The 124,562-nt window shown below is 35.8% G+C and overlaps 3 protein-coding genes across 7 annotated transcripts in view; 1 reads left to right on the forward strand and 2 right to left on the reverse strand.

Annotated features, from left to right (window-relative positions):
* LOC101204448 (type II inositol polyphosphate 5-phosphatase 15) overlaps window positions 1-8,879 on the reverse strand; it is a 13,350-nt gene extending 4,471 nt beyond the window's left edge. The window contains exons 1-9 of the mRNA XM_004139111.3: window positions 7,737-8,879; window positions 7,387-7,636; window positions 6,023-6,815; window positions 4,405-4,529; window positions 2,315-2,399; window positions 966-1,131; window positions 831-871; window positions 418-685; window positions 1-53 (exon numbers count right to left, since the gene is read on the reverse strand). The exon at window positions 1-53 is cut by the window's left edge and continues 71 nt beyond it. Coding sequence (XP_004139159.1) covers window positions 1-53; window positions 418-685; window positions 831-871; window positions 966-1,131; window positions 2,315-2,399; window positions 4,405-4,529; window positions 6,023-6,815; window positions 7,387-7,636; window positions 7,737-8,556 — 2,601 coding nt within the window. The 5' untranslated portion in view covers window positions 8,557-8,879. The remainder of the gene's footprint in view (window positions 54-417; window positions 686-830; window positions 872-965; window positions 1,132-2,314; window positions 2,400-4,404; window positions 4,530-6,022; window positions 6,816-7,386; window positions 7,637-7,736) is intronic.
* Window positions 8,880-11,811: 2,932 nt separating this feature from the next.
* LOC101204695 (NAC domain-containing protein 105) lies at window positions 11,812-13,149 on the forward strand. The gene is made up of 3 exons (XM_004139112.3): window positions 11,812-11,821; window positions 12,118-12,502; window positions 12,639-13,149. The coding sequence occupies exons 1-3, from the start codon at window positions 11,812-11,814 to the stop codon at window positions 13,147-13,149; spliced, it is 906 nt and encodes a 301-aa protein (XP_004139160.1).
* Window positions 13,150-20,920: 7,771 nt separating this feature from the next.
* Window positions 20,921-120,789, reverse strand: LOC101204937. 5 transcript variants are annotated; one of them, XM_011661907.2, is made up of 47 exons: window positions 120,333-120,787; window positions 119,104-119,181; window positions 113,604-113,716; window positions 112,999-113,092; window positions 109,793-109,836; window positions 102,693-102,761; window positions 99,662-99,717; window positions 91,622-91,814; window positions 83,994-84,062; window positions 83,825-83,904; window positions 77,590-77,739; window positions 69,521-69,584; window positions 65,800-65,901; window positions 62,373-62,567; window positions 62,182-62,309; window positions 61,292-61,442; window positions 58,924-59,016; window positions 58,718-58,819; window positions 57,745-57,803; window positions 57,522-57,621; window positions 55,985-56,170; window positions 55,781-55,897; window positions 53,307-53,587; window positions 51,405-52,969; window positions 50,133-51,304; window positions 49,521-49,649; window positions 45,444-45,599; window positions 44,323-44,934; window positions 44,181-44,252; window positions 43,622-44,071; window positions 42,985-43,156; window positions 42,174-42,903; window positions 41,373-41,489; window positions 36,076-36,346; window positions 34,116-34,229; window positions 33,946-34,029; window positions 33,458-33,508; window positions 32,982-33,143; window positions 32,577-32,893; window positions 32,158-32,499; window positions 32,013-32,076; window positions 30,876-31,022; window positions 24,168-24,272; window positions 23,959-24,069; window positions 23,773-23,877; window positions 22,183-22,252; window positions 20,921-21,922 (listed from the first exon to the last, which is right to left on the reverse strand). In XM_011661907.2, the coding sequence occupies exons 1-47, from the start codon at window positions 120,427-120,429 to the stop codon at window positions 21,210-21,212; spliced, it is 10,452 nt and encodes a 3,483-aa protein (XP_011660209.1). In that variant the 5' UTR covers window positions 120,430-120,787; the 3' UTR covers window positions 20,921-21,209. The 5 variants fall into 5 exon arrangements, with proteins under 5 accessions (XP_011660209.1, XP_031736163.1, XP_031736165.1 ...); XM_031880303.1 differs by lacking the exons at window positions 119,104-119,181; window positions 120,333-120,787 and adding an exon at window positions 114,129-119,058 and having other exon boundaries at window positions 112,999-113,082; XM_031880304.1 differs by lacking the exon at window positions 22,183-22,252 and having other exon boundaries at window positions 21,777-21,922; window positions 120,333-120,789.
* Window positions 120,790-124,562: the final 3,773 nt, after the last annotated feature.

Raw genomic sequence — 124,562 nt, forward strand, 5'->3', positions numbered from 1 at the left:
CAGTATCCTGTCACACCAAGCAGGGACACGCTTCTTCTCCCCAGAATCATACCCTGTTAGACAGGCAAAATAAAATTGATATCAAACCATCAGAAAACTCAAGTAACCTACATTGCAGGATAGAAACAAAAAAGCTTCCATGAGCATAATTGTCTTTATTTTTTCTTTCTTTCTTTTTATATGAAGGAATCCACTCTTTTCACCCGAGCCAGGTTTTGATAATAGAACCTGTGGGTCCTCTCATTTTCTATTGCTCGCTAATAAGGCAGTTTCAAGTATGCGTCCAAATAGGAGCACAAGAAAACAAACAGATGCTGCTACTGATACATACTTTTAACTGGCATACCAGCAACTGATACTAAAGCAGCTTTAACCAAACTTTAAACTCAACTCCACTGAACAGCATCGAAAAGATACCTGATAAACCTTGTTGTTGCCTCTCAAATTTATATGTTGGAGGAAATGTAATAACTGCTTCGCGCATTCCTTGGAAAACATTTCCAGATTCCATCTCTGTACGAAGTTGATCCTTTTCTTTGAGCCAATCAAAGCATCTTTGAGAAATAAAATCCCTAGCTTCATCATATGATACCCCATTGAGCCGATAATTAAAATCACCAAGAAAAATGATCAGATCCGACTCAGACAATTCAGGTGTCATTTCGACGGAGGACCCAACAAAAGCCTGGGAAAGAAAACTCCATCATTTGTACGCCAAATAAAAAGAAGGAACAAGAAATTTTCAGTATACGTTAATTACAAATTATAATGACAGTTAGAAGTAATTTGAACGACGGAGTGGACCATGCAACAATTAATTCTACACATACATTTGAACTGCGAACTGTCTGAGCAGTGGGTGAAGAACAAGCTGCACAAAAAAAGAGCAATGGCAAACCAGGCCTTTTGTAAAACATATGAATCAAGAAGTCAACTGCAAGTGTGAATAAGAAGAGCCACTATACCAGCTGTGGTACCAAAAGGATTGGATGGCCGGTGAAATGACATATTCCGATACACGTGATCAAAATCTGCATTGCGACGGTTGACTGCTTCCAAATGTGCAGCAAAATGACAGTTAACAAAGCACAACACTCGGTCGAACACTCTTATCCTTAAACCAACTGCCCCCTGGTCAGACAACCTTTAATCATGTCAAAATTTACAATTATGAGATATTAAAAACCATAAGATGTATGGTAAAAATGAACATTTTATACTTAAGTCAGAATCTCCATGAATGGTCATACATTCAACATAAATCCAAACAGTAATCTATGTCATCCTGCCAAAAACATTCAGCTACTATAGTCTGCAACATAATTCCTGAAAACATCCTTTTTCAACTACCATCCCACAGATCTTGAAAGGGAACAAAGGAGATATGAAAATGATAAAGAGGTTAGCTTATTTTTCACATTTGGAGAAGATAAATTCCCAACTAGCCCATGGAGAATTTATATGGGTTCTAAAATGTGGAACTATTTACACTAGCTCACCAGAGAGGTTTTGATGAAGACAATTTCTCCCTTACAAGTATCAAGACCAAAGGCTTTTGCTAATATCCGAAGGGTTTAAAAATGACATGGAAGAGCACAAACATGACATAGAACACATCATTATACTAAATGAGAGAATTTTATTACTGTTTAAAAGTTGTGAATACGAGAAGACAAGTACTCTATTTATAATTCAAAAGGAAACTAATGAATAAAAAAACTAACCCTAATCCTAATTAATAAAAGAAACTAATCCTAATAGATTAAGGATTTAACCATAATACCCTATTCCTACTACATCATGACACAATCACAACACAACATGGACATGGCGACACCAATTTCTGGAAATGTAAGACACAAATACTTCCGAGATACATAATTTAATATATATTTTTTTTAGATAACATTATGTGGTTCAATTTTTGATTTGGAAGAAACAGAAATTAAAAAAAAAAAAAACAAAAACAGAAAAAGCAAGTAAACTCTCTAACGCACGTTTTTCTTTTTACTTATATATATATATATATCATGCAATCCTGTTCTGTTTGGTTTTGGGCTTAGGGTTTTGGACCCCGAACCAAACCTTATAAACTATAAAAACCAAAATTTCAATTTGGTCGTGCATTCCTACAAAACAGCCAATCTAAAAAAAAAGAAAAAATCATTCAAATATGAAAAGAGGTTAATGCTCAAAATACAAAATGTACAAAAATAATTGTTTAGTTGGTAACAATATTTTTCAAAATACAACATACAGAAAAAAGCGATGCTGGAAGCAGTAGTATTGTTGTGAACAAAGAAACAAGATATACCTTATTACCAATTGCACGTCCAAAGCCACACGGAACTGCTGCAGCATCAACATCCCCCACATAAGCTCTGATGTTACTTCTAACCCTAAAAAATTGAACTCATATCATACACCATCTCCGAGAGACATAAGCAATTACAATGGAAGGTAAAAACTTCCCAATAATAGAACGGAAACATCCCAACCAGAAATAGAAAAAGACAATACACACTCAAAGCTCAACCACAATAAAAATCTCGGACTCCTAATACTTAGACCAAATTTTAACTAAGCTTTAGAGATTTGGGTTTGGATGTAATATGCCTTTGAAATTTTTTCTCTTTTTCATTAAATCAACTAAAGGTTAGGTTTCCTTTTTTTTTATAAAAAAAGTCCCAATTTGAAGTCAGCTAGACATTCAACTTTTAACCAAGCTTTGGAAATACTAATCCACAGACTTCTAAGACTTAAACAAAAATTTCTGAACGTGTGCCAACAATGAGTGTTGGTGTTGGTGCCATGGATACTTTTGATTACTTTACACCAAAAAGTTGCAGCTTCATACATGAATCTTCAACCCCATTTAGCTAATAGACCAGGTCTTTGTTTTTCAAATTCGCAATCTGAGACCTTCATCCATCAAGGAATTAGAGACCAAACTCCAAAAGGTTAGGTGACTTAATTTCCTTGATGGATGCACCTGCTGATTTAATTTCCTCTATCCATGAATGCACCTGTTGGTCCGTAGTTACTTTCATTTTGTATCCTTTGTACATTGAAAATTAGTCTCATTTCATTATCTTAAGGAAGAGGTTTGTCTTTTGTTCAAAAAAGTAAAACAAGAAGTGAGGCCACATCCCCTACTTCCTATTGGAAAGAGAACGACCACGAGCTCCCAGACCAAACAAGGAAATCAACAATAATGTAATTTTAGGGAGGACAAATGAAACAGTCTTGAAAATAAAGCATAAAGAGATCTCTTCCCCACCCAATGATCTTCCTATAAGTGTCCCTCCCCTCTACCACCACACACTGGAATGAGTCCTCTGTAAGTGTTAGTAGTAAGATGTGGAAATTTTGGCTGCAAACTTGCCCTGAGAACAGGAAGACATTTGTTTTGGAAAAGAGGTTGCAGATGTCTTTTAAACTCCATCCCTCAAAAAGTCAGCTCAGCTGCATTCATGTCAATTTTCCTTGATTACGTCTCATCTAATTCCTTCCAAGTTTTCCTCCATGATTGAAGCTTGATAGGGCCATTCATCACAATTCAATATAATTTGTAGTTGATGGAAATTCTGAATTTCATCTATTGCTCCAGGTGATATAAAGTACCTGTTTCTGTCTCTTCTTGTGGCTGGAGTTTACCCCATGTCCCAGATTTTGAATTGCCAGAAAGAAACAAATATGAAGAGGCGCCAAAATTATGAATGATATTGTCATATTAATGGTAAGGCAGTTCAAAAGTTTGTTGCAAGTATTTCTTTGTTGGACAATGGTTGCTATAAATTTGGCATTGGATGTAGTAATTCAGTAATCAATAGGAATCACATTCTCTCTCATGAATTTTTATTTTGAAATCAACAACTTTCATTGAGAAAAAAATGAAAAAATACAAGGGCATATAAAAGGAAAACCAATGAATAAAATGGTTAGATAGGTGACAACCCTATTTGGTTGGAAAGAAACCAACAAATAAAAATGTTAGATTGGTGAGAAAAATGGGATATTATAAAAAATCGTGCTGTTTATGATTGGGATTCTTTATCAAGCCGAAGTTTATATTCCTCGTAGTGTAATGAAATCTAGCAGGAGAGCTATCTGTAACGATTTGGTAATTTATCTATGTACTATTCCCTGTTGCTACTGTGAGAAGAGTCTTCATGCTTCCTCTGGGAGTTTTGATTTTTCTCTAATTGTTTATCTATCATAAATGTAAACTACTGTTTTCTATTTTAAAAAATACCAAATAAGATTGTCAGGGAGGGAAAGACCTAAGTAGCACTCCAACAAGATCAAAAGACAAAAAAACAAAAACAACTAAAATTGTAACAAGTAGAAAAGAAAATAGACACAGATGTTATTAAATAAGTTCAAGCTTGATCAACTACAAACCATATTGCTATTAGCAAGCCTGCCAACTGCCTAGAACCAACACGCTGAAAAGTTGATCCTTCACCCAGCGTTTTCCCTATCATATCCAACCACCATTGGCCTAGTGAACTACCCTCGAGTCCTACCTGCGTTCAAAAGAAACATAAAATAAGTTTAGGGAGGAAAGAAATGCAGCTAGATGCGATGAATTTTTTTTTTTTTTGATCAAATTGAAACGATGAGATATCTTCAACATTTCAATTTGAACAGAAATGATATAGTGGCCATATTCTACTCATTGGTCTCTTATATACTGCATTTTCCCTTCTTTATTAAAAAGGAAACAAAGATGAAAAGAGGCTAATGTCAAAGATACAATTACCCTTAAGAGGGGAAAAGACAATTTTTTTTTTTAAAAAAAGACAAGTCATACTAAAGATAATGAAAAGAGACTAATCTCAAAAGACATAATTACCCTTAAGAGGGAAGAACGACAAAATAAAGCAAAAACAACAAATCATACTATTCTTTTTTTGGAAATTTCACCTTCTACAGCGACTTGAAGACTAAATATCAAAAGGAAAAATAATCCACACGAAAAGTCATCGGAGAGGTTAGGCACCAATAATGAAAATCCCTACTCCTAAAAGAAAATTGAAACTACCCCAACAAAGAGAGGAGAACAATGATGATGGAAATCTTCATTCTTCCAGACGGTTTTCATTTCATCAATGAAAACTTCTGTTTCTTTCAAAAAAAAAAAAAACTTCAAATTAGTCAGGTTTAGTTTAATCTTTTTATTCTTGTCAGGTTCAGTTTGTTTCTATATTTGTTCGAAGGTCTTTACTTTGTTTTGTCTTTATTGTGATGTATTTTGAGGACTAGTCTCTTTTTGTTTATTTAATGAAAAGTCACATATTGTTTTTGAAAAAACATTAAGGTTAAGATAAAGATAGATGAAGAGGTGTTTGAGGTAGGTAAAGAGGATTTAAAAGTTATCAGATTTCCTGCCGTCTCTACCATGCATGAAACATTTAATGATGATAGTTCAGGAGGTGAACAAGGATTGAATACTGAGTTGCATTTTGATTCAAATTCTCTTGGTCTCAAGGTGGTAAGTAAGGATTGAAGACCTAGTTTGTTTCCAATTCCTATGATATGAATGAGTTCCCAAAAAGTCTAGTTTTCCTTTGAATGTTTAACCGTGGGTCTTTACGTCTTAGAAATCAACTCTTTTGGAGTATGTGGTAAGTAGAAACTCAAGAAACTTTGAAGACAGTTCCAAGGATTGAGATTTAATAAGGGGGCAAAATAAAATTTTCGAGCTTCTATACTGATGTGCTCTTTCTTTTCTAGCTCGTGCATCCTTTTAAAAGAAAATACGACAGTGGGATAAAACATTAAAATATACGTTTTGGTTGTAATTATGTTTTTATTAGTACTAGCGGCACCAGCCGTTCATAGGCTCCCTGTGGTGGAGTGTTCAGTTTCTCTTTTTGACTTATCAGTAAAAAAGTTTGTTTCTTCTCAAATAGAAATAACAAAACATGCAGATAACTTTCTTTAGACTCATCAGTTATTGGAAAGTTAAAATATAATGAGAAAAAAGATTTGTACGTTCTATAATGAAGGAACTCACAGTTTCTTTAGCTGCTGACATTGCTAGAAAACCAGCTCCCATTTCAACTTCCTGCAGCCCAACCACTACAATGCCTACATCTGAGACAACAGAACCCAGCCAGGAGATGAGAGAGTCAGGAGATGCTTTTTCCTGTCCAACATTCCATGTTCCAGTGAATATTTTTAAATTTTCCATTCTTGTATACATGAATTCCTTTGCGGCCAACTCTGAGCGTAGTATGCTGTCAAGAGGTCCTGGAGAAGTAACGTTCCATCCACGGATACCACCATGATTTGCCAGGGTAAATATGTAACCAGATCCAGCACACATTTCAATCACAGGGCAGCTATGAGCCACCCAACCACCAAGAAGTCTACCTTTGAGGTCCAATACCTGCACAGTACCACTGGCATATCCCACCCATACTCGTGATCCAAAAGTACAAAGGCATTGAACAGCATGAGAATGATGATGGAAATCCTGCAGACGGTTTCCGTGTTTATCCCACTGCACAAGTAAACCACTTGTACATCCAGTCCAGATCATTCCATCTATTGTTATCACTAATGCTTCAGTTCTCCGATTATCATCTCCAAAGGCCCCCTTCACAGCAGCTCGCCGAACAGCATCAGCCGCTCCCATTATAGCATTACGTGAACGCTGAAAGAAACCAAAGGCACTCTGTGTCTTTTCTTTCTTTGAGAAAGAAACAGGCTCCAATGTAAAATCTTGGACAGATGTCATATCTATTCGGTTCTCCAGCTGACCATCAGTATTGAACACTTTCAATAGCTCCCTTGTGCGAGCATCCCTTGAAAAGTGGAAACAATATATAACTAAAATCACTGTATTTTAGAAGATAATGACATTTCAAACCACTACCTAGCTACTTGGAAGCAAATTACAAACAGCACTGAGATAAAATAGGGTATTGTAAAAGGTCATTACCCAAAGACATGAAGGGACTTGCACATTAGGATGTGCTCTGAATGCATGTAACCCAAAAAAGTTTGTACTACATTAATGAATGATTGGAAGACACTTCTTTTGTAGCATTCGGGACAGAGTTTCCCTCTACCTCACCCCTAGGTTTTTCTTTTGTACCTTACCTCTAGAATATATTTCTCCTGATTTCATATCAACAAATTTAAAAACTACTATGTAATGTAAACTCGTTCTTGCAATTTGCATATATCCAAAGGATTCAAGTCTATAAGTTCCTAATCAATACACCATCAAAACTTTAAACAACAAGATTCATGCACAATAGAAAATGTAATTAACATCCCATAAGGTCAATATAAGATCTCTCCTAATCAATGCACCAATTGCAACTACAAAGAAAGTAAGCCATCAGATGTAAGAAACCCATAAGAACATACCAGAGTGCGAAAGAGAGGTCACTACCACTCCATACTTTGGCAGTAGAATCGTCAGATAGCAAGTACTTAACATCCCAAGTAAATGTGTTACTGAAGCTTACACTGACTTGAGTCCTAAGGTCAACATAGGATCTCTCCATCAACAAAGAAGCCATGTGATTTTCTCCCTCCGTCATAGAGAGAGCCCTCTCTATAGCCTCCCATGACCACACCTTCAAAGCCCCTCCCTCTGAACCTGACCAAAGATCTCCTAAAAGAGAGAAAGACAAGGAAAAAAAAAATCAGAACAGTCAACAAGAAAGAAGCAAACTCCATATTGCTTTGACAATCACATGAGACCATGTATATACCATAAGATGTCATTACAAGTGAAAAAACAGGACCGCGATGAGCCTGCCATGATAGAGCTTCCGTGAAATGATCATTTGAATTCAAACTTGGAATATCCATTCTCCAGCTTCTAATGCGACCATCCTTGTGGCCACTCCAAACTAACCGATTGCCCTCATCAGCAACCAAACAAAGAGTAGGCGACGTCCGAACTGACTCACGAAATGGCGCCGTCTCTTCATCACCCCCTCTCACAACCATATCTTCTGCCGCTGCATACAAATCCTCGAAATTCCAAAAGCGGACACCATATTCACTACCAGCCCACAATTGGGACTCGCTGCCAGCAACAGTCCTAAAAAAGCAACCGATCTGCGTCTCTCTCAAAGGATGCGGCCTCACTTCAAGGCTAGGCGGTCGATGAGGATGAACAGCAGCTCGCACTGGAAGCCTAAAAATCCCAGTTCCTCCACCCCGCCCAATGAATTCAGGAAGAGAAGAACTACTCCCATCATAATCCGAATCCTGAATATCGCCATCACGATTACTATACGAAACAGATTGAGATGAAAGCTTACGGTCCAGAAATTGCAGCATATAATCAAGCCGTTTGGTAGTGGACTCAACAGAATTGGAAGAAACACCATTGTTTTCATTATCGGACGAAGATGAACTGGAGTCGAAGAATTGGGGAGAGTAAGTACGGGTCGTATCCTCCTGATTCAAGTAATTAAATCCATGATTGAGGTGATTAAGGTTCTGGGTATATGAATTAGTGAAGGAAGATGAAGAATCATCACCGTCGCCGTCGCGAAGGTCGATAAGGGGTGGCGGTTCCATGGTGAACCGGTGAGAAAATTGAAACTAAAACACAAAAGAAAGAGACCCAAATGGATAAAAGAGGAAATCTAAGCACAAAAGAAGGGAAACAGCAAAATTTGGAAGATGAAAAGAGAGAAAAAGAGAGTGGACCCGTTTTGAGGATGCATTGGTTAGAGAGAAGCAAAAACAAAAGCTCGTTGGAGATTGACTTTTGACTTCCATGGCGGAGTAAAATTGGGGTAACTGTTACATTCTCGATTTGACTTCAAATACTAAAATTTTTATTTATTTATTTTCACTTCGATTGGAAAAAGCTTTTTGGTTTCTGTGGTGATGTTCCTCATAGTCAGTGCCAATGAAGAAGAAACCAAAAGGAAAAGCATTTCTTCAGGTGGTTCTTTTTAGAGTCCCTTTCATGGTGTACAAATTCTTTTTTCATGAAACTTCTCAATTTCTCTCTCCATGTTCGCTTCAGATTTGTAAAAGGTTTGAGTAATGTATGAATAAACCTCGGACGTTCATGTGCATTTCTAGAACTTGCAATCACATCTCGGTTTAAAGAAATTGGATGATACAATGAGCGAGTTGGAGTTCATACTACAAATGTTAAACTAATTCAGCTATGTAAGATTGAGTTGTTTGGATTGATCCGAAAAGTATGTTTTTTCAAAAATTTATTTTTATTTCAATCAAAAAGATTTAAAATATTTCTAAAGCTATTTCGAGTCAAATATTTAAATTATTTTTTAAAAAATTATACTATTTTAAACCACATGTTTAGAATAATAAAATTTCTTGACATTTATGGATAGGATGAAATATATGGTTATAAGAAGAATATATAAAAAGCAAAACCTTCCTTTTCAAAGGGACTGTTTTAAATTGTTTCTTTAATTAATTGATTCTTGCTAAAAGGTGTATTGTTAATGATTGAACTTTATACATGAATAATGCTCACTCATTGTAAGTAAGTAGTGTCAAGATAATGTTGAGGAATGATGTAGGTTAAGTTAGGCTGATTTTAAAAAGGAAAATTTACATATGTAAAAAGTACATTAACCTAGTCTAATCTTTTTTTTTTCTTCTATTACATCCTTTTAGATTTTGGCACCATCATAAATATATAATTAGTTATGGCTTGTTTTCGGATAAAATTTTGATTAGTTTAGAGTAATTTACTTTTCCTTCTTCCTTATGTAAGGGAGGCCGAGACCCAAACGAAAAATGGAGAGTTTATTAAAAGTTCGCACTCAATTCCTTTTCTAAGCTGACATCTAGAAAAAGCTAGCAACAATATTCAAACTTGAGACCTTGGTCGCTTAAAGTGTTGGAAGTTCCTAAGCCTCAATAAAAAAAATGAAGAAATAGCTGACTCAATCATAAAGTGAGATAGATATATTAATAATTTTGTTACTTTCAAACTATCGTAGCCCAAATGGACAGTAGTTCGAAGAGAGGTGTGCCAACGACAAGCAGAAACAAGGTTATTAGATCCTTAAGAAAGCCCAGCAAGAACCACATGTGTAAGTTTTATTGCATGTGACTCATCCATGATAGCTTATTCGAATTTGTGTGAACTAGCAGACTGTCATTCAGTGGAGATGCTCCCTCCAACATGAGCAAATTAACCTTTTCAAAGCTAATTAGGAATGAATGGCACAAGACCCGTTCAATCTAGCTATAAATTTAATTATATATTTATATATATTATAATGTTTAACAATTAGTAGGTTATACTTAGCTTATTCATATTTGTTATATAAAAGATAATATTTTTTTGATAAAAGTTGCATAAGTTGAGTAGTTTTCAAATCATAATGTTTCCTACGAACAAAATCCTCTTCATTATTCTTTACTTAATGCCAACAAGGAAAAACAAAAAGAAAAAGCATTTTCAAGTGTGATTTTTTAAAGTCTCTTTCCTAATATATATATTTCTTTCTCAAGAAGCAATAAAATCGTTAATATAATTTTTAGTATATCTCTCACAAATTAATATTATTTTATGACACGTCAACATAAACCTATTTCTTTTTTCTTCCCCATAAAAATATTGACATGCTCTATCTAATATGGATTTTTCTAAATATAGAAAAAATACATATATATATATATATATATATATATATATATATATATATATATATATATATCAATTTCTAACCTAAAACAAACTCGATGGAGAGATTGTTTGGACTAACTCAAATAAGATCTTCAACCCAATTCTCAAAATTTAAGTTAGGTTGAGTTGGATATTTGTTTTTATTTTAAGTATATTATTTATTAACTTAAAATGCTTAAATTTGTCTATACCACGTTTAACTCTAAAATTTCTAAAATTTCATAAAACTCAAATGTTAAATATCAAAATTCAACACATATATTACAAACTTTAAAGAAAAACATTGTAATAATATGTATGAAGTTATCCCATATATAGATTGTAATATATATTTTAATAATATTAGAAATTTGGAATGAATTGGATCAACCCAAATTAAAAATTATATAACATTCCAATCAAATTCGATCCAAAAAAACATTAAAAAAATTCAACCTACCTCAATTTATTAAAATAAGAACTAATCCAATCCAACTCTTACAATTTGGATTGAACAGTTTTCAGTTAGATTATTTTGCACTAATATTTAACATTTCATTGTATTAATTTATTTTAAAAATTTAATGATATATAATACATTTTAATATTTGTAAAAGGATAAATTCGGAGCATTATTTGTGCGGGAAAATAAATTATAATTTAGGCGCCACTTTAAGAAAAAAAAACCCTCTCAAAGTGCAAACCTACAAATGAATTAAACTTTGTTTGATTAATTTCATAAATGCAAACCTCAATCTCAATCTCAATCTCCATCTCCATCTCCCTCTCTCTCACCACCACCTTCGCCGCCGTATCCGATTAAAAGAGGTAATCTTCCGTAATCATAATTATATCATTAATAATGTTAGACGTACGTATTTAAATAATAATAATTAAGGTGAATTATGTACATAAACTAACCATTTATCTATTATTTTATTGAATGATCTATATAATCAACGTTAAATATTCCATGTATTAAATGGATAGAATCTATTCCTAGATTGATTAGGATTTAATGGAAACTAGTATATAAAGAAACTTAGGCTTTAGTCCTCAATATACTAAAATAGTAAATACTTAGTCTTTTCCTATCCGATTGAGCTGAGACACAATAGTCATTTTATAGTTGAGAAATTCTGAGCGAGACACAGTAGCCATTTTACTCGAAGATGGAATCAGGTATGTAATTTATTTTTGATAATTTGACATAATTGATATTGGATTAATTTATTACTGAATGTAAATATTTATAAATATGATTACAACAAATATAATTGAAATAACTAACAATTCAATGGAGAAGAAAAAGAATGTCATCGGATTCAACTAAAACCACGTTAGATTTCGTGGAGTTCTATTTGCTTTCAAAGAAAAAAAATTCTATTCAACTAAATAAATTTTCTATTGCATTATATCTTTTCCTAAATTTGTAATTAAATAACCGAAAGATATTTTCTTTGCCTGTTGTTGTGTAGCAACGAATTCTTCATGTGGTTATTTACCATTGCCATTGAATCATTACGTTGGCCTAAAATTTAGGCCTACTGATCAGCAACTTCTTCATTATCTTCATTGTAAGATTTATGGTCAGCCTTATTTTCAAGGAGCTGTTTTCGACTTTGATCTTTATGGTGGAGTCGAGCCATGGGAAATTTGGCAAAGTTTTGGAGGAATTGATGGCGAAGATCTTTACTTCTTCACTAAGCTCAAGAGGTCGACAACCAACTGTGGAAATTTGTCTACGCACGTTAACCGCAAGATTGGGCTCGTCAATGGTACTTGGAGTGGCGAGAATTCAGCTAGTCCAATTTATGTTAATGAAAACTGTGAAGAAATAATTGGTTATCGCAAGCGCTTTAGGTATGTGTTTGGTTTTTGTTAAACTATTCTCGATATATGTGTCATTGTTGAGTTTGTTTTAAGTTAATAGGAAATTGTCAAGGTATTTGTCTATTTGGTATTTTGTGATAAATGATATAACTTTTGTAAATTATAGGTATGAGAACGAGTCCTTGGAAGAACACCATGGTGAATGGATAATGCATGAATATAGCATGCATCAACGTTATTTGAGGTGTGAAGGGGTCGACTCCAATTATGTTTTATGTAGGATGAGGAAGAATGAAAGAGTTAAAAGAAAATTATTAGAAATTCAAGGTGAGGCGAAACAACCCAACAAGAAAAGAATAAAGGCACCTCATATTTCTGATAATGAAAGATGTGACGAGTTACAACCGATAGATCAAAGAGCAACAACATGTGAGACGATCTACAACTTGGATATCAGGCCTGATATGAATACTCATCAAGATATTAGTGTTGTGGACCGCGTGCCCAATATGACCACTAATCAAGATAACAGAAATGAAAACACTAGTTTGGGTATTGAAGATTATGTACCTTGCATGCCCGCTGACGACGAATTCAAAGATATTCGAACTTTAGATGAGTTTTGTACTTATATTCAAAACAACTTCGATGAGACATTATCTACTTTCAAAGTTTGATTGGAAATGTATTATTATTAATGAATTATCAATGCAAATAACACCTTTGTATCTAATAATTTGAATTCTATATATATATATAAAAGATTATATTGAAGTATTGAGGGAAGTTAACGGTGAATCCAACCAAAGTTCCAAAAAAAAAAAAATCAATCAAAATTAATGAAATTTAAATTATAGAGAGTAGCTCAATTCAAACATCTTCCATAAACATATTATAAAATTTAAATTTAGATTTAATTTATAAGTATTTCTAGTTTATTGATTTTCTTTTTTTTTATTGTAATTCAGTTTCGAATAGGTATTTGTTACCGCATTTTTAATTTAACTTTCAATATGTAGTTTTGGTTAAATAATTTCTAAAATTTTGAAACTTATATATCTATTTGATCTCTAAATTTTTAAAAGTGTCTAATAAATTTTAAATTTTTGATCACTCTATTAAAATTATGTCTATAAATTTATCTTTGTTCCGTCTAACCATCACGTTAAAATGTTAAAGGATGCAACAAGGTTTGACCATTTACAAGATACATATTCTAAAAAGCAAAGGAGAATTTTTTCTTTTATGGATCCTTTTGACAATATAATACCTAAGAAATTCAATAGGAAAAAGCAAGCTAAGCCTAAAGAGTTCAAATTTAAAGCACCTTAGTTACATTTTTTTTTTTTTTTTGTTGATCTAACCATATATTAAAATTTTCATACCTTATGAGGAGAAGTAATAATACGAAGAAGATGAGCAAACATTCGACACGAAATTCAAAACCAACAAAGATAATATAAAATTTATGAAACCAACTTTTATTTTTCGTTACACAAACCGCAAATATTTTTGGATTTTATTCTATATATGTAAATTAACCTATTTAGTATCAGTAGAGATTTATTATCCAAGGATGAAAGTTATCAAAATTCTCATTAGACAACAATGTTAACATAATTAATTAAAGATCTATTAATCTTTTTTCTAGTTTATTACTAACAATACTAATTACATCTACTCAGTTCTTTGCATTTTAGAAAACTCAAAAGTCATGTGGTATAAGCTTTGGGGTAAAGGCATTTTTAAAGTTAAAAAAATTAGTCACAGATCATGTTTAAAATTTTTCATTATTGAATTACCATATATCTATATGTTGTATAGTGATTTGTGAAAATTCTCTAACCAATCAAGATTACATTATTTAATTTACAAGATAAGTTATTTTAAAAAAATTAAAATATTTGAAAAGTCAAAAAATATTTTTAAGTGTATTTTAAAAAAAATGTAAAAGTTTAATATCAAAAACAAAATTGTAACGGTAAAATACAAGGCCTTATGCTTTATATTGCGACAAAATAAAACCTAGACATCTTATTACGTAAGAGTTGTAACCTTCAAACTTTAAGATGACAATCAATCATTAAGAAAACCGTGTAACATAGGAAGTCTTATAACTAAAATAAACATTAAAAACACACCATAAACTTAAAATTATGAGTTTTCAATCAACCACTTAATAATTTGTAACCATTTAAGAATAATGACTACCTTGAACTAGTTGAAGCCTTTGTTCCATAAGTGAAGTTTGGGTACGTTTTTATTCTTTCCCTGAATAAAGCATGTGACATAACACTTGGGTTATGCAACTTGATTTCTTTTCATATAATAGGAGTTTTAACATTGATTTGAGATTGGTTACATTTATTTTTCTATTAAAAGGTAATGAATTGTAGTAAGAGAATTGGACTTCACAATACACAAACAAGCCATAACCTAAAGAACTAACCATCAAGAACAACAAAAACTAAACCTACAACACAACCTAAATAAAAGAGTCCTTAAAAAAGAAAGCAACCATGGATCCTCTTTTAACAGCTGACCCACACAATTTTTCAAAGAACAAAAGAAAATATTAGGCCACATAACTTGACTAGCTACTTAACGAAGACGTGAGGTATACATGGAGATAAAATATTACACTCTCCAAATGAGATAAATTACAAGCACACTGCATACCAATCAACTTTATAGACCTTACGTATGCTTCAATAAATTGAGTGTATTTTATGCAACCCTATCTTGTTATAAATTCAAATGATTAAGTTGCTTTTTGGTTCAAATCACCTCACATATTCAAAACATTATCTATAATTATAAGCAAACTAAACTGTGAGTTAAGTCTTTGGATATGTAAAGAGCTTAATGGAAGAGTCTGGAATTAAACACAAACCCTAGTAAGTATACATAGAACAATAGTAAGTAGTACAAGTGTCTCGACAACCTATCATTTCAATCACCATAGGAAGGTGATACAAGGGAAAATGATAATCATTTCCAAGATAAGGTCATACCACTATGTTTAAATTCTTGTCTCCATTCTCTTGATAAAGGGCAAACCACTATCTCCCTATAATAATCTGTCAAATAATTGTATCTCTTGGTCAAGTTAGTGGTAGCCCACAAAGCCACGTCTTTGGTGTCCCTAAAATACTCCCAACCATCCTTTAATTTTGGAGGCAACAAATTAAGGTCATACACTACACACATGCATGCCTTTTCTCCAATAGCCTACACTTTATGTGGTCAAACCACACTCATGACTAGTGGTGCCTTGCAATAATCCAAGTGCTTTTGGAATAAGTGAGTTTAACAAAAAAGTACTTTCGTAAATGGTTTGATAAAATTGTATTTTTTTTTTGTCGTTTTATCACATATTAGGATTAAAGTCTTACGAAAGTGTCATAATTGATTTTTTTTTATAACAATACATTACAGTCAATGATTAATATATAATTACTGACCATTTATAAACTGTGAACGTCAAATATTAAAACAAAAAGCAATTAAACAACACATGGAAATAATTTACCTAGCTTGAAATGTCCTAATATGTGGATTTGATCCTTTAACAAGTTTGTGGTATCAAAGAATTTTATTGGAACAAATTCAATTATTTACTTAAGCCTAGAAACCTTTTCACTAGGTTTCCTGTTTGGAGCGCAATCCTTACTAACACTTAAAGATTCGACTATATTTTTATGCAAGTGATCTATTTAGACATAAAGTATTAAGACTCTTTCGTTATAAGTAGGTTTCTTTTCAAATGTGAAAACACTTTGGCCGATTTTGTAATTATGAATTACATTTTTATCTCAACAAATTATTTCTCATTAAAATCTCAAACCCTAAAATTCTATCTTCCAATTTCCATTTATCTCTCTTAGTTCCTTCACCTGATCAGATCCCACAACCTAGTTCTAAGTTTGGAGAATAGTGGGTCAACACTAGTGGTACTTTCGGTTCAAGTTCGTGAGAAGATTAATGAGAAATCGGAAAGCTATGAGGGTATATATTTTCTTTAATCCTAATTTGTTTTAATTAGGACTTTTTAAGCATGTTAATCATTAAATAGTTTAGTGGCAATTATAGTAGAATTGATCCTTATTTCCGTTGTGCATGTATCATACTTTCACAAATGTGATTTAAATTTTGAGAAAATGAATGTGGATTCATGTTTGGGAGGACAAAATTAGTCAAGACGAACAAAATGGTTAAAAGTGAAAAACTTGACTTTTGACTTAAAAAGTTAAAGTTTGACTTTGACTAAAATGGTGAAAAATACCATTTTGCTCTTGATTAAAGTTTGTGGGAAAATCTAAGTTTTTGTTGGATAGACCCACTAACTCTAGTGGCTATGTGGTTGCATGAGATGTTGATATCACACCCACTAAAGTCCACTAAGTGTTAGTAGAATGTGAGGTGTTAGATTTTGACGAACTAATTAATGTATTTATGCATGTAAATAGATTATTTAAGGAAAAGATTTTTCAAATATTAAATTTTTTTTTGCACTTTAATTTTTTTTCTTTCAAAAAACAGGAAAGAGAAATCTCACTAAAGAAATTATTCCTAAACTTTTGATTTTCCTCAAATTTAAAAACTTTTTGCACTCTAATTATTTTTCTTTCAAAAAATAAGAAAGAAAAATCTTACCAAAGATTTTGGTGAACTTTTGGTAAAACCATCTATATCTCTCTCTCACAAATCTTTCACCCATCGAGTCTCACAACTAAGAGCAGATCAAATGGCTGATAACTTGTAAAAATACGAGTTATTATCACTTGATAATGTATAGACCTTCCTTCACCTTCTTCTTGCATACAAGTTAGTTCTCATCTTCATCGCACAACCATTTAAATTTCCCTTTACAAAATTCTCTAGGTGTACATAAGTTTGTAGAGTCCATCCTTGCATTCTTTATACTATTTAATTAATTCTTTTATACTGCCTAATAGACAAGTAAACACTAGAACAAAAACTTTGATATCAATTCTCCGAGTTTGACTCTAGATCACCCATATAAATCTATTACGTTGCTTATACTTGGACAAGTAGAAAAACTTGTGCTCATCGAGAAGTAGTAGTTACACGATAAAGAGGTACATAGCGAGTACTTCACATACAGTGATCATGACCAATGACTTATCACATAGAATTAATTGTGCATTCAAACAACCTTGAGTCTAAGTCCGAATCAAATTGAAAAATACTAGCTCATACAAATAACCAACCAATGACAAACAAACAAGAGTTTGAGAATGACTACGCTTATTAAGGAGTACTATAAATAGAGGTAGATGCCAAACCATTAGTTATTGCTACTTTGCTCAATTCAAGAGAAAAGCTTAAGAGCTGAAGTGCTGTCGAAGTTACTATGCGAGAAGAAGAAAGTTGAAGCAATATGAGTTTAAGGCTAAGTTTTGTGAGTATTTTTTTCAAAGTATTTAAATGATTTTCGACTTCTTTATACATTCTTTCATGATTTGAAATGATGAATTTCAATATATATGTTTCTAAAGAGATTTACATCGAAAAAATTATATGTTTCAAAGTACGATTTAAGTATGAAATGATGTTTAAACCATTAGTTACTTCCTATCAATGAGCTAACTATTATGTGCACATAATGAGTCAAGGCAACCATGGGGTGAAAGGAGCTACATGGTGAAGAGAAGCTAGCTAATAGGTTGAAAGAAGCATATTAAGCTTAGTAGTTTGAGCAACAAGGATAAATCTATATAGTCTTGGATGCTGATATTATAGTAGTCTAAACGTGAAGTAATGAGACCTAGCGTAGAAAATGATTTGGGATCCTTGACAAAAGGAATGCTTGGTAACTAATGTGTGTTTATGCAAGATGAAACATTTATGCAAAATGATGTATTTGTGTGAACTGATATATTTTGTTTTAGATTGCCTTGGTTCAAAGGCAGAGTAATCGACTACCCTCCGATGGAGGTTATTCTAAACGTTTGAAATGTCGTTGTAAAATAAAAATATGTTGAAATTTATGTCCTAAAACTATATTAAATAAAATCGTTATCGATACTATAATCTTAAAGCCAATAAACAAAGGTCCCAAGGCTAGCTCATAAGGAATCAACTTAGAACATTATAATGAAATAATTTGAATTGTTTGAATTAAGTAAAGAAAGAGAAATCAACAAATATATTTGATATAGCCATCAATTATAACTTAAGATAGAGCTTTATTTTTAAATGTTATTTAAATATGAATACAAATTCATATTTGGAAGATTTGAATTGATGAAAAAGGTCAAAGATGTAAAAAGTCGAAATGTTGATTTTTGACTTTGAAACTTCAAACTTTGACTGACTTTATATTCAAATATGATTTGAATTTTGAAAAAATGAATGCGGATATACTCGGAAAGTTGAAATTTGTCAAGACGGATAAAATGGTAAAAAATCAAAATGTTGACTTTGACTTTGACTTTTTAAATGTCAAATTACCATATTACCCTTGAAAGAACATTGCATGTAATTAACAAATGACTTCATACATGTGAGACACCTACTTGGTCATATGCCAACTGTGAAGAATGGAAAGCTCACTGCATGCAATTTTTTTGTATGTGGTTTGCTTATAAAAAAGAATGAATTGGATGGAAAATTAGTGTTGTTTTTGGTTAAAATTGATTTTGTAATTTGGAATTGCAAAATCAAACCAAAATTAATTTTCTCTCTACAAGTTCTAAAAGCCACTTGCATCCTTCTAAATTCACCACTCTCTATTTTCTCTACCGTTCGAGTCTCACAACTCGGTTCTTTACATCTAGTAAGCCTCAACAGAACGATGTATTAGAAAGAAAAAACTCGACCTTGTTGGACATGGTACGCTTTATGATGAGCTTTGCTCAGTTGCTAGATTCCTTTTGAGAATATGCTTTAGAGACAACTGTCTATATTTTGAGGATATAACAACAATTATACTCAAAGGTCATAGTTGGTTCAAATGTTCATATATAGTAAGGGTAAGGGTAAGGGTAAGGACGAATCTCTCTAGTGAAAATGTGCAACCCAAAGAGGCGGATTCATAACTCAAAATTTATGTCTAAACTCTTGGGTAGTGAATATGCCTGCAAATACATATTAAGTTAGATCTAGTATGTAATTGTTAATTAACATGTACTAATTAATGAGTCTACAAGAATAAAGTTCTATTAATTATTTATTAGAAATGGTTAGACTTGAGAAAGTTAACCTCGAAATAAGACTCGTAAATCTATGGTTATCATAATTTAAATTCAAGGTAAAAGCAATTAACGAAGTCATTGATGAAATTATAATTGTAAGAACATGCTATTACTTGATTCTCACTTCTGTGTCACTTTTATTGCTTTATAGAATTGGATTTATCTTAAATTAAATTTTCATCAAATTTGGATTCCCCAAATAAAGTTATCAGAATCTTTGAATAGTTAAAAGATAATAAAAAATCAATTTCTTGCGGATTGACTCAGACATGGCTTTGTAGTAAAAGTAGTAGATTTTGATAATCATAAATTCTTTTTGAGCTATCATTTTTGAAATTAAAGACACCGGAAAAGATTGTTATGAGTCATCGACCTACAACAACGCTTCAACAGAGAGCTGCATCAACAAGTAGAAAAAATATGATTGATATGGAATTTGTAAGACGGGTATCAACACACTCAAGAGGTGCTTCAACAGACTATCAACATAAATTCAACCTTAGCGGCACCAACATATGAAATTAATAAACATTCACTAAACGGCACCAATGTTTCCTGTTCTTCAATTTCTTATCAAGTTCGTCAGCTCAAAGATGAAATTTAGTAGGGCGGCTTTCAAACTTTTGTTGCAAGAGAATCAAAAGCTCCAAAAAGAAATATTTAAAAGTTATTTTGTCATTTTCAAAATCAAAACCAATCAAATATAAATTGAATTTAAAAGTAAAATTAAATATCAAATTAATTATGAGCAATTAAATACATATTTTAAAATAACTTTTAATTTTGAACACAAAACGGTAATTTTGACAATTTAAAATCAGTAATTTTGACAATTTTAAAATTACTCGAAACCATGGATTTAGAAGCTCTCCCTGTTCACTATCTAAAAGAACTTTTTATTGGCTTCTTTGTTAGAGATGTATTTGAATTAGAACACTCATACTTTTTGTTGTAACTTTTTTTAAAGTGAAGATTGTTTCTTTTCCTCTTTTTAACCAAAAAAAAAAAAAAAAAAAAAAAAAAAAAAACTTACATCACTTGTTAAAAAAGATCCAACTTGTGTATGAGATGGCGGGAAATCTGAAGACCTCCACAAAAACAAGAGAATCAGATATTTAATAGAATGCAAGGCTCTGTTAAATTGAAGGAATCATGTAAATGTATATCTATATATCTATATCAATATATATATATATACAAACTCATCAAAACAGAGCACATCAAGGGAGATCCAATAAAAGCATATTTTGCATTAAAAAAGGTTGCAGAAGCAAAAAGTTCCCTTTTCTTAAAAAAAGATTTATTAAAAAAATTGGTACATATGTAATCACAGAACAATTAATTTACAATGTGGTTGCAAATTGCTCTCTTCACTTTAGAGAGAGTGAACGCCTATACATGATATATACATACTTTCTAACTGCAACCAAGAAAAGCTACAGATTAAGCAGAGTTTTCTACCTAAAAGAATGTGTGGAAGAGAATAATTTGGACATGACGATGAAGGAGCCGTTGGTCTATTTTACATCATATCGGTGGAGAACATGACGACCACGGTGCCAGCCCCAATCTTTGGCTAATTCGATTGCAGATAACAAGGTCTTCAACAGGTTTTCAGCATCTTCCTTGAGCTCCAGTTCAAGGATTGTCTCAAAAATAGGAAGAGGAGTTGGACCAGTCCATCTCACTGCCCTACTACTTCTCCCAATAACTCTTTTCTGGAGAGATTTATTTGGCCTTGATAATAAATCGGAACTGCTTCCGACGATGTGGACGGCAGTTCCATCGTTATTTGTGTCAGCATGAATGACAGTGTCCAAACCAATAGCTGACTCTATCACCCATTTGGAATCAGCAGCAATGCCTCGAAATTCAGGCTTGCCCAAGTCCACTAAGCTTGCACAGCTAACAATTAATATTAGACTCTGAGTGATGACAACGAATTTTCCAGCTAGTTTAAGTGCTTTGCAGGCAACTAAAACTTCATCACTGAGCTTCATGTCATCTCCTCCTGCTTCTAGAAGTACCGATGATCCAATTGCTTCCTCCCAGGAGTAAGGCCTCAGAGGAAGCATGGTGCTCAAAGGACGAGGAAGGCGTACTCTAAGTCGCTGTGGTCTCATTTGATATAGCCTACTTCTGTTTCGTATGCTCTGGGCAGTTTTTCCAGTAAGTTCTAGAACACTGGCAGCTGGTTTTGCCACAAGTCCTGTGATTCCTAATGCAATGCCTGCAGCCAAAGAATAGTTAGCAATCACAGTGGGTTCAGAGTATTAATATAATTAGATTATTCTTAGGAGATATTATTCTTAGGAGATATTATTCTTAGGAGATATTATTCTGGAGATATTATTTGATATTATTTCCTTAAGTGTATTTCTCTATGGTTATATATAGGCTTGTATCTCTATTAAGTAATTAATGAAATATAGATTAATTCCATAAAATCAACACAGAGAATGGTAAAACCATAATATTGAAGTGAGTTACCTGAGAACACCCCTGGGAGACCATGTCTCTCAGCTCCTCTAATTGGTGATTGAAGAAGACCAGTGAGCCCCTGAAAACAAGGCAAATAATTGCCACGAACACAATAAATTTAAAAGCTGTCTTCTCCTTTTGCAAAATATCAATACAGTTTCTATCGCCTTAACCCAAAATGTGAAATAATCCCACTTATGAAGTAATCAACTTGAATTCCATTTATGTCGGTTATTAACTAGAGGAAGAAATCATTTTTTCCTTTATATACTTAGCAATCGCAGTGAGTCGGTCTTCCCTAACTGTCGAAAATTGGGCTGCAATATAACAAATCCTATATCTAAAAGCTACACCTGAACGTGGGATCTTATATAAAGATCATGGTCATACAAGGGTTGAATGTTTTTCAAATAATAAGAAGAATATTGTGGTTTTCCTCCCGATACTCCAGTTTCCACGTAAATTTATGTATTCTTTATGTCTCCTTTCAATAGTTTGATTTCAAGATTTCAGATAATAGATAGTCCAGATAAGAGGATTTAGTCCTTAGTGGGATTTTTTTTGGTTAAATCACTTATTAAGCATCTTTCCTTGGCAAACCTATTGAGAAGGATTTGGGGATTGCGTTGTGCAAATCCATGTATCCAGGAAGAGTGAATATCCGGTTTGGTTATTGATGTAATCTGCCCATTATGCATGGGGGCAAGTGATCACTCATAACACCTGTTTTTTAATTATCTCTACGCGAGTAGATGCCAGTGGAATTATTTGTGATCAGTGCTTTGAGCTGGGCGTTGGATAGAGACTTCCAAACAATGTGCAGCAGACATGAAAAAACAAGCCAACTTATTATGGTTCAACGTGGTAAAAGCCCTCCTTTCTGAGCTGTGGTTTGAACAGGACTTTCCAAGAAAAGGCTTCCTCTTGGTCTCATTGATTCGAAGCAGCTAGGCTCAACACCTCTTATTGTGTGCCATTTTCAAAGCTCTCGCAGATTCTTCTGTGCAAGACAGTACTTAATTGGAGAGCTTTCTTCCAGCCTTAGCTCACATCTTGCAGTTTGTTTTGAGCTCGCATCTTACAGTTGTGCTCATTATGTTTTTTGTCATAAGGTTCAAATGATATTGTACATTTTCTTTATTTCTGGTAGTTTGTTCTTGGATATGATGTGGGCGCTTCGGGGTCTCAACTTAATTGAAATGTCCGGGTGCACTTCTTGATCCTTAGGTTCTCTCCTTTCAGCTCCTTGTATATTCCTCTCGTAATTTGAGCTATTTATATCAATAAAGAGTTATGTTTCCTTAAAAGAAAAAAGGTTTCAAGCATCTTCTGCTTTTAAAGTTCTTATCTCTCAAGTTTCAAGCTTCATTCTTTTACAGAAGATTGCTTGTTTACAAGTTTTTGTTCCTTGGTTGTTTATGTGTGCTTGTTTTATCCTCTTTTGCCTCTAAGGATTATTCTCTTCTTTGTTCTTATTGTTCCAAATTTTTTGTCGGTAATTTTTCTTAATATGCTTATTTATACTTTGAGCCTTTTACTCGTTTCATTAATGAAAAGTTTGGTTTCTGTTAAAAAAAAGTATACATACTAATGTTGTACCTCTAAAACTTCACTAATGACACCACCACTGTTTAAAGAAACACCTGTCTGCTGTTGCCCAATTCTTGAAAAAGCTTGATCATCAAACGTAAATGCGACAATACCCTGCAGAAATATAAGCATCCAATAAAGAAATGATACATCAAAGCCACTTGATTACAGACATTCCTCATTGCAGACCAATACCTTCCTCGCAGCTTTACTGAACTGAGTGGTAGCATCACTAAATGCATAAACTGTATTACTTAAGAGACTTGTAGTTCCTTGTACCATGCCAGTGATCAGCCCAGTTGGACTCTTAAAATAAAACAATCGGAATTCAGTATACCAACAAGAAAGGAAAATAAAGAAAAAGTAAAAGGAGAAAGGAAAAGGAAAAGGAAAAGAAAAAAAACCTGCAAAATGGTCTTAGCAGGCACCGACAAGAAATCTCTTATTCCAATCCCCAATCTCCTAGCAAATCCCATGGGATTACCAATGACACCAGCAGAACCAAGAACCTGTCGGTCAAAGTAAATCCGAAATTGGCAAAAGAATTAGCCAATCATTTGATTTTTTTTTCAGCCTCAGATAACGAAATGAGACAAAATCTCAATATACAATAGGAAAACAAAGAGCAATTGATCCTAAGAATCAAGAGGTGCATCCGACATCTCAACTAGGACACCTCCATAGCACCCTTATCATCTCCAAATATCAAAAGAAAACAATGTTTTTAGTGTACTCCCTATTTTGGAGTAAAATTATCCTATTCTAATTCAGAGTAAAGTTACATATATAGGGAACATAAAAGCTAGACTGAGATGTACAATTACAATAGGACATGTATAAATCTACACCTGTATTATAACTCCCCTTCAAGCTGGAGCAAATATGTCAACCATGTCCAGCTTGTTACACATATAGCTTATTCTAGCTCCATTAAACAACTTTGGTAAGAATACCTTTCAATTGTTCTCTGATCTTCACATATCCTGTGGATACTAGCTTTGTATTTTCTTGGGAATAAAGTGACGACCCACCTCAATATGTTTAGTCCATTCATGAAACATTGCGTTAGATGAAATATGGATTGCAGTTTGATTATCACACCATAGTTTAGCGGTGACACGGTAACATTGAAGCCCGTCTCAGAAAATAGTTGGTGTATCCACGCTATTTTGCTCGCATATAGTGTCAGTCCTATGTTCTGACTCAGCACTCAAACGAGAAACTACATTATGTTTCTTACTTTTCCATAATACCAACTTTCCTTCTACAAAAATATAATATTCAAAGATTGATCTCCTATCTTATGGAGATCCAACACAATCAACATCAGAGAAACATTTGAACTCTCTTATGTTCATGATCTTTATATAATATCACTCGCCCAAATGCAACTTTCAAATAACGTAAAATTTGTTCTACTATAGGAGAAGACATAAACTGACTTGCAACACTTACAAAATAAGTAAGCTGTTGAATAGTTCAACATTCCAAAATAAGTAAGTTGATTGGTTTGGCTCATAGTTTTCTTGTCTAGACAACAAATCAAGTACATATTTTTGTTGAGATAAAAAATATCTTTCTTGCCTATGATCTCTTCAATACCCAAAAAATATTTCAATGGTCCCAAATCATTCATATGAAATTGACCCCGAAAGAAAGTTCTGAGAGATGATATACCCGATGCATTATTTTTAGTAATAACTATTGGTGATATATAATTAAATTTTCTTTCAACCACTAGGTTAAGCTTTTGGGTGAATTGGTGATTTAATATGGTATCAGAGCAGGTGGTCCAGGGAGGTCATGTGTTCAAGCCTTTGCATTGTTGTTTCCTCCCCAATTAAAATTGATTTCCACTTGTTAGGCCTTCCAAATATTTCAAGCCCACAAGTGAGGTAAAATTGATTTCCACTTGGGCTTTTCAAATATTTCAAGCCCACAAGTGAGGAAGAGTGTTGGTGATAAATAACTAAATTTGCTTTCAACACTAGCTTAAACTTTTGGGTGAATTGGTGATTTAATAATAACAATGTCATCAACATACACAATAAGCAAAATATACCAATACCAGATTGTCAATAAACAGAAGACGTAATTTTCTTCATACCAAAATGTATAGGTACTTGACTAAACTTACCAAACCACTAAAGTGGACTCCTTTTCAAACCATACAAAGATTTTTGGACGCGACATACTTCATCACCTTCCCCTGGGCAACAAACCCAGGTTGGGCTGATCTTGTTTTTTGGTTTGAGTTCAGATTTTAGACCTGATCTTGTTTTTTAAGCCATTTTTTCTTTCAAAGGCTGGGCTGTTTTATTGGACCATTAGAGGTTCAACAGATGCTTCTATTATTTTGGCCCTCTAAAGTTTTGTTTTTAAAAATGGAGACAAGCTGAACCAGAACCAACGGCCAAAGAAGGCAAATACGAAACAAAAAGTAAAGAACAATGGGAGATAAAGAGTTCCCGAAGAAAAACCCAAAAACAATAACTCCAATAACACGCATTAAATTCCTTAAACAGCAAACTTGCATATCTTGAGCTTCTGAAAAATGAAGAGAAATTAGCACACATTAACTTGGTTGAAAGATGAAAGCCGCCTAGTTAAAACATAAATCTTGAATGGAATACTCTTTAAATTCCTTAATTAAAGAACACCAAGCTGTAGCATTTCCTTTTGCAGTGTCCACAGTACTAGTCTAGCCCCTTGCCTTGTCGTGAAATATACGTTGATTGCGTCCAAACTAGATCTTTACAAGCAATGCTTTTGACATGTTCTCCCAAATTAATCTCGGTTTTTTTGACAATACCGAGCCCCTCAGCAGTAGAAAGACATTCGAGCTTAATGATCCATCAAAAGCCCAAGCTACATCAAAGAGGGAAAGTATACTCCTCCAGCAATTTTTTGAGTAAGGGCAAGTAAAAAGGAGATGCAGCAGGTTCTCACTGTCCTTCATACATAGTGGGCACACTGAGTGCAAAAGACACTTATTAGGGATCTTTCTTTGCATACTCAAGGAACAATTAAGAAGACCGAAAGCCATAATCCAGATGAATATATTAACTCTCCTTCGACTGCAAAAGACACTGTTAAATCACCACTGGTTCATCCACCAATTCTGTGATTAGGTCTTTCCTCTTTTTTGCATTAAGGAATCTATGAAAAAAGCCAAAATTTTCATCTCCTACAGCAAGCCAATTTAGTTTACTTTTCTGCATAAAGTTTCTTTCTTCGGTTCTGTAAATACAAAGCAATTCTGTTTGTATGGCTGATTTGTGAGCCAATTCCACTTCATTCAGACCAACACTCTCTGCAAGCCCATCACTGATTTCTAACTCTCTCAAAAGCCTTTCCTCTTTCTGCTTTATATCAATCAAATGAGTAGCATGCCAATTTTCCACAGCAAGTTTCACTTTACGAAGCTGCTCATGAAGAATGAAACCCAATGCCTCGGGGGGGGGGGGGGGGGGGGGGGTTTCAAGACTTGACCTTGTTGCACTCTTTTATCAACAACCAACTATTGCAAAATCTGAATGGGGAAGGCCCCCATACTATTGCACCTGCCTCTAATAATAAGGAGGTCACTCTTGAGTTTTCAAATTCATCATCCCATTTACTGTTAATAAAAAATCTGTCCAACAAAGATCTTGCAGCAGTGCCAACCTCTCTTGACCAAGTAAATTTGCCAAAGGGGAATTTCCATTAGATTGGCAGAATCTATAGAGGCATTAAACTGTCTCATCCCTCTTGTGCTTTTGGAAACCTCTCATAGACCCATCTAGTGATGTTAAAATCTCCTCAAACACCAAGCCTCTTCTCCGCATTCTGTATATTTAATAATTCTAGCCAAACAAGTTTCCTCTCTCTATAACCACACGGACCATAAACATTGGTAACCCAACAACACATATTGCACAAAGTTACACATTTTATTGAGAGGGAATTAGTCTTCTTATGGTTTCCACCACTGTGATTTTACTTTTATCCCATAAAGTAAGAATGCCTCCAGATGCGCCATAAGATTCCAGTGATTCCCATCCTATATCCATAGAACTCCAAATTGTTTTAATGAAATTTACTTCCAGAATTTCCATTTTTGATTCTTGGATTAGTACCACGTCCGGGTGAGGATTTTTTAAAAACTTCTTAAGAGCGGAACGTTTATTTGGATCTTTTAGGCCTCTTGTGTTCAAGAGATGATGTTCATGGATGAAAATTTTGAGCATATGAATTACAGGCTTAATTAAACCAATATCACTTCATAGCTGATTTGATTGGGAAGGAGCAAGGGAAATTACTTTTTTTTTGATAAGAGACAAGTATATTCATATAACAAAACAGAACATCCTAAGGGCGAGGGACAAGAGGGCCCTCCCCGGAAGAAGCTAGGGAACTAAGACATAATGGCCTTCCAATTGTTGAAAATCATAGAAAGGCTATAATTACAAAAGTGTTTGGTGTAATTCGTACTCCACCAAGAGGCTGTGTGTTGAACCACAGTCCAAAAAGAATCAAAAGAATTAAATCTATCTTCAAAAATTCTGCTATTCCTTTCTTTCCAAATGCTCCACAAAAGGGAACGCGTCGCACATTTAGGGAAATTACTAAAAACACCTTCCACTCAAACTGAATGATTATAAACCGAATGGCAGCAAATACACTCAATGCTTTCGGATGTTCATATATCATAAGGGTAAGGATGAGTCTCTATAGTGAAAATGTGCAACCCAAAGAGGCTGATCCAGAACTCAAATTTATGTTTCAACTCTGTTTTACATGTTCCATGCTTGGACTGTAACTTACTCTCCATAAGTAAGTTGACAAGCGATCTTGCTTGTGTAGCTAAATTTTATCCAAAATCATGTATTTTCCAAGATTTGGAACTAGGGAGGACGATTGACAGTGCTGATTTATGTTCTGGTCTCTATGTTCTCAACTACAATTCCGATGGCCGATTAGCATTGCAGACAAGTCATTTTTTATTTCTAGTAGTCAGTTTTCTTCTCGTGTCAATAAATATAGTAATTTGTTGCTGCACTATCAGTTGGGTCATTCAAATTTTTTCTCTAAATTATATCAAAAGATTTTCCATGCTAAGAATCTTGCGTTATTCAATTGTGAGATTGTCAAGTTGCCAAGAATTAAGGCAGATGGGAATATTGAGAGATTGAAGGCCAAACTTGTTGCTAGAGGGTTTACTCATTCTTATGGGATTGACTACCAGGAAATGTTTGCACCTGTTGCTAGAGGATTTACCCAATTTTATCTCTTGCTGCTAATCTGGATTGGAGCCTTCAACAGTTAAATATTTTCAATGCTTTCTTGAATGGTGATTTGAAAGAAGTATACATGGATGTTCCACCTGGATGCATAGAGAAATTTTGTAAAACATGGTTTGCAAACTTAAGAAATCTCTTTATGGGTTTAAGCAATCTCCCCGTGCATGGTTCGGTAGATTTACAACTTTTGCTCTCAGTCTTGGGTATTCACAATGCCAATGAAATCATACTTTGTTGGTCAAAAGAAGATTTAAAGATCTACTTGCCCTCTTGATAGTATATGTTGATGACAATTCTCTCTAGCAATGATAGAATCAGAATTTTAAACCTTGAAAAGGCACTTGGTGCAAGAATTTAAAGTCAAGAATCTATGAAATCTAAAATATTTTCTAGGTATGGAGGTTGCTCGATCAAAACATGGTATAGTGGTATCACAAAGGAAGTATGTGTTAGATCTTCTCAAAGAAACTGTTATGCTAGGATGCAAACTGGCAGACTCCTCTATGGACCCAGAAAAGAAACTTGGGCACAATCTTAAGAGTGCAGCTGTGGATAGGGGTAGATACCAACGTCAGGGTGTCTTATCTATCTTTCTCATACTCATTTAGATATTAGATTTGCTAATATGGTTAGCTAGTTTAAGCATCACTCCAACTAAGAACGAATGGAAGCTGTATATCGGATCCTTGGATATCTAGAGATGACTCCTGGAAAAGGATTATTTTCGAGAAAAACTGATAAAAGAAACATTGAAGTATATTCTGATGCAGATTGGGCCGGGAATATCTCAGATAGACATGCTACCTCGGGTTATTGCACCTTTATATGGTGCTATCTTGTTACATGGAGTAGTAACAAGCAGTCTGGTTGCAAGAAGTAATGCAGAACCTGAATTTAGAGCACTTGCTCAAGGCTTGTGTGAAGGTACACAGATCAACAGAGATTATTCATTGCCAATACAAATGATGGGTGACAATCAAGCTGCAATAAGTATTGCAAAGAACCCAGTTCACCCTGATAGGACAAAACACGTTGAAATTGATCGAAACTTCATCTCAGAAAAAGTTGACCAAGTGGTTCATCTCAACTACGTGCCCACAAAGCAACAGATAGTAGATATCCTTACCAAGCCTTCACCAAGACCAAACTTTGAAGACTTGAATAGCAAGTTGGGTTTGTATAATATATACTACCCACCTTAGGCCGAGTGCTGTAAATTAAATTAGGGTATTTTTGTAATTGTCTAGGTAGGGTTTTATTGTATTCTTTCATTTTGTAACTATTTAAATATTTGATGTAGGGTAGATAATTTCCTTATATTTTATTAGTTCTTTCCTTGGATATATATTGGAATTAAGCAATTAAGGTGACTATGAATGAAATTATAGAAAAACCTCACTTAGAAAATTTGATCTAGTATTCAATTGTCCCGAGTTATCCAGACAACTCCTAAAATGACCCTCTTGTACAACTAACTACTAAGCTAATAATGTTGGTTGTAAGCATATTAGTTAAGTGCAACCATTTTATTCCATTCTTATTCTTGTTTTCTTTTGCGCTAGGAAGCACGTACAAGGACATGAAACACGTGAACGTGATATAACATGAAACGGCATGGTGACACACCAATTTTCTAAAAATATAGGACATAACACATTATATGTTCCATCTAAATTGAGAAATACATATTTAATATTTTATACAGTCCTCTTGCCTATTGATTTTATAGTTAGTTGGAACTTTTGTTTCTGTATTGCAACCACCAATTTGATCGTTCATGTGACCATTAGGCTTGCTCACAATAGGGATTATAGCCAATAAAAAGCTTACCTTATATATCTCATGAAAAAGTTGCCTTGAGTAATGCCTAATAAGAATCTCTTGAATTGATTCCCAACTGGCCATGTGATGTGCAATAGTCAGGCGCTTGAGATGAATCTGAGCTCCTTCAATGTCCCCGAGAGCCAAGAGACCTCTCTGTAATTAGATGTTGATCAAGTATGACAGATCACAACTGGAAGCTAAGCAAAATCTAATCTCTCTTCCATACTTATGAATGAAGTACAACACATTTATAGTTACAAAACTAAAAAGGGAAAAATTGAAATAGCGACAAGGTATAACAAAGCAATGCACAGACTACTTATCAAGAAAAAAAAAAGTACAGAGAGAAGATAAAATTCCTTAATTCCATTTCTTGAAGCCAAGAAAGAATTGAATGGAAGACTGAGACTAATGGCATATTTGAATTTATACTACTGATTATAAAATAAGGATCGAGTTTTCAATTGCCAAAATAGTAATTGAAGTTTTCTGGTAAGCCATGTTAAGCTGAATAATTTCAGGAACTCAGCCGATTAAGGGGGAAAAAGAAAAGAGAGAAAATAAATATAGATAATCTACAATATACCAAGAAAGTCTAAGATTAATATATTTGTTGAACTTAGGATTAACATAAACATGCACATCAAATCAGTTTTGTTACTTTATTTATTACTCAAAGGAAATGAATTAACGTTTCCTCCACAATAAACTTTTACTAGAGTTTCAATGAAAATTTTTTATCTTGTTTAAAAAAAAAGACATCGCAAGTTTCGATTTTGACATGCCAGCAAATTCACCAAAGGACAAGCAAATATTATTTGACTCATGCCATTAACCTAGTGTTCCTTGAAATAATAAATTACTAGTTTAAGATAGGCAAGTTTTGTAACTGTTGAACTGTTCAGATAGTTAGGTTTACTATAGCCTATTAACCTAAAAGCTTTAGGTTGATTGATGACTTAACAAGGTATCATAGCAACAGGTCCTATGTCCAAGTAATATTTATTTCCATTTATACCCACAAGTGAGGGGAGTGTTAAAGTGTTGATTATTGATATCATTAAATTTACCATAATCCATCAACTTAGGTAGGTGACGGGTGATTTAACAGTAACAACGTTAAAGGAGAACGCAAATACTTACATGCATCAGTAATTCACCAGATGTAAGGATAGGGTTCTTGAGCACCCATGGAATGGTGGAAAAGCTAAGGCCAAGATGAACTTTTGTTAGGATAGATAGCAGAAGAAAGCAAAATAAAAAATAATGTTTGGAATGATGTCTATACCTTACTGTCAACTTAATAGGTGCCAAATCAAACGATTCAACGTAAACTTTCTTTTGCTGTCTTGCTAAGAGGTAAACCTGCTGCCAAGGAGCTCCAATAGGAACAACTGAAGGTAATAATGTGCTGCCTCTATCAAGTCCATCAAAAAAAGGATATTCTGAAAAATGAAGAGGTTTTGTCCTGGGACTGAAGTAGTCATGAGCTGGATCATTTGCAGGAGGATGCAACATGGATTCTGAAAATTGAGACACTTCACCCTTTAAATTTGACGTCACATTTCTGAAGAACTCAAACAAGCTTAACATCACTTGCTGCTCAATCTCAAGTCGAAAATCTGATATTCTGCAAGAATTTTAGAGAAAAGAATCAGTACTATGCATTTTATACTAATTAAACACATTAGATGTCAGAATGGAGACCTTAAGAATATATTTTCAAATGAAACCAGTAAACTATCAGCCTTTTTCCACTTTGATGCATAAAGATAGAATACAGGTTCAAATGAGCCATCAACTTGCAGAACACTTTCACTTCTTGTTACCGCACTGATATCCTTGTTCAAGCTTCCAGTTGGGTTGCTTCTGTATTCTTGATCAAAAGACAAGATTACAGGATATGGACTATTCCGAAATTGATTATCTATCTGAAGAGATAGCAGTTTTACAGAGAACTTCTGTTGATCCAAACTTTGCAGCAAATCGATTGTTATGTTTTTTGCACAAGCATATACCACCTCCTAAATAGAGATAATAAGAAGAATTTCAGAGAACTTAAAAGTAAGAGGAAACAATTTGAAAGCTACGTTCAAATACATATATACAAACCTCAGGGCCAGAATTAATTAACGATATACCAATATAAGATATAAAAACTGAAAATTTCTCCGTGTAATCAATGAACTTTTCCTGTTTCTGAACAAGTTTTTTCTTTTCTCCAAAATGAGAGACACTGGGAATATGATGGGTTGAATCAACAATGCTCAACACCTGCAACCAAAACAAGACAATTGAAAAATAGTTCAAGATAAATCATGCGTACTACATAGACCATATCTGAGAGTTCTAGCATGGTAAAATCACTTTTGCGATAGCTAAAAAGCAGTTTCCACTCATAAATTCAAGGTAACAAAAGTACTTTTGCAAATATTCAAAAGCCCATGATAAATTCAAATTGAGTATTGAAAAGTTGTAGAACCAAAAATAAAAAATGATATGTTATAAAGAACTTTCCCATAAAGTATTTGCAATTAAGAAATTTTATAAAAAGGGCTCAAAAACACATGTTGACTATAAGAAAATACCTTTGTTGCTCCTTCAGCATTAACCGATAAATGCAACATCCTCTCATTTTTCTGAGACACAAGTTAGAGATAAGTTAAGAGCTAGATGATATTTTGCAGTTGCTAAGGTCAAGTAATAAGCATAGCCATGCATAGCTACAAACAATAGTAAAATGAACAGTTCATTACCATGGAAGCATGTTAGCTCTTAAAAATCCAATAGTTTGCACTCAGACTAAAACAACTCTTCATGATCAATTGTTCTTTTACTTGTCTTCCTCATTTTTAGTCAGACGGATGATAAGAACAAATTTCAGTATCAAACAATTATTTGTTCAACAATATTCAAACTACTGTTTCATACATAACCATTTCCCAATTTATGATAAAAAGGTTTATTAGTTGCCATAGAATTGTGATTTTTAGTTTAGATTGGCAATATTTCTCCAGCTTATCATTAGCCAAATCCTGAATATAGTGCTAAAACAACGAAAATTAAAAGAAAATACCCCAGTGGTTAGTGGCAAACACACAGGAACGAAATCCTGTACATCATCAAGAGCATAAGATCCTAGTATGCGCTCTCCAGGAACCTAATAGTTTGCGGAAGAAATTTGTTAGCAGATATAGCAATCAAGAAGTGGTAGTTTAATTCAAAACATAGAGCACAGGTTCCCACCTCAATAACTAGACGACGTGGGTAGCAAGGTTCATCCCAAGAATATGGGCAAGATGTATAAGGGTGAACGATGGTCTCAAAATTTTCACATCTTTGTTGGTAAATTCGTAATCTCTGTCAAAGAAGCAACCAAAACATAAATTAAGTGTTCTCTTAATAATTTATTTTAAAGTAAGAAAAATAAAAAGTAAAATGTATTGTCAATTATCTTAAGAAAAATAAAAAATAAAAAGTATTATCAATTATCTTACATAACTCACTAATTATGATGTAGGAATAGGTTATTGTGGTCAAATCCTTAATTCATTAGCATTAGGATTAATTTTCTATTTATAAATAAATAGATCACTTGTCTTCTTTTATTCACAACTTTTAAACATCAATAAAATTCTCTTATTTGGTTTACATGAGTTTAGGCCGAGAAGCTCTTCGTGATAGGAAACTTTGTGAGTTGTGCCTATTGCCGAACAACACACATTTAGGGGAACCCTTAAAATAAAATAAAAAAAGAACAATCAAGATTTTACAAGAATGGAACTTTATAGAAGTCTACAATTTTGGATAGAAATTATTATTTTTGTTATGGAGAACAACCAAGAAAGACAGAGAAATATGCAAGAAAATTCAAGAATCGGTCCTACAACTATGATGAAAGAGCTTATTCAAGAACACCATATTTGTAAATCACTAGTGAAGTTTTTGAAGAAATAAAGATGCCAAGAAAACCTAACATTTGTTGGGAGAGAGAACTCAAAAAGTGAAGAAATTTTCAGAACATTTGCAAGAACTTAAAAAGATGTAATTCAAGAAAGTCACTATGAGGAAGAAAACGATGAAAACAAATCAGGGAGTCCACACAAAATTTCTCAAAAAAGAAAAAAAAACCCATGGGCAAACTGATTTGAAGAAAGTTGAAAACCTAATTACAGTTGACTACGAAACCACGGGGGAGATCACATGTCTCAAATAAAAAAAAATTTGGTATTTCGTCGGAAAGGCAGAGGTTACCAAACCAAAATATCCGACCAAGAAGATGAAAGACACATCGTTTGTGGAAAAGAAAGAAGAAAATCGTCTGGGATGAAGAAGATCCTCAAAAGCGTGATGGCAACCCATTTGCAGTTGTGCTTTAAGGAGAAGGCGACACAGCTTTTCGGTAACCCATTTGGTCTAACAAAAATTTATCCGTTTTTCAAACCCAACCTGAAAGACCCATGACGCATGTATTCTGTTTCTGCCTAAAACACAAACCCAAATACAGTTCAAATTTGGACCTCATTCTCTTTTAATGAAGTGCAAAAACTTGTCCCCAATTGGTTTTTCTTCACTCTTACAAAAGGGGTTTTTCCTCAATTTCTGAAAATACTGCACATTCTTTTCATAATAGAGGGTTTTTTTTAACAAATTATTTCTTGGATTCATTGGCTTGATCATGATGATTAGATATTTTTATGTTGAATGTTCCAAGATGTTTACTTCGAGTGGCTTACTTTTTTATTTTTACCTTCATTTTCTTTTTAAAACTTGAGGACAAACGTTTTTTTTTGGGAGGGATTGAATATGTAGTAGGAATAGAGTATTAGGATCAAATCCTTAATCCATTAGGATTAGGATTAGTTTCTTCTATTAATTGGGATCAGTTTCTTTTATTAATTAAGATTAGAATTGGTTTCTTTTATTAATGAGGAGGATTACTTTACTTTTCAATTGTAAGTATAGAGTACTTGTCTTCTTGTGTTCACAACTTTTAAACATTAATAAAAATATCTTGTTTGGTATACATCAAATTAGCATTGACAATTCAATTATACCATTAGGGCTATAGATATCTCTCAAGCAAGAGAATAAAGAACACATTTTTTACATCGGAAATTTCCTAAAACAATGTTGAAAACACTTGAATATAAAAATTAAAACCTAAAATATTCTTTCTAACTGATTAAGGAACAATGTCCCCTACCTCTTTTGAAAAGTTATCTATTCTGTAAGGTACATATCCGGTGTCATCATCTGACAGGAGAATCAAATTTGTTCCCAAGTTTCCATGACCATTTCCAACAATCTTATTGTCAGTTGATACATCAACATTCTGAACTTCAATTCTAAGAACTTTTGAAGAACTAGTGATATAATTTCGCATTTTCACAAGAGTATCGCCAAGCTGATCAGGTATGAAGCTGCCGGACCATTGCCACCCAGGTTTGTTATAACGAACAGAAACCAGTAGTTCCCTGATCATAAGTTGAAAATCAGGCAAGCAAGGGAGTGAGTAAGAGAACAAAAGCACGAGTTAAGTTGTTAATAAACAGAAAAAACAAAATAACTGGCTATCACAATAAAAGGATATGGGAATATAACAAACAAACCAATCAAATGAATATTGCATGAAAACTACTTGATGGGTAGTGTGGTGGAATTACTCGCTAAGTACTTTTATTTCATATAAGGTTTCTGAAAAAGGGAAGTTCTCTCTCCTCTCTCTCATCTCCCTTCCCCTCTGTTCCGGCCACGACTTCGGCAAACTTCGGGCGTATTCAATGGACTAAAAAATGAAAGTGAAGAGTTGCAAAATTATAGATTCCTATTACTGCATTTGGTTTGAAAAGGGGGTTGTTTCACATCGAATATGTAGATTTCTGAAAAATTCTCAGATTATCCAAGCACCAACTATAATGGTTTGTTGATTCAATTTCAGGTCGAGTCAAAGAACTTGATTGGATGTTCTTGAAAAAGAAACGAATGTGATGGGAAGGAAGCTACAAGACTGACAAAATTCTGAACCCCATCAGGTTGGTTTATGAGGTGTTGCTCAAAGTGCCTCCAAAATCCAATCATTTATTCACATCTTTTCAAGAGACTCAAAGCAAGGATGGTTTTGCTTCCTGAATATGATAAAGATTTGTTTGACAATTTATCACACAATCCAAACTACACTCCGATTGTGATCAGTTAGGGTTGCGAACATCCCACCTTCAGAAACCAGTTCAAGTTATCAGAAGAACTCAAGTTCTCTGGAAAAGAAATATACTTTGTTTTTAGTACTCCAAAACAGAGCATAGGAACATTTCCTATTTCTACTGGCCAGGATCAAGAGCAACAGTACTGGGTTCGGAAGTCGGAAGACATTTTAGAGGAAGACTTCTCCAATCTTCGGATACTTACAAGATTATTTGCATTTGATGAGTGGAAGGATATTAAAGTTATTTAGAGGAATTGTTTCATCTAAAAATAAGCATCAATCCGTTATTTGCAGACAGCCGTTTTCAAAGTAACTCATGGAAAGATTGAAGGTCTGATTATCAATCAAGGAAGGTGATTCAATTATAGGAAATACCATCTTCTCTTTAAAAAATAGGATGAAGATAAGCACAGTAGACCAACTCAGGTTTTGGAGGGTGGATATCAATCAAGAACGTCCCTCTCAACCTTTCACGAAAATAGATTTTTGAAGTTATTGGTGCATATTTTGGAGGTCTGAATTGCATAGCATTGGACACTATTAATCTCAATAATTGCCCGGAGCAAGAATTCAAGTACGAAAGAACTTATGAGGCTTCTTACCAGCTACTATTGAACTAAAGAGTGAAAACAGGGGAAGTTTTTTTCTTAACTTTGGGGACTTTGAGCCAGCTGAAGTTCCTAGAGTCCATTAAAAAATATTTATCTTTCAGTGATTTCACTAATCCGATTGATTTGAGTAGATTAAGTCCAGTTGCCATCGATGAAGAAGTTCTAGTGGAAGTTCCGGTAATGGGAATTGGGAAATATTGAAAGTAGAGACAAAAGGACACAATTTTACATGGAAAACCAGGTAGAAAAACCACGGTACTGATGATCTTATTATTTTCTAATAATCATAAAGGTACAAAAGGTGAATTTATAGGCAACCCGAGCCTAATTAAAAGAACAAAAAATTAGGGCAAAGTAAATCTTAACTACCCATGGGCTTTCATCATGACCTAAGCCCATTATTTCCAACAGAAAAACATCTATTAATTAGGATGTTGATCAAATGCTTCTCAAGTTAAAGGATGACTTTTTGAATGGTGTTCGGGCCACGCAGAAGATTAACAGGGCAAATCAGCTTTTAGTGGTGTAAATATAAGTGATGATGACTTGTTTCAAACAGCAACCCGTCTTGGTTGCAAGGCAGGAAAATTACTCATTCTCTACTTAGGTCTCCCCCTAGGAGGCTACCCTCATTGAACGGAGTTTTGGCAGCCAGTCCTTGAGAGAATTCATAAGAAATTAGACAAATGGAAGTGCTTTAATATCTCTAGAGGAGGAAGACAAACCTAATGCAATGCCGTCTTGGCCAGCCTCCCTACTACTATCTGTCTTTGTTCCTTATTCCAGTTCATGTGTTCCTTATTCCAGTTCATGTGGCAACTTCATTGTCAAAAATCATGAGGAAATTCTTTTGGGAAGGATTTGCAGGCAGCAAGTTCAATCATCTAGTAAAATGGAGCATGCTTTCCCTTCCTCAAAAGATGAAGGTCTCGGTCTAGGGGGCATTAAAATCCAAAATTTCAGCTTTGCCTGCTAAGTGGGACTGGAGATATTCTAAGGAAGATTAAGCTTTATGGAGGAGAATTATTTGTAGTATCCATGGCAAAGATACATTTGATTTGTTCACTTTGGGGAAATCTGGAAATAGCCTAAGGAGCCCTTGGGTATTTCTAGAATGTGGAGGCTAGTGGAGCATTTAGCTCACCTTAAACTTGGCAGTGGCAGCAGAATTGGTTTTTGGATAAATTTCTGGGTCGGCCCCTCTACTCTAAAGGAACTTTTTCCTTCGCTTTTCAGAATTGCTTTATTACCACAAGGCTCTGTTGCTGATCATTGGGATCATACTCTGTCGCTTTTCAGAATTGCTGATCATTTGATTGGTCCCTTTCCTTTAGAAGAAGCTTGAAAGAAGAGGAAATAGTAGCCTTCGGTTCCTTATTAGCTCTTCTTGCGCCAAGAAAAGTGTTTGATATTGATGACTCCAAGGTTTGGTCAATTGGACAACAAGGTAGATTCTCTATCAAGTCTCTCTCAGCCCACCTGAATTCTACCTCCCCAGTGGATAAAAAACTCTTTAAAGCCCTATGGAATTCAAGCTGTCCTCGGCGAGTGAACATTATGATGTGGATCCTGCTTTTCAGGTCCGTAAATTGTGCAGAAATTCTTCAAAAGAAATCCCCAAGCAGGTGCCTCCAGCCTTCAATTTCCCCCCTGTATGAATGCAAATGACTCATTGCTTCATCTCTTCCTACTTCGCCCATATTCTTCTGTTTGTTGGAATAGTTTCTTCTCCATCTTTGATATTGCTAGGGTATTCGACGCCTCACTCAGCTCCTCGGTGCATCAACTATTGAAGGGTCTGTCTCTTCCTAAGAAGCATCAGCTGATTAGGTTAAATCTATTAAAAGCTCTTTTACTGGAATTGTGGTTTCAACGTAATCAGCAGATCTTTCAAGACAAGAAAAGATCAAGCTCAAAAATTTTCAATTCAGTGCAATGTAATGTAGCAGCTTGGTGCTCTCTATACAAGAATTTTGCACCTTTGTCTCAATTAGGCAGTTTTTCTATCTCTGTTAGTTTCCTAAGGCTACTTTCGATGCAGTGTTCTCTGTCTGGAATTCCTTGGAGCTTATTTCTATGCTTTCCTTTTATTTTCTCAATAGTATCTTTGTTGTACTAAAAAGGCTCATCTCATCTCTTTTTGGCCTTTTTTTTTCTTTTCTAGTTTTCGATGATTTTTAAGATTTCTGTATTGGCTGGATTTCGCTCTCATTGTAATAGGCTGGATCTTGTTCTCATTTTTGTAATAGGCTAGTTTTAGTTGGGATATGATGCCTTGGTGCTAAGGGGGTGTCAACCTAGTTGAGATGTCTGGGTGCACCTTCTGATCCTTGTTCTTTTTTCGCTTGTTTAGACTTCTTTATTTAGATCTTTGTATAATTCTCTTGTACATTGAGTTCTTATTATTAATAAAGAAGTTTGTCTCCATTTCAAAAAAAAAATTTAATAAGAGAAAAATGATTGAATAAAATATATTTAATGTGGACTGTTTTCTTTATATTTCCTAGTGTTAAAGGAAATTAGGGTTTATTCCTACTTAATATTTTGCATATTTGTATTTTCCCTTTATTAGTATTTTGGTCTCTATTCACTCAGCGATGTAATAGGTTATTATGTGCACTTTGATTTATTCAATATATTATAATAAATTATCATGGCATCAGAGCATTAAGTTTTATCTCATTGAACCCTAGATGCCACAAGATTATCTACTCTCTGCTTCAGTTGAAGGTTTTCAACCGAGGCAAACCTGTTGCCGAATACTCTGTAATTTCAGCCACACCTTTGTTAGCTAGATCTACCACTCATATTTTCGTGCTGCAACTTACAAAATCTACCTTCTGCTGCCTCCCGTCAAAGATCCACATTCGCCGCTGCTCACTTAGGTCCGTGAAGCATGTCTAGATTTGTGTTTGGATTCTCTTTTTCACCATGGGTCCGGTTCAAAAGCTCCAATTTGGTTCATTTCAGTCAGCCTAGTTTTGCTCAATTCGGTCCAACCAATTTGGTTCAGTGCTTAGTTAATTCTTTCCAATTTCATCCTTTGGGCATCTATTTCGTTTTCAAATCAAATTTCTTGGGTTTTTGTATAAATCTCTCTATGAGACTCTTTGCTATTGCCCAAAAGTTATTGTTTTGTGTTCTTCGTAGGTTTTGTTATAGATCTCTATACGAGGATCTATGTTTCTAACCTAGAAGTTTTTGGTATCGTTCTTCGTGGGTTTGTCTTTAGCCTAGAAGTTCTTTGTGTGTTTGGTTCTTTATGGGTTTCTAATTCTATCTTAGATCTACTGATTTGGTTCTTTATGGGTTTCTAATTCTATCTTAGATCTACTGATTTGATTTAGACGTTTTTTTAGCAAACTCAAGTTCTTTGTGATTCTACCACTTGATTTCTTGGGGTTATTCCTATCTAACATTTCCAGTATTTTTAGTATTCCTTTATTAGAAATTTGGTCTTTATTTATTCACCAATGTAATAGGTTATTATGGACAATTTGATTTATTCAATATATTATATAAAAGCGCTATTCTAAATGAAATAAGTAGACAATCTCGACCATTATCATTCTCTCTTCATCATGTCAAAATTTATCAAGCTTTGATTCTGATTGACATATATAAAACAATTCAAGTTGATTCCTAACCGTGATAATGGGAATACTACAATCACACAAGCCAGAATACCTAGTTGTGTCAGTCCACTGAAGATGGAAATGTTCTCCAACTGCCAAAGGGATGATATAATCAGTTCCCTTCTGTTTGTAGCAAATATCCTGGGAACATGCATTACTTATGACATATCTGCAACATTAAGAATATTAGAAGACATAATAAGAATAATAATAAGAGAAATGATTGTAAATGGAAAAACTGCTGAAAATATATACAAATATAGCAAACTTTAAGTGTCTATCAGTCATTTTGGTTCATTTTGCTATATTTGAAACACGACTAATAATAATAATAATGGTAATTGTTTTAAATGACAGAACTGCTAGAAATATTTTCAAATACAGCAAAATGTCACTGATAGACATTGATAGAAATCTATTAGTGTCTACTAGTGATGGATGATAGTAGTCAAGATATTGTTGTCTATTACTGAAGAACAATAAAATTTTGTTATATGTATAAATATTTTAGTTTATTTTGTTATATTTGAAAAAAAAAAACCTAATAATATTTAAAAAAATAATTTTAAGTAACAAAGCTTTTGAAAATATTTACAAATATAGCAAAATGTCAGAATCTATTTGTGATAGACCGGATACACTACTATCTGTGTCGACCATGATACAGATAGACACATATGATAATCTACCTTGGTCTATCGCTGTCCATCGTAGATAGATTGTGATATTTTGCAATATTCTATAAATATTTGGGTTCATTTTGCTATATTTGAAAATAACCCTAATAATAATCATAATAATAAGAGGAAAATGAAACAAATATAATTGGCAAGGTAGAAGCTAACAATATTACCTAGGCTGGAACATGATTATGCTGGTCATCTCAGGAAAAGATCCAGAAATTGTACTAGATGTAACAGAGACCACATTGGCAGCATTTGGTGACGATTTTGGAATGAGAACAGTAGCTGAACCATTTCTGGGAACAAGATAGAATGGGCTTGACCAAGAAACACTTCGAATATCTTCTAAAGCACATTCTGGTAGGAACCTGCTCACCCTAACCATAACTTCATCTGCAGATGAGGGTTTACTGGGAGAAAACATATGTGCTCTAACTTTCACTTGCTTAAAATCTAAAGAATTAGAATCGCTTCCACATGCATAGTCACGTGAACTTGGACTTACATGACCAGTATTTTGGCAGGATTTCAAGTTAAAATCATTTATGCTTGAAAGGACACAAGACTTTTGAAGATGATTGCGTGAAATGAAAGTTTTCCCGTTCAAACTGTCCAACTGTGGATTTGAGTTTTCTGGAGTTGAGAAAGGAGCTATAGCATGAGAACCACTAAACCCAGTAATTGAGCTAAGACCATCTCTTTTGCCAGCAGAACGTTCATGTTCAACAACATCGTAGTATGATGGCACAAAGATGCTCACACCTTTTTGTTCATACGCTGATTCTGATATCCAGAGGGGAATGGCAGTACAGTTATATAATAGAAACGGAACAAAAAAGTTGAGTTCTCTGCTACCAGAAAATGCATCCACCGACTTATCAAGTGTTATGTATACTGGACCTATAAGAAGATAAGGGCAGTAGTAAATACTTTTGCTTTTATATCAAGGAAAGTAAAAAAATAAAAATAATGTCAAGATACCAGGGCTCAGAATTATGGTCTCAGAAAGTGAGAACTTGATGCCATCAAATTTTGCAATTGAGCAAAATGTTTCTGCTCTGGGGAACTTCACATATGAAGGTCTATATCCATGAATTTGAATTTCAAGTTCTAGGTCATGTGAAGGATCAATATGATGGAAGAAAGTTTTGACCTAGAAATAATCAAAGGGAATATAGCTTCAGCTCAAGTAACAATAACTTCAACAAAATAAGAAGGCTAAATATATCAGATGATACTTAAATCCCTTACGTGATTCTCAAGTTGCCTTTAACCTTTTTAAGTTCCCAATTTTACCCTCTATGCATTCAAAATTATCAATTAGGACCTTTAAATATTTTATAAAAAGTTGATTTATCATTAAATTATTGTTTTACCAATATATTTGACCACACCAACCTAAATGTAACTCAAGTACTTACATATTAGAACATTGGCTAAAAGGTCAAAAGTTTAAATCACCACCATGGCACCATGTATCAGAACCTAAACATATTTGAGCATGTAGATATGCTACTTAATGAAAGAAAAGACTAGAAAAAAAAGAATTAAAGACTGCAGTCAACCTCGTAGTTCCACCTTCAAAGATAAGATAAAGTAAAGAATATATCTCACAAACCTCTGAAAGAATTGCAGAATGTATCATTCCACCAGTATCTACAATTAGTTTAGCTTCTTCAGGAAGAAAACTCCTCACTGCCAAAGGAGAGCTAAGGGTCAAGTGGTAAATACACCGTTCCTGTGATTCAGCTGGACTGTGGATTTTTGGATCAGAGTCAACTGCTGAATGCATTAAATCATTACCGAACTTCCTCGGCTTCTGATGTAAAGGGAGTTTAATATTTCTTGTTGACATGCAACAACGAAACGGATCACTACTAGGATGAGATGGATAAGAAACAAAGGCCCTAAATAATCCTACTTTACTCTCCTGAGCAAGAAGATTTGAGAGGTTACAAGTTTCACTCCACAAGTAAGAGTTTCCACTAGGACGCCACCTCACACAACCAGCTTCAGCCAAATGCAGTGGCAGTGGCATTGCTTTACCAGGATTCAAGGGATCTAATATCTACAAAAGCAAACAGAGAGCAAGGGAGAGAGCAAAGAGCAAATGATCATAAAGAATTTAATCCAAAGAAACTGCAATTAGTTTATCTAATCTATTAAATGACCCATACCTTAGGAGCCAAACCAAACGGAATGTCAAAGCGGAACTCCAGAGGCCTTGATGTTTGGTTGAAAAGTATAACCTGAATAAGGGAATGTTAAAAGAATGTCGCTCTGGGTCATAGAAGATAACGGAACTGAATGTTTGCATACCGTGGAGTATAGTTGAATAAGCTTGCCATAGCGCTGAACAGAAACATCAAAAACAACTGGAACTACGAAGCCTCCGCTCATATGTTTTTGATACTTTTCCACGATATCAGCATCTTCTGACATATTATCAGACATATTCAGTTCCTCGTTTGATGTCTTGGAAAAGTCAACCTCAAAGTACGTCTGTCCAACAAGATCCATGGAAATGGGAATAGATGGTACGGATGTACCATCAAGCTGGATGGAAATAAAATGATGACCCACTCCATATGTGTGCTGCTCATCTAGTTTTTCCAATGAATGAAAGGATCTGTGACGAAAGAATTGTTTTTCAGCAGATTCACTAATATAAATTGGAACAGAACATCCCGGTTGTACATATCTTCTTTCTTTGAAGTCTGCGATGTCAAACTCAACAGAATCAAAGGGTCCTTCATAGACATGATATTCAAGAGGCAAGGAAGTTAGATTCTGCAGTATGTAGGGAGCATGTTTTCCAGCAACAATATCTTCAGCATGAGGAGAGTTCGGTGATAATTGGCCTTGAGGAGAATCATCTTTTCCAAATAGATCCCAAGCATCCTTGATCATGTCTATTGTTCTAGAAAGACACTACAAAACCAGAATAAATTGAAAGAAAAAACGCTTATTCATCCATTGGAACGGGTGACAAAATAAAATCACAATAAAATCTATCAATAATAAAAGAAAATACTCAACTCTCAACGACAAAGATGAACAAGATAAACAAACCTGCTTGGAGGAGAGTATTCTGAACTATCTGAGAAAAATATGATTTATTTTCATGATAACTGGACATAAAATCTTGCATATTTACATCTTTGATTAATTTCTTTGTATTCCATATCTATTATTTTTCCTGTAAATTATTGTACTAGCTAGAATTTATTTTCTTTGTCTTTGAGCCTGGAGTCTTCATGCAACTTAACAAAAAAATAGAACAAAGATTTAAAGATTGAAATATTTTAATATTATTTAAAATGTCAAGAGAACGATCACAATGCATTATTTTTCCAGGCAGGGCCTGAGATAACCTGGAAAAATCGATTAAATAGACAGCCATTTAAGAAAGGTCACAGCGTATAGGTGTGAAACTTTACCTCAGTAAGGGATTCTGTGAGGTTTAAATTAAGCTGTGAGGAAGACACAAGATGCACATCAGTCAAAACAGAACTGTTCAACAGAGAAGTACTCTCTTGTTTCCGAGTCATGTTTAATGTAAAGTTCCAAGGCTCCACAAAAGGCTCCCAAAACACCTTCAAAAACAAATGGAAGTATTGAAACAGATAAAATTAAGCATATTCAAGTACTCTTGAATGTAAATATTCATGAATCATATACCAATGGGCCATAAGTATGCTATATTTAAACTTTATATATATACACGTGCATTTGAGATCAACTTTAGTAGTTGACATGAAAACTATAGTTTTCTTCACATAGAATGTTTGGAGCGAGCATCACAAATAGAAAAACCGAACTGACCAACCAAATCAACTTTGATTGGTCGGTTCAAAGGTTTAAGTTGGTTGGGGTTGGTTTTGCTGTGAAAAACCAACCTATTGGTTAACCAATGATAGTGCATGCCGCGTACATTAAGCTAATGATGTAGGAGCTACAACTAATTGTTGGCTATCAACGTGGTTATAAATTTTTTCATCCACCGTCCAGAAAATACTTTGTCACTGTGGATGTTAATTTCTGTGAGGACCAATCCTACTTTCCCGTTAGCCATCTTCAAGGGGAGAGTGAGTGAAGAGTCTAACTGTACCTTAGAGTTTTTTGAACCTACTCCTAGTAATGACATCGATCCTCATCCTATAGTCCTACCCACAAGCCATGTTCAACTTACTAGTCAACCGACTCCAGTCCAAGATACCGACTCTCTTCGAGATCAAGGACAATGGTGATAAGACAGAGATCAGAGCAGAAACCAGAAATAATGAAGTTGAACAGGGTCATATAGGAAAACTTGATGAGTACAATCCGTCACTGGACATTCCCATTGCACTTAGAAAAGGTACCAGCTCTAGTACAAAACATCTCATTTGTAACTATGTTTTCTATGATAATCTCTCTCCAAAGTTCAGAGTTGTTACAGCAAGCTTGGATTCTATCATAATACTGAAAAATATCCACACTGCTTTAGAGTGTCCTGAATGGAAGAATGTTGTCATGAAAGAGATGAAGGCTCTTAAAAAGAATAAAACTTGGGAGATTTGTGCCCTACCCAAGGAACACAAAACTGTAGAATGAAAATGGGTGTGCACTTTCAAATACAAAGTAGATGGAACACTTGAAAGACACAAGGCAAGGTTAGTTGTAAAGGGATTTACTAAAACCTATGGTGTTGATTATTCAGAAACTTTTTCGTCAGTTGCTAAGTTGAATATTGTTAGAGTCCTGCTATTTGTTGCTGTAAACAAAAATTGGCCTCTGAACCAGGAATGTTAAAAATGTTTTTCTAAATGGATACCTAATGGAAGAAGTTTACATGAGCCTCCTATCTGGATATGAAGCCCAATTTGGTCAGCAAGTATGTAAACTCCAGAAATTCCTATATGGTTTGAAACAGTCACCTAGAGCATGGCCTGACATGTTCACTACTTTTGCCAAGTCCCAAGGGTACAGTCAGGGGCATTTTGATCATACTTTATTTACAAAGGTTTCCAAGATATGGAAGGTTGTTTTTCAGATAGAGCATGTTAATGACATTGTTTTGTCTATAGATGATCAGGCATAAATCAATCAACTAAAGAAGAGAACAAGGGGTGAATTTGAAATCAATGATTTAGGGAATTTGAAATATTTCCTTGGAATGGAGGTGGCCAAATCTAAAAAAGGCATCTCCATATCTCAAAGAAAATACACCCTTGATTTCCTGGCCGAGACTAGTATGCTGAGATGTCGTCTTGTTGACACCCCTATTGAATTCAACTATAAACTAGGAAACTCTGGTGATCAACTTCTAGTTGATAAAGAACAATATTAGAGCCTTATGGGTAAATTGAGTTTACATAGCCCATACTTGTCCTGATATTTCCTTTGCTATGAGTGTTGTCAGACAGTTTATGGAGGCTCCCAATGAAGAACATATAGAAGCTGTCAACAGAATCTTGAGATACTTGAAAACAACACCTGGTAAAGGGTTGATGTTCACAAAGATGGACATACACACCATTGAAACCAATACTGACCTAGACTAGGCAGAATATGTTGTTAACCGAAAATGTACCTCCTGTTACTGTATCTTCGAATGGGACAATCTTGTAACTTGGAGAAGTAAGAAGAAAAGTGTTGTGGCCAGAAGTAGTGCTGAGGCCTAATATCATACTATGAGTTTGAGAATATGTGGCGAAATTTGGCTCTAGAAAATCCTGTCTGTTCTTCATCAGGAGTGTGAAATGTACTCAATAATTCAGAGAAAAGTATATTTCTTATTCATGTAGAGTCAGAATAAAATTACACACATATATAGAGAACAAATAAACACTTGACTGTATGTACTTTTACGATAAAGGACATATATTATAAATATATGTCATAACATGAAACACCAATGAAGCTATTATGTGATAATAAAGCCACCATTAGTATTGCTAACAACCTAGTTCACCATGATAGGACCAAACATGTTAAGATTGATCAACAGTTCATCAAAGAAGGAGCATATGCATTCCTTACATTTCTTCGAGCCAATAGGTTGTTGACGTCCTCACCAACGAGCTTCTCAGGCCAAATTTTGACTTTAGTGTTAGCAAGTTTGGCCTCATTGATATTTACGTCCCAACTTGAGGGGGAGAGTTAGAGTTAGTGGGCTTAGCTCATTGGGGGTTTTGCCCTAAATATTTTTTCCTTTTTTATCTCTTTATACTAGTCTATTTATTCCCCCTGTTGTACCTATTGTATTTTATCAAAAAATAATAACAAAAATGTCATGGTTTTTCTTCTAGTACTTAGGTTTCTACGTAAGTCGGTGTGTGTTTCATTGCTTTCAACATCAAGATTTATACTAGGCCTTCAAGATGAGGTTAAGAAGTCGTTAAATTACATGTTGCCTACCCATCCAATGCAATCTCCTTGGCAACTACAATTGAAGAAGCTGCTGCTCCACAAAATTTCAAAACCTATCAAAAGAGGCAGCCTTGGGATCGTCAACCAACACAACCACAACCCTTTCGAAGGAACCCCACGAACACCTCCTGGCAAGCCCATCAAACAACTCCTGACCTTCAACAATCAAAGACAGCAGATGGCACTAAAAACCAATCATTCCTAAAGCCAATGATACAGTCCCAGCCAAACAACCTACTGACGCATATCAAAGAACCATGCTTGGTAAATGCTACCAATGTGGACGGCAAGGACTTCTTTCCAATGAGTGTCTTCAACGAAAAACATTGCACTTCAAGAAACCAATATAGGGAACGAATAAGATGACAAGTTTATTTCATTCTTTTTTTTGCTTCATAAATTTTTTTTTGTAAAACTAGAGACGAGTTTTTTTTTTTTTTTTTGGAGGGATAGAATGATGTAAGAAGGATAAGGGTTAATTGGGTAATTAGGTAATAGTCTAGGTTAATTCCCTTTTTACCACCAATTGTAATAGAAATCTATAAATAGGAGTCTTCTCCTCTTGTATGAAGCATATTATTCATTCTAATAAAAAACACATAATCTTGGTTCGTGGAGGATTTTTCCTTGAGGTTACTTAGATTACATCACTTCCCCTTTGAATAAATAGGTCTCTTGACCTCCCTTTCGGAATTAATAAGAGAAATAAAGAAAATTTAGTATTCTTGAAATTGTTTTACGCTATCCTTACGCCTCAGTTTATTATTAGGTTTGTAACAATCATTCATGTGTTCTAGTGCTTAATGCTTTAGCTTTCTAGCCGAGGATTAATTGATTGCTTGAGATAAGTTTTTGCACAAACGAGCAAAAATCCATCCACTTTCTCTACAGCTGCATGCTGACCAATGATACCCCTAAGACATTACACAAGCTCGAAGATGACATCTTGCTCTGATGTCAAGTTAAATCACCACTAAAACCACTAAAAGCACACGTTAAAGTTGGTGAGTCAAAATAAATTTAATTATATCAATACTTTAACATCATATCATGTCATGCTCCAAGTTTTTATAACTTCTACATTTGCTTGAACAGTTAGATACCTTTTGAATGTTATTGTAATTCATGCTCAATTCACCACTGATGAAGTCCTCCATGGTGTTTTCAGTCATGCTAACATGCAATAGAATGTTCCTCATAAGAATTTCCAGCAGCGGTCTGCAACAACTCCACTGCATGATAACAATAAAACTACGATGATTCGTATCCACTTTAAAAAACAAAAAACTGAGATATTTAAAAGAAGAAAAAGTAGAACTCAAGATGCAGTCCATCCAAGAAAAGTTGACAATAACATTAGACTTGACCACATACACTACGAGAACCACATCCCTAAACAGTTAGGACCCATGCGTATACACTCGAGCTGTTTCTTTTCCCATTAACAATAACATTCCTCAACTATTAGAAGTCCACAAAACGAAAAAGTGCTAATGAAAGATCTGCGCAATCCCACACACACACACAACACATCAATGTTAAAACAAAACAAGGAAATCATCACAACAGCATATATTTTTCTTTTTAACAAGATACAAAACTTTCCACAATCAAATGATTAATGTCAGAACATAAATATCATAATTGACAGAAAGAAGGCTGCAGTAGTTTCCATAAAAACAAAAGTGCAGTACTTTAAGTAATCAAGAACATACCCGTCCATCACTAAGTAGAAATGAAACTTTCTTCAGTTGGACTTTGAATTCAATAGGACAAGTTGTAGATGATGAGTTAGCATCAGAGAGATCAAATTCAATATGCTTCCAGAAATAAAATACGTGATAAGAAAACCAAATATTGACACATTCACACTGAAAATTCAGTCGGATCAAAACAAGCTTCAATTGATTGCTGCTTACGTCAACCTCCAAATTGACTCCAAAAATCTCAAAAAGAGGACAAGATTGATCACCCTTTTCCTCACACTTCGATAACATGCCACACACTTTTTCTATGCCGGATGTTAATAATGTTTTTTTACGGTTAATAAGAACCTCAATGCTTTTACTGTGAAAAGAAACCATAATGAATCTGCAGTACCTGCCTTCCACAACATCTGAAGAAACATTCAGATGTGTTTTCTCATCAACTTCAGCTACATGAAGTTCACCAGCGGATTCAATAACATACACAGGAAAGTGAAACGTAATTACCATGTCCTTTACTTTAACAGTAAGTGCAGTATCATCATCCTCTGTGTTCTCTGATGCCGATTCAATTGGCATGGATGAAGAACACACACTATCTGGAAAAGTGATTGATGAACCTCTTAATGCCATGTTATTCAGGAATTGAGTCGTTTTTCCAACATAAGAATTCAATATATCAACGATCTCTATCCATTCTGAAAGATATAACCAAACATCGATAGATGGAAGGGAAATACAAAGTTCAACAGGACCTTGACTTGGCCTCGAAAGGGAGATGTCAGGTACAGATGAAACCTGCTCAGTGCTGGATTTAGCCATGACAACAGATTTGGGCTCCGAGTATAACACCATCAAAGAGAAACAAAAATCCATCCCTTCGACAATACCATTTCTCAATGTACCAGAGCATGTAAATTGCAATTCCACTCTGTAATTCATTTCCAATATTTCATCTCTCTGCCGTTTCAATTTCAAGCAAAGAGAATCAATGCAATATTTAAATTCAGTGAGTGTTGTGTTTGACGCAGGAAATAAAACTGCAGTGTCCTCTTTTAGACATCTCGTTAACTGAAGAAACTGTAGAACATCAGACTTGAAACATCTAGATTGGTCTTCAACAGAAGCAAATTGATTTATGTTCCCAATTAGTGCCATAAATCCACCAAGGGCATGATTATCTATTAAAAAAATAAAACAAATTTGAATGACTACTATGAACACAAGTACCACTACCGAAAAAGAAAATAACAAATAGCTAGCAAGAAATATCATACATACCATCAATCATTACTTCACAATTTCTTATCTTCATCATTATACATGTTGCTTGCAAGCTTTTGTTGAGAAATTCACTTTCACAAGGAATTCTGACCCAGATATCTGCATTTAGCAGTTCAATTAAACTAACCTTTTGACACTCAGTACTTTGAAAGGAAAAAAAACTATTTATATCCTTGACAAGCAGCAACGAGAGAAATAATTCTCGTCCAAAAAGATTTATACAGTGATTCGTCTCAGCAAGCTTATAAACTGGAATAGAACAATCAGGAGGAATGCCCTTCAATGCATCATCTATGTTTCCTCCAAAGAATGAAAAATACAACTCCTTAATTTGCAAACTAAGAAACTGAAGCTCACAATTTTCAACAGGCACAACCAAAGCTGAATCCAGAATTTCGAATTTATAAATAACGGAAGTTTCTTCTTCTAAACCAGTATGTTCATTGCTCCCTGTGAAACAGTTCTCATTTGACTGCAAACTCCAATCATGCAACGTAAAATAACCAATGATCATGGCCAAAAATTCAGGTGGTAAGAAACAAAAAACATGTTGAATCCCAACACTGATTTCAATCTTGGCACTTGATGACAAGCATTTTTCTTGCCTCACACGGAAATTTAAAATAGGAGACAAATGTGGAAATGAAGGGCCCCATACTAATTCAAGACAATTCTGTGTCCATGAGGATGTGACGGTCAATCCCTCTACTGAGCATAATACGTCAAAATAGTTTTCACAAATAAATAAAGAAGATCTACAAGTTGGAAGCGTGAGAGATCCAACAATGCAAGAAGAATCGTGGAAATGGACTTTGATTCCACATAAAACGAAATAAATATCATGACGACCAGCGTGGGAGGAACTCTCCAAAGTAACAGATGCATCCATATTAAGTTTAGGTTTGGTTGGTTGGGTGTGGAATATAGTAGGTCCTGTCTCCTGATCAAATTCAGGAATTTTGACTTTTCCATCCCTTATTTTGTAATGTTTTCTCCAATCAGAACTTAGGTTAAGATGAGAATTCTCAAGACTACCAAGTAAACAAGAATTCAGTAAAGTAACAAAAGGAAAGCAATCTAATGGAATGCTGTCATGTCCAATTGAATCAATTTCCATAAAGTTTGAGAAACCAAATCTCTGACATGGTGATAATGCTACGGGTTGCACATATTCATCATTCATCTCAGGTCCAATAGCGTTCCCACAGCTAAAAGTTGCATTACAAGCAGATAGTCTATCATAAAATCCAAAGAGCAATCCAATAACAGATGGATAGCAGTGGATCTCAGCATCACCCAAATATATGACAATTTCGGCTGCATCATTTTTACCAGACCTAAAATGTAAGGTGCAGCATTTTCCAGCATTACCAATCATACCACTCAAACCATCTTCCTTGTTATGTCGACTATCAGTGCCATGGAGATGAGAAAATGTACCATGAGATTTGTTGCCACAAGAATACAAAACCTGCTCATCTCCATCACCACTCATGGGATGAATTGTAATATTCAATGCCTTCAGGCAGACCCATAGCTCCTCGTAGACTAAAATATCATACCTGCAATATAACGCCATTGACATTTACAGAGTAATTTGATATATTTCAAATAGTTGTAAGAAAAATATAGAGAATAAACAAGAAAAAAGAAAAACTTGAGAAACCTTTTTTCCATTTATAGTTTTCATTTATAATTTTTCCAAGCAGGGACAAACATCTTCCTAGTTTAGTGAGGAAAGGAGGAGAGAACGGGTATATATTTTAGAGTAAAAGTACTTGAAGTTGTATTAGAATTTGAGGTCATTTGACAAATAGTAAGGAAACATTAGCAACACAAGGAACCATGTGAGGGCTTAGGAAAAGAAAATGCACACATTTTGATATATAGCAAGTATACCACATCTCTATATCTTCTAAGGCAAGCATGATGGCAGAAGCATTTTGATCATCGTTCCCTAGATCAATTTCAAATCTAACAGAATGGAGAGTTGCTGACAAGGAGAAACCAGAAAAATGATTGCCATGTCCATTTGAAACCATGTTAAGGGATCCACGATCTTTCAATTCTTCAAACCCATGATTTTCTGTTAAATTATTCAAATACAAAGCAAGCTCCAAAGCTGCACCATATATTGATGGAGAGAAATGTACATGAAGTGATGATAATTGAAAAAGAACCTGAAAAGAAATGCAAGAAGATGGATGGAAAAGATTTCAATAAGGCAAGATGATCCACGGGAAAAGATGCATATCCAAAAATATAAAACAAAGTTATGAGAAAATAAAATTAAAAAAAGAAAACTAATAGGCGTTTACCATGTGATGTAGCCTAGGTAACCTCAAGAAAAAATCCTCCGAGAATCAAAATTGTTAATCTTTTATAAGAATGATAATCCTATTTATAGAGTTTATTACATGTGCAAGAAAAGGAAACTAAACTAGAATATTTTACCCAATTAACCTCATTCCACCCCTCCAAAAAGAAACTCGTCCTTGAGTTTAGAAAAGACAAAAAATGAGACGATCAAGGAATAAAATAAACTCATTCCAAACTATGGCCAAACCAACCTCCTACATCTAGAAAAAAGAAATATTATGATGAAACCGGTAAATCCAAGACATAAAATTGCCATCAAGCTCATTCAAAGTCACAAGTAGAGGACAAATTACCAAAAATAATTGTCGAATAGAACCCCTCAATGATAACATTTTTTTTTTTTGGAACGTTGATGTAGCCACATAGAGGTACCCCAATAATCACATCTTTATCATTTGCTTCAAACTCTTATTCCTCGATGTTTAGAGTTTTGGTGTTCGGTACTTCTTTTCCATCTCCTTTGTTGGATTTTTCTTCTTTACTTGAGATTACTTTTGTCACATCTTCAAAATTTTCTTTTCTTCTACTTCTTTCGCATGATTTTGCCTCCAAATCACCTCCGCTACATGTGACTAACCAAGATTTTCCTCAAATTTATCAAGATCTTTATTTGAAATGTTTCCCACAATGATTCCTTTGTTTTCTCTCTAGTAAATGAATTGATATTTGATCTATACTTTGAGACATTTTTCTCAATCAATTTTGGAGTTCTTTTGCTATTTTGTTTATTTTATCCAATGTTACATCAATCAAAGTAGCGTTTTGTTAGATTCTTGAATACGCTTCAATCTCATAGTAGGTATAAGACTTATTCATTTATTTTCTTGAACAGGAAACAACCTTTCTTGGCATGTTTCATAACCAAAAAAATAGTTTTGAGCCTTGAACGTTCTTCATGGCCTGTAAAAATCCATTCTTTTTTTTTAACTTTAAAGGGTTTCCCTAAATATATGTGGTTGTTTTCTAATGAGCACAACACCCAATACTCTCTTTCGTGATTGGCTTGAGTTACGCAGATAAGATGAAGAACTCAGGGACAATCACTCACTCTGTTTTGAACACTAAAAAACAGAGCATGGAACAGGCACCTAAAAAATCAGTAAAGCTCAATCCCCTGCTTTCCAAGGAATATTTCAATAATTTATGGGTTTTAACAAGACTATTTGCATTTGACAAGTGGAAAGATATTTCCATATTCTTGGAGGAGTCGTTTCAAGTTAAAATCAGCAGTAATCCATTATTTGCAGATAAAGCTCTCATCAGAGTCAAACAAGGGAAGATAGAAGATCTGATCTATACTCCGGAGAAATGGTTTGATAATGGCATGAAAAGTAGACCATTCACCCCCCCCCCCCCTCCCCCCGCCCCAGCTCCCTCGGGGAAGTTTTGAGCAGCTTGTTCCTTTATTTCCTTTGTTTGTTATCTTGTTCTTTCTATCATCTATTGGTGAGACATTATATCATAGCAATAGAAACGATTTGTTCTGTGTATTGTATGGAAGAACTTGTGTTTGTTTGTGCAGGAAACTGTTAGGAATTGGATGCCAACAGAAAACTTGTAGGTAGTGAATATGAATTGAACATAAATTGAACTCAGTTTAAATGTTTATCACAACTGAAGACCATTCACATAAAACCTATGCATGCAGCATGCTTCATCTATCAATGTCATTACTTTTTTTATGAAATGAAGAACATGTTATGTGTTAGGGTAGTTGTTTTAAATGGAAAATTTGCGAGAAATATTATAAAATCTAGCAAAATATTTGTGACTATAAATAATAGATGAGAGTAGTCTATTAGGTTAAGCCCACAATTAAGGGGAGTGTTCAATTGTTGATAAAACAATGAATTTACATTTCCCCAATCAGCCTAAGCTATTGCACCAATGGGTCATATTATAAAAGAAACTACATGGGGCATAGAATAAGTAGCAGGCTAATTGATAAAAAAGGATAAGCGGCATCAAGAAAATCAAATGAGCAGGTAGAGTACCTCCAGCTGTTTCAATGATGATTCATTAGGGATCAAACAGGAACGTAAGGCAAGAACAACACTGAACTTTTCAAAAATAGGAATACTCCGAGAATGAGAAGGCATTTGGATCTCCATCTACAAAATATTGGTTCTCATCTCAAATTATTTTCTTATGACAACATTGGAACAAGTGCAAAGAACATAAAAAGGAAGGAAAGTAACCTCCACATCCCGTAGTTGGATATCGAAGTGATCATACAGATTTTGAGGCTGAACTGTAAAAGCAATATCAGAGGCCAAATTTGGATCACTCAAGCGTTTTAGCATAACAGATTGTTCTTTAAATCTTGAAGTTAGTGAACTCCAATCATATTTCGATGTTACACAAAGAGTGGCCACTTGTAGTACCTGCCAAGAGCAGCATAGAAAGATAAAATTAGCTGAGAAGTTTATATATGCATACTTTTCAGGAAAAAAGAATATTGTTACTGTACTTCTCACTTATCTGAAACAACCACAGGGTTTCTTATATAGGAGAAAGACCACTAACCAACAATGAAATATTACGAGTTTAAATAATAAATATACAAAATAATACACAAATAATATAAGGAACTCCAACCCCTCTCAAAATGGTTTGTAGATATCTTCCATAGCCAGCATATCGATAAGTTTATCAAATTGCCTTTTCGAAAGACTTTTAGTTAACATATCATCCATCTGTTTAGTTGCTGAAAAATAATATGCATATTACGTCTGCATCAATCTTCTCTTTTATGAAATGTTTGTCAACTTCGATACGTTTCATCTTATCATGCAAGATTGCATAATGAGCTAGGGTGATGGTAGCCTTCTTATCACAATAGATTTGTTTTTTTTTTAAACAGAAACAAGCCTCTTTATTAATAATAAATAAATGAGACTAATGCTCAAAGTACAAGAGAATTATACTAAGAGCAAAATAAGAAAAGGAAAAAATCATCCAAATTGGCGATCGGGGAAACTAGATTGAATCTCATCAGATGAAGGTGGTCCAATTGAATTCTGCATTTGAAGAACACCAAGTTGCTGCGTTTCTTTTAGAAATCTCTACGATGTCAACCCAATCCCTTTTTTTATCATAGAAGATGCGTTGGTTACGTTCAAACCAAATCTTAGCTAGAAGCGCTTTTATCAAATTAACCCAAATTAGAAAAGGCTTTTTTGATAAATAAGGCCCCCTCAGTAATTGGCGCACATTGGCGCTAAACGAACCATCAAAAACCCAAACTGATTTGAGCATGGAAAATATGCATGGCAAGCATTTTATTAAAGAAGACCCTAATATTGGAGCAATTGTAAGTTTTGTGTCGTGTCCTTTTGACAACTCAAGGGAAGCACTTTTAACTCTGAGTTGTTTCCATATAACTTAAGGACACAGCTGTACACTATAGAACAGATCATGACATTTAATTCCAAGAAAACTTTATCTTTTTCGATTTCCAAAAATAAAAATAAGGTCACCTCATGTGGAGGTGAGATTCATCGCAAAAAGAAATCTATCACAATAATATCATAATAACGAGCCTACGGCTAATTAGAAAATAATAGAATAAACATTTACTAGAATAAAAACTAAACCAAAGTCCTAAAAAATAAGGACAAAAATAATCATACCACCCAACATAGTAAACTTCAGGTGTGTTTCAATGGAAACGCCTAAAAGTGCATTCCCGAAAAAAAAAAAACATGTTCTTGCAGCATAAACAAGGACACTTACCAAGCTATTTTGTTGTGAAGGTGTACGCCAAGGGACGTGGACTGTAATGCCATTGACAGTAATGTCCCACATCACTTTCTTATATCCTGACATTATGCATCTGGAGGATCAGAAACAACAAACAATGACAGTGCGCACATGGAGTAAATAAGATGGAATAGATATAGACTACATTAATGCCTGAATTACCAAGTCATGCAACAATTATACAAGTTAAACTTACTGAGCCTTGGATAGCAATCGAGCTTTGGAATTTTCAATTCCATTTAGAGTTGAAAGAACCTACAAATAAAAATGCTTTTTAATCAATTTACAAGCCCATTGAGTGGATATATGAAAACTAACATCACAGCTACATGGATCGGTGCTTTTAACATCTCTCACAGAAATTGTTCATACATTCAATACATCTACGTCTTTCTCCTGATTATAACTATAGTCTACAGACCTTCATGAGTCTTGACACATTGGAGATGTTTTTGTAATAACTCAAAGTTAGAATTGTTTTGAAATCTATCAATGAAGTGGTCTCAGTTTCCACTCTAAAAATAGTAATATCATATTAATGATAATTAATTAATTAAAAGAAAACCCTCCAGTGAGAAGAAAAACTAGTCCAAAACAACAGTTCAAAGAAAAAGAAAGACTACTCCACATCCTATCAAAGCGACTAGAAAAAACCCTAATGCTGTATCTTGAGATTTATTCTCTTCTCATTGATTTGAAAGTTCTGTTTACATTTCAAAAAAATAAAAAATAAACTAGTCAGACAGAGAGGGCTTAAAAATATCTAAAAGAATAATTTAGAGCTACCATGTTGTTAAAAATTTGAAATCATCAATTAATAGTAGATTTCTTTTGAATATTGAATAACACAACCAACTGCTAACAGCTCTAAACAATCAATTAATAGTATTAGACATAAAATGGACATATGTAGGCCTAAGTCACATATTCCTACTAACAGCTCTAAACAAACTTGTCACAGAAATAAAAAATCATTTTAACTGATGCAATAGGATTAAGTTAAATTGGGGTACCTTGGTCAAATTCTTGATATAATAAAAATACTAATGCTCAAAAGATATAAACTCCATAAAAGGAGGGAGATAAAGGCTAAAAACCCCAAATTAAAAGGAATCAAACTAAAGTAAACAGCCTATAACAGAATAAACAATAGAAGAAAGCAGCCTTACCCTTCTGTGAAGAGATTCGAAGGACTTAAGTTCATCAAAAAACTCCGACAGACAAAGAAAAAACTTGGAATCATAAGTAACTACTAATGGATTCAGCATCACCTGCAAATAATATACAGGAAAAATTGCTGAATAGTAGCAGACTTCAAATAATGAAAAAAATGGTTCTCCGATCCAGCTTCAAATAGGCACATCAATTAGCATACCTTTACTGATAGGTTAACCTCATGTTTGGGTTTAATGTCAACTTGGATACTGCAGGAAGGAGCATCGGTCTCAACACCTTTCTCACAAAGAGGCTGCATAGAAGAGACACAAAACAATTTGCAGGTAAACTAAAAAATGTTTGATATACCATTATTTAATTTTATTAGGTTTCTGTGTAATAAGTTACAACTTGTACACCCAAATTCTATAATTCTTACTATGTAATACAATAAAGCAATTACAACGAGAATAGTACTTATGAGAACTCATTCCCTAATTTCTTTTATGGATGTTCATTGATCACTGGAACTCTTTTAGATATTATGTTCAGTGACTCATTCCGAGAGAGAGGGATGACTCTTTAAGTGACTCATTGTCTCGCTGCTTTGCTTCTAGCCTAGGCTTTCTTGTTTGCACGCACAATTGTCTGTATTAAGGGAAATTCAACCTGCTTGAGATTAAAAGGGCTGTTCAAGTGTTGGGGTAAAATAAGGCCCTCAGGCCGGATGGTTTTACACCAGAGTTCATTCTAAACTTCTGGGATCAATTAAGAGAGAATTTCTTAAAGTTGTTTGAAGAGTTTTACAGCAATAGTAAGCTAAATTCTTGTATTAAGAAAAACTTTATTTGTTTAATACAGAAAAAGGAGGATACAGTGTTGTTAAAGGACCTTAGGTGCATAAGTCTAACCACAATTGTTTATAAAGTAATAGCTAAAGCACTCACAGAGAGGTTGAGAAGAGTTATGCCAAGCATTATTGCTCCAACATGAAGTGCATTTATCGAAGGAAGGCAAATAATGGATCCAGTTTTAATTGCTAATGAAGTTGTCAAAGACTACAGATCCAAGAATAAAAAAGGGTGGATTCTCAAACTCGACTTAGAAAAAGGCTTTGATAGAGTTGAATGTGAGTTTCTAGAAAAGGTGCTTCATGGAAAAAAATCTGATAATGGGATGCATTTGCAATGCAAAGTTCTCTATTTTCATCCATGGAAGACCATGGGGGAGAATTCTTGTTAAGTATCCTATTCAAAGAAAAGGTGATAGATTCTAATGACAAACGCTCTTGGTCCCTGGATGCAAATGAATCCTTCACAGTCAAATCAGGTAAACCATCTTTCTTTGGCTTCTCTGCTTGACACAGCCTTAAAGAAGGCTTTATGGCAGACTAGAAGTCTCAGACGAGTTAACATTCTGACATGGATAATGATTTTTGGTCACTTGAATTGCTCCTTGATCTTACAAAAGAAGCTTCCTTCCCATTGTTTATCTCCCAAGCATATGCGCACTTTGTAAAGGAAGGGAAGACCTCCAGCATATCCTCTTTGGGTTCATTTATGCTTAAAAATGCTGGTCTGCTTTATTTAAGTGTTTTGGCATCAGCTGGGGTTTAGAAAAAACAGCCGCAAACAATGTTTTTCAGATTTTGGTGGGGCCAAAACTCAAAAAGAATCAACAAATTCTTTGTAGTAATGTGGTGAAAGCGTGCTGGGTGATTTATGGTTTGAAAGAAACCCAAGAATCTTCCATGATATGAAAATTCCTTGGTTTAATAGATTCGAAGCAGCTCGGTCGAACGTATCCCTTTGGTCCTCCCTCTCCAAGGCCTTCGCCAATTATTCAAGTCAGGATACTAGCTTAAACTATAATGCTATTATTTCTATGAATTAAAGTTTTTGGCAGCAAAAGTGGCACAGATAGGGCTCCTCAAGTTCTTTTCATAGTCTTCTTGTTAATTTTGATTAATGTTGGCTAATTCTGTATTGTTTAAGTCTTTTATTTGGAGATTGTTTTGTATTGGTCCTTGGAGAGGACTTTATCGTGTTACTTGTAACTTTCTTTTTTGAGATGATGATGGTGCTATGGGATATGAACCTACTTGAGATACCTGGGTGCACCTCCTGATCCGAAGGTTTATGCTTGTTTCCAATTGTACTTTGAGCATTATTATCATTTATTATCTTAATGAGGAGGCTTGCTTCTGGCTAAAAAAATAATAAAATAAAGCAATTACAACAGGTTGCAAAACTATCACACAAATAGATAAATATATATATTAAAATATGTTGCTTTTGTTTTATTCTTCATAATGTTATTTATGAGAAGTCATCCAAACTAAATAAAGCAAACAGTTGATTAAGATTTAACATCTACCTTCTAATTTGATTAATCGATCTTACTATAAAATTAAGACTAGATTCTTTTCTAATACAAATCAAAAATAAAATATTATATCAATACGTAATAGACTAATACAAAGGTAAACCCTAAACTCTCTGTTGCAAACGATTCTCCATTTCAATTTAGCCAGAAGATCTGAAGATGGAAAAAGAAAGCTAATCTCGTGAAAGAAGAAAAGAGAGAACCATTTTAAGAAAAATTAGAACTCTCTGGTTTAGTGGATTGAGCATCTCGATAGAATTGACTACTATATTGATGGTTGCAGATTCCACCCAAATTTTACATTCCACCATCGTCTTGATGAATATCATCTTTGCAATTTCTTGACCGTACTTCCTGAGAAAAGAATAATTACATTTTTTAATGGTATGGTAGACGGAAAAAAATCTGCAGATCCAATCGAAATAATAATAATCATTTTAATCAACCTTTCAACCAAACTTAAACAGGAACATGCCTTTCATCAAGAGATTGATCTAACTTATGCAGTCATGTACCTGAAATTTAATAATTTTGTGACTCTATTTGTCATAGCCTAGGCCTAGGATTCGGAATCCAGAGTTGGCAACTAATGGCCCCAGCATTCTCCTACATCCCCTACGACCTGGCAACACCATCCATGTTTGTCTTGAATGTTTCTAAGTGTGAAAATTGTCCCATGGACCAGCATGGGTCCTTTTCAACATGTTCTATTCTCACTCAGAAACATTCACGAAAAATCCCCAAAAGGTTATCCAACATAGAGTTACTCTATGCTAAGCATGCTTAACTTTGGAATTCTTATAATTAAGCCACAGAAAAGGAAGGTGCACCTTTAAGTTCTTTTAAGCCTTTCTTATCCATGTTCTCATGTCCTAAGAACCCTTTTATTTGGATGTGATATTGATTCATTCGTTAGTAAATAGTGTAACGTAACACAGAGTTAGCAAGTTGGATACGAATGTCGATTTTGTAACAATAAAAATAAGAATAAAAGAAAATCATAAAGTTGAAAGTTTGTTCAAGCACAAACACTAGTCTTGTGCATATAAACACAAACAACTCATTGATTGAGGTTCAAGATCAGAATTAATACTTGCTCATCAAAGTTGCTGAGATGTGATGAATGTCAAATTCGATTGCACAAAAGCAGATCCTTCCTTCATCGGCCGCACTGACATTAGAAAAAACCGAAGGGTGGAATTTGGTAGCCTTATATATATCCTACAAATAAAAATGAAAGTAAGTGTTTTGTTCATCATAGAAAAGGTGAAACAAGACAAATACCTTTACAACATCATCTGAAATGACACCAGAAAATTGACTTGAATCTTCAGTACCCCCAGCACCTAACATACCAAGGGATAGCCAGTTAAGCCATCCTCGAGGTTTTCCCACTGCACGATCATCAACTTGTGACTTCTCAACAGTTGTTTGTGCACCAGTCATTGCCATTTCTGGTTTCAAACTGCCGAATAGATGCTAGTTGATCCATTTACAACAAATTCAAAAAAGGGAAGTGAGATTTAGAAAGAATAACAACACTTAATATTTTACAACGATAGAAATCTTCCTCAAAATATTAGAGAACCCAATTCATACATAATAAGCAAAAAGAGATGGTCAGCCATTAAAAATCAAAGACTAAACTGGAAATAAACTTCAAAATAAAATAAAATAAATAGCTTATCAGGATAGTTATCGAAACAAATATAGCTTCAAAAAGTAGAGCTTATATAGCTAAAAGAAGGTAATGTAAACTCCACAGAAAAATTTAGTGAAAAGCCTAACATTGATTAAAAAAAAAACAAGAAAACAACAAAAGAAAGAGAACATGTAAAGAAAAGCTATACACTGTCTACGAACGTAAAAAACAACCTAAAGAAAGGGCCTCCAGTCAAACTAAATTCCTAACAAGACCAACAAAACAGTTTACTCCTGAAGCCCAAAGGGACACAAGAGCCTAAAGATGTCGGAGGCCATCTACAGACTTTGTTTACTTTCCCTGCAAAGACCCCACAGAACAGCACACACCACTGTCTATCTTTTTTTGAAAAGGATACGAGTCTCACTATTATTAATATTGAAAAGAGAGACAAAGCTCAATGTACATAAGGGTTATACAAGAGCAATAGGAGGGGATGATCAGCAGGCGCACCCCGGCATCTCAACTAGGTTGACACCTCCGTACCGCCCTCATCACATCCAAAAAGCAAAAAAAAAAAAAAACCTAAATACCATGTTTCTAAAAGCAATACAAGAGCCAAACAAAGGACATAAAACAAGGCCAAACAAGAGTTTAAAAGGCCACAATACAAGGCCAAACAAACTATCCAAAACATAAACATAAGCAAGGCAGCAAGCCGAATACAAAACAAAATAATAGTCCTTGATTGAGCAAAAACTGATTGGAGCAAAAGGCTCATTCGGAAGGCAAGATACTCCAGAACTTCAGGATGGGGAGGCTATAAAGACGGGCCAATTTAGAACAATCACCTGCGAAGAGTAATCCTGAAAATATTTAGTAAATGAGCACCACGAAGATGCATTCAAAACAGCATAGTCGTAGCGTTCCAACCAAGTCGATGATTTATCATGGAATACTCTTTGGTTTCTTTTAAACCAAATTTCAGCTAAAAGTGCTTTTACTGCGTTTGCCCACAATAGTTCAGCTGTCTTCTTCTTCAAGTCTGGTCCGGCAAGAATTTGAAGCAAATTGTTCTTAAAAACATGATTAAAAACCCAACAAAAATTGAATGCTTGGAGAAGATAGAACCAACATTTAGATGCAAAGACACAATCAAGTAAAAGGTGCTGGATATTTTCCATGTTATTAACACAAAGGGGGCAGGCATGAGGTGAGAGTGCATAGGAGGAAAGCTTTCTTTGAAGTTGAGGCACAGTTTAAATTTCCGCACAGCATAATCCATATGTTTATATTTATCCTTCTTGGACTGTTAGATTTCCAAAGCCTTTTGTACAAAGAACTTTCCAAAGGAGAAGATGTCGAAAGATGCTTAACCAGTGATTTAACCGAGAAGGAACCTGAGTTTTCAAGGGACCAAAACCTTTGATCCGAAAAGAAGGCTGGCTGTGAAGAAGAAATCTGACTCAACAAGGCCTGAAAATCTAATATTTCCTCATCATTAAGCAATCTTCTGAAATAGATGGACCAAGAGTTAGTTGACAAGTCCCAATGATCTAAAACAGACCCATTTGGGTTGAGTGCGATCCTACCCAATCTTGGAAATTTACACTCCAAGGTGATAATGTCCACACAAGGGTCCTTCCAAAACAATATGCACACACCACTGGTCCACTGTCTACCACAAACACCTTTCTCTTTTATTGAAAAAATGTGATGAAGAAAGAAATCCTCAATCAGCAGATTCAGCACACCCCAATCATCACAAAAACCTTCAGTTGCTAGGAAGGGTTTTGGACAAGGAGCAGCGTAATCTTATTTGAGGACAGTCCCTAAAAGAGTTGAGTTTTTCCTATAGACAGTAGTTTATGGAAAATAAAAACTCTGGATGGTGTGCAGAAAAAAGACCCCTCTATTCAATAGTCACCTCCAAGGTTTGTTTTATACAAAAGAAATGAAAAACCACCATTCCACCTCTTTACTTATTGAAACTTTATGTACAAAGTGAGATATTTGAAATACAGAAGTGGAAACAGAGGTACCAGAGTATTGGTTGGTTGAAGCTCTTCCTGCCCAGTGGCTTAGTGATAAAACTAAGGTGCAATGACAAAATGTCTCAAAGATGATTCTTCTTCTTTTCATTCTTTCTTTCTTTCTTTCTTTATTTATTTGGTGAGAACTTGGACAGTTCACGCCACTCAATTGAAGTCCCCCGCAGGCCCCGGCCGTTTTGTAATGATTTCTAATACAACATCGACTTAAATAGGAAAACTTCAGCTCCCCTTCGGAGAAGAGACGCCGTGTCCCTTTCCATTATGTACCCAATTTTTTAAGCATTCCATTCACTAAAATAATCAGAATGATTATTTCAGCAATGTGTGTCCAACTGAAGGGTTAGACAGATTTTCAGATAGATATATATACATATATAACGTTTTTCTTTTAAAAAAAAAGAAAGCAATCCACTTCATTAAGAAAATGAATAGACAATACAATGAGATAAATACAATGAAGAGACTAAGCCGAAGCCCTAAGGATCAACGAGTGCACCCAGACATCTCAACTAGGTCGATACCCTCTTAGCACTCATCATATTTAGACCTAGACCGGCAATAACACAAATTCAAAGCAAATACATAGGTAAGCAAAATACAACCAACATATTGAAAATACTACGATAAAACAAGGAAAGTAGGAAGTTGAAGCCCAAACACCAAATAAATAATTTACGACTTATTTCGAATAGAAGCAAGACATAAGGTGTACTATAAGTGAGGAAGGAAACAAAAATAAGGTTCATATGTCATTTCATGTCAATAGAAGAAAAGAATAAACACACTGGTAAACGTAGAACATAAGCCGTAAAACCCAAACACCATATCAATAATCTACATCCAATTATGATTAGAAGCGAGAGTCTCAATTGTGTGTGCAAATCAGGGAAAGTGGCCCACCTAGATAGAGTAGCCTAAATGTGCCTCTTATCTAACAAGATTGATATAGACAAGTAATAGAGACATGATTTGGGTATCAGAATTACTTCTTACTCGATCCATCATTTCATCTTACCTGTAATTCACATTCAGCAGTCGATCTATAACTTAAAATATCTTCTATATCTGACTCTTTCTCCAATACCTCCAATTCTTTGAGAATATGATCATCAATTGACTAGAAATAGAAAGCACGGAAATATCAGTATAAAAATCAAAACAGTAAACAAACAAAAGTTGTACAACACAACAAGATTCTCCTCAATAAAAAGCAAATAAAAGTTAACAGTCTGGTTGAACGTACTATCAATTTTTTTTGAAAAGGAAACAATATATCCAACCAAATTATCACCAATACAAGTTTGTTTCTCCCTCCTTGGCTTGGTTTTTGACAGACTACTTTCTAAATTTCTTTCTTCTTTCCTTTTTTGTGTTAAAAATGGAATTTTCATTGAAAAAAATGAGAGATACAGAAGGATATACAAAAGAGAAAAAGAAAAAAAGAAATCCCCAGCTACCAACAAACAAACTTGTTATGAAGAAACATAAATACTGACAAGTGTCGCGACATCGACGCCAACATGGCAACATGTTGATTTCCAAAAAAAGTAGGTCAATACATTTTTTTTCTAGTTTTTTACAAAAATAAATGTGTACATAAAATAACAAAATGTGAATATGTGCACATCTATTTACAAAAGTAGGAGAAGTCACATAATAAATGGAAGAAGAACAAAAAGAAAGATAAAAAAAATGAGGAAAAAGACATAAATGAGAAAAGAAAAGAAAAGTAAGAAAAGTCAGATAAGTCGTCGGCAGTTGTGGGTCTTGAAATTGAAGTCACCGATGTTGATGAAGTTAGAAAGAAGATTCAGGTAGCATAGTGGGTTTTAAACATTTTTTAAAAAGGTAGATGATGGGTCAAGTCCAGAATCTAGAGGGTGACACTTGCTAGCATGGAGAAAGTGTGTAGAAACTCTAGAATTTTGAAGAAGTTGGGTTGAACTGTTAATTTTAATTGGCTTAAAATGCCCCCTTAAATGGGGGTCTTATTCTTTTAAACGGAAACAAACCTCATTCATTAAGTAAGTGAAATGAGACTAATACTCAATGTACCATAAATAAAAATAAACAAAAGATTAGAAGGTTGTCTAGATGTTAGTCCACTTTATCAAAACTTATCCAACCAAATTATCTAGCTGCTGAACCAATCCAATAATAGCAAAAGAACTCAACAACCCAAGAAAACATTACAACTCAAAACCAACCCAAAAAAATGAGAAGTTCAAAATGAGCCTCTGAAGTATTGGAAAGGAAGAAGACAAAACATAAGATATAGGTAGAAAACCCTACTACAGGGAGAAAAAACCACAATAGAAGTCTTTCTTATTATTTTTTAATGATTCAAAAAATACAAGGGGGAAAAATATATAGGCTACAATATGCCCTAACAAATAAGGAAATAAACTAGGATACAAAAAATTACAAAAATACTATTGAGTTGACAATAAAAATCAACAAGCTCACTATTTCCAACACTCCCCCTCAAGTTGGAGCATAGATGTCAATTAGTCACAACTTGCTAACAGAAGTATTAAAGTTCTATCTATTTCTTTATAAAGAAACAAGTGTATTCATATAATAAAGTTCTATCTATTTCTTTATAAAGAAACAAGTGAAACTCTCCTCATTAAACAACACATTAAGGTTCATCCCTTCAATTTTTTAGTCTAATTTAAGGTCAATCTCGTTTGGGGTTTCGGCTGCATCTTCACTACTAACACTGACAAGTGAGGAAATTTGAAGCTGGTTCTTGAGAGAAACATCATCTTTGCAGGAGGAACCTCGTAGAAACGATGCCTTTGAGTTAGAGATGGAGGATTTAGAAAAATTGAGACACTTTGGTGAAGAAACAAGGTTTACTGGCCTAATGATGCATTCAGGTACCTGAACTTTGGAGCTGTACACTTCCAGAAGATCCGAGTTATTGGCAGAAACAGAGTGCTTGATGGAATGGTTCCGAAAAGAGTCCAAAGGGAGATTTTAAGGTCACAGACTCCATTTAATTCAGACTTTAGAAGGGCAGTCCACACATTGTTGAAGGAGGTTTGCTTGGGGATACACTGCTTGAGTATTTTTGGGACATGAGAATATTTACTACCTTTGACACGCTTGAAATGGTTGGAAGGAGAAAAATGACCCCTGCACTGATAGAATGTTAAGAATCTGGTTCTGAAACGTTCAAAAACGCTTTTTCCAAAAAAAATACTGAGTTGTCATCCGAATTAATTGGGCAAGAATCTTCATTACAAATAGAGTTATTAAAGGAAAAGATATTGCAATCCAGTCCTTCATGACAGGACGAAACAGAATGAAGTTGATAAGCACTATTTAAAGGAAAGATGGACGCAGGAGTAATATGCATATCCTATCTTCCGACAACAAAACAAATTGCAGATGTGTTAACTAAAGCCCTTCCAAAGTGGCAATTCAACAAATTGATTAACAAGCTAGCAACGACGGATATCTTCAAAACAGCTTCAGGGAGAGTGTTGAGTATTTCCTTTCTTGTATTATATTTTATTGTATTGGTTGTATTATATTTTCCAAATTTATTTTTTTCTTCTTTATAATGGGTTGCTCTTCTATTTAAGAAAACTCTTCTCTCTTTGTTAAATACACAGTAAATTATATTATTTTGGCAAAAGCTGCCAAGGCCCAATCCTCCATCCTTTTGATTCCAAGATATTGCCTCCCATTTAATTAAATGATTTATTTTGCCTCCATTGTGCCCACCCCTCCCAAAAGAAGTTTCTCATCATGCACACTATTGAGTTTCCATACCTTCAGGCACTTAAAACGGGCCATATCGTAAGTGGGTAGATTAGAAAGGACAGACATACAAACTGCTGCTCTTCCCCTTCTTGATAAGTTGTATCTTCTCTATTTGTAAGGCTTGATTTGTAGTTTTTCTATGATAGGTTGCCAAAAAGATACTCTTTTGGGTAACCGTAATCCAAAAAACAAGAATGGCAGTTTGCCAACTTTGCAACTAAACCTTGCGGCTAATGTACAGACTTCCTGATCTTCCACATTCACTCCAAAATTTCTGTACACCAAGTGCTACAGCTTATGAGGTGAATGAGTGAATCTTTAGGTGCCCGATTTTGTGATATTGTCTTCGATCAACAAATCACTGATGTCATTTCCGAAGCTATTCCAAAATTTCTGCTTTTTCTTGTGCATCCCCTGTTTCTGAACGATCAATTTCTTCACTAGTCACGCTCACGATTGATTCACAATCTGACTCTTGATGTCTGGTGTGGAATTTGTTGGCATTGCTACCGGGAATAGTTCGCACAAAATGCACATTGCATCCTGAGCTTTAGACTTAATAATGTAATTCAGTCTTTATGATAAATTTGATTCTAGCCTTGTAATGGCAAGTTTGAAGTTTTCATTTTGTTTCCTCTCATGTACTCCAAGCTTTAAACTCGTTCATTACATCAATAAATAGTCTTGTTTCCGTTTAAAATAAATAAATAAAGGCTTGTAACTTCCTTTCTTAGTTTTTAAACTTTCCCTAAGGCCTATTAGAGAATTTTATCCTTAAAAACATCAATGAAAAGAGTTTGTATCTAGTTAAAAAAAACACACAAGAACAACTAGAATAAGAAATGTTTCCTGTTTCAACAAAAGGTGGAACATTTTGTGTTAGTTGTCACACTAAACAACTAGTCCAACTTTTTTGCTCAATTTCAAAGTCTACCCTAAGGAAACGTGAAGGATCAAATTACCTGATCATTGTGCAGAAATTCCAACTTTTTCTTGTAAAACTCGACATACCTCCGACGATAGAGTCTGTTAGATGAGAAAAAAACGTCAATAACAGTCTAACAAAGAAGACTTAGGAATGTAAACAAAATGAAAAAGATGGTGGGCCATAACTTCACAAATAAGCATTGACAAAGACATGGGACAAAGATACTACATGATAAGGATACGAGATCCTGCCAATTTCTCAACAAGGACACAAAACAATGGTATACATTTTGTTTCTCTATGTTTTTTTTCCTTTTTTAGAAAGAAAACGACACTTTTCATTGAAATCAAATGCTTGTGCACTTCCATGATAAGGTTACATTTTACATTCAACAGTGAAATAATAGAGGAACAGATGGCTTGAGGTGGCAAAGTCGTGAAGAGTTAAACTCAGATTTTTAGAATCAAAACTGGAACTCGTCCACAAATACAACTTTCTTCCAAGACATCAGAATTAAAGTCATTAATTTTAGAGGTTGGAGCTGAAAGTCACTTACGAGAGTAACATTTAGCATGAACTGGAAAAAGCTGTGAGACAACTGCTTCGAGAGGTGAAAAAACAAGGGAGCCTAATTCTTCCCCTTCCTTCAACGGATATTTTGAGAATTTAGAACAATTTGTCTTAATAAAAGGTTTTAGAAGCGGCTCAAGTCTTCTTCATGGTATTTTCATTCCAAGAAGTTTGAAGAGTTCTCAAGTTTCCTGTTAGTACAATTGTCCTGTTTAAGCTTGGTATAATATGTGTATAATATAATTACGTATAGTCGTCCTTTATTGTAATTCCTTATCTCATAGATTAGGGTTTCTGTGTGGCCTATATATATATATACCTTTAGCTTTGTTTAATAACATAAGATCATTATCTTTTCTCAAAAAGTACAGAGAACATATTTCTTTGTCATAATTATCCAAGTCCGGGGAGTCACGGATCCATCTTTTTCGGAAATGGAAGTCAAAAGTTGCAAAATCGTGGACTCTTTCTACTGTATCTGGTTTGAAAAGGGGAGGTTCAATGTTGAAGATGCAGACTTCCAGAAAATCCTCAGATTATCCAAGTCCCAATTAGAATAGCTCATTGATTCATTAGATGTTCTTGTAAAAGAACCAGACTGGAAGTTTTTTAACAAATCTGGGAGTGATGAAACCGGAACAACAAGACTATCCAAATTCCGAACCCCGTCCGGTTGGTTTCTAAGGTGTGTTGCTCAAAACTCCTCTGGATTTCAATCCTTCATCCACATCTACTCAAGAGAAACCAGGCAAGGCTGGGTATCCTTCCTCAATATGATCAAGGCTTTTTATTGATTCATAATTATACGTCCTGGCACTCCACTCTTCATTCAGAAGCCAACCATTCACACCAACAAGCCCTCAATCGCCCAAAGACACGACCAAGTTATGCAGACAAAGTGAAGTTCTCAAAGAAAAATGTACACTCTGTTTTCAATCCAGAAACACAGAGTATGGAATTTTCACCCAAAAATCCATCCCTTTCTCGTAAGAAAAACCTTACCGTGAAGCAGTCAGAGGAACATTTTTGGGTGAGGAAAAATGAAGATATTTTACAGGAAGACTTCAATAACCTATGGGTTTTAAACAGACTTTTCATTTTTGATGACTGGAAGGACATTGTGTTATATCTAGAAGAGCTATTTCAAGTCAAAATCAGTCTTAACCCTTTATTTGCAGACAAAGCCATCATCAAAGTTACCCAAGGAAATTTTGAAGATATGATTTATGTACAGGATAAATGGTTCAATTATGGAAAATTTCATCTATTATTTGAAAAATGGAATGAAGCCAAACACAGCAGACAAACTCTTATTGAAGGGTTCGGAGGATGGTTGTCAATTAAAAATCTTCCCCTAAACTTATGGCGAAGAAATATTTTTGAAGCAACTGGGGCTTACTTTGGCGGATTGGAAAGTATAGCATTAGAGACACTTAATTTGATCAAGCGCTCTGAAGCAGAAATTAAAGTCCAAAATAATCTTTGTGGATTCTTACCAGCAACTATAGAGCTAAAGAGTGAGATCCGAGGGAATTCTTTTCTTAATTTTGGGGATTTTGAACCCTTAGAAGTCCCTGCAACAGTTCATCATAATCAATCTCATAGTGATTTTTCCAATCCTATTGATTTATATAGACTGAATTCAGTGATTATTGATGAAGAACTCCAAGGTGATGACCTCTCAGAGACCTGGAATTTTCTCAAACAGAATACTCATTCCATCTCTAGGAATCCTTTCGAGGCTCTAAGGAAGCTGGGGGTGTGAAGATGAAAATCCATTTTGGCCGGAAAAAAATTCAGTCAAGGAACGCTCACCGGATAATACCTGTTTCAGGAGACAAAATTCAAATCTGAATAAAGCTGGCTCTTCCACATGCTTAGAGGAGGAGAAGACTACACCAGAAGAGAGAGAAATTAAGATCTCAAAAAAAGAAAACGAAAAGACTGTCAGGCGGCCCGTTAATACCTCAAAAAACGGCTCTTTTTTAGTCCTTCACATTCAGATTTTCTCCAATATAATATATCAGTAAGCCTATTAAAAGATGACACATGTTTGGTAGGCCCCACGAAATTTATTACTCAGAAAACCAATGGCTGCTGGTATTCTGACGGATTTGAGGAAGAAACAGAGTCCTTTTCTCCACCAAGGAATTTCCTTTTCAGACCATCTCCTGTATCTTGTAATCAACCAAAATGACCAGCTTCTTCCAAGAATAAAACCTTCTCTGTAAAGAAAGCCATCCCAAGCCAATCAAGAAAATTATCTAAGAACCTCAAGACCTTTATCAAAGGGAGAACTTCTTTTTGCAACATTTGGACGGGCTTGGCTAACTCTGACTTATTAGAAGAAAGTTTTGTGAAGTTACAAATTCCAAATTCTGGAGGAAACAGGTCAGTACTGCCTTCTTCATTAAATATTAATAATTTTTCTCAATCCTCCTCCAAGCTTTCTGGTTCATTTCTCAATTATGTGCAAGGTACCTCTTGTTTCAAAAAAGCAGAGAACCCAGAAGATGAAATTATGGAAGTTGAATCAGTTATCAGTGTGAGTAGTGCAGAAATTGAACCAGTCGAGGAAGAAGAAATCCAAACAGAGACAGAGAAACTAAAAGATAATGACTCTCTAGACCCATGTATTACTAAGCTTGTTTCCTCCCCAGAGAAAGAAAGTTTGTGCAAGACAAAAGACTCCTTCCCCCTCAAGAGTTAATCCCATTCTTGGCAGCCTTTTAAATTAAATTGATCTAAGGCAGGGGTACTCAGGATGAAGATTATATCGTGGAACACTAGAGCAATCATGGGTCAATCAAAACAATTGGCTATTAAAACACTTTTGAAGAAAGTTAATCCAGATATAGTAATGATTGAAGAGACCAAAAGAGAAGAAATTGACAGTTGTATTATAAAGGCACTATGGAGTTCGAAAGGAATCGGCTGGGACCTAGTTGAAGCTAATGGCAGATCAGGAGGATTGCTGATTGTGTGGGATGAATCTAAGCAGTCAGTTTTGGAAGTACTGAAACGAGGATATTCTATTTCAATAAAATGCAGCACAATCAATAGAAAAATCTGTGCTGGATCTCAAACATCTATGGACCCACATATTATCGAGATAGAAACCAAATTGGTCGGAGTTGTCTCTTCTGTCAGACCCCAGTACAGGAGCTTGGTGTTTGGGTGGGGATTTCAACATTACTCGGAAGGTACAAGAGAGATTTCCAGTACGAAGATTAACAAGGGGAATGAGAAAATTTAATAAATTCATTAGAGAGTCAAAATTGCTAGAAATTCCGCTGTCCAATGGTAAATTCTCATGGTCAAGAGAAGGAAGGACAGTTTCACGTTCTCTGCTGGATAGGTTCCTAGTAACTGATGATTGGGATGAATCCTTTGTTGATACCAGAGCCTCTCAAAAGGAAAGACTTGCTTCAGATCATTTCCCCATCTTATTAGAATTCGGTGCTTTTGAATGGGGCCCCTCTCCATTTCGCTTTTGCAACAGCTGGCTGCTCGATAAGCAGTGCTGCCATATTATAGAAAATTCTTTGACCTCAGGAAATCATCAAGGGTGGGCTGGTTTTGTCATTTGTTCAAAACTACGAAATTTAAAAAGCTCCTTGAAATCTTGGCTTGTGGACAGTGAAAGAGCCAGAAAAAACCAAGAAGAGTCTTTGCTCCAAGGTCTTGAAAATGAAGAAATTAAGGAAGAATCTCAGACCCTGTCATCCTTAGACAACATTATGAATTGTCTATCAAATCAGACCTCTTAGCAATCTATAGAAGAGAGGAAAGAGACTTAATTCAAAAATGTAAGTTGAACTGGTTAAAATTGGGAGATGAAAATACTAGTTTCGTCCATCGTTTCCTTGCTGCAAAAAAAAGGCATAGCTTGATTTCAGAATTGATTGATGACCAAGGTACTCCTACAGTTTCATTTAATGGAATTGAAAGTCTCATCATTGAATTCTACAAGTCTCTCTATACAAAAGCCCCTCAAGCTTGGCTCTCTTCCTAATCCCCTTGAATGGTCAGTGGTTTCGGCAGAACAAAATACAAGGCTCACCTCAATATTTAGTCTGCCCGAAATAAAATCTGCACTTCAACTCCTGGGAAAAAATAAGGCCCCTGGACCAGACAGGTATACAGCTGAATTTCTAATCAGCTTTTGGGATCATTTCAAAGATAATTACCGTGCTCTCTTTAATGAGTTTTATAAGAATGGGAGGTTAAATGCATGTGTAAAAGAGAACTTCATTTGTTTAATCAAGAAGAAAGAAGATGCAGTAAGGGTAAAAGACTTTAGACCAATAAGTCTTACAACATCAATTTATAAGCTGGTCGCAAAGGTTCTCGCTGAAAGATTAAAGAAAGTAATGCCAAGTATTATTGCTCCATCACAAAGTGGCTTTCTGGAAGGGCGCCAAATCTTGGACCCTATTTTAATTGCAAACAAAGCTGTGGAGGATTATAGAATCAGAAAAAAGAAAGGATGGATCATTAAATTAGACCTTGAAAAGGCTTTCGACAGAGTAGATTGGGCATTTTTAGAAAAAGTAATGCATAAGAAGAACTTCGCTGAAAAATGGATCTAATGGATAATGAGTTGTATCAAGAATCCTAAATATTCGGTCTTTATCAATGGAAGGCCAAGAGCGGGTTAAAGTTGATGTTGATGTTGATGTTGATGTTGAACAAGTTTTCAAGATGGGCTTTTATGTCCTTCAATTCATCAAAGGCAAATAAATGTGATAATATCAAGAGTCTCTTCCTTAATGCAAACATCGGATTTTTGGACCCAATGCCTTTCGTCCAAAATTTGATTTTTTTCATCTATCCTTGATTGAGAATTGCCCAAAGAAATGAAGACCACCCCTTCTTAGAATCACCTGAAAAGATATGAATAAAGGAGAAGTCATTGTATCCCTTTCATGCTACACACATCATGAACCACCCTGAACGAGTTCAAAATTTAGTTAGCATTGCTGATTCACGTCTTTCATTCTGTTTTCCAAAAAGAACTTCCATTCTGGTTCTTTCACTAGGTTCGCAATAGCTTCCAAGAACCATTCAAGTTGGATCTTAGACACTTTGACAATTTTTCTGAAATCCACATCCTCAATATCGAAATATCCTCTTTCAAACAATATGCAGTAAAACGAATCTTGAATTTTGTAGCTTTTCACCACCATGTCTGAAACTACTTGTCTTGCCGGAATTAGAGAATACCGAAGCCAAGTAGAAACCGTGGAGTGGGGGAGGAGGCGAGAGGAGAGAGGACTTACCTTCTTTGGTTTTAAAAAAGAGCAGGTTGTTTCAAGATGTTCTAGGTTCAAGTATGTACAATGTAGTTTCCTCCCCAATTAAAATTGATTTCCACTTGTTGGGTCTTTAAAGTATTTCAAGCTCATGAGTCCGGGAGAGTGTTAGTGATATATATAATTAAATTTACCAACCCACTGGCTTAAGTTTTTTGGACTATCGGTGATTTAAGACTTCTTTTTCTTTATCCTAGTTTGTTTATGTAACCTTCTCGAAAAGTTACATATCCTTATCTAAAAATGAAATAGGTTCTTCTCTGAAGAAAATGAAATGGGTTGGTTATTTAGGCCCCGTTTGGTAACCATAATGTTTTTTGTTTTTGTTTTTGAAACTTAAGCTTATTTCCTCTCCATGTGTTACAATGATTTGCATCTTTCAATAATACTAACGGTTTAAGTCAAATTCAAAAAATAAAAATCAACTTTTTGAAAGCAATTTTTTTTTAATTTTCAAAACATGGCTTGGTTTCTTAAAACATTGGTACAATGTAGATAACAAAAGAAGAAAGTTGGAAGTTAGTGTTTATAGGCATAATTTTTAAGAACAAAATGGTTACAAGATGAGGCGTAACTAAACTGTTTATAATTTTCCCATCACTCTTTTTAAATCGACATGTCAGCACGTCACTCTTATCCTTTACTTAGAACTAAAGAACACAACTGTACAACCTGTAGAACAGATCATGTTCAAGTTTGTCAAATGTCACTCTTATCATTTAAAAATAATCAAGTACAAAACATTATATGTTACAGCCTTACAGCTGATTTGCATTTGAGTAGCTGAAAACACGAAAAGAAAACAACAAACAATACACATAGAAATTGCCAAAATAATACATTTTCTTGTATGTTTCACAAAGAGATAAGAGTTTTCTCAAGTAGAAGAACAACCCATTACAAAGAAGAAAAAAATAAATCTGGCAAATATAATACAAGAAAATAAATAACTTGGGAAATTCATAGAAAACATAAGGGCACGAGTGTGAGACCCAAGTTTGGAAAAGAATGGTCATTTTGAAGTAAGAGTTTTGATTATAAGGATCTTTGGAAGAAAGCGTTTCAAAGTAGGTGTTATGATGGTTCGCATTGAAGCTAGGCGACGCAATGAAGAAGGCGTTTTGACATCCAACGTGAGACAGAGCCAGCAAAGAGAGTTAAGAAATTTCGAAAATTTCCTAATTGTGCTTAATTAGTGGGCTACGTGTCAAGGTTAAGCTTAAGCATGACTAAGAGAAATATTAAACTTGCACGTGTAACACTTCAAGTAGGAGCTGGCGAACTAAGGGAGCTTAAGGAATTACTAATCCTAGGATTAGTATAAATAGGATTGAAAGGTCTGAAGAAAAGGATGTTACTCTGAGATTTTGCTAAGAAAAAATATATATGTCTTGCTAAGAAGTCACTAGGTGAGAAGAAGAGTTTTGGAGTTAGGAGATCAAGGAAGAAACAAAACTTAGTGTTTGTGAGTGATTTTCTTTAAATGAATGAACAGAGCTTTCTAAGCATTCTTTCTAAAAGTTTCATCTCGTTTAGTAATGCTGTAATGCACATTAACGTTTATGAGAAAGCGCTGATTTCTAAAGAAAGTTTTTAAGTTATGCTTTCAAGCTAAAGTTTCATGTTTGATGATTGTATGCGAGTAAACCATTAGCTTTATTCCTATCAATGAGCTACCTATTATGTGCACATAATGAGTCAAGGAAACCATGGAGTGAAAGGACCACATGGCACTAAGAAGTTGGCCAATGCGTTGAAAGGAGCGTATTGAGTTCGCAGCCTGAGCAACGAGAAATGAACTGGAAAATTCTTCAAGGGATGCTGGTGAAATGAATCCCAATAATTTGTGCGTGTGAATAGCTCATGTTCTTGGCGAAAGGAATAAGTAAAGGCTACTGTGTGATTTATGATTTTCAATGAGCCGTTGAAGCCTGTATATGAAAATGTATTTCACAAGGAGAGAAGGTTTTAATAAATAGAAGAACAACCCATTATGAAGAAGGAAAAAATAAGTTTGGCAAATATAATACAACCAAAAAAATAAAATATAATACAAGAAAGGAAATAATCAACATAGATATATGCATATTAAAAGTATTAGAAGCAAATAAAGACATAAAACTTATGGTCTAAATCAAAAGTTTGTATCTTGAACATTTTCTCCTAATCAATTAAAAATTTCCTGCTAAAAGAATGACAAATAAATAAAAAAACTTACAGTCTCTGTCCAAGATATCTCCATGAACATTTCTTCAATCTTTTTCGTACATCTAACAAGACAGATTGTTGTGCATAATGCCACCATAACATTTGCCAACCCTTCACCTTCCTTGAAAGGGGGAAGCACCAGGGGCGAAATCTTCCATACCTACAGTATAAGAAGTTAGGTGAACTGTGATATACAGGCATTGTGTAATACTGCAATTAGAAATAAATAACTTCGTAGGGTCTCAAATGTGATTGTGACAATTAAATGATTTTAAGATTTGGTTTTTCAAAAAAAAAGATACAAGTTTTAAATTTTTTTTTTTTTTTTTTTTTGAAAAGATAACAGTATCTTCATTAATATATTAACAATGAGGAGGTGCACCTGGACATCTCAACTAGGTTGACACCCCCATAGCACCCTCATCATATCCAACCAAGCTAAAAACCAAAAACAAAGGTGTAATGTCCAAAAGCAAAACAAAACCCAAATGAAGTACAAAGAAATACAAATAAGAAAACTAAACAGACTAAACATCCATCTAAAGAAAAGACGACTGATTAGGCTTATATCTCGCACTGAGTCAATCATAAAATCCTTGGAGAGGGAACACCACGAGGAGGCTAAAATTTTGTTGACTCCAACAAGGACTTAACGCTGAGAAGCTTCCTCTGAAAAATTCTCAAGATTCTTTCCAAACACAATTCTGACAACAATGCAAAAAAGTTGTGAATGAGCAATCAAAAACAGATCCTGTGAAGAGTCACTAGCAGCAGTGCATATAGTGCAGATTGAGGGAGACAAACAGTGATTATACATCTTCCTTTTTAACAACCTTAAGCTCCAAAAAAAAATTTTCCAAATTACATTATTGATTCAGCGTGGACTTCTGTATTTCCATAGCGATTTTTCCAGCTTTTTATACAAAGGAATGAACTAACTCAAAATTTTCCAAAAGGAGCCAACGGCCAATATCTTTGGTCAATTATATCCCTTACTTTCCTATGTGACAAAAGCCCCATAAGATTCTAAAACTCACTTGTTTCTTCAACCTTCAAGTTTTCTTCAAACAATAGTTCCCAGCAAACTACTTTCTGCTGTGGAACCTATTTAGACCGATGATATGTTTGGTGTGGAACCATAGACCAATCTTCCAAAATTAGATCAAGAAATGGAATGGGCTATAACACGCCTGCAGGTTTGGTGGCCTCAAATTTATTCCTTTGGCATGTGTCACATGTTTCTACATGTTTCTACATATTTCTTCACCTCTTCCTTGATTACCTGCTAGTACAATTCTCCACTCATATTCTTATAAGTCCTTAAAAATCCGGAATGACCGCCCAAGGTAGAATCATGGAAAGTGTGTAACAAGGTGGGAATCAGCGAGGAAGTCTTCAGTAGAAGTACTCTTCCTTTGTAAAGCAATCTCCCCCTACTCCATTGGTACTTCGCGTGTTTCCCGGTATCTCTCTCCAATTCTGTTATGATCTTCTGAAGTTCATCATCCTTTTCTACCTCTTTAATGACTACTTCCATATCAACAATTCCCGTGGTCGTTATCGTGTTCAGTTCCACAAGTGGTTCCATCCTCGAAAGGGCATCGGCAGCCTTATTTTGAAGTCCCAATTGGTAGAGAATTTCAAAATCATACCCTAACACTTTTGTTACCCATTTCTGAAACTGTGGCTACACTTCCCTCTGTTCCAACAAAATTTCAAGGCCTTCTGGTCTGAAATAATGGTGAATTTTCTCCCCAAAAGATAGTGTCTCCATTTTTGTACTGATAGCACCACACCCATAAGCTCCCTTTCATACATAGATTTCAATTGAGCCCTTGGAGATAGTTTCTGGCTAAAGAAAGCAATCAGATGTCCATTTTGGGAGAACACGACTCCTAAACCAACTCCAGATGCGTCAATTTCAATGGTGAAAGGATGAGACCAATTTGGTAGAGCCAATACTGGAATAGTAGTCATTGCTCTCTTCAACCTCTCGAAGGCTACCGAAGCTTCTTAATCCCATTTAAATGCGTTTATCTGTAACAGCCTGGTTAGGGGTGCTGCAATCTCTCCATATCCTTTTACAAATCTCCGATAATACCCAGCCAAGCCTAGGAATCCTCCGAGTTCAGTTACCCCTTTCGGTTGAGGCCAATTTACCATACTTTGGATTTTATCACTATCTGCCTCCACTCCTTTCTTAGATATTTGATGACCCAGGTATTGAATTTGAGAATGTGCTATGACACATTTCTTTTTGTTGGCAAAGAGTTAGTTGTCTCTCAGAACCGCAAAGACCATTCCCAAATGTTTTTCATGCACTACAATGTCGGTACTATAGACGAGTATATCATCAAAGAAAACTAACACACATCATCTTAGGAAGGGTTTAAATACCTGGTTCATTAAAGATTGGATGGTGGCAGGTGCATTAGTGAGGCCGAAAGGCATTACCAAGAATTCGTAATGTCCCTCGTGGGTACGAAATGCAGTCTTCTCAATATCTTCCCCCTCATTCTAATCTGATGGTACCCTGATTTCATATCCAACTTCGAGAAAATTGTTGCCCCATTCAATTCATCCAATAACTCTTCAGTGACGGGTATAGGGAATTTATCAGAAATGGTCATTTGATTGAGCTTCTTGTAATCTACATAGAATATCCATCCTCCATCTTTTTTCTTAACCAATATAATCGGACTTGAGTAGGGACTGTGGTTTGGCCTAATTATTCCAGCTTGTAACATTTTGGCTACCAGTTTTTCAATTTCCTCTTTCTGTATACGTCCATATTTATAAGGCTTCACATTAATGTTAGAATACGATGACCAACTTCCCTTTTAGGTGGCAGCTCCTTTGGTGTCTCGAAAATATCAGCATGGTACCTTAGCAAGGATTGTATCATGGGCACCTCTTCTTCGTCTCCCTTCGTCTCTCCCTTTTCTTCCCAGTCCTCTTCCTTTTCTATTTCATAATTTTGCAGTTCCAAAAGGAAGCCTTGGTCTTCTACTTCCCAGGTTTTCTCCAGCGTTTTTAAGGAACGCTCTGCCCTGATGAGTGAAGGATCCCCCTTTAAAATTATTGGCTTTTCTCCTACCATAAACGACATAGTGAGTGTCGGCCGATGGATCTTCATGGTTCCGGTCGTATCAAGCCATTGCATACCCAAAACCACATCCACTCTTCCGAACTCCACAGCCAAAAAGTCCGCCAAAATGGTTAACTCCCTCAGTTTCAGTTCTACTCTCTTGCAGATCCCTTTTCCAAGACAGCATGTACCATTCCCGATTGTTACTCCAAATTTTGTCCCTTGTGTGATATTCAGTTGTTTCTCCTCCACTAGTGCCTCATGAATGAAGTTGTGGGTTGCTCCACTATCAATAAGAACTATCACTTCTTTTCCTTCTATCTTCCCTCTCAGCTTCATGGTTCCCTTAGATGTGAGACCGGTGATTGTCTTGAGTTCGATCTCTGTTTCCTCTAATATATCTAATTGTTTTAGTTCCACAATTTCCTCGGTGCTCTCCTCCCTTGGGTTTCCTTCCTCAACACTTTCTTCCTCATTGAGAATAAAGAGCATCAGTTCTCTTTTTTCCTTGACCTTGCAACGGTGACCCGGTGAGTATTTTTCATTACACCTAAAACATAGGCCCTTATCCAGTCTTGCCCTGAATTCAGTGTCTGACAGTCTCTTCACGGGGGGTTCATTTCTTTGATAATTTCCCTTGATGGGAATAGACACTTGTTTCATCTTAAATTCACTCCTCTTTTGACTACTCTTCTCATTATTCTCTGGTGGCTTCCCCGACCCTCCTCCTTTCAATTTTGTTTTTCCCCATTCTGCTTTGGCTAACTGCAATGCTAAATTTCTATCATTCACTAACTGTGCTTCCTTCATATATTCTTCCAAGGTTTGAGGATACCTGCTGATCACTTCAGCTTGCAATGCAGGTTCGAAACCAGTCACAAAAGCATCCATTAAAATACTTTCAGCCATTTGGGGCAATGGGGTCGAGTAGTTGACGAACTTCTTTAAGTAGTCATTATAAGTTCCATCTTGCTCTATTCGAATTAACCTTGCTCCCAAACTTTTTTGTCCAGAATCCCGAAAGAACTCAAACATCCTCCCTTTCAAATCCTCCCAGTTTTTTACCTTCTTGCGATCATTACTCCACCGATACCAATCGACCTCATCTTGTCCAAAGCTAACGACGGCTACTTTGACCTTCTCTGCTTCCGCCAAGTTGTTAATATCAAAGAAGTGCTCCGCTCCGTATATCCATGATTCTGGGTTCTCTCCAGTGAACATCGACATCTCCAACTTTTTATATTTGCTTCGATCTGCATTGACAGCATTCCCTTCCACGGTGGTTTCCATCTACCCCATCTTTCCCTTAAGTTCCATAACAGAACCATCAGTAGTGCCTGATTCTTCCCTCCTTTTGTAGCTATGGCTTTCTCTCATCTCCTCAGCTATCCTATCCATGGATTTCTTCATTTCTAATATCATCTCCTTTAAGCCCAGGATTTCTTTCTCCGTTCCATCCACCCTATCTTCTATTTGTCGTTGAGCCATTAATCTCGTAACCACCCCCAGTTCTTTTTCTAGGCTCTGATACCAATTGTTAGGACTGTAACAATAAAACACAAATATCCTAAAGAGAGGCAGCACTCTGTAAATCTTTAGTTATGTATAAGCCAAAACACCTTCAACAGTAGTAGTTATGAAAAAAAAAGGAAGAACAACACATAAAACTTACCCAGCTCCTTTATACGGGACCGGATAGCCTCAGGCTACAGCAGCCTTTACTCTCCTTGAAAATGACCAAAAAAAGACCTAGCCCCCATACCCCAACATTACATATTTATACCTCTCTCTCTCATCCCTCCTGGAGGGCCCCACATGCACGATCCTCTCCCATTATTCTCTCATCATTGGTTGCTAAGGAATTTCCCTTTCTACCCTTCCTTTTATAGGTATAGATAATAGGTCTTACAGAATCCCACAGTATGTTTAGGGATCAAGGACTGCTCCTTACCCATACAAAATAACATTGTATCCGCAAACTAAAGATGCGATAAGGCCACCTCATTCAAACCAACCCTAAATTACTCTATTATGTTTCCAATCACCCACTTTAATATGAGTCGACTTAAGACATCCACGACAAGTAAAAACAAGAAGGGGGACAAAGGGTTCCATTGTCTTAGCCCTATGAAAGCATAAATAGATCCCTTTGGGTTCCATAGATGAGAAAAGAGTACTTTCACATTCCTCACACAGCCCCACATCCTCCACTTATATCCAAAAAAAATCCAAATCAACATGAACATAAGTCTTTTCAAAATCGAGATTCAGATATTTAATTATAAAATTGCATTTGAAATACATACTTCAATTAAATATATACTTCAGAGCTTCAGAAGCCTTGAAAAGCAAAAGTTTCATCAAAGCACTCATGTTAAACAACAAAAGTACATACAATTTGAAGCTATTTGTTTTTTGCTCCCCCCCCCACTCCCCCTTGTGATTCTCGTTGTTTTCTCCCGGTCCTTTTCTGTTTTTCTGGACCTTTGTACTAAGCTGGTCGCTTTTATTTGCTAGAGATCAAGATATTATGTTTGGCGCTAAGGGGTGTCAACCTAGTTGAGATGTCCGAGTGCGCCTCCTGATCCCTCTAGGTCTCCCTTGTTTACTACTTCTTTTTGGCTCTCTTTGTATAACTCTCTTGTACCTTGAGTTCTTATTAATAAAGAAGTTCTTGTCTCCGTTTCATTAAAAAAAAGTACAAAACGATTCCCAAGCTTACGAAGTTGTTCTTGGATGGGAAAGACAAAAAAAGACAAAAAGGAGTAACCTTACGAAAAGTCTAACCTTCAACATTAATTGAAGCCTTATCTTTCAAAGGTCAAAAGAAAATATTATGGACAGAGCAACTCTTAGTTTCTATGATGAAATCAAAAGCTCAAAGAGTGGCAGTGGATGAAACTAAACGTTAGGAAGTGGGTCAGAAGGATATGGTTGAAGGCTGAGAAAGAGAGGATAAAACAAAGTCCTTTTGAGTTCAACCCCACCTCATGAAGACTTTTGAAGTCTGAAGACATAAGAAGCATAGAGCAATCACAAAAGGACAAGAAAAAAATAAACAAATAAGACCTGTAGTCGCAAAAATAACAGCTTCAAAATCAATAGGAAAATCATCAAGCAGTAGACATGATACATCTATCGAGAACACTTAACCTACTTATCTCTTAATCGGCATATGGAAAGATAATCCCACAAATTCAATATTTGTTGCAACTGAACGTCATTCAAAGTGAATACCTGACACAGGAAAAATATGCAATAAGCTCCAAAAGTATGATTGAATCATTTTCTAAAACAATCAGAACATTGAAGGACAGTGCACTAACCAGGCTACTTAAGTCAGCTTTAACAGAATATTGTGGAGTACTATTATCAAGCTTTCCTGACCTGTTAACCTATAAAATGAAATAAGATCTTCATGACATCTTTTGCCAATGGTCAACAACTGAAAGCATAAAAAAACATTAAGAAAACTTAAGTAAAAAAAGAAAGAATATTTTTCATAAATTATTTTAATAAAGAAACAAATCTCAAAATAATGCACGCTCAAAACTTCTGGTGTTGGTTTTCATTTTCTCAAGGAAACAAAACTTTTCATTGATGTAACGAAAAGAGCCTAATGCTTCAAAAATCCAAGATACAAGCAAAATAACAAAAGTAGTCCAACATCAACAGAAAATACAGAACGAAATCAAGCAGAAAATAAAAAGGCTCCTTAATCCTGACAAATATCTTGAATGGAAAAATTCATAAAAAAGGAACATCAAGAGGAAGTATTAAGTCTTGCTACTTCAAAGTTGACATGTAGTAAGTAGGGAGATTGAAGAGGACTGATTTGTATAGTGTGATTCACCCACCACGAGATTAGTTGTATCTCCTCCACTTGCTTAGTATACATTGAATTGTATCTATAATGGGCTGCCAAAATAGGGAACTTTTTGGGTAGCCTCCAAGTGGTAAACCAAGGTACATTAAAGGAAGCTTTTCAGTCTTACATCTTAATCTTGAAGCCGTTTCTGATGTAATAAGATAGCTAAATAAACCGTTACTAGTTAAAACTAATTAGCTATACAGATTAGTTATCATAAACACATAACTACCTAACTACTTTGTAACTAACCTCCCCCACAACTTCCTTGTAACTAACCTAAAGATCCTTAATAAATACCTCATCTCTTAGCCTTTGAAGGCAGAGAATTCATTTTGAGAAATATATCCAGCTTTGAATTACATCAAAGTGGTATCAGGGCAGCCCTGATCTTTTGGGACGGATGGCTGGCCGGAGAGCAAGAAACTCAACTGCGAGGTATGACCGTGAGCAAGAAGAAGCAGAGGAAATCGCCGCCCTCTAAGCAAGGACATCAATGATTCGCTTGCTGACCGTCAAGGATTCTTTCGAAGATCTTTATGACAAGTTTGATAGGATGATGGGTAACCTCGAAGCATTGAACCAGAGAGTAGCAAACTTGTCAGCACCGCCGCAAATAGAAGCCAATATACCCAACAGCCATAATTTCCATGACAGACGAGGACCACGAGTAAGAGGACATTACAGAAACTTCAATAATCAGAGAGACAACCAGAAAAGGTGACATGACGATTTTCTACCACGATATTCTGACGAAGATACCCATGAAGATCAAGAAACTCCAGAAGACGATTCATCAAGGGGTGGCGAACAAGACAATGTCTGGAATTGTAATGAAGATGCACGAATGAGGTGAAACAATAGAAGATGACACAAGAAAAGAAGTTTATCACAACTACAAAATGAAGATCGATCTCCCAACATATAATGGCAAGCATGATATAGAGCTCTTCCTGAATTGGATAAAAAATACTGAGAATTTCTTCAAGTACACGGACACCCCTGAGCGAAAGAAAGTTCACCTTGTAGCATTGAAGCTTCGAGCTGGCGCATCAGCATGGTAGGACCAACTGGAGATTAATAGACAAAAGTGTGGGAAGCAGCTCATTCGACCTTGGGAGAAGATGAAGAAGTTACTAAAGGCACGATTCCTACCACCAAACTATGAACAAACACTATATAGTCAATACCAAAATTGCTGCCAAAGTACACGTTCAGTAGCAGACTATATAGAAGAGTTTCATCGTTTAGAAAGAACAAATTTAAGTGAGAATGAGCAACATCAAATTGCAAGATTTATACGAGGCCTTCGATTTGATATTAAAGAAAAGGTAAAGCTACAATCATTTCAACTCTTATCTGAAGCCGTCTCTTTTGCAGAGACAGTAAAAGAAATGAATGCCATTCGAACCAAGAATTTAAGCCAGAAGGCACCATGGGAGGCAACCTCAACTAAAAGACCGAACTACTCCAACAAGGCAACTAATCAACCTTCAACTTCAGTACAAGGAAAAGAAAAAGAGGTTGAGACACAAGACTCAGCCGATGAAAAAAAGAAAGAAGCAGTAAACAGAGGCAAGACTCAGAATAACTACACTCGACCATCCCTAGGCAAATGTTTTCCATGCGGCCAATCTAGTCATTTGTCTAATACTTTCCCTCCATGAAAGACAATAACTTTGGCTGAGGGAGAAGATGATTCGATGAGTGCAAATTGCAAAAAGAGCTGGAAGAAGAAGCTGAATTAATTGAAGCAGATGATGGAGATAGAATCTCTTGTGTCATACAAAGAGTACTCGTTGCCCCAAAGGAAGAAACAAGTCTGCAGCGCCACAGTTTATTCAAGACAAAGTGCACAATAAATAGGTGGGTATGTGATGTGATGTAATCATTGACCGCGGAAGTAGTGAAAATTTTGTGGCAAAAAGGCTAGTGACTACATTAAAATTGAAGGTTGAACGTCACCTGGATCCCTACAAGATAGGTTGGGTAAAGAAAGGAGGAGAAACCATGATCAATGAAATTTGTGCAGTTCCTCTTTCCATTGGAAACGGGTATAAAGATCAGATTGCTTGTGATGTAATTGACATGGATGTGTGTCACCTTCTCTTAGGAAGGCCATGGCAACATGACACTCAAACCTTACCTAAGAGGAGAGAAAATACCTGAGTTTTGTTGGATGAGCAAGAGGGTAGTCCTACTCCCTCTAACAAAGAAAAATGGTGAAGGAACAAGACACCATAAGTCTAATGGCAATTACTCATCACAGTTAGTGGCAAGAAGCTGCTCAAAGAAAGGGAACAAGGATCTCCTAGGGCTGATTATTGTTGATAAGTCCAAAGAGGAACAACTTGAGGTTGTAGAACCTAAGTCGCAGCAGTTATTTGATGAGTTCCCACACTTGAAGAAAGAACCCATGGGACTTCCACCTCTCCACGACATACAGCATCAAATAGATCTTATACCAGGAGCATCTTTACCGAATTTACCCCATTATAGAATGAGTCCTCAAGAATACCAAATCCTCCATGATCATATTGAAGATTTAAAATAAGGGACACATCAAGCCCAGCTTGAGCCTTTGTGTTGTACTTGTCCTACTTTCACCAAAGAAGGATGGAACTTGGAGGATGTGCGTGGACAGCAGAGCTATTAATCGCATCACTATGAAATACCGCTTCCCCATTCCACGCATTGGAGATCTCTTAGATCAGCTTGGCAATTTTCAAAGATTGATCTAAAGAGTGGCTATCATCAGACACGAATCAGATCGGGAGATGAATGGAAGACAGCTTTTAAGACTAATGAAGGTTTATTCGAATGGTTGGTGATACCCTTTGGCCTGTTCAATGCCCCTAGCACATTCATCAAACTTATGAACCAAGTATTACATCCCTTCCTCAACAGATTTATAGTGGTCTATTTCGATGATATACTTGTGTACAGCACTAATACTGATGAACATTTCCTACATCTACAAAGTGTGTTTCAAGTCCTAACAGAAACAGAGTTATATATCAATCCTAAGAAATGCATGCTTCTGAGAAGGAAGCATAAGTGTAGAACCAAAGAAGATTGAAACTATCTATACTTGGCCAACACCAACCAATATTAAAGAAATACAAGCCTTCCTTGGCTTGGCCTCCTTTTACAGAAAGTTCATCAGAAATTTCAGCTCCCTTGCGGCTCCACTCATTGGCTGTCTAAAAAGGAGAAACTTTAAGTGGACCCTAACACAACAAGGAAGCTATGATGACACTAAGAGAAAGTTGACTTCTAGCCCTATACTATAACTACCAGACTTAACCATTTGAAGTAGTGGTTGATGCGTGTGGTACAGAAATTAGAGCTGTCCTTTCTCAACAAGGTCGTCCCATTGAATACTTAAGTGAGAAACTAAGCTCATCTAGGTAGTCTTGGAGCACCTATGAGCAAGAATTATACGCTCTTGTTCGAGCACTGAAACAATGGGAACGCTACCTATTATGTAAGGAATTTACACTACTCACCGACCACTTTTCTTTAAAATACCTCCTGTCTCAAAGAACCATCAGTCGGAAGCACGCACAATGGATCTCTTTCTTACAAAGGTTTGACTTTGTGATCAAACATCAAAGTGGCAAAGAAAATAAAGTGGCAGATGCACTCACCAATAAGAGTTCCCTCCTTACACTCCTTTCTCTAGAAGTTGTGGCATTTACACATCTTCCTGACTTATATGAAGAGGATATGAACTTTTAAGAGATTTGGTATAAATGCACTACTTACATCAAGATTGAAGGCTTCCATACTGTGGAAGGTTTCCTATTCAAAGGGGAACAATTGTGCATACTGCACTTCATTGCGAGAAGCCCTATTAAAGGAAGCTCATTCCGGCAGACTAGCTGGACATTTTGGGCAAGATAAGACATTTGAGACAATCTCCAAGAGATACTATTGGCCGCAACTAAGAAGAGATTCAAATAACTTCGTAAAGAGAAGTTTTATATGTCAAAGAACTAAAGACTCAAGTACTAATGTTGGCCTATACTCTTCACTTCCTATCTCAACATCTATTTGGGAAGACCTATCGTTGGACTTCATGGTAGGGCTGCCAAATACTCAAAGACTTTATGACTCAATGATAGTTGTAGTAAGATGGCCCACTTCATAGCGTGCAAAAAGACGAATGATGCAATCTACATAGCTAATCACTTTTTTAAAGAGATAGTCCGCCTACATGGAGTGCCTAAAACAATTGTGTCTAATCGAGATGTGAAGTTCCTAAGCCACTTTTGGAGGACTCTATGGAAAAAATTCAACACAACCTTGAAGTACAGTACTACGGCACACCCACAGACAGATGGACAGACTGAGGTCACTAATAGAACATTAGGCAACCTAATATGTTGTCTTAGCGGAACTAAACCTAAGCAGTGGGATTTGGCTCTTGTGCAAGCCGAATTTGCATTCAACAACATGAAGAATCGATCAACTGCCAGATGTCCATTCGAAGTTGTATACACTAAACAACCATGGTTAACTTTTGACCTTGCCTCACTCCCTACAACCGTGGACATTAATGAACAAGCAGAGAAGATGATAGAGAACATTGAAAGACTACATAAAGAAGTTTATGACCACTTGATACAAACAACAGAATCCTATAAAAAGACAGCTGATAAGAAAATAAGACAAGCCATCTTTTCTGAAGGAGACTTAGTAGTGATCCACCTTCGAAAGAACAGATTCCCAACCAGCACCTACAATAAGCTCAAAGACAGACAGCTTGGTCCGTTCCGGATACTAGAGAAAGATGGAGATAATGCCTTCAAGATTGAGCTACCAACTGATCTACACATACATCCACTGTTCAACATTACTAATCTAAAGCCATACTATGCACCAGACGACTTCGCACTGGCCAACTAATGCACTCAGGGACAAGTCCCATCTGAGGAGGGTGGAATGATGTAATAAGATAGCTAAATAAACAGTTTGTAGTCAAAACTAATCAGCTATACGGATTAGTTATCATAAACCCATAACTACCTAACTACTTTGTAACTAACCTCCCCCACAACTACCTTGTAACTAACCTAAAGATTCTTAATAAATACCTCATCTCTTAGCCTTTGAAGGCAGAGAATTCATTTTGAGAAATATATCCAGCTTTGAATTACATCAGTTTCAATGATCATTCTTTCCTCTATATTAATTCCACAAATGGCAGATTTTTCCCAATTGACTTTTTGTCCTGAACACCATTCAAGTAAGACCAAAGTCTTTCGAAGAATTTCCATCATTGCCTCATCATTTTTGCAGAATATGAGTATCATCAGCAAACTGGAGTACGGAAACATGAGCCTTGTCTTTGCCTACAATAAAGCCTTCAAACAACCCTTTTGCATGTACCGTTGAAATTAGACTGCTTAGAACTTCACTTGCTAGGAGGAAGAGAAATGGGGAAAGTGGGTCTCCTTGTCGTAGGCCTTTTGATGCTTGAGTTCTGCCTCGTGGTCGTCCATTTATAAAGATTGAATATTTGGGGTCGCGCACACAACCCATTATCAATTTTATCCATCTGCCATCAAAAAATTTTTACACCATTACTTTTTCTAAAAAGTCCCCAATCAACTCTATCAAAGGCTTTTTCAAGGTCCAACTTAATCAACCACCCTTTCTTCTTTTTCGCACAGTATTCTTCCACTGCTTTGTTGGCAATGAGAATGGGATCGATGATTTGCCTTCCTTCTAAAAAGGCACTGTGAGGAGGGTCAATAATGCTTCGCATGGTCTTCTCAAGTTTTTCAGCCAATACTTTTGCCACCAGCTTGCAAGTCAAAGTAGTAAGACTTGTTGGCCTGAAATCTTTCACCTTTGAAGCATCGTCTTTTTTCTTGATTAAACAGATGAAGTTTTCCATTACACAAGCATTGAGCTTCCCATTAGCATAGAAATCTTTAAAAGGGAATGCAAATCACTCTTCAATTTATCCCAAAATTTGATTAAGAATTCTTTCGTGAATCCATCCAGCCCCGGTGCTTTACTTCTTCCCAACATTTTCAGCGGTCAGTTTGCTCCTTGTTAATCTTTTTGTGGGTAGGTGGTCGTCTTTTTGGTTTCTCCAGTAGCTTTGCAGCAGCCTTTGTTTTTCAGAATTTGAAGGAGGGCTGTTGGTCGTAGTTGTTTGTAAGTGTATCTCAACGTGGTTGTATTTCTTCATGTCTTTTTTCTCTCTCCTTTTGAGAGTTTGCATCTCTTTAAGCTTCTATTACTACTCATTACATCAAAGAGAAGCGGTTTATAGTTGAAGACATTTGAAGTCCATAGTTGAACAATTTTGAATCCGTTTGAATGAAGACATAGATTGTTTTGGAATAAAACTATCCGAAAAAGACCCAGTGCAGTATCGTTAAAGTTCCACTAGATGGATTTTGATTTGAAAGGTTTCAGCATGTCTCTCACATTCTGTTTGACTTGAAGGGCTCGTTCTGTCTTTACTATCCTCACAACAAGGTCTCTACTTGAATCAGAGAGCCTCTTCAACCAGATTTTTATTTTCTTGATCGTTTTACGCATGTTCATATGTATTGTTATTATTTTTGTTTTTTTAGTTATCCTCGAACCATTTTGGGTTTTGCTGAGGGCATTTTGGGTTTTGCTGAGGGCGTTTTGGGTTTGGTTGTCGTTTCTCGTGTTTTGTTCTCCTTGCATCTTAATATTGTATTCTGAACATTAGTCTCTTTTCATTATATGAATGAAGAGGCATGTTTCCTTTAAAAACAATTGTTTATTGTTCAAAAAAATAGAAGAATTGGAAAGTATAGGAATCCCTCTTTCAAAAAGCAAATTTACTGAAACCAAAATGGGTGATAAGGATGAATGAAAAAAATTTCAATCTTTTCTTGACATATTCTTAGTTGAGGAAAAAATTCCTGATTTCCAACTAACTCTTTTGCACAAAAAAAAGTAAAGAAAAAAAGATCAAGGGTAAAAATAATAACAATAAAAACAAAACATACACCCTTTCTAACGTAAAAGCCCCCCATCGAACAGGGGAAACAAATACTGTATGACAATCAAGTTTCAATATTTGAAACTTACCATGAGTGACAAAACTGCATCACATGGAGCTAATATGAAGTCACTTTTTTCTTCCAATGTGCTCACTTTAGTACCCCTTGCTTCATTACACCCCTCAACATCAACCGTATTTTGACACGAACAATAAATTTCCAAGCCTATAATCTCCACTAGTTTGTTGACTTGACTTCCTCGTCCCCACCCAGCCAATGACCTTGACAATGAAAGAATTGAAACTTAGATAAGTTAAAGTTTAAAGTATAACACAATACCTTAACAAATCTATCCAGGATGCAAAGTTTTACACGTCGCTAAAAGAGAACTGCTTAGTATTAAAAAATCTAGACAAACAAATCGATTAAATCACCAAGTGACCCAAAAGCTTAAGCCGATGGGTGAAGCCAAAATTAATATTATATCATCTAACACTCCTCTTTATTTGTGTGCTTGAAATATAATAACACCCAATAAGTGAAAATCAATATTATTTGAGAAAAAAATATGATTGAAGGGGCTTGAACACAAGACCTCCTAAACCACCCGCTCTGATACCATCTATTTTTTGTTTTGTTTTTTGAAAAGAAGATGAGTCTCAAATTTTATTAATAAAAAACGAGACAATGTCAAAGTACAAGAGAATTATACAGAAGCAAACAAATAAAGAGACTGATGATGAGCAGGCACACCCAGACAGCTTAACTAGATTGACACCTCATTAGAGCCCTCATCATCTCCTCCAAATATCTATCATCAAAACCAACAAGCATCAAGTACGGACCAAATCCACCCCTACACTATATAAGGAGTCCTGAGAGAACCGTGTCAACCCATACGAAAGAACTACAAGGAGTGGATCCGAAGGAGAAAAATGAAATACAAAAAAACAGCCGAAGTACAACAACTACAAGAAAACTAACTATCCAATTCAAGCTAATCTCCTGAATGCTATAAGCTTCAAATTCTTTATTTAGAGAACACCAAGCTGAAGCATTACAAGCTACCAACTCAAAACAGTCTAACCACCTCATCTCCTTGTTATGAAATGTCCTTCAAATTCTCTCAAACCACAAATTTGCAAACACTGCTTAGACCATGTTCTCTCATAAGGGTTGCTGTTTCTTTTTCAGAATATGCACTTATAACAATAGCTGTCGTACATTAAGACTAAAGTCATTTCTAAAAACCCAACCAGTTCGTAAAACTGAGAAGAATTTCATCCAAAGAGCAATCAAAAAATAAGTGTTGTAACTCCTCCCCTTCATTTTTGCATAGTGGAACAATGGATGGAGAAAGGCAGGTGTTTGTAAGCTTCCTCTGCATAACCGAGGGGCAGTTTAAAGCCCCAAAAGTCATTATCAAGCTGAAAATGTTGACTCTCCTAGGACTTTTAGTCTTCCATAATACATTATATAATTTTTCTTTTATTGGTGAAGGAGAGAGGTGAGAAGTTAACGACGTCAATAAATATTTGCCTGAAGGTTCCAACAACCATATTCTTTTATCTAGGTTATCCAAGACTGCTTTTCCCAGAATTATTCCAGCATGACTTGCTATTCCAAAATTTTGTCATCTTTGAGCATTCGACAAATTGTATGGTCCCAATGTTCTACAACCGAACTATTTGGAGAGAGAGCAATCCTAAAGTGTTTAGGAAAGTGGATACTAAGGGGAATATCACCAACACACTAACAAGTCTAGAACACGATACAGGACTCATTTCCAAACTTGTATGTGGCCAAGGAATCCTGATGCAATAAGACAGTTAGCATGTTAGTTTGTTATTTCCTGTTATTAGTTGTCAAGATAGTTAGTCTGTTTATAGCTAATCAGCTGTTAAAACTGATTAGTTATACCTAATCAAACCGATTGTAACTACCCCACACATCAATAAATAGCCATTCTCCAATCGAGATTGGCAGAGAATTCATTTTTGAGAAATTAAGTCCAACTTGAATTACATCAAGTGGTATCAAAGCATCCCCGATCCTAGGACGGATGGCTGGTCGGAGTGGAAGAATCCCTGCCGCAGAGAATAACTGCGAGCAAGAAGAGGTGGAAGAGATCGCCGCCCTCTCTCCAAGGACATCCACGGTACGCTTGCTGGCCGTCTTGACTCCTTGGGGAGATTTACACGACAAGATGACTACAGTAATGGACAGCTTGGACACCTTAACTCGAAGAATGGACGGATTGCCAGCACCGGCGAGGATAGAAGACTATGACCAAAATAGAGAAAACAAAGGAGGACGACAAGCGTGAAGGAACTTTAGAAACCAGCCCAATCAAAGAAATGATCAAAGGAGGAGACAGGCGGATGCCCCACTGCGATACGCCGATGACAACGATCAAGAAGACTACGACGATTGGCAGAACACGCTAGATCACGAATCTTCCAGTGGCAACGAGCAAGGGAATATCTGGAATGATCATGGAGAATTTTGAATGGCTCAAGGCTACAGAGGACAGGAGGCACGAAAGGAAGTACATCATGACTACAAGTTGAAAATTGACCTGGATTAAAAGCACAGAGAACTTCTTCAACTACATGGATACCCCTGATAGGAAGAAGGTACACTTGGCGGCGCTGAAATTGAGGGGAGGAGCCTCGGCTTGGTGGGACCAACTAGAGATAAACAGGGCAGAAGTTCAACAAACCACCTATCCAATCATGGGAAAAGATGAAGAAGTTCTTAAAGTCACACTTCCTACCTCCAAATTACGAACAGACCTTGTACAACCAATATCAAAACTGTCATCAAGGAAGTCGGACAATAGCATAGTACATTGAAGAATTTCATAGACTGAGTGCAAGAACTAATTTGAGTGCGAACGAGCAGCATCAAGTTGCAAGGTTTGTGGGTGGACTACGGTTCAATATCAAAGAAAAATTCAAGCTGCAGCCCTTTCGTTTTTTGTCTAAAGCCATCTCCCTCGCGGAAACCGTAGAAGAAATGTTGTCTACACGGATGAAAAACTCCAACAGAAGGAACACCTGGGAGACAAACACCCCCAAACGACAGTCATATGGCAAGAAGATGGAGAAGCAACCAACAGCACCAGCTGTGGAAAAGGGCAAAGGCATTGACGTGCAAGAAGAAACCACGAGGAAGGAAGGTGTAAAAAAAGGCAGAAACCAAACAACTATACTCACCATCCTTGGGGAAGTGTTTCCGATGTGGTGAACCAGGTCATCTATCTAACAACTGCCCCCAAAGGAGAACGATAGCATTAGCTGAGGACGAAGGCAACGGTACGAGTGAAGAAGATAAAGAAGAGGAAAAAGAAGCAGAACTAGTCGAAGTAGACAATGGAGAACGAATCTCTTGTGTTATCCAAAGAGCCCTCATTGCCCGTAAGGAAGAGACGAATCCTCAGCGCCACAGCCTGTTCAAGACAAGGTGCACTATCAATGGCAAAGTGTGTGATGTCATAATAGATAGTGGGCGCAGCGAAAACTTAGTAGCAAGGAAGCTCGTGGCTATCCTCAACCTGAAGGCAGTCCCACACCCTGATCCTTACAGAATAGGATGGGTAAAGAAAGGAGGAGAGGCCCTAATTAATGAGATTTGCACGGTACCCCTCTCTATTGGAAGCAATTACAAGGATAGGATTGTGTGTGATGTAATCGAAATGGATGTGTGCCATTTACTAATAGGAAGACCTTGGCAGCATGATACTCAAACCCTACACAGGAGAAGAGAAAACACTTATGAATTTCAATGGATGGAAGGAAAGTAGTCCTACTCCCATTAAAAAAAAAACACAGAAGGAATAAGGCAGAAGAAGAAGAAACGGCAGCTCTTTATCACAGTAAGTGGAAAAAATAATGTTGAGAGAAAGGGAACAAGATCTACTAGGGCTGGTAGTCACTGACAAAGCCCAAGAAGAGGAAGCTACAGCTGCTGACCCGGTATCGGAACAATTATTCATAGAGTTCCCTCAACTAAAGAAAGAGTCGCAAGGACTACCACCAACCCGTGACATCCAGCACCAAATCGATCTCATCCCAGGAGCATCACTACCTAATCTCCCCACTACAGAATGAGCCCAAAGGAGTACAAAATTTTGCATGACCACATCGAAGTTCTGTGTTGTACCCACACTACTTACACCTGAGAAGGATGGAAGTTGGAGGATGTGTGTAAACAACAGGGCCATCAACCGAATCATTGTGAAATACCGATTTCCTATTCCTCTAATTGGAGACTTATTGGATCAACTAGGAAAGGCTACCATCTTCTCAAAGATTGACCTACGAAGCGGTTATCATCAGATAAGAATCAGGCCCGGGGACGAGTGGAAGACAGCGTTCAAAACAAATGAAGGACTATTCGAATGGTTGGTGATGCCCTTTGGCTTATTCAATGCACCGAGTACCTTCATGAGATTGATGAACCGAGTGGTGCATCCCTTCCTAAACCAGTTCATAGTGGTTCATTTTGACAACATCCTCATATACAGTAATAGTACTGAAGACCACCTTCAACACTTAAGAAAATTGTTCCAAGTATTGACTGAAGTTGAACTGTATATTAACCCTAAGAAGTGCGCGTTTCTCTCCTGAGAAATTGTCTTTCTTGATTTCCTAATCAAGGAGGGACAGATAGGAATGGAACCTAAGAAAATAGAAGCCATACAATCTTGGCCTACACCAACATCGGTCAAGGAAGTACAGGCTTTCCTTGGTCTGGCTTCCTTTTACAGAAGGTTCATCAGAAATTTTAGTTTAATAGTGGCTCCTTTGACTGATTGCCTAAAGAAAGGAAATTTCAAGTGGGAGCAACCACAACAGCAGAGTTTTGAAGAAATTAAAAAGAGACTAACATCTAGCCCTATCTTGCAATTACCAAATTTCGCATCACCATTTGAAGTAGTTGTTGATGCTTGCGGAACTGGAATTGGAGCTGTATTATCACAACAGAGTCACCCTATTGAATATTTCAGTGAGAAACTGAGCACTTCAAGACAGACCTAGAGCACGTATGAACAAGAGCTTTATGCCCTTGTCCGGCCCTCAAACAATGGTAGTATTACCTACTATGCAAAGAACTTCTACTCCTAACGGACCACTTCTCTTTGAAATACCTCCAGTCACAAAAGAACATCAGTCGAATGCACGCACAATGGATTTCCTTCCTACAAAGATTCGACTTTGTTATTAAACACCAAGATGGTAAGGAGAACAAGGTGGCAGATGCACTATCCAGAAAGAGCTCCCTACTCACTATTCTATCTATGGAGACCGAGGAATTTAAACACTTACCTAACCTATATGGGGAAGACGTTGACTTCTCCAAGACATGGGCCAAGTGCAGCAACTACACCAAAGTTGTAGACTTCCATATAATGGAAGGGTACCTATTCAAAGGGAATCAGTTGTGTATCCCACACACATCACTTCGAGAAGCACTACTAAAAGAGGCTCGTTAAGGAGGACTGGTTGGACACTTCGGACAGGACAAAACTTTTGAAATAGTTTCTAAGAGATACTACTGGCCTCAATTAAGAAAGGACTGTAATAAGCCTTCTTGGTAAAGAACCCAACAATTCACATATGGTGGGAAAATCCTATAATAGTTAGAAGAGTCCTTGGGTTAGCATATCAAGAGCTTGAAGGAAGGTGGAAGCCTTGGTATTGTTCAAGCTTGGTTGAAAAGGAATGCTTCTAGAAATTTGTCTCCACAAGAACCCTCTTCCTAAGAAAACTGCCAAACTCATTTTGCAAGAACCCTCTTCCTAAGAAAAATGCTAAACTCATTTTGCAAGAAAGACCAAATTTCTTCTCTTCAGGCCGTCCACTCCAAGACCTCCATATGAGAATAGATTACTTTGTCCCACTTCACCATATATTGCTTTCCTAATTTACTTTCTGCCTGTAACACCCTTCAAATAAAGCAATAGTATCCTTAAATTTCCATAGCATACCTTCATCATACTTACAAAACAGCAGTGTATCATCAGCAAATTGAAGGCGTTGAAGATGAATCCAAATTAAATCACTAATTGACCTAAAAGCTCAAGTTGATCAGTGATTGGTTTTGTTAAAAACCAAATCAACCAAACGGGCAACCGGTCAAGAAATAACCCAAATCGCAACCAACCTCGATCCACACTAATGCCATTATTTAAAAATATAGATTATATTATATATGCCAATTAATTTTTTATTAAAAAACGTGCATAGATGGAATGATGGGAAATTACCTTTTTTCCATGAAAGGGCTATTTTCATTGAATTAATGAAAAGAGACAAAGACTTGAGGTACACGATATTACAAGGGGACAATAACAAAACAAAAACAAAGGAACAGGAGATGCACCCGAGCATATGAACTAAGGTGACACCCCTTAGCACCCTCATCATATCCAAACAATATCCAAAATACATAAAACAAACAAAACAATACTAACTCAAACTTGAAAACAAAACAATACTAACTCAAACTTCAAAACTAGAACAATACAATGTTTAGACCGGAAATATAACAGCATGCCAATTTACATTTAAATCTTGTATAGAAAAGTCTTCAAAACTCTTAGATACGGTGCACCGACAGAAAATGTTTAAATGAGCTACTTCACTTTGATCCTTCCACATAAGTTAATTATCGTGGAAAACTCTTGGTTTATTTCAAAGCATGACTCAGTGAGCAAGGCTTTAATAGCATTACACCATAGCAACTGAGGACCCTTTCTCGAGGCAGGACCAATTAAAAGCAGTCGAATATTAGCACTAAAGTCTCTTCTGAAACCCACGCAACCTCAAAGGTTGAAAATAAATTCCACCAACAATGACCTGCCTAAGAAAATTAAAAAAAGAGATGTTGCAGATCTTCCCCTTTCTTTTCACGAAGAGGGCAAATAAATGGATACAAGTAATGAGAAGGAACTTTTTCTGCATGACTGATGAATAGTTGAGCTTCCCAAATATCATGATCAATATAAGGATATTAACTCACCGAGGGCTTTTCTACTAACATGTGTAGTTACACCTCATTAACATTCAAAACTATGTGTCACACTAGTTTTCTGGTTTAAATTTATAAAATAATTAATTGATTCCAGTCTCTCTCTTCTCTCCTATCTAAACTCCCAAGAAACCCACATAACTTCTCTATTTTCTTTCTCCTCTCTCATAAAAACCTACCTAATTCTCTCTTCTTTTTTTCTTTTTTCATTACACCATTTCTCTCCTTCTCCCTTTTTGTTTCCATCTTTTCTTCTCAACCTCCGTTTTGTTTTTCTTCCTTCTCTCTTATATTTCTTTTTCATTGTATTCTCTATTCTCCTTTCTTCACTTTTTTTTCCTATTTCACCGGAAACATGCAACCAACCAAAGCAGCACCCCCCACCCCCCGCCGAAGGTAAGATTTAGGCCACAAACCCACCTTGCAACCATATAAATCCACAATGTGTTGGAGCTCACTAGTAAGGAGACTAATGCCCAAAATTTCACATGTTTGGTGATTAAAGGTAGGACTCAAAAGGTCCCATAATATCAAATAAGTTCTTAATGAGTGCAGAACAAATTGAATCCTGTTCCTGCCCACCCCAAAACCTTGAATCCTCCCATCCAATTCAGCTTGAGACATCTTACTAAGATGTTGGAACAAGAGGGTTTCATGGAATCATTCTATTTAATATTGAGCAGCTAACTGATTTTGTTGCTTTGTGATGGGGTTCTTTAGAATTTTTTATTCCTTAATCGCCGGTTTAGGGTTCTCCTTGGTAGTTTTGAAGCAGAAAAGGCCTCATCCATAGACACATCGGACTTTTGCAAGCTTTCTAGGTCTCTAAGTCGAAGATTTAGAAATTCGTGTTGGCTTTTTAATTGCTCATTTATTTCCTGAGATATTGTGCTTATGGCTGTGGTTGTTTTACCCTTTTTTCCCCTTTCAGAGTTCATATCCTTTTAAAATTTGTTTATGTAAATGCTAAGGTTGGAGAGAATTAGAATAATTTATTTCATTCACTAAAGAGATAAACAAGTGTACAAGAGTCAAGGTAAGGGGGGAGAAGGTAAAAATACACAAAAAATTACAACATGATAAAGATATTTACAGAATTTGTTTCATTATCTTCAGGCTGGAAAACTTCAGACCTAGCTTTATATGTCCCTGCAGCGCTCACATAGCAACAAGAAATACAATAAGATCATCATGCCACTGGAGTATAAGCAACTAAGAGGAAATCTAAGATTCACCACGCTATTTAAGAGATAAGTTCCATAACAGTAATAAATTAGACAACTATCTATCACATCAAAACAAAATTATCGTACACTATTTTTTTTAAAAAAATCTCGTAACTGTTTTTAGAGGAAAAGGTGTGAAAATGCTTTATAAGCTGGATAATCAGCAGTATTAACAGTGCAAAATTGTTCTTCAACATTCAAATCCTCATATCAGTGTTTTGAATATTGGATGACATGTAGCTACGAAACGACTAGCTAGCCCAATTTCATATTTTAAAATATCTTTCAACTTTCCAATTAGTCTTGTATTTTAGAGCAAGTCTCTTTTTATGAATGATTAACTAAAGTCGTTTCACTGGTAAGTTCTCTCTCCCTTCTCTCTCTTCTCTCTCCCCTTATGTCCGTTCTTTTCTCCTCCAACTCATCTTCACTGGCGAATTCTCCAATGCTTTCCTATTTCGATTCTACCCTCTGGTACCTTCTTCAACCCTCTTTCGGCAATCCCCTTTGGTACTTTTTTTTTGCACGACTTAGAACCTCGACTGATAATCATAGAGGAAGTAGTAAGCTGCAAGGTTCTCCAATCACACTACTATGTATGGATGGAGAACGACCATTTTTACTTAGAGGATGTGGAAGCTCAAAGTTCCCTGGTAGTTTCAGAGGACCATTTGAAATGGTATTTCAATGCATTAGCAGAGATCATCCGAGGTCACAAGGATTGCTTCTTTCAGAAAAACGGGAAGTTAGATAGTGGGAGAACGAAACTCTCCAAATTCAGATTCAATGATGGTTGGGTCCTTCGTTGCAAGTCTTGCGACTTTTTGCCAGCATCAGGTGGACTCAACCATTTGGGTGTTTTCAAGGGAAGCCAAAAAGAGGTAGACATCCTTCCTTCAAATGCTGGAAAGTTTACTCTCGATCATGGAGTATAAGAAATGGTTTCGAGCCACCGACCTACCGTTCAACATCCACCACAGACTTAAAGCTCAAGTTATGCTGATAGAGTTAAAACCTTGGGTAGCACAGATTTTGAACAAAAAAAAGAAACCTAGAGCTATAGCAAAAGAGAGAAAAAGAGCCATCAGTTCTTGTTTCGAAGCAAGAAATTCAAAAACAATAGACCCTCGTTTTGGCATCCATAAAATACAGCACTTTACCTTTGAGAAAACAGAGCTACTCCTACTGGGTTCACATCAATGAGAAGGTGTTGGAGGAAGATTTCAGTAGCTCGTGGGTAGTCTCAAGACTATTTGTGTATAATGAGAGGGAAATTTTTAAACTCTTAGAGGAACACTTCCAAGTCAATATCAGCATCAACTCTTTGTTTGAGGATAAAGCTCTGATACGGTCATCATGAGGGAACTTGGAAGATTTTATTGAAAAATGGAACATGTTCAAGGACGGCAGGCCGGAATTTATTTGAGGTTTCAATGGGTGGATTTCCATCAAAAATCTACCACTTGATTACTGGAAAAATGGCGTCTTTATTACATTTGGAAATTACTTCGGTGGACTTGAAAATATATCTTTGGACACTCTGAATATGACCAATGTGTTGGAAGCCAAAATCAATGTAAGACAGAATCTGATTGACTTTTTACAAACAACTATCGAAACTAAACGATGAAGTTCATTGCATTTTTTTCTTAATATTGGTGATATTAAAGCTATTGAAGAGCCAGCTGCCATACAAAAGGCTCTTTTTATCAAAAACTTTACGTATCTGATTGACCTAGTAAGAATACATCAAGCTTTAAGAGATAAAAGCATTAAATTTAAATGTTTTGAAGCCACAATGGGCATTTCTTAATTCATCTCTTTCGAATCCCGATTTCTCAAGGAACTCCATCAAATCTAGTCAAGCTTTCAAGTCTGTTCAAGATTTTGTTGACTTGAATATTTTGCAGAATCTATGGAACTTCCGGAGGAATGCTAATTATGTGGGACACAAGCAATTTAAGAGTCACTGAAACGAGGCGCTTCAATGAATTAATAAAACGAGACTATTGCTCAATGTACAAGATAATTAAACAAAGAGCAAAAAGACCTAAGAAACAGGAGGCGCACCCAAGCATCTCAACTAGGTAGACACCCCTTAGCGACCCATCATCTCCATACAAACTTTCTCAAGATAACAAGTGATATTCCAAACAATTGTCGACCATATATAAGTAACTTACAAACCCTTGCAAATGAATTGATAATTGATCTGTACTTTGAGACATTTTTCCCATTGGAGTTCTTTTTGCTATATTTTTTTATGTTCTCCAATGCTACAGGATCAAAGTAGTCATTTTATTGGGCTCTAGAGTATGTTTCCATCTCATATCATTACATGACTGATTCTTTTGATTTCGTGAATAGAAACCAACCTTTCTTGGTCGTGCTCCATAACCAAACGAGCAATGTCGAGCCTTGAACATTCTTGAATTGTAAAAATCCATTCTTCATGATTATATAATTTTCTTCCTTCTTGACTTGAATTTTTTGAAGGGTTACCCCCAAGTACAAATATTGGCAAAGAGCACAACATTTAAAGCTTCCTCTTGTGATCACCGTTACCAAGAGTTTCCCGATCTTCCACCAACAGCAATCGATGTTGGCCCAAGTGGTTGCTTTGATACCAAATTGATGTAGCCTAAGTAGCCTTAAGGAATAATCCTCCAAGAATCAAAGTTGTGGATTGTCTTAAAAAGAGCTTTCCTTTGCAGGGCTCGTATTTTCTATCGTTCTTTTATTGTTTTTACTTTTTCTTATTTTCCCCCTTTTGGGTCTGTATCATCACTTTTTAATGAAAAGTTTTGTTTCACGTTTTACACGAAAAATAATAATAACAACATAACAATTATTGAAAAAACAGACGAGAAGAAACCAAGAAAAATAAGTAAAACTTACCAGGTCGCCAGTCATATCAAGGAACATGACGTGAAAATTTCTAATGGATATTTGGATGTTGTCAAGAATCTATAAGAAGAAAAAAAAGCTCATATTATCTTTACTAAAAACAAAACACGCGCGCGAGAAACACATATGACAATGAACAAATAATAAAAGAACTAACAAGAAAAAGATCGGCAAATCAGAAAAAAATAGTAATAATAAATAAACAAAACAAGATAATACTTATTCTAGAATCAGAAATTTGGATTTTCTTCTGATAAGGAGGCCTTACTTGGCAGATTCCTTTTTAAATCGTTTTCCAGATCTTTGATGGAACATGCTGCAATAGCTTCAGACTTTAGTAAAAATGTCCAAGCATTATCAAATGAAGTGTGCTTTCTAATAAATTGTTTCAACGGTACTTTGAGGAAGTTTTAATCTTCTTTCCTTCGCTTGAACTAAAATTATTTGGGGATCCTTCAGTGGTGGAAGAAAAGGCAGCTCCAAGTCATTAATTTTGTTGGAGGGATAATAGGGAAATCTGATATGAGCGGGCAAAAAGGTCCGAATTATTGGAGGCTCGTTAATACTCAAGGAAGTAATTAGGGGGCCTTTTCCAATGTTCCTCATACCTGGTGGGTCATTAGCAGCTGTGAAAAAGAAGGTTTAATTTAAAATCAGTGGGCCCCAAAGTTTTTTGGAAACAGCAGTGTTGCAAGAGATTGGAGGAAGACAAAAATTGTTCAGTTACTTGCTCATTTGAAAGAACAGCCAGCTGTTCACCGATTTCTATCTTCTTTCTCCGGCAATGGCACCGATGAACTGGCCGGAAAGTGCTTCAGGAGGCTGAACGGAATCCTAGCACTGCGGAGAACCGCAAACACTGAACATTGGTACATTGATGTCTGGAAAAAAGGAGGAAATGTCAAGACCTCCGCCAATCATAACTTCCTTAACACGCAACCGGTCAATTGAATTACTGAAATTCCTTGCGGGGGGGGGGGGGGGATGTACTTGCATATAAAAACTCAAAATCACTATAGTGTAAAAAGATGCTACCCTCTTAAGATCAGAGATTTCAATTGTAGAGGGAACGAAACCACAAATGTTCTTTTTGACCAAAATCCGGGCTTCATTGCAATTAGTAAGGTTTAATGTTTCTGAGACTATGTCAATTAGGCCTCCAAAATGGTCACCTATAGCTTCAAAGATACTTCTTTGCCACAGATCTAAAGAAAGATTTTTTATTATCATTCATCCCCCAAAACCTTTAATCACAAGGGGCCTACTATGTCGAACTGAGTCCCATTTTTCAAATTTGATGTGGAATTTGCCCTGAGCCTGCCATTTCTTTTCATCTCCGATGAGATCCTTGGATGGAACTTTGTCAAAACTAATGAGAGCATTATCATCATAGAGGGGGTTTATAATGATTTTGATGTAAACTATAGTTAGTTAGTTAGTTAAAATCCCTAACTAATTAAAAGTACAGCTGTAACTAACTAACCCAAAACAGTCTTGTAACTAACTAACCAAAACAACCTTGTAACTAACCTTGAGATATCAATATATAACAATCTCCTAGCCTGAAAAAAGGCAGAGAATTCTTTTGAGAAATTAATCCCAGCTTTGAATTACATCAAAGTGGTATCAGAGCAGCCCCGATTCTTGGACGGAATGGCTGGCCGCAGAGGTAACAACCCTGCCACGGGGGAAAACCGTGTGCAAGAAGCAGCGGAGGAAAACACCGTCCTCTCTCCAAAGAAAACAACAGTTCGCTTGCTGGCTGTTGAAGAATCTTTGGGAGATCTCCACAACAAATTTGATAGGTTGATGGAAAGTGTCGAACGAGAGGAGAATTCCCACAGCCACCACCACGGAATGAAATTAACTTCCAAAACGACCAACGTTTTGGTGAAACAAGAGGCCGGCGAGCAAGGGGATACGTTAGAAACATGAACAATCCACGAGGACTTCAAAGAAGGAGACCCGGTTACGCTATACAGCAACAGCTTGACGAAGACTTTCAAGAAGATCAAGAAGCATTGGCAAGAAATCCAAGAAGATGATTCTTCAAGCGGGGATGAACAAGGAAACATGTGGAACCTCAATGATGACGTACGAGCAGGAAGAAATAACCGAAGAAATGAGGTCAGAAGAGGAGAGTACCACGATTATAAGATGAAGATTGACCTTCCCATGTATGATGGCAAACGAAATATAGAAGCATTCTTGGACTGGATAAAGAGTACTGAGAACTTCTTCAACTACATGGATACACCTGAACGCAAGAAAGTCCACCTAGTAGCCTTAAAATTAAGGGCTGGTGCATCAGCTTGGTGGGATCAGTTAGAAATCAATAGACAAAGATGTGGGAAACAACCGATTCGCTCATGGGAAAAGATGAAAAAATTGCTGAAGGCAAGATTCTTACCACCAAACTACGAACAAACTTTATACAATCAGCACCAAAACTGCCGCCAAGGTGTCCGGACAGTAGCTGAGTACATTGAAGAATTCCACCGCCTGAGTGCAAGAACAAACCTAAGCGAAAATGAACAGCACCAGGTTGCAAGATTTGTGGGAGGCCTTCGATTCGACATCAAGGAAAAGGTCAGACTACAACCATTCCGTTTCCTGTCTGAAGCAATATCATTTGCAGAAACGGTAGAGGAGATGATTGCAATTCGATCCAAGAATCTAAATAGAAGATCAGCATGGGAAACAAATTCGACAAAAAGCAAAACAAACGACCAACCTTCAACCTCAACAAAAGCAAAAGGGAAAGAGATTGATAATCAAGAAGTAGCCGTTGTTGAAAGAAAGAAAGAACAGACGTTCAAATCTAGTGGTCAGAACAGCTACTCCCGCCCGTCATTAGGAAAATGCTTCCGATGTGGCCAAACTGGCCACCTGTCCAACAACTGTCCGCAAAGAAAAACCATTGCAATAGCCGAAGAAGGAGGACAGATAAGTGAAGACAGTATAGAAGCAGAGGAAGAAACTGAACTGATTGAAGCAGATGATGGGGAAAGGGTCTCTTGTGTTATCCAACGGTTACTAATTACGCCCAAGGAAGAAAAGAACCTGCAACGCCACTGTCTTTTCAAGACAAGATGCACCATAAACGGAAGAGTATGTGATGTAATCATAGACAGCGGCAGCAGTGAAAACTTCGTAGCAAAGAAATTAGTAACAGTCTTGAATCTAAAGGCTGAAGCACATCCAAACCCTTACAAGATAGGTTGGGTGAGAAAAGGAGGAGAAGCCACGGTCAGCGAAATCTGTACAGTCCCTCTCTCCATTGGAAACGCCTACAAAGACCAAATTGTTTGTGATGTCATTGAGATGGATGTATGCCATCTCCTACTAGGAAGACCTTGGCAGTATGATACTCAATCATTACACAAAGGGAGGGAAAATACATATGAGTTTCAATGGATGGGAAGAAAGGTAGTCTTACTCCCTATAACGAAAAAGATTAACGAAGGGTTAAGAGGTGAGAAACAGTTATTCATCACTGTTAGTGGGAAAAACATGCTTAAAGAAAGGGAACAAGACATCCTAGGACTGGTTGTTATTGAAAAAACCAAAGAAAAACAGGTTGAAGACATAGAACCCAAATTACAGCAGCTCCTTCATGAGTTCCCTCATATAAAGGAAGAACCGAAGGGACTCCCACCCCTTCGAGATATACAGCACCACATAGACTTGATTCCGGGAGCATCACTACCAAATTTGGCTCACTATAGGATGAGCCCCCAGGAGTACAAAATACTTCATGATCATATTGAGGAATTACTAAAGAAAGGGCACATCAAACCTAGCCTCAGCCCGTGTGCAGTACCAGCACTTCTCACGCCAAAGAAAGATGGAAGCTGGAGAATGTGCGTTGACAGCAGAGCCATCAACCGCATCACGGTAAAGTATAGATTTCCCATTCCAAGGATTAGTGACCTGCTAGATCAACTCGGAAAAGCCAGTATCTTTTCGAAAATTGACTTGAAAAGTGGCTATCATCAAATACGGGTAAGACCTGGCGACGAATGGAAGACAGCCTTCAAGACAAACGAAGGATTATTTGAATGGATGGTCATGCCATTCGGCCTTTCTAACGCACCCAGCACCTTCATGAGATTGATGAACCAGGTACTTCACCCATTTCTCAACAAATTCATAGTAGTTTACTTCGATGACATACTTGTTTACAGCACAAACAATGATGAGCATTTACTACACCTAAGGAAGCTGTTCCAAGTCTTAACAGAAGCGGAACTCTACATAAATACTAAGAAAAGCATGTTTATGAAAAAAGAAATTGCATTCCTCGGCTTTATAATCAAACAGGGAAGCATAAGCATGGAACCAAAGAAAATCGAAGCCATCCACAAATGGCCGACTCCTGCCTCCATTAAAGAAATACAAGCCTTCCTTGGCCTGGCTTCGTTTTACAGGAAATTCATCAGAAATTTCAGCTCTTTAGCCGCACCACTAACTGACTGTCTAAAGAAAGGAAACTTCAAATGGACCCCGTTACAACAAGAAAGCTTTGAAGATATCAAAAAGAAGCTCACATCCAGCCCTATCCTTAAATTACCAGATTTCTCTTCACCTTTTGAAGTAGCAGTTGATGCATGCTGTACAGGGATTGGAGCTGTCCTAGTACAACAAGGACATCCTATCGAATACTTCAGTGAAAAACTCAGCACCTCAAGACAGACCTGGAGCACATACGAACAAGAGCTGTATGCCCTCGTCCGAGCACTAAAACAATGGGAACACTACCTGATCTCTAAAGAATTTGTACTCCTAACTGACCATTTCTCACTAAAATACCTTCAAGCTCAAAAGAATATCAGTAGGATGCACGCACGCTGGATATCCTTCCTCCAAAGGTTTGACTTCGTGATCAAACACCAATCAGGCAAAGAGAACAAGGTGGCCGATGCTCTAAGCAGAAAAGGCTCCCTACTCACAATACTGTCCTCGGAAATCATAGCATTCAAACATTTACCCGACACTTATACGAAGAAGATACTGACTTCAAGGATATCTGGTACAAATGCTCCAACTTCTTAGACGCTGATGACTACCACATTGTTGAAGGATATCTATTTAAAGGAGAACAATTATGCATCCCGCACACCTCACTACGTGAAGCCTTAATAAAAGAAGCACATTCTGGAGGGCTAGCTGGACATTTCGGACAGAATAAGACATTGGAGATCACTTCCAAACGATACTACTGGCCGCAAATAAGAAAAGACTCCAATAATTTCGTAAAAAGATGCCCCATCTGCCAAAGAACCAAAGGCTCCAGCACGAATGCAGGATTATACTCGCCACTACCCATCCCGACCTCAATATGGGAAGATTTATCAATTGACTTCGTGATTGGATTACCAAAAACACAAAGACAATTTGACTCAATAATGGTTATAGTGGACAGATTCAGCAAAATGACACATTTCGTAGCATGCAAAAAGACAAATGATGCAATCTACATAGCCAACCTCTTCTTTAAAGAAGTAGTACGACTACATGGAGTACCTAAAAGCATAGTATCAGACAGAGATGTCAAGTTCCTGAGTCACTTTTGGCGAACACTGTGGAAGAAGTTTGACACAACACTGAAATTCAGCACCACAGCCCACCCACAGACAGATGGACAAACTGAAGTAACAAACAGGACCCTCGGTAATCTGCTACGCTGCCTTAGCGGGTCAAAACCAAAACAATGGGATCTAGCATTGGCTCAAGCTGAATTCGCCTTCAATAATATGAAGAACAGATCAACAGGAAAGTCCCCCTTCGAAGTAGTTTATACCAAACTACCACGATTAACCTTTGATCTCACTACACTCCCCACAACCGTGGATCTCAACAACGAAGCAGAATGCATGGCAGAAAATATCAAAAAACTACACAAGGAAGTCCATGATCATCTTATACAGACAACAGACTCCTACAAAAAGGCAGCAGATAAAAAAAGAAGACAAGCCCACTTCAATAAAGGAGACCTAGTAATGGTACACCTGAAAAAGAGCAGATTTCCTACTGGCACCTACAACAAGCTGAAAGACAGACAAATTGGGCCATTCCCTATATTAGAGAAATACGGAGATAATGCCTTCAAGATCGATCTACCACAAGACATACACATACACCCAGTCTTCAATGTTGCTGACCTAAAGCCATACCATGCACCAGATCGTTTCAGGCTTGCTGACTGATGGACCCTGGGACGAGTCCATCCTTAGGGGGGTGGAATGATGTAAACTATAGCTAGTTAGTTAGTAAAAATCCCTAACTAATTAGAAATACAGCTGTAACTAACTATCCCAAAACAGTCTTGTAACTAACTAACCAAAACAACCTTGTAACTAACTTGTAACTAACCTTGAGATACCAATATATAACAATCTCCTAGCCTGAAAAAAGGCAAAGAATTCTTTTGAGAAATTTATCCCAGCTTTGAATTACATCAGATTTTAGATTGATAAAGCATCTCCAACTGTTTGCGAATCAATCTCCAATCATCGGAAGCAAACAGTTATGTAACAATCCATAAATTTTCAAAATCAACCTTTACCACTTCATGATTCTTGATAAGCCACTAGTTGTGTTGTGCTTGGGGTAGAAGGCTGGACAGAAACTTGATGAGTTCTAAGCGGGGTGGTGCGAGGACAAGATACCTTGTTCCGGGAATTTTTTATTGGAGAGGTAGTGCTAGAAGAATTGACCATCTCTACTTGGGAAGGTCTATTCACCAGAAACTGTGGGGAAGACTTTTGGGGAATTATCTGAAAACCAATTAGTGCAGTTGACCTTTTCTACAAATTTAATGAACACGTTAATTATGTCAATATTAGAAGTTCATGTAGAATAATGACAATCAAAAGGTCATCATATGTCAATATTAGAAACTGCAATTAGGAACGATAAAAAAATAGAGGTAATCAAATGTCAATCAAATGATAATATCACAAACAATGAGGGCATCGACAGAGATGAAAGAACAAAGAATGTAAAAATAAATCAAATAAACATTAAAAACAAAACACTGCATATAAAATGACAATGAGACCTGCTACAGTGCAAGAAATTAACATTACCTTTGCTGTGATGTAAGAGATAAATGATTGTCCAGCATGATTATCTGCAGAAAACGAGCATGAAAGAAGTTGTTTTTTATGAGTAACAAGAGAACTTTCCAAAAAACATCAAGATTGTTATGGTCAAACATTATTAAGGCCATTCTTTCAGAAATTTGGTTTAAGTGAAATCAACGAATTTTCCAAAACAAGGCCTCCAGTTGGATGATTAGACTGGAACATGCTAAAATCAACGCATCCTCTTGGTGCTCCTTGGCTAAAGCTTTTGAAGCCTACTCCATCCAAGACCTTAGCCTTAACGGGCAGGCGTGCATCTTTGATTAGATAACTATGCCTCTCGTAGTCTTGTTTAAATGTTCTATTTTTTTCACTCCTAGTTGCTCTCGTTATTATGTATGTACTCCAATCTAAGTTAAGAAGTAATGAAAGTGCAATGGGGTATCAACCTAATTGAGATGTCTGGATGCACTTATTGATCCCTAATGGCTTAGATCTTATATTTTTATTGTACTCAACATGATCAATGGCTTAGATCATATATTTTTATTGTACTCAACATAATATTGTCTACTCATATTTTTAACGACGAAGATTGTTTCATCTTTTAAAAGAAAATCAAACATTTTAACCTGCTTTTGACAAGCATGAAAGAAGTTTCTCATGGTCAATCAATTTTAGAAAAATTTTGAAGGCCTAATGTTTGAAGCCTTTTGACTGCTTTAGATGGCCAAGAGTAGTAGAAAGGCAGGACTCTAGAAAAAGGGTTTTGGAAGCTTCAGGTTTGTTCTCTGCTAAATCTTCGTTTAGACAGCTGGCTTCATCATCTTCAATTGATAACAAGCTGTACAAAGTTTTGAGGAATCAAGCTCCAAGGAGAGTTTACATCATCATTTGTGTTATGATTTTGGAGGCACTTAATTGCATAGACTCTTCAAAGAGAGCTGCCAAGTCACTCATTTTGCCCTCAGTTTACCATCTTTGTATGGTGGATAATGAAGATTGTCAGCACATCTTTGATTGTCAATTCTCTAAAGAATTTTTGGAGAAAATTATTCTCCTGTTTTATCTCCAATGGGTTTTGTGCAATGACTTCATGAAAAATGTGACTCAACTCTTAGTAGGCCATCCTTAGCCCATTTTCATTTGTTGTGGGATAATGGTGTTAAAGCTATTGTTTTAGAAATATGGTTTGGAAAGAATCCGCACATTTTTCACAACTTATTTCCTTTGTTTGATCGTAATCAGATTGCTCCTGTCAAAGCTTCTTCACAGTGCTCTCTTTTAAATCGGAATGGATTTATTTCTCCTTCTATCCGTTAGTTTGTAATTTAGTCTTGTTCTCTTGCTATGTTCTTGAATATTCTCTTCTTCTTTTTTTTTCCTAAGTAGACTAATTTCATTAATAAAATGAAAAGTGTTGTTTTCATTTTTCATAATATTAAAAAAATTACAATTAAAAAAACCTGCATTTTGAAAATGATTTAAATGGAAATAGGGCAAACAATACTGTCAAGAAAGAGAACACAGAAAATCAGAACTCAAATTAATTTGTTTTAACCAAAAAAGTGCAGAATGATCTGTGAAGTAGTGCAATGTAATCTCTTTCGATGATTCAAAGCAATCTTGAGTAACCACAAAGAGCCTATGCAAGGAAGTCAAAGAGTGGTTCGAGAATAGCTGCGCCGTGCAAGAACACAGATGATGGTTTCTGCATGGTATCATGCAACTTATCATCCTTCTTACTTCAAAGAAGACGTGTTCTACTTCAGCTTCCCATGGACTGTATCTGATGTTTTATTCAACATATAGGCAATGAACTCCAAAAGACATCAAACATAAAAAAAGCTCCTAGTTCTAGCTGTGTGTTGTTAGCCCATGTTATTAATTCTTTTACCTGTTTTAACTCTGACTAAACAATCCTAATCCATGTTACTCACTACCCAATAAAAGTTACCATAAACAGGAGGTTATTTATAGGTAAACTGAATTTATTAAACAAACCACCTGCAGGAAACAAAGTAAATGACGTAAACAACAAATGATTGTATTTTAAAAGACATGGAATCCATTGAAGTTGGTTAATGCCAAAGATTTTGGGAGACTCGAGGGTCGTAAGAAACATTTTCCTACGTGTAGGGACAAGTGACCAACGCAGAAAATCATTGTATTTTTTATTTATCTTATCTCTTATTTCGTCTTTTATACTTGTTTTGGATATGATGAGGGTGCCAAGAGGTTATCAACCTAGTTGAGATGTCCCGGTACGCCTGCTAATCCTTGTGTATAGTATCTTGTATCTTATTTTTGAGACTTTGTCTCTTTTCATTAACCAATGAAAAGTGTGTTTCCTTTTCAAAAAAAAAAAAAAACTCCAATGAAATTAAGTTGCAACAAAGAAAACAGCATCTCTTCTTTCTTTTTTTGGAACAAAGAAAACTACAGCCCTTTTCTCTTCTTTTTTCTTTTTTTTCTTTTTCTTTTTTTTTTTTTTTTTTTTCTTTTTTTTTTTTTTTTTTTTTTTCTTTTTTTTCTTTTTTTTTTTTTTCTTAACAAGAGACAAAAACTTTTCACTGATGAAATGAAAAGAGACTGATGCTTAAAGGATATAAGAGTTCACAAGGGAGATAAGTAAGGGTACAACAGCAACAAAAAGCAAAGTTAAAGTAAAATAAGAGGAAAACAGTGATAAAGCAAAATAGGACCCAGTAAACATGGCCATCTTCCTAGCAAGCCTATCCAAGGTATTCACTCAATCTAACAAAACTTGCCAGGTAAAGAACATGATTTTCTTCGGTATCTTTATCCTCCAGATCATATCAAAGACTGACTCACTTCCAGGAGAGGTATCCAAAAGTAGTGTGAAGAAAGAGTTACAAGAGAAACCCTTAGAAGGATTGGGCTCCAGACACGAACATTCCTCCTCCCCTTCCTAAAAAAACACCTTTCCAGCAAAGAAAGAAGGAAGACAACTCAATTCTTGAATGTTTTGTTCTTCCTTGCAATCCACACTGACCACAAAAAACAAACAAACAAAAAACCAACCCTAATAGATTGGACCCGTAGAACTCTCTTCTCAATTTGGTCCCAATCAAGGTAACTCCAAACGATAAAACTAAATAGACTTAAACTCATCAATTGCACGTAAATGAAAAATGTTTATAAACAAAGATGTAGCCAATGCAACGAAGGGACATCAAGTAGCTCACCACATACACGCCTCGATAACTTGGCCAGCTCTGCAGCAGCAATTTTGGCCTTCTTCCCAGCAAATTCTCTTTTTTCAACTGCATCTGAGCTCCACTACAACAAAGAAAAAGATATCCAGAAATTTCGCAAGAGGATATTAATTTTAAAATAACCCATTCTCCTTTTTTAAGGCCCCACATTAATTCAATAGTGGATTTGTAAGTAAGTATTAAGTTATTGAGTGCTTCAGAAAAGAAAACACCAAAAGAGTTTCGACAGACCGATGTAGGAAAAAGCTGGAAAAAATTAATTAAAAAAACTTAGTTAAAGAAAACAAGACATTGTTTTAATAAAAAAAAATGAAGAAAACAAAACAAAAAATTTAGACTCGACTTGAAACAAAACAAGCAAAACTCAAAGTTGATTCTGATTATTATTGAAATTTCTTATTTTTCCTGTCGAAATCACCCAAAGAAATACGCTAAAACAGAGTTTTGATAATTCTACATATATGTGCGAGCAAGAGCACTAAATAACCATGAAGCTGACACAATATGGCACAAGTTTATTGAGTAAGTATGGGCCCCATCCCTTTGGATCAATGGTTACAATTATGGTTAATTACCTCCCCATCATCTCGCTGAGATGCAGAAATATATATATCCTCTAAAATAATGATGATCGGATCCCATCCAAGCTTTTTCCATGGAATCTTGATGCTTAACCTCCCTACACGACCTACCAAATTGAAAAAAGAAAATGAAACTTAAGATCATTAATTTAACATTCTATTTAAACTACTATTCACATTAACCTAAAAAATATCAAACATGGAGTGCCTGAGTTTTTAGTCTTTGTAAAAAAGCTGAAAGATTGTTTTCATTGAACATACAAGAGTGGGAAGTAACAATTTGAAAGACATTGGTTTTGTACACTGATTTGACTTCTTCTAGAAAACAATGGAAAAATTTTCATTGATAGAAATTATGACTAGTTATTTGGAAGTTGTTCTTTCTAGCAAGATCAAAATTTTTCGTTTTGAAAATGAAAAAGAGACTAATGATCATGGATATAAGCCCATGCGACAAATTTTTCCCATGCTCTGTCACCACATATTCTCCCCCTTTGTCTAGACAATCAGGAGTAGCACCTTTTATTTGACTGTGTTTATGCAACAAATTGCTGGTACCGACTCCTCAAATGAGATCCAAATCATAGCTGGTACAGCTTTGAAGAAGAAGACAGCTTCCTTGCTGTGGGTTAATGCAGTATTTGTTTTTTTGAAAAGGAAACGAAGCTCATTTATTGTGCAGTGAAAGCATTATTAGTTGAAGTTTGGCTTGAAAGAAATCAGAGGGTTTTACATGACAACCCTTTGACATGGATGGACCATTTTAAATCTGCTCGCCTGAATGCAACATCATGGTGTTCCTTATCCAAAGTTTTTCAGTACTCTCTACAGGAGACTTTGCTGAACAAGCCAGCCTTCATAGCCCCTCCACTTTCAAGTCTTGGACAGCATGATTTTGGATACCTTCTACTTCAACCGGATCCTAGCATAATCGAGGACTGCTTTTCTAATGTATCTCTGATGTTGTTTTGGTTTATGTTTGGTATGGGCCTACTACTTTATTTTGGCCTTGTGTTTTTCCTTTGTATTGGCTACTATCAACCAAGGGAAAGAATAATTTTTATTTCTTTCCGCACTACGGATATGATGAGGGCGCTAAGGGGTGACAACCTAGTTGAGAAGCTTGGGTGCGTCTGCTGATCCACCTCTCTTTTTCTTTACTCATTGTATAACCCTCTTGTAATATGAGCTTTTGTCTCTCTATTTTAGTCATTAATAATATTGAGACTTGTTTCCTCTTCAAAAAAAATCATGGATATAAGTTGAATATGGGAGAGAAATAAAAAACGCAATATATAAAAGTACAAGGGAAGAATACCTTGAAAAAGCAAATAATATATAAGAAAATAAAAGACCAACAAGGACAATGCCAAGAAACCAAGAAGCCAAGAGCAAGAAGGAAAATATATTGCAAAATATATGAGGCTGCCACACTGTCTAAGACCCCTAGCTATGGTTCCATTAGGATTAATAGTTTGTCGTGGGGAAGGTCATCTAAGTAATTAGCTAAAGAGTTTGTTAGGGTTTTTAGTTATAAAAAGAGGGAGTGGGTTGGGAGCAAGGGGTGGACCATATTGGAAGGAATTTCCATCGAGGGAATTAGGGAGAGAGATGGCCCTCTCAAAAGGCCATGTTGAGAAATGAAAGAACATATACAGGCATACCAAACATCTGCTATTTATTGGCTTAAGTTTTGTTATTTTATACTCTTTTTGTTTTTTTAAACGAAGACAAACTTCTTTATAAATAATCGAAATTCAAAGTACAAGAGAGAAATACAATGAGTGTAATAAAGAAGCCTAAAGAGCAAAAAGCAGGTGGAATCATGAGGTGCACCAGGGCATCTCAACTAGGTTGACACCCCCTTAGCACCTAGTTTTTTTGTTTGCTAGTTGTTTTTGTATATTCTCCCATGGGGATGTTGTTTGCTTGAACTCTACCTTTACATCAATCAACAAAAAGTTGTTTTTTCATTCATGTTCAAAATGGGCTGCCAATGGTTCTATTTACACTGATGTAGCTCTCAAGAGGGCTTTAGATGAATGTTCCCTTTTTTAAAAAAAAGGAGACAATCTCTTTATTATTTCAAAATAAACTCAAAGTACAATAGATATATACTAAAAATAAAAATTAAGAGACCTAAAGATTAGGAGACACACCCAAACATCTCAACTAGGTTGCCACCTCCTAAGCGTCCTCATCATGTCCATACAAAAACTAGTAGAATATAAAATTGTATAATAATAAGGAAGTATCAGGGTAATACATAGGATAGATACACAAAAATCCAGATATCTTAGCATGTAAAAGCCAACCAATTTGAACACAAATCTTGAATAGATGTGCTAAACTCCTTGAATAAAGTGCACCAAGCGACTGTGTTTCTTTTTGCGATGTCCATATGATCAGACCAACCCATGAACTTACCATCGAATACCCTTTGATTCTATTCGAACCAAATTTCTTGAAGCAGTGATTTGGACAAGTTAGTCCAAAGAAGTCATGGCCCCTTTTTCATAAGTGGGCCCAATATAATGTCTCACGTTTGAGTTGAATTTTCCGTTAAACACCCAACTTACTTTAAATAAAGAGAGAAGACTACCCCAACATTTAGCTGAATATGGACAGAAGAACAGATGCTGCAAATCTTCTTCACAAAGGAAACAGAGAGGGTAGAAGACAACTGTTTGGGAGTTTCCTTTGCATGACCAAAAAGCAGTTTAGTAACCCAAATATCATAATCCAAACTAAGATGTTGACTCTTCTAGGGTTGTTGGATTTCCACTAGACTTTGTAGGTCTCTCTAGTCATGGAAGAGGATGCTGAAAAGTGATTCACGAGGGATTTGACTGAAAACTTACCGGATGGTTTTAGAGACCAAATCCTTCTATCCATAGAATCTACCACCTGTCTTTGCGAAAGGAGGTGAAGCAGTTGTTGAAATTCTGAAATTTCCCCTTCTTTAAGGAGTCTTCTAAAACTTATAGACCAAGATAGGGTGGAGTGATCCCAATGTGTAGCTACTGATCCATTAGGCAGCAAAGTGATTCTAAACAGCTTTTGAAAACGAGATCTAAGGGGGATATCGTCAGCCCACACATCATTCTGAAAAGCAATTTGAGTTTCTCAGCTTGAAGGTGGACAAGTTTTCCACCTTTCCCCATACTCTAGAAATACCTATCCAAGGACGTTTTAGGCTATTTCCAGATTTCCCAACAGTATGCTAATTAAAAGGCTCTTTACCGTGAATGCTTTTGACTACTTGGCACCATAGAGACTCTTCCTCCTCCATGAATGTTTCCTTTTATTATTTCTTTTTTTTCTTTTTTGAAAAGGATACCACTTTAGCATTACATTTCTATGAAGGGGAAGGCCAAACTTGCTCATTGGTAGTTTAGTAATATTTAGCTTTAATTGCCTTGCACCAAAGAGCCTTTGTTGTTTGAAGGAATCTCCTTGTCCATTTAGCAAAAAAAATGCATCATTCCCCTAGTTTAGCTTGCCAATTCCTAAACTTCCCATGGATATAGGTGGTTTGTTTTCTTATAATTAGCATGGTGGACTCCACCCTCAAGATTTGGGCCTTCCTGTAGGAAGCCTCTTAAAAGCTTTTCAATAGATTTAGTGACCTTTAAAGGCATTTTGACAATAGATAAGTAAGAACTTGATATATATTTTTCAAAGGAAACAAGACTAATAAATTGGCATATTCTTTTTCTTTGAAACAAAGACAATCCTCTTTATTAATAATAATAAGAGAGACTAACGCTCAAAGTATAAGAGTATAAGGGCTAAAACAATTAAAAACAATAACCAAATCAAACTCAGCAAGAATAGCGAGCTAATCAATAAAGAAGTTTTGTCTTACTTTCCCTTGTTTACGAATTCCTTATTGCTCTCTTTGTATAATTCTCTTGTACTCTAAGATCTTAACCACAATAAGCTTTGAGATGAGCGAAGAAGGAACACCAAGAGAAGAACAACCAGCCTAGCTGAATCTTCACTAAGATGAAACCACAAAACTGCTAAGAAACATTAATTGTTCAACCGGTTGGAAACATTTCTTGAGCCCAGCTTCTTCTATGATTCTTGGGAGAAGACTAGTTCTGAGTTAAGTGTTTCAAGAGACTTGAATCTCAATCTATTTATCTACAACCTTCAAACCACACAAGTTCCGGTATAAAAATTCCAATGTAACCAATTATTGAACCAAAAAAGTGAGTAAAATCAGATCTCAAACAAAAACTAGTTTGCGTTCATCAACTAGTGACTTTAAATGGGCTGGAATTTCGCAATGCTAAAACTTAGAGGGTTTCCAGAGGTCTGTTTTCCAACATTAAATTCCTCTTCATTCTAAAACAAATCATTGAGATCAATTTCAAAGGGGTCCTTCAAAGAATGATCCTCCAGCCCATTTGGCTACCCCAAATTATCAACTTCTTCAATGCTCACACTAAAAGGAGGAGCCAAAATCTAAATCACATTTTTTTTTGGAAAGTGTTAATTGGATGAGTTACGTCTTCGACCTTTCGAGTTGAAGGGTTCTTTCCAAATACAAAATTTATGATCAATTTTCTCAAAGATGGGCTTCCTCAACTGTGAATTCCTTTGCTTGCCACCCGTAGGAAAGTCAACATAAATTGTTGATCAAACTCCAATTTTGTAGCCATGAGTAAGTAGTAAGATCTTACGACCTTTCTTGAACAGAATATGTTCTATATGTTGTACATTTGGGTCCTTGAGTTCTAAAGAGTAAGTAGTATGATCTTGTGAGGCCCTAAATATTAAGCTAATTCCCAGCATCTCTTGCAACTCATTCTTAACATAATTTTTGTTGGAACTCAATGGCAATCCAAAGATATGAATGAGATACAAAAAAATCTTAAGCACTTTAGGACCTATAGCCGAAAATATCAAATTGGCATCTGCAAATTAAAGGTAGTTAACCATAAAGGAGGACTTCTGATGTTATTTTCCTTGATTGATCACGTGTATTTTCTTAACAGGAAACGAAAATCTTTCAATCATGTGATGGAAGGAGACTAATGCTCAAAAGAAATAAACTCCATGGGGAGAAAAAACAAAATGATAGATGCAAAATCACAAATGTAGGAAACGTGGTCATGTAATTCTAAGAGAATACAAATTTTCAAACCTAATAGGTTATGGGGGCAAGTGAAATGGAGTTTCAGGGTATAAGTGAAATGAAGTTTCAGAGTATAGGTTCAAACCTTAATTACAGTGACAAACAAATGTTGATCAAGCAAAAGTAATTGCACCAAAAAAATAGGAATGAAATGTTGCAATATCTAAATGTTGAGTTGAGCCAATTAATTGGAAGATGAGTCAAAAAAGCTAATAACAAATGCAGAAAACAATCCATTAAGCAAAGCTTGTACATTCCTAATAAGTGAATGGAAAAGGCAAAGAAAAAGCTTCAAATAAATACCAAACACATTCTGCTTTTCTATTTTGCCTATGAATTTAAAAATACCTTCCTTTAGGGCGAATGGCAATTGAAGATAATCAAAGGCCTCTAGAATGAGCTCAACATTCTCCAATAAAATTTCCTCTGCATAAGTAGTAAGTGTGCCTCTTAGGACTGATTGATATAGAAAATTCTAAATAATAAATATAATATAGAATGTGCAACCATTTTGAGCAAGTTTTCATATCAAGTTAATTTCATTTATATGAAGAAAAGTTGCAAATGTTTATAAAAGAATCCTCAAAATAAACAAATATACCTATCTTCTTTTCTTAATGAAACTAAAAGATAACTTTTCATTAAAATTAAAATAATGTAATGAGACTAATGCTCAAGATGATACAAGACATAAAGCTATCAAAAACTTACCGGTACAAGAAGAAAAAAACAAAACTAGACCAAGATTTCAAATAATAAAAGAGAAGATAAAACATTTCAGATTAAACGTCTTGAAACAAGTAATCTGCAATAAAGTTTGGAAAGGGAACACCAGAAGACTCTCAGATCATAACCCAAATGAAGAACTTGACTTCTACTAGGACAGCTTGAATTCTGAAGAATCCAAAAACCAGCTTCTCGAGACTTAGCTATCAACCATCCTTTGACCCTCTTTCTAACAACAAGATCAAAATCTTCATGCTATTTTGCAGTGTATTTGTCTGGAGTGAAATAGTAGAATTTTTAGAGATGTGGAGAAAAATAGAGAAACTAGTAAGGTTTAAAGCTTCTGTTTGAGCACCGTCGATCTTGATCTTTTGGAGGGCTCTAACCAAACGGCGCCAGAGTCGCTTACTAATAAGTGAGAGGAAGCAACCATGGTATCCTTTAATTACAGAGGAAAAGTGATGAAAATAAACCAGAAGTGAAGGTCAATCGACGAAGAGAAATGTAGAACTTTCGCTGTTTGATAGGCAGGACCAATCCTAATGAATAAATATTAAGACAAGACTCTATTTTCCAAACATAAGATGAGTGGTATAAGGGAAATAGTAGCTTCGGGCATGGCAGTATGGCTTAGTTCGATGTATAGAAAAGCGGCGACCCATTTGTCCAATGAGCGTATTCAAGATAGCGATGAACCGCACAGTCCGATTATCATTATATGAGGGCACAAGGAAGTATTAGCATCAGTTTGAGACGATGGCAACATCGAAGCTACTTAACTAGTTCAACAAATAAAAAGACAATCCAAACAAAGCTAAAATTGTTCATAGAGTACAATCAGATGAACAAACCGTTCCAAAATGTAATCTTTAGCTTCTCCTTCTGAATATCCTTGACATATCGGCCCAAATAACCCACAAGCAACTGTCCAACGAGTCCTTCAAACATTCTCACACGATATTCTCCCTAAAAACACTACCAACAACAAGTACGCCCGTCTAAGTTCATGTGATTATTGTTGGGTTTTTTAGCAGGTTAGCCTTGGATTATTTGACTGAAGAACAAGAAACGTCTCTACTTCTCTCCCTGAATCTCGCCGTCAATCAATCATGCTCTCGCCGATTCATTCAATCTCTCTCGAGCTCTGGCTCAATCTCGCCGGTTCCGTCGAAGCATTCTTTCAATCTCTCTCTCACCAATTTTGCCGCTATTTTCTTTTGTCCGTCTCTTTGGCTTCTCCAGAGGTTTCAAGCGCAACGAAGAATTGTTAGTAAGTTGGGTGGGTTGTGAATAGGCCGGGTTAATTGTAGCTGCGTGGTTCGGAATCAAATCTCTCTAAGTTAAATTGACTGATTTGATGGATTTTGTTTGATACTTAGTGATTTTTTTTAATTGTATATCCTAAATTTTATCATTTATAAATTATTAAATTAATTTTTTATTCTATTGTTTTTTCATGATAATAGTGCAAAAACGAAAAATTTTAACATTTAATAACAATCATTTTGATCTAAGTTGCACTAACATAAATGTTATAATTAAGAATATTACAAACCATCCACAAAATAGAACGAGTCATTTAATTAGATGGAGTTTACAAAAGTTCAGTTAAATAACATTTGAAATGGTCTAGTTTGTTTAAAAAATAAGTATAACCAAAAGGGTCAAACAAAAGTGAAAATCAATAAAATTACATTTAGCGATGATTATGGTTGCATTTCTAATATACGCATGCATTTTATGTACTTCCATTATGTTGGTTAGTCAAGGAATGTGTGCGACATCATACAGTCAAGTAATGGAGACTCGACTACAGTTGAACAATCATCAACATTCATTATAGGAATAGTTTGTAATTAAGCATATAATTGTTTGCATATGGATTATTCTATTTTCATTTTTTCTTTATGTAATGAAGCAATCTTTTCAATTTCCTTGAAAGTTTCTAGCATACTTATGCGAAATGTGTCTATGAGGTCCCCTGAATATGATTGTCTTTTTTTTACTTGGCCTAGTTAATCTAGCATCATGTGTCATACTTGTTTTAGTGGATGACATGTCCTCCTCCGATGGTGGCTCGAGTCCATGTAGATTTGGAATATCAAAGTCTTCGAGATTAATGTCCATGTCATCTTCTTCGATATATTTTTCACTATGTGAGCCCATTTCAATGCGTGCCTTACATTTACTACTAATAGCCCTATCTCTACCAAACACAATTCCTCAGTTATAGAAGTAAGGAAATGATTTATTTAGTAGGCCTCGAGCATTGAGGTGTCCCTACATGGAGTTAACAAATGTAACTGTATTATATTTGACTTTTATAGAAAGTATGAATTATATTCATCGTCTTATCTTAACCCAATCATCGAATACGGATTTCTCTACCTCAATGCACTTTTGTTCCTCATTCTAGCCAAACTCACTACACACTAGCCCCATCATCTCTTCTATGGCAGTGTACCACTTCTTCAAAATTTTCACTCTCGACTCTAGATTTGGAGTTATTTGTATGTTGCTTCCATAAATTATTTATTTCATTATATTTTGTATTTGTACCAAGTATCTCGGTTTGAATGTCCTATTATCATCTCTTCAGCCACCTTCCTCCACTAGTTGTAGTAAGCACTCAACTAATGCCTCATCCTTAATGGTTGTCTACCAATTCTTAGTGGCTTTTGAATTTGTCAACATCATCTAAATTAGCACATAAATTTTAGAAAAGTCAATGTATACAAAATTTATAGATTGACGTACAGATATCTTAGTTCTCATAATTTAGAGGGAACCTCTATGTATTTCTAACTCCATTTACACACAAAAATAGTTAAGTACAGATAACATTATCATAAAACAACAAGATTATATGAGAAACTAAACTACATCTATTAGTCACACACTATTCCAATCCTCAAACATTTGGTTTGCAAGATTATACCTTCATTCAATCCAAACATTAGTCATTTCCACGAAGTTTATATTCTTAATGTTCATCTCGCTTGAATCACCTTCACCAAGATGTGGCTCCTCAAATGTTGCTTTTGAACCTCTTTCTCTATGTATCAAGTTATGTAAGAGGCAACATGTCGTTATTATTTTACATTGTATGTCAACAAGGTAATAGGGTAATAGGTCTCCCTCGTAGAATGGCTCACTGATCCTTCAATAATCCAAATACTTTTTCAATAACGTTTCTAGCATAAAAATGTTTCATGTTAAATAACTTTCACTTGCAGGTTGGTGGGTTTCTTCCACACCATTTAGTTAGATGGTAATGATAAACTTGGTATGGAGTGAGAAATCCTTCAGCATTCGGATAACCAGCATCACACAAGTAGTAGTACCCTGCCCATATTGCGTCCATTATGAATTATTAGGGTACACAATATTAAATGAGCATATGGTCTAACACCAATGTGTGGAGAGAAGAAAATGCATTATCTTACCCTTTGGGAATTTTTGACCAATGGGTCATGACACTGCATCTCTAAGTACCATCGAATCAGATACAAACTCTTCCCATCTAGGCACGACAAATATGAACTCACCTATTTGCAAATACACTAAGTACATTTGTAGTAATGTCACCCTTTCTAGACCTATATCTTGGGTGATCACTCACACTTATGTTCACTTTAATGTTTGTACCATAGAGTACCTATGATTTTCCACTTAACACAAAATGTAAATAAATAGTCGGTTAACAAAAGGTATACAAACGAAAGAAAGAAACTAAGAATTTTTTTAAAACAATGACCATTTCGCAAAAATAGAAAATAAGATTTTCTGAAAAGAAGCATAAGTATTTTGAGACTAAAGCTTTCCCCGTTTAGAAGTGTGAAATAATGATGTCTTCCGCATGAAAATAGAAGAAAACAAAGGGAAAAAGTAGGTCATTTGATTACTTTGCGAAAAGCTTATTGCAAAAGAACTTGATGCCTGCTTTTCTTATCGCAGGATATTAAGCAAAGAAGAGTGAAGCTTAGCGAATAGAACATGGTACACGAGGAGATTCAACCAACCTCTTCAATGCGAGGAAGCAGATGTTAGACGATTAAGCCACCAGTAAACAAAAGAGGTTGGCGGTAATATTAGAAAATGACAATTGGGACAGGCTACACAACGTAACTACAACTTTTCAAAAGTCTTAATGGCACGTATTGGCATGTTAGCACCACTTCGTATATATAAACAGAGTTTCCCTCTTCAGAATGGTGTGCACAATTGGCTGAAAGAGCAAGTTTCACAATTCATCCATCCTTCTCTTTTACCTTAAGTTTTAGGTGAGACCTTAAAGCTGAAGAGAGAGAGAGAGAGATCCCTCAATCTCATTGTTTCCCTTCATCTATAGGCAAAAAGCATAGCCAAGGAGCATGAACAATCAAACTCCCCGGGGTAACACATCTGTTGTAGTTTCATTTTATCATTTTTATCTAGTGTTGTTCTATAAGCAAAACGTCATGGTTGAAAGGTCTACAATATCAATTATGAAAGCAATGCATTTCTTCTTCCATTCTCCCATTTTATTACCCCTTCCATATACTTGTAATTGATTAGCTAAATAGAAACGAATGATGTGCTCAATACTACAAAAGTTATAATGAATGTCGTAAGAGTTTTGTTTAGTTAAATGTGTGTATCATAGCCTTGCTCATTCGAGAGTAGAGAAAAAGTAGAGATTATATTCACAAAGAAGGTGAAAACCATATTTAACTAAGCACATGGCGAGAAGAATGCAACAATACCTTCTTGTCGCCAAACTCATCCTCTACATACGCTACCAAGAGGTTAATGTGTGTGACAGAAGCACTGAAAGGTGTGTCTTAATTGAGGATTAGTTAATGTTACTTCAATAAAAAAAACTTAGATAACTGCATTGCTTAACTTGTAGATTTTCATTTCGAAAGGCGAGCAAGTATGGTTTTGCACTAAAGAGTTGCTAGCCTTAATTATTGGTTAAGAGATGTTTATATCGCCTCAAGATGTTGAGTCATCGATTGTAGCATTTGGTAGTTCAATTTTTCTTCTCCTATCTATGTTCAGTTCTTATTTCATTATGTCATAACGTCATGTTCACCTTG

Source organism: Cucumis sativus, chromosome 1 (genome assembly GCF_000004075.3).
Source record: "Cucumis sativus cultivar 9930 chromosome 1, Cucumber_9930_V3, whole genome shotgun sequence".
Taxonomy (NCBI): domain Eukaryota; kingdom Viridiplantae; phylum Streptophyta; class Magnoliopsida; order Cucurbitales; family Cucurbitaceae; genus Cucumis; species Cucumis sativus.

What these genes read in the sequence shown, in the direction of transcription:
- LOC101204695 (XM_004139112.3), top strand. An exon ending in GGTTATCGCAAGCGCTTTAG is followed by an intron (nt 12,503 to 12,638) that starts GTATGTGTTTGG and finishes TGTAAATTATAG; the next exon opens with GTATGAGAACGAGTCCTTGG.
- LOC101204937 (XM_011661907.2), bottom strand. Translation starts at nt 120,429, where the DNA reads ATGTTTGAAGGACTCGTTGGACAGTTGCTTGTGGGTTATTTGGGCCGA. An exon ending in TCAGCAACTTTGATGAGCAA is followed by an intron (nt 61,443 to 62,181) that starts GTATTAATTCTG and finishes TTCTTTTCTCAG; the next exon opens with GAAGTACGGTCAAGAAATTG. An exon ending in TAGATAACTTTTCAAAAGAG is followed by an intron (nt 34,230 to 36,075) that starts GTAGGGGACATT and finishes CTTCTTTGACAG; the next exon opens with AGATTACGAATTTACCAACA.